General features: G+C 45.6%; 1 protein-coding gene across 2 annotated transcripts; it reads left to right on the plus strand.

Annotated features, from left to right (window-relative positions):
- The first annotated feature begins 30,240 nt into the window (after positions 1–30,240).
- On the plus strand, positions 30,241–120,356 carry LOC138583157 (uncharacterized). Of its 2 annotated transcripts, none has more exons than XM_069655144.1 (4): positions 30,241–30,467; positions 91,216–91,319; positions 99,916–100,045; positions 117,602–120,356. In XM_069655144.1, exons 2-4 carry the CDS (start codon positions 91,223–91,225, stop codon positions 117,867–117,869), a joined length of 495 nt encoding a protein of 164 aa, XP_069511245.1. In that variant the 5' UTR covers positions 30,241–30,467; positions 91,216–91,222; the 3' UTR covers positions 117,870–120,356. The 2 variants fall into 2 exon arrangements, with proteins under 2 accessions (XP_069511245.1, XP_069511244.1); XM_069655143.1 differs by lacking the exon at positions 30,241–30,467 and adding an exon at positions 59,689–59,858.
- Positions 120,357–144,179: the final 23,823 nt, after the last annotated feature.

Consider the following 144,179-nt stretch of genomic DNA (forward strand, 5'->3'; position numbering starts at 1 on the left):
GGGATTCAAACTTCATAACTCGGGTGGAGCTAGCTTCCCTGTACAAGCTTCCAAATTATGGAACACTGTCCCCGCGCCCTTGCGAGCAGAATCCTCATTCAACCTGTTCAAACACAACACGAAGTGCTGGCTTCACAATTTAGATTCCATGACAGCCTAACCTCCGGATCCCAGCATGCTAGACCGCTGCCGGCACACTTTGTAATTCAATGTATATTTGTACGCACTTGCAATACTATGTTTGTACCTATCTGTAACTGTAACGTAACTACTGTTGACTGCTTTTAATTGTAACTGTAACCAGATCTAACTTACGCGCCCATATGCCCCCGGGCCTGGCTGCGCTTTATAAATAAAATAAAATACAAATACAAATATAAATAGACACCATGGTAGAGAGGCGAATGTCCACGTGGTGTTTTGGAGGAAATGCCAAAATTCAACGGGTGCCTTTATGACCCACCACTGAGATAGGCACGGGACACTTGGAGTGATCTGTACCCTCGGTCCAATGGCTGGTAGTGCAAAGGGGATCTATGTGATCACTGCGCCGGCGCAAAATGCCAACTAAAAAAATGCTGACTTCCATTATGGCCAGGTACAGTGATCACATAGATCACTATTTCCCTGGATCCCCTACCTGCACCCCCAGCCCCTAACTACCTAGCTTTTCGTACTGCCGACTCCCCTCTATCCCTACAACGTCACTTCCCTTCCACTAACGTGGGTCGGGACTGTTGCTGCAGGGTCCTTTTTTTTTCTTTATTGTCCCCTACAATCCATGTAATGGAAGCGGGCGACGCCCCTGAGCCCATTACACTGAACAAGAGGAGCGGGGGTAACACCTGCAACCTATGCTCCCCTTATTTCATAGGCTGCAGAGAACAGGACACTTACATGCTTCATTGGTCTCATGGCAGTCAAAAACGTTATCAAACCTTTCAATAAAAGCAGTTTGAAAATATCATCCTAGGTCTGAGTGCATGATCAAGGCTAACCTACAAACATGGCGGATCAAGACACCTAATTTGGCACCGACATACACAAATAGGTCTGGGTGTGATTTAAGAAATGTTAGGCAGATGTCCAGGAAAGTCCTCAACCTCCCATTGATAGGATAGCTCGGGCAACGTGTTTGTCTTGGAAGCAAGAGTACACATAGCAACACAGGTTTGAATCCCAGGCTCGTGCTTAGTAACTGGTCCCCGGTATTAAGTGTGTTATAAAAGAAAAATGATAATTCTAGTGTACCCTACAAGAGACTTGGAAGTGTAGTGTTCATTTTTTTCTAAGGGCTTCTGTGCCTCGCCTTCCCAGGCCAAAGAGGACAGGTTATGGTCATTTGCAGGATTTTGTATCTTGAGGAAATGGGGGTCAGTCCAGGTCAGCTGCAAAAGGATTCTTTTTTGTTTCTGTTCCACCTCTTCAGACTCCATTGTCTACGCAGTGGCTGCCTACTGCCTGCCACTTATCTATGCTGTGAGGATACATTTTGTGAATGAGTCACGATTTTGTGGGAATATGTTGGATATGGGGTAAAGATTTCCACCCAGCTCTTTCTACTTCCCTCAGTCCTCTTATGCAGCCAGGCTTGCCAGGTCTTCAAACTGAGGTGGGCAAACGGCTTCTATTCAGACCCATAAAGGAATGTTCCTCTTTCCTAGAGAGCTCTGCAGTTCAGGTCCAAATGTTTCAGGGTATGAAAGAACCACCAGGCTGGTCTGCACACTTTACTGAACCTATTACTCCTCAATCACACTCTTCCACAAGATTAAGATGATCATGTTTGCACTGATCCTGATCGTTCTGCACTCCTTCTGGGGATTGATATGTGCAGTGGATCAGAAAAGACTCCTATTTCCATGTCCCGATTTGGGCTCCCCATCGACTGATCCTGAGATTCTCTTGGGGAGTTGGTAATTACAGTATAGGGTCCTTTTGTCTTCAGTTTAGCCTATCCAAAGGTTCACCAAGCTTATGAATTTGGTGGACATCTTTCCACATCTCAGGTGGATCATTAGCTCGTATGGGCTACCATATCTTCAGAGGTAAACTTGGCACATCAGTTTTCTCCTAAAACACCTGAATCACTAATGACCTTGGAAGGAACAGAAGAGTTCTACAATGCTTCTGGGTCAGTGCTTGATCTTCATTGGTTAACTTGGAAACCCTTTGGATGTTAATGTGTCTTCCACCATGGGCATAAAGGGCCTGCAGTCAAAATGAGGTGGGTGCAAATATACTTTACACACCATCGGGAGCACTTGTCCAAGTTGAGGTAAGCCAGACTTCGGATTTACTCATACATCCAATAGTGGCTGAGGTCAGATATCCAATTGGTTTATAAGTTTCTCCCTTCCAAGTACAGGATCTGTCCTTGCTGTGCACCAAATGCTTGTCTTCGTTTGGCTGGAGAGCAACTTTTCAGCCTTCCCTACCATTGGTCTCTGTAAGATAGAAAGAAGCAGATCAACATGCTTGAGCACAAGGCTGTGCAGCAAGTGTTTCTCCCTGTAGGCTGGCATGTGTCATGTTTATCTGTACAATAAACACCAAGTCTGTTTTACATCAGCAAACAAGGCCTCCTCTATGCAGTCTACATGTTGAGTTATGTGAATATGCATAGGCAGAGCATATAATCTGCATGCTACCCACCTTGCACCATCTTAAACCAGTTAGCCACATCCTTAGCAAAATGTATTTTTTGAATCACAAATGATAACTTAATGAGTAATGCATTTCAGGATTGGTAATCGTCTTGGATGGAGCTATTTGCCACCCTGAACAATCGGGCGCTTGTCCTGGGCATGCTTTCCTTGCCATGGCAACATATGACGGCCTATTTCTTAATCTTACGTCCCGTCCCCTTTCCTCCATACTGCATGGGTGTCCCTTCCAAGGGACGGGAGACGGAACCCCTTTCACCAGAAAAAACCTTCCTCTCCTTCAAACCTAGAGGCACGTGGGGGTGTGGCCAAGGGACCATGCGCTGCCCTGACTCCGCCCTCTGGTGTCACACCCCAGTCCCCTTTTCCGCATCGACGGGAATGGGCCGAATTCACCAGCGCTCCTGGGTTTGACTTCAGCCATGTAATTCCACGTGCGGATACTTCTTCTCTTTATCTTCTTTTTTGTCTTTTTATCATTCAGGTACTCGGTCCTCAGGTGTCACGCTACCCCCCCGGTGCACGTCAACCTCTACAGGGTTCAGCAGGTGTCCATCCTGCAATGGTCTCTTCCCAACTTCATCCCCCATGCCCTCTGCCTACGTTGCCTTGGCCCAGACAATCTTGCTCAGCATGTGGCTCGCTGTCCTCGAAAGCGCTGAACAACAGACTAGCCAGGTGGAGGGAGCTCTTCCACAAGTCGCCTCCAGAGTACCTCAAGAATTTCATGAATCATCGAACCAGGCCCAAGGTAGGGCCGATGTTCTCCATCGCACCCTACAAGGGAGACTCCTTCCCAGGGACTCTCCCACGCGGGAGGGACCGGTCAGGTCCTTCTACCAGCATGTGCACTGAGGCTGCTGCAGCTACCGGCCTCCGGGCAAAGGGATCCTCGGATCCTCCTGGTGACAGTGTTGATGGACCGGAAGGTTCTTTTACCAGGTCTTCATCCGAGGGGCTCCGCCCTTGTACCAGCACCATGGCTGGGGGGCTACGCCCTAATACCGGCAATACGTCCGAGGGGGTGCCTAAACCCAGCTCTACCGACCCCTGGGCCGGTATGCAGCGGCTCCAGCAGCCTCCCGCTACCCCGTCAACACCCCCTGCCACCTCCTCAGTCAGTGAAGAGGGTCTCTTTGAGAAGTTCCTCTGCCTCATGAAGTCACCTTGGATGGGCGTTATCCTCAAAGACGCCATCAGGGAAGTCCTTCCTGCAATGCTAGCAGCACCACAGATGCCTCTGTCGGTGCCCCAGGCCCCGGCGCAGCCGCCTTCTCCGGCTCCCCTGCCGACTCCTCATCCGCCTCCTCAGCCTTTTGCCACGGTCCCTGTACCCCAGCCTCCAGCACCAACTACTCCTCCTCCACAGGATCCTCCAGATCCACAGGATACAGACACGCCATCCTCAGTCAGGGCCTTCTACGAACATCTTGCTGGCCTGGCAGAGTATCTGGGCCTACCCCAACCCGAGGTCGAGCAGCAGCAGAGGGGGTTCTGGCGGAAGTCCTCACACAATGCCCTTCTGCCAAATCGGTTATTCCTATGCAGACCGATGTAGTCTCCCTGGCCAAGAAGGGCTGGCTCAAACCCCACTCAGCCTAGCTGGTCAATCGACGCCTGGACGCCAAGTACAGGCACAATGAGGGGCATACACTCTTGCTTTCAGCTCATCCTCATCCTCAACCACACTCCTCTGTGATCACTGCAGCATCACTATACTCCAAGCCTCAGTCATCCTCTGCCTCCGCCTCTGTGGCGCTGCTAGGTAAGGAGGAGAAGATGTTGGAGGCGTATGGCAAGAAACTCTATTCCAACGCTTCTTTACATCTGCGTCAGGCCAATGCCGATGCCATGCTGGCTGCCGCCAACTAAAGATTATGGCGGGAAATTGTGGACTTCCTGCCGGAACTCCCCATCCAGAGCCAATTGAGCGTTAAGGCAGGGCTAGTCGAGACCAAGCTGATGGCGCATGACCTCATGGAATCCACTGTAGCCCATATTGATAACTCTAGCTGTGCCATCTGTATCGCCACGTACATTTGAGGGACAGCCTTGCTCCGGGCAACAAAATTCAACCCAGACGTCCTGGAAGGCATACTAGATCTACCGTTCGAGGGGTGGGGGCCTCTTGCACTCCTCCACTGACAAAGAGCTGGACAAAAAGAAAAACAGCTCACAAACAACCAAGTCTTTATCCATCCTTACAAAGGCCATGCCCCAATCGTACACCCAATCTCACCAGCGCTCAGATAGGGGGAGTACGTACGGAGGGTTCCGCGGCTTCCAGGAACGTAGATCCAGACAGCCGGACCGCTCGCCATCTCAGAACCGGCACAAGCAGCAAAAAGGGGAGGGGAGTAAGGGCTTTTTCCAGTCACCCTCGTCCGCGACAGCCTCAGAGGGAAAGAAGACATGACACGCCCCTTTGGGTCCACGTGTCTCCGGTGGGGGGCAGGCTTGCTCTCCATGCACATTTCTGGCACCAGAATTTTGTGTACCCCTGGATCCTCTCCGTAGTATCCACGGGGTACCGCCTCCCTATTCCAGCCTCACCTCCCTCCTCCCCTCCACTCCCAGAGGTTGGGACAGCAACTCTTTTGGTGGAGATCCGGTCGCACGTAGAGAGCCAGGCAGTGGAGGAAATCCCAGCCTCCCAGCAAGGCTTTGGCTTTTACTCCAGGATTTTCACCATTCAGAAGAACCAGGCGGGCCTGAGAGTTGTGCTGAACCTTGCCACTTTCAACCTATCCTTACCCCTGCAAAAATGTCAAGATCCTTACTCCAGCTTACATAGCAGAGACATTGGACAATGGACACTCGATGTACTCCCTGGATCAGAAGGTACGCGTCCTTCATGTCCCGATTTGGCAGCCCCATCGTTCCTTCCTACGGTTCAGGATCATGGGCTACCATTTTCAATACAACGTCCTTCCCTTTGGCCTTAACTCGACCCCAGGGTCTTTACCAGGCTCATGAAGGCAGTGGCGGCCCTCCTCAGAGCGCAGGGCCTCCACATCTACCCAAACCTTGCGACTGGCTCGTCAGGGCTACATCTTCGGAAGTGTGTCACCACTCTTCCCATGCCCTTATGAACACACTGCACAATCTGGGCTTATCGCTCAATCTCAAGAAGTCACAGCTGCAGCCGACGCAGACTCTGACATTCTTGGGCCTCGTCTAGGACACGTGCTCCGAGAAGGTATTTCCGTCGGAGGACAAAATCTTGGCCATCAAGAGGGCCAACCGCCCACTTCCTCAGCAGAGAGGTGACCTCGGCATGGTGATACCAACATCTTCTGGGTCTACTGGCAGCGGTCCTATTAGCCATCCCGCACACGAGACAAAGGATGAGGAGGATTCAGCTGCACTTTGCGGCCTCATGGAACCAGGAGCGGGGCTCTCAATCCGAGATGATCAAGGTTTCTCCATCTCTCCACGCGGACCTAACTTGGTGGTCCAGAGACTGCAACCTACGGACGGGCAAGCCCTCCGGGTCGCCCACTCTGCAGGCTACCATCACCATGGATTCCTTGCTCAAGGACTGGTGAGGCACCCTGGATGATCGCCCTGTCCACGGCACCTGGACTCGACAGGAGCAGGAATACCGCATCAATTGTTTAGAGCTGAACGCCATCTGGCTAGCGCTCAGGGCATTCCTACCACTTCTCAGGGGCAAGGTTGTCCTCATCCACATGGACAACTCGACCAGCATTTACTATGTCAACAAGCAGGGAGGCATCAGATCCCCTCCTCTGTGCAGACTGGCAATCAGCATGTGGGAGTGTGCCCTGGAAAACAACATCTACCTCACAGCAGTCCACCTCCCGGGGCAGTCCAACCTGGAAGCGGACAGGCTCAGCAGGCTGGGAGCGGACAATTATGAGTGGCACCTAAACAACCTCATTATTCAGGAGATCTTCAGCAGGTAGGGTCATCTCCAAGTGGATCGCTTCGCCATCTGGCACAACAGGAAGTGCCCTCAGTTTGCCTCCTGGCAGGGACAGAGCCCTGGCTCCCTGGGCAACGAATTTCACCTCCAGTGGAACAGTATGAGGGCCTGCGCCTTTCCGCCCACGACGCTGATTCAGAGTAATTTTCAAAATCAAGGAGTCTCGCCAACTCCACATCATTCTGATAGCTCCATGGTGGCCGGCCAGGCCATGGTTTCCGAGCTGCTCAGCCTCTCGGAGATGCGCCCGATTCACCTCCCGACGGGCCCAGCACATCTTCTGGCGCAACAGGGGGGCCGAGTCATCCACCCCGTGCCACAGAAACTAGCGCTCACAGTGTGGTACCTGAGCAAGTAACACTGCGCCACCTCAGCCTCTCACGGGCTAATCTGGAGATCATACAGGGTGCTAGGAGCAAGGCTACCAGGGCCCAGTACAAAAGCAAATGGACCGGATTCTGCCACTGGGCAGACTCCAAAGATATCAATCCCCTGGCGTACAATTTGGACGACGTGCTCTCCTTCTCGGCGCGCCTGGCCCACTCTGGCATGCAGGTCGACAACTGCCGTACTTGCCTCACAACCATCTGAGTTTACAGGAACTCGGAGGAGGGCATCTTCTCCTTCTCCTCCTCCAATCCTATCGTCAAGAAACATCTGACGGGACTCGCAAGGCTCTACACGCCCGTCAAGAGACCGCACCCGGTGTGGGACCTTAACATGGTCTTGGGCGGCCTGGCGTACAAACCGTTCTAGTCAGTGGCGTCCGTGGACATCCGGCTGGTCACCATCAAGATGGCCTTACTAGTCGGCCTCACCTCGGCTTGTAGAGTCAGCATAATCCAGGCGGTGGTCACATAAGGACAAAGTAGTCCTGCGGACACACCCAGCATTTCTGCCCAAGGTGCCGTCTGCTTTCCACTTGAACGAGGAAATAGTCCTTCCTACGTTCTTTCACGATCCTACGGATGATGCACAGAGAGTGCTGCACTGCCTGGATGTCAGGCGTGCCCTGAAATTCTACTTGGACAGGACCAAGGGCTTCTGTAAATCGGTGTGCTGTTTGTCACTTTCGGAGGCTCAAGTCCAGGCTATCAGGCCTCTAAGGCTTCGGATGGTCTCGGCCATCAAAGAAGTGTATGAGGGCCAGCACAAGCCACTCCCGGCCAACATGCATGCCCACACGGTCAGGGCCCAGGAAACGGCCTTTGCATTCCAGCGCCATGTCCCTTGGCAAGTCATAAGCAGGGTAGCCACTTGGGCCTCTCCCTCAGCTTTCTGCAAGCATTACTGTTTGGATGCCGGCTCTAGATCTGATGCGGCTTTCGGACAGGTGGTTCTCAGGAACCTGTTTGCTTAAGGAGGGGCTCCTCTCCACCCTGGGGCTACAATCATTTGTAATCGCCCATGCGGTATGGAGGAAAGGGGACGGGACGTAAGAGTAATTATAAGTTAGTCACCGTAGTGGCTAATGTACTCTTAGTCCATAGTCCCTTTTCCTCCATACGTCCCTCCAACCTCCATCCATAATAATGCTGGTGTCATTAGGCAATGTTAAAATCTATTGTCAATGCGTCAATAGGGACTGAAGTGTGGCGCCGGAGTGAGGGTTTCGCATGCTCCCTGGGGCGCACCCCTGCGCGCCTCTAGGTTTGAAGGGGAGGAAGGTTTTTTCTGGCGAAAGGGGGTTCGTCTCTCGTCCCTTCGAAGGGACGCCCATGCAGTATGGAGGAAAGGGGACTATGGACTAAGAGTATGTTAGTCACTATGGTGAGTAATTTATAATTTCCTGCTCATTCCCATTCCTTAGCAAATAAATAACGGAGTTCAGGACCAGCGATTATTGCTCGATCATCCTGATTTCCTCTCTCTTACAAACCAGGTTGTGCTTCTCAGACCAGATGCAGCTTAGGCCCCTCACAGCCTTTTATACAAAGAGAGGACCTTCTGAGCTAGAATAGAAATACAGTTATTTCGGTGTCGATTACATGTAATGGACTCGGGTTCTGTCACCAATGCCTGCAAAAGCAGATTCATTCTGACCTCCATGGAGAGTGTGCTTTCTTTCTTCTAGTATCTGGGCAGATCTGAGATTCAGGTCACTTTATGATCATCTCACGTGCCACTTCTGGGGGAAGCCTATTTCAGTTTGGAAGTAGAATCATTCAAAACTTTCCAATCCTGTGGTTAAAAGACATTTGGGAGTGCTTTTCCACTTTTCACATCCCTACACCCTTCTTGGTAATTGAATATGGTTCTTTCAGTTCTGGATCACAACCCGTTTCAGCCCATGGCAACCGTTTCTGAGATTCGTTTCTTTTGAAGCCTGCCTTTTTAGTTGTGCCACTTAACGTTAAGGGTTATCGGGCTCTGAACCATATACAATTCAGTTGCTTCTTTGTTCACACTCTAACTTCCTTTCCAAAGGTTCTTTGAGTTTCAGGATAACCAGGAAAGTGTTGTTCCTACCTTAATTCTGAGCTCCTGTTCAGAAGCAGACAGTACTTTGTTGCAGAGAGGTCACTTTGATGCATTGAATTCCGACAGGCATTTGTTTTGTTTGGATGGGACATTAGGTCCTCTAGTGAGGTGTGGCCTATAGGGTTCCAAAACAGGAATTGAGGCTGCAAAAGCATCCATAGCTTGTTGGATACTTCTGTGCATCTCTGAATGTTATCCGTGTCAATAGATTCCCGTTCCAAAGGTCCTTTACTGAAGGCCGAGGCAGTTCAGAACTATGGCATTCACAATAATGTGCACAGCAGACGTGTGAGCCCCTATGTCAGCCTTCTGCAGACACTACCGTCTCAATTTCATTTTAATGGTGGACACCCTCTTTGGTTGTAAATATGTCTTCACCTCCTCCCATGTGATTTTCTTTTAATTACTGAGATGAAATTCCTCAAGTATGGAAATAAAACGAATGGAACATGAGTGCCCACTTCAGTGACTTGCATTATCCTAATCCATGATCCCATTTCTTCCATGTCATAATTTCTGCTGGGCACTGACTAGCGAAGCAGGGTTTTGTCGGCTGGTCTGTGGGGCTTTACGCATGTGCAATTGCTTAACTTTAATATGCAAAACACTCCACTCCAGTTGGGGCCAACTTCCTGGGGATCGAACCTGTGTTGCTTCGTGTCGTCTTGTTTCCAAGGCGAGCACGTTGCCGCTGAGCTATCCTCCCGGGATCTTCTTTGTTCTTAAAGATGCCTCATTCTCTGCTCACCCTTGGCAGTACAGTCTCTGGTGGTGTTGACATGTGCTATACCTTTTAGCGAGCTTGGTGTATTGTAGTGTCCTAGAGGGCTCATTAGATGTGTATGCAGTCAACAAGCTTTGTAATTGCGAGCACTACAACGAAGGAAATACAGTGGCCTAACAAAGGAACTGCCTAATATGATTATGTATACCTGACCAAAACAGGAGCAGACACAAATCCCCTCCTGATAATACAATGTTTTTATTTATTTTTTAAAGCTACTCAGACAAAGGATAGTCCTTAGCAATGTTGCTTAAACCCTACTTGATGCTCCCATGTGGATAGTGGTATCTTGGCATCCTATCCTGGACCATTGCAGTATATGAGAGGCCTTCATAGTAAATCTGTTGAGTTTTTCAAGTTTAAAGGCAATTTGAAGGATCAATTGTAGTCCCTCATGGAGTGTACAGTTAGTCCTTCACAGCAGTTGTCCATTTTACAGATGTTGCTTAAAGGATCTCTAGAAATGCCACACAGGCATAACCATGCCCATTGCCTACACCCCCTAGCCCTGCCCTACTGTTGCATTCACCCTGACAACCATGATGTAACCAGTTCATTTTGTGAACAATAGCAGTGAACTCAAATAATGCGTGTCAGTACTGCAGATTGTCAGGTGACCGTAAGCATGTTTAGGCTGATGAAATGAATGCACGTGCAGCCATTTTTATCATCCCCGTCATAGTAACAAATTACATCAAATTGACTCACTCACCCTTTGGGCTAGGTTCGAGCAGGGCACAATGTAAACTGGTTAAAAGTATGGCACTCGAAGCACAGATCGCCTAACAAAAGCTTGAAGTAATGTTTACCTTCGGAAAAGTAGATAGTATGGTGTGTCAAGTACAAAACCAAGGAGAAATAGTGACTGCTGCAGTGCACATAGTGTTGAACGTGGTTCAAAGCAGTAGAAGATACCCAGTGTTTTAGTGCATAACGTCTGTTGGGGAGAATTCTCATTCTAATTTCACTTACCTATAGAGTCCCCCAGCAGCTTTGCTGGATTTGAAGGGTTTGTTTCTTTTTACTTGCTAAGAGTGAGACTCTTTTTCCCCACTCTTAAGCATTTTTGCTGTGTGTGTTCTAGGCTATTTTTATGTTTAATGCCTATGGGATTTTCTCTCCCCCATAGGAACCATCTTTATTCACATGTGTTACACAGCACCCTCCGTGCAGTGACAAAGGGGTGTCGTAGCAACCCCCAAACATAGACTCCATACCCTGGGACTGACTACTGTCTCCCAGGGCATGTAAAGTCCCCATTGACTTTACTAGTCAAATCCTATGAACTAAACCAGTACAACCCATCTTACTATGGAGGTAATGGAAGGGGTTAATAGTTTTTCCCCCTAGGTTCCTTTTTTGAGAGGGTACGCTAAAGTCCCTCTCTCAAAAGTTTCTGGCTGGTGGCAGTGGTTTACTACCATAAATATTGTACCGCAAATATTTTCCTATGGGATTTTCCCATTGTTCGAGGCTACAACATTTTCTGACAGCCTCTAACATACCAACGGTGCATTTTAATATTAACTTTGCTCCGGTAGGTTTTATTTGCCAGAATTTTAATATAACTTCTTTCTCATGTCTTTCTCTAAACTCCTAAGCCAGGTCGGGGATCCTTAGTTTGTCCGTTTGGCAGGCTTCTACAGAGAAGCCCTCCTTTCGGCGCCACTGAGTCTGGGGTGGATCCATTGTGTGGGAGGGGGAGTAGGACCTCTGGACAGGGTTGCCTCTGCAACCCATGTCACACTATCCTGATAGGCTGGAGGGTCTCCCGCCAAGATGACCACTCCACTGTGTGAATGACAGCTAGGCTGTATGAATGGGGATCTTTTTGCATAAAAGCAGGGTCCTGAGGACTGGAAGAGCAAGACGTTGCCACTGGAACTAATAAGCCGAAGAGGAGAGAAGCCAAAGACATCTGCAACGACAGAACCACCGGTGAAGTCCTGCTTCAGCGTCTCACCACTTTTCTCCACACGACGAGAGAAGATCTTCACCTGAAAGAGCCTTCTTCCCTTGAGCTGGTGGGGCCAACCAGTTTGCCAATCACCTTCCCGGACCTGCATTGGTCGAATCTCTCGTACCCTGTACTCAGTGGCCAGGCACCAGTCCACCCGGACCACGATTTAAAGGTTCATAACTTTCATTCGTCGGGCAGCACTGCGGCTGGTTTCATCCCTGGGTAGCGTAGTAACTCGAACCTTCGTCCACGACGAGAGCATCTCTTCCTCTGCTGGATCACCCAAACTGCAGGAACTACCAGGAACAACCGCCGCCACAGGAGCCACTTCTTCATTTAAGGTACATTGTTCCGCCAGGCCGCCCTTTCTTCGCGGTAGTGCTAAAGGTGTTTAAAATCCTTTACCTACCTGTTGGGTTGGCCGCCCCCTCTCTCTTAAGATTGTCTTTTCAACTTTTGCAACCACCATTTCAAATATCGTTAACCAAAGACTTGACTACAGCTACGAGAACATTTTGCTCCTGGGCCCTTGCCCTGTACCACTAACTCTGGCACAGGCCTACTGACTCTGGTCACATCTGTTAGATCTGCCTTCTCGAGATTGATTCTCCATTCGAACTGTGTGGTGTCCCCCTTTCCTATAACTACTCTTTCTTCCCACTACATAATCATTGTGAAATGCCATTTTACTCAGTTTTCATTCTAAGTATTGCTTATATTGATGCACTGTCTTTCTGAACTGGTTCATAACTGATTGAAAGTGTTGCTAGGGTGTATACGAATCTATTTCTGAATAACTTGTGCTTTCCCTACCTTCTGAGGAATTGTTAGAGGATCCCTTGTGTGTAGTTTGCACTGTGCCGCTTTGCTCAGTTTTCACTCTGGTTCACTTGGTCTACAATTCATATAGGGAGTGTTTATATTTTTCCTTAACTTAACTTGCTTGATACTTGTGATACATGTGCTTGATTAGAAGTGTTTAAAATAAATATATATATATACTTTTTAACTACAAAGCTTTGGTCAGTGTTTCGTTGTTCCATAGTCTAATAGGCCTAATGTGTAAACCCTGAATACTGCTCTTGAGATAAGTCTGACTGCTCAGCAACAGCTACCAACTAGTAGTGCTCCCTAAGGGAACTGCACTGGATTCTGCCTAACAACGTCCTTAAGGGGAAACAGGTTTTTCTTTTTTTATTTAAAGGGAGCTGCATCTATACTAACGAATTTTCTAATTGCTTGCATCCTCCTACAGATTCCTCATCTTAGATATACAACATGCAGTAAAAGCGGTCATCATAAACTTTTCACATTGGGGGCGCCGTGTAGCTCAACGTCATCTCACCTGTGCAGTTCCACTCCATGGCTTGAGAAGTGATGCCACCAAAATGACATGCCCCATGAGTGCAATTGCTGTTTTTTTCAGCGCCCTTTTTGGGAACATTTCTCCTGAGAGTTTTTGCTGTGTGAATTGCCTGGAACGAAGAACTCGGCTTTCAAGCAAAGCACTGCTGAAAGGGCAACCATAACGGTGGCATCTGGTGCTTGGGTCAGGAAATAATGTGATGGAATGTGGGTCCTATCTGCCTATGAATCTGAAGGACCGTAGAGAACGGGTGGAGAAGCTAGCTCTTGGTCGACTCTCATTTAAATCACCTAAGGGTGCTCACTCGAAGAGAAGATCTTCTGTTGGAGGGAGCCTTACTGGCCCCACTTCCGAAAAAGCACCCTTGTTTGAGACGGAACTTGGAAGAAAAGCATAAGAAACAGGGCATCCGTTTCCATTTGAGAAGTAAGTCCCTCCACCAGTTCCTACCAAAGTCAGTCACCACATAAACAGAAAATACATTATTCGTGGAGGAAGGAGAGCGATCAAGACTTACCTGGTTTGTTGGACTATCCCAACTAGTTCATCCCCAGAACACTAGTTGTTAAAAAAAAAATGAAGGATGCACACCTTTGCGTAAGCCTCTGCACCAGCACTGTCTACCCCTGTGCCTCTCTCGGAACAAGGACCCACCATCCCTTTAAAAGCAGCTAGACAGCCGCTACACTTGTGAGAGATCAGCCCCTGCTTCACTGAAGGCACATCAGAGCTTGTTAACATTGATGTTAGACATTGACCATTAAGTCTGTCGAGCTTTTGTGTGCCGGAAGGCAATTCTGCCCTCGAATACTATCGATGTCAACAGCTATACCCTGGATCCTAGACACCAATTCTTTCACACAGCGCAAAATATCTTTGACAAGGAAGGGGACATTTGTCACATATGGCCTAGAGCTTATGTCAACACCTCCCGGAAGAATTTCTGAGTATGTAGGTTCTAGCAGGACTGGCAGCTGATTTTAGGGACGCGAGAGGTATGGTCACAACTCCAGAGCTGGATTTTATGCAATACTCCAAGCATTTTGGAGAAGGTAGCAGAGTTGTTGGACCTTGTAATCCCATCGAAATCGGTGACTCAGCATGAACTAACCAAAATTCTGGGCAAAAACCTGCAGGGAAACACTACTTTAGCAGGGAAAGCTAAACTAATAATCAACTGCATGTGCCAAGATGATAGTACATATGAATACTATAAAGGAAAGAACAAAACAGTAGGCTGAGTAGCTTGGGAAAACTCTGTTACCAGTTCTATTTAAAAAATAAAAAAATGGGAAATGATCATAGAGGTTTATACTCCAAAGAATCAATTTGGGTCATATGTACTTGTTTAAATATACTATGAATGCTTTTTATAGTAGTGTTTTTGGTTTTTTGATTTGGAACTCCAGATTCTCTCCTGTTGGTCCACTATAAAACTGTGGAGGAACATGTGTAGAGAAAAGACACAGCCTGATTCATGGAATTATTTGCACCGAAAACGCAGATTTGCTCACCTTTCTGCCCGAAAATCCCTGTTTGAAGTATGGGGATTTTCGGGCAGAAAGGCGAGCAAATCTGCGTTTTCAGTGCAAATAATTCCATGACTCAGGCAGAAAGAATTGTTGAGAAGAAAAATGGAGAGACAAAGAATTGTTGTAAAGAAAAATTGTGTTGGACACACATGCCTAAAAAAAAAGGAAAAAAAAGACAAGAAAATAAAAACACCATGGGAACATTTTTTGTGCCACTGTGAAATTAATGAAAAAGGGATAAAAATGAAAGAATGAAGCTCACACTATTGCAACACTTAATGTATGTACACAGTTTGGCACAATCTGTTGAATACCTAAACACAAAAATAGAACACTGAAGGTATTGGACAGTCACAATACTAGGTATAACGTTTGCTGACAACTGACATCACTTAAAATCTAAAAACAGACTCGCCGATTGGAAAGCTTATTGACTGTGCACTTAAATAACAAATAATTGTTCTACAAGCTACCAAGGCAGAATATGTCGAAAAACCTGATACAAACAACACTATTGGAAACTGATAAGAACAGAGTCCTTAAACTTCACCAATCTGTATGATAAGATGATGGACAACTACCAAACAAGGGATGCTGAAGCTGAGGAATTATTCCTCAGGCATAGACAACTTTGTAATACAACCCCCTGCAGCCCTCTGATACCACAACATCATTAAGAAGTCTCTTTGAACAATTGGAAACAGCATCCAAACGAGAACTATCAAAATGGAGGGGAATTAAGACAATGAAGATGTACCTTGAAGTTGGACTAATATACCAAGAGGACTAAGGATATGTATCTTTCCATCTTTTGAAGAAGAAGATAAAGTTGCTCTTAATGATTGGGAAGAACTCTTAGTGAAAACCTCCCCAGTGATGGTGAAATAAGACAGATGGAATCCACCGTCCAACCAATAGAGGATGTAGACTCTCCTTTTTTAGACGAATTAAGAAGGTACAAAAAGAGATCTCGGGCAACCTCTTAATATCCGGACAATACAAATTCTGGCTTAAGAAAAATTATCAACCAAAGTACTTCAACAATAAACTCGCACATAGGAGAGGTAATAGGGGAGGAACTAAGAAGCCCAGGAGGCAGAGGTGCACAAGGAATGACAACAAAATCCCAACGTCGGGGGATTACCAGATAGATTTGATAATGAACCTTTCAGACTATGAAATTAACCATGCTCTAAAATCTGCACTAAAAAAAGTCTTATCCTTTAGTCCTACCTGTCAGACATACTACTCAACTGGATGTTTGTAAATTTTGCAGACGATTAAAACGTAAATATGTTTTTGAAGAAACACCAAGAAGAAGACAAGAGAGAAGTGCGATTCTAAACCCATCAACATTGATGGTGGAACATGTCGAGAACATTGTAAGTCTACTCAATTTGGCAGAAGAAGAATTCAGTATAGCGTGTTTCATTGAAGAACGAACAATTGACACCCATCTAACAGAGGAAACCACACTTAAACCAAAATCTAAATTCATACCAATATTACCACCAGACAATGCAATTGATCTGTTTCAGAAGGATGTGTGCAACAATTTACGATTCAATTATTTAACTAAGAAACATACGCAAATACAATACAACATATCCTTGAAAGAATGTGAAGCGATACAAGAATGAGAGAAGAATCAGATGATAATAACAAAAATGGCAGACAATGGGGGAAAAATAGTCCTAATGAATCGAGAGGACTATTTCCGAGAAGGTGAAATACACCAAAATAAGCAAGAATGCTATAGAAAATTCAAACAAAATCCTTTACCAGATCTAGTAGAAGAATGACAAGAAAAAAGCAAGGGTTGGCTTAATGAAGGCCTTCTAATGGAAGAAGAATTTAAATATATGAAAATAAAGAATCCAGTAATGGCAGCCATCTATTTTCTTCCAAAAATACATTAAAAATGCAATAAATGACCACCCTGCCGACATGTTATAAATGGGATTGGTTCACTTACTGAGATCAAAATGGAATTATCAATTCAATGTTAACATTTGCACTTATGAACAATATCTTCTGTTTTGATAATCATATCTATCGGCAATTGCAAGGTACTACTATGGGCTCAAAATTCGCACCAACTTATGCTAACCTCGTCATGGGTCACTTTGAGATTAACCATGCATGGAAACATGGAGCGTTTACCAATAGGAATATAATTTTCTGGGGATGATTTATTGATGATATTCTGATGATCTGGGAAGGGGAGAGCTCTCTAATTATGTTAGTTATCTAAATTAGAATGAATACAATCTGAAATTTACCATGAATGAAAGCCCAGAAAGGATACAGTTTTTGGATTTGGAACTATATACCGAAGAAGGTAAATTACAAACAAGCCTATTCACAAAATCAACAGTAGGAAACAGCATATTACATGCTCAAAGTAATCATCCCAACACGTGATTAATAATATCCCATATGGTGAAATTCTAAGACTAAAAAGGAATTGTAGCAAGGAAGAAGTCTTTCAAACAAATGTAAAGAAAACGCAGAAAAAATTCAGTTAAGTGTTATAGTCCTAGAAAACTAGAAAAGGCAGTTGACAAAGCAGCAGGTAGAAAATTATAACATAAAATGTAACAAGTAAAAAAACCGCAAATTAAAAAAAGTAAAAATGGCTGCAATACGCTTGAGCATGTTGATGTCATTGAGTACAATACGCAAAGACGTCATCTTGGCTGGCAAATACAAAATAGGCCAAATAAGGCATCATGTAACTTGAATCTATGAATATAAGTAGATGATAATCTAAATTTAAACAATGCACTTGCGCTTTTTTTTAAAAAAAGCGCAAAGTATAATGGGCAGCATGCAAACAGGTAAACAAAACTAAGCGAATATGGCCTCCAAAGTTGGGGACGCCACGTCATCCACATACATAACGCGATGACGTCATTGCGTCAGTTTGAATAAAAGCCAGCCAATTTTAGAACAGATTTGCATCGCGGATCAGCGGTATAGAAGGGGACAAGCGAATCCCATAAAAGAAAATGGTATGCAAACCATGCCTTTGATTGGAAGGGTAAATAGAGCAGCATCCCTAACTTTTCTTTTTTCTTTTTTTTTCTTGCTTCCTTTAATTTTGTCTTTGCTTATATTGTGCTAAGACCAAACGTGTTGCTTTATGTAACTGAGTGACAAAATCAGTGCAAAGCATAAAAAAAAAAACACATTTTCTTTTTTCAGGTTTTTTGCCCATTCTGAAATAGACAGTGGAGAAACGAATTGAGCTAAACTAATAACCAACTGCATGTACCAAGATGATGGTGCATATGAATACTATAAAGGAAAGAACAAAACAATAGGGTGAGTGGCTTGGGATAATTACATTACCAGTTTTTTTAAAAAAATTGAAAAAATGGGAAAGGGTCATAGGGGTTTAAACACCAAAGATTCGATTTGGTTCTTGTGTACTTGTTTAAATATACTATGATTGATTTTTATAGTAGTGTATTTCGTTTTTTGATTTGGAACTCCAGATTCTATCCTGATGATCCACAATAAAACTGTGGAGAAACACGTGTAGAGAAAGGCAAAGAATTGTTGTTTTATTTGGACACACATACCAACAAAAAAAAGGAAAAAAAGACAAGAAAATAAAAACCACATGGGAAAATAATCTTGTGGCACTGTGAAATGAATGAAAAAGGGACTAACATGAAAGAATGAAGATCACACTATTGTAATACTGAATACACAGTTTGGCGCCATCGGTTGAATGCCTCCACATGAAAAAAGGGAAACACTACTACCTTTTAATGCTTCTGTGGTAGATCTGGTTTTGAGTATTTGGCAGCATCCCTTCTTGGGTCTAGCGGCAAAGAAGTATCTTACAACGAAATATAAGCATGCTCCATCTAATCCCATCTTCCTGTATATGCTCCCTACCCCAGAGAGCTTGGCGCTATAAATTTCCACAACCAAGTTAAAACCTTCCACTTTCCCACCTTCTGCATATATTTAAATACCTTTGTATTGGACAGAAAGGAGGCTGCTTGCCATGACACAAATTGAGTGGGCCGTTCGATGGTCGTGGCTAGGTTGGTAGGAGACATTCCAGGATGAGGATTTATGGGTTTGAACCTAATGTTCAAGCCAAATTGCAGGACATGCCCTTGGGTGGGTAGAATTATTTTGAGGCTAGGGCAGACCAGTTGCTTGACAAATTAGAGACAAAGGAGCACCAAAGTCTTTGGGTATGGCAGTGAAACATCCCTCAGTCGGGTCTTCCTATTCTGTGACTTTCACCAGAGGTCATGGTTTTTACCATTTCACATTATGTGTTTGGAGGCAGTGGTCAGATTTCACCTGCCATGAATGTCCAGAGAAGCTACTCTTGACTGGGTTATAGAGCCCTAATAAGCCAAGCATCCTTGGCCACTAGCATGTTTGCCTCCTCGGTGGGCTCTCTACCTTCCAAACTCTGACCAACAGTTTTTGGTCTGACTACGTTATCACCTCCACTCCAGGCCCCCGTGCTATCTCTCGGGAGGATAGCTCAGGGGCAACACGCTTGCCTTAGAAACAAGACGATGCAGAGAAACACAGGTTCGATCCCTGGGTCCGCGCTTAGAAACCTCTGGGTATTAAGCGCGTTATAAATTTACAATTATAATTACAATCTCACCCTGCTCCCGGGGAACCAACAACATATCTATCCTAGTGTAGGTTTGGTGCAGGGGGGAGAAGAATGTATACCCTCCTGGCCCGGCCCTGTGCTCCCTTCATACATCCACCCAGTAGTAGTCCTGCAAGAGGTGCCTAAAGTCGCAATGTTCTTTGGTATCCACCCTCTGCTTGTCCCTCTTCAGTGACCAGCAGTCCATCCCTGGATCTCCCACTAGGTTAAAGTCCCCTCCCAGCACAGTGATTCCTTCCGCCCAGCCCTCCAACAACCCGAATATCCTGCGCAGGAACTTCCCCTGTTCCGCGTTTAGCTTGTACACCGTGGCTAGAGTGAACTGTACACCCTCATGGAGACCCTGCATTCCCAAGAACCAGTGCCCGAACCCTTTCTTAACCTGCGTCACAATCAACCAAAATGTTTTGTCAGTAGAATGCCCACCCCCTCCTCCTTGCAGTCTTTATGGGAAGCCCAGTACATCATACCAATTTCCGTCCCTTTGATTGGAAACGCAGCCCCTCATTTGTAGTGAGTCTCCTGTAAAAAGAGGACCGCCAATTGCTGTTTGTGGAGCATAATGCCAGTCAGTGACCCTTTTTTCTGGGAGTTGAATCCATTGACATTTAGCGTGGCTATCCGCAACTGAGTCATGCCCCTTTTCCACTGTGCTTGCTACATCTCCACAAGTATCGCAGGAGCCACTCTCTTCCCTCTTTCGTTTTCCCCATCCCCCCATTTCTCCTTCCCCCATTCTCACCCCCCTCCCCCACCCTTCCCAAACCCCTTGCCCCCCTCCCTCACTTCCCCAAGGTATACGGTCCCACACTACTCACATTATGGTGTTGCAAACCGAACCACCAGGGCGCGTCCCCCTGCCCTGGCCCACCTGGCACCCCTTATCCTTATACCTAAGCATAACCACTTCTTAACCTACAACATGCTAGGCCCCCTCCTCTCCACCCTGTCTTCATCCCCCCTAGTCACCCCATTGATCCTCCCACTTCCCTCAACACAAACTCCCAAAGTAACTTCCCTCTCTACGCCGTACTAAAACATTGAACCAAGCAAACATATAACATTCCCCCACAGACCTCCATCGACCCCACCGCCCAAGAACGAATGTGCCCATCAACTGTCCAATTTACGGGCTCACCACACCCTCTGTGATGTGACCCTCAGGTCAGGCTAGAAGCCTCACTAAACCGTAGGAGTGGGTTACCGAACTTTTGGAACTTCCTGGCACCCTGAATCTTGCGTCATCCATGAGGTGTCACTAGTCCTGCTGCTCCACTGGTCTGTCTGGGCCACTCCCTGTCCTCAGCTCCACCGCCGTCCGGCCCATGCCCTAAACACTCCTCCATCGTCTGCTTGATGTCTTCATCCGTTACCACCTGGCACCTCTCGCCTTCCCATTCAAAAATAAGTGAAATGGGTATCCCCATCTGTACTTTACCCCCTTTTCTCTGAGCCAGCTGGAGAGATCCTGGAAAATGGCCACTCTGGAGCCTTCATATTCAATGTGCCCCATGCCTCTGGCCTTCTCCAAAACATCCACCTTGTCACGGTAGTAATGTAACTTGGCGAGGCCCCCTACTTCCAACACCTGCCCGATGCAATCTGTCCAGGGGCACAGTCTCCCCCGCCTTGGAGCACAGGACCATCCCCATAATCTCCTGTACCTTGCGCTCCAGCCCAGCTGGGGATTCCTCCTCCTCCAGCAAGACAAAGAAGCGGAGGTTGTTGTGCCTCCCCCTGTTCTCAATATCCTCCACCTTTAGCCGCAGTTCCTCCTCTCGCTTTTCCACTTCTTGGAGGCATGCCCCCACCTGAGTCTCGAGGACCATGGACAAGGTTTGGTCTGCCTCCAGGCCCTCCATCTTATACTCCAGGGTAGTCAATCTCACTGAGAGGCTTGCCACTTTTGTGCCAATGTCAGTCCTCATGCCCCATATCTCCTCCAGAATCGCCTAATTATCATTCTTGATGGTGCCAATCTTGGCTGTACATAGGGGCCCCGCTATCCCTCTTCACTTTTGCCATCTCCCCTCTCTCAGAGTACTGGTATTGTTGGAGTGGCCGTTTCTAGGTCATCCAGTTGGGGTATGCAGCACTAGTTGACCACCGACTACCTTTACCCCAGTCCAACCTTCCTGTATGCGCTCACACTGAACCACCAGACTCTTCAGGTTCTGGAGGCTCCTCACTGCTCTGGCCCCCACTCCAGGTCTATTCTCTGGAATACCAATTTGTGGGTGCCCCCACCCCACCCCAGCCCAGACTCCTGGGCGAGTCTGTTGCTGTTTTTCCTCGAAATACTCACTAAAGAAGCTCCACTAATGAGCAGGGGTCAGGCGTCAATGGGGCCCTGCTCTTCAATGGCTCCTTTGCACTTCCCCTGTCACTTGTCTCCCCCTCCTATCTCTGGAGGGGGGAAGGGCTTCCCCAGAAGGGTATTCCCCTTGGTTCACCTGGGTTCACACACATCAGACTGCACCCGATTGTGGGGGATGATGCCTCGTCCTCCTCAGTTCCTTTCTGCGAGGCCGCCACACCACCACCACCAGGTCTCACTCGTGCCTGGCGGGGGTGAGAGCTTTGGCACCGAATTCGCCATCAGCCTTCAGTGCCAGGGGGGGAGGGTGGTCCATTCACCACAAGCACCTCACAGGTGCCACTTTGGGGCCTCTGGTGTCTACCCCGACCCCTGCCGGCTATGGCCCTGCTCCGCTTCACAGTTTCCTAGGCCGCTCTGCCCACAGCCTGCCTCGTCTCCGCCGGCCCCGTGCAGGGACGCTACCACCACCAAACAGAGTCAAGGGCGATTCAAATTGGTACATTCTGTTACAGCATCTTATAATATGATACACAGCCTTATAGCAACTGATGGCAATTCCCTTTAGAATTACAATTGTAAATTATTGAGCTGTTCAGCATGCCTTCTGCTGTCCCGGGAGCTATTGTGTCTGTTTGCAGGGACTTCACTCTGCTTTTACTCTGCCATATACCAGGGTAGGGAATTGAGCCTGTCAGTTACGCATACATGTTGCCTGCGTCCCCTGGTGGTCTCTCCCCAAAATACTTTGTGAGCTGTGTGCGTAGTGGTAAAGATGCCATTCTGTGCAGTCTTTGTAAATTATAATCTCATACAAATCGTAGCCAAAGTGGTTTCTCAGAAATAGTTAACAATAAGCTGTTATATGAAGATGTCTTTACCATAGCCCAATAAAGATCCATTTGATAATGTGTGTTCTGTGAAGGTCATAGCTATTAACTAAAGAGTGGGATATGTGAGCTATTAGTGAAGTGAGAGGAGAAGGACAATTATATATGTTTAATACAATTATCAAACCATTCTCCCAGGTTGGGTGGGTGAGTTCTAATAGTCTCTGCATTCTAATTGCTAACAAAGCTTCCCTAACCCAAACCTGAAAGATTTACATGAAATGCATAATAGTCTAAATTCGATTATATGCACAAGCTGGGAACGCAAAACCCCACTACAAATGCCCTGTGCCCAGTTTGTCTGAGTATTGAATTAAAGTATGCATCCAGGTTGAAAAATCTTGGTTGCATATGGCAGAATGATCTTGGCTGTGAAGGCCAAATCGGAGGCAAAATGCCGGCTGTATTTTACACGCTGCGTCTGCTCAGAAAAGCTCTTCCTTTTGTCCCTAGGAATGATCATGCAACTGTGGTGGGCGCCCTGGTAAATTCACAGCTGGATTATTGTAACAGCCTCTTAGCCGGCATTCCGGCCAAACAAGTTTAGCAACTTCAAAAGATGCACAGCGCTGGCGTCAGACTGGTGTTTGGAGTAAGGAAATCCACACCTATTTCTGGGTTTGATATATAAAAGCCTTAATAATCTGGCACAGGCCTGCTTGCCAGAAACATTGATTTCTTATCAGCCAACACAGGCACTCCAACCATAGAACAAGCTACTTTTGGCTATTCCTTCTTCATCCTGTGTCTATAGAGGTGACGGTAGATTCTCTGTGTTTGGACCCAAACTAGGAAACAGTCTCCCATGGGAGATTAGGAAATTGGAGACCCTCCCACAGTTCTGGAAGCCTGTAAAAAGCATCTGTTTAAATAATCGGAGGAACTATTACCACACTTTTCCCCTGAATTTGTCCTTCCACCAGTCTACCGGTTATCCAATTAAATTCGTCATGATGCATGATACAAAGCCATTACCTCCACGTCCACTCTTCCTCGTCCCAGTACTTACTTCATGAGGCACCTGCCTCCGACACAGGACCTTCTTCTATTTCTTTAAATCTCTATAACTCCTCCCCCACATCCATGTCACTCAGTTTTAATTTTTCCTGCCTCCGGCAGGTTGGACTTTTTCTTCCCGGTGCGGGGCACCAGGGAGCACCGATTGCTGGCCCCCTGGGGGGGGCTGTGTGGCGGGGCCCTCGGCTCCCTCAGGTGCGGCGCTGCTCCTGGGCCCCCTGCGGGGCTTGGGGTCACAGTTGAGCTGGATTGCCTCGCTCGGTTCTTTGCTGGGCTCCGGACCGCAGCGTGAGCATTGTGTCCCGGGTCCTGCACGGCCCCGGGAAGGTAAGGAGAGGGGAGGACTGGGCTTGATGTTTTTCCCCTCTCCTCCTATTTTGGCCGTCTTGATTCGACTTGGCAGAATGGGCTAGGCTTCCCTTTTGTTGTGAGGCCTCTCTGCTTCTTGTCGTGGGTGACAGTGGCAGTGAGTCTTTGGGAGTGCGGGGGCTCTGTTCTGTCGCAGGCATGTCACATACCACCTGCTCCTCAGACACACGGCCCAGGATGCACCGGATGTTAGCTGCATTATCTGGGGGAAGGTAAGGAGAGGGGAGGACTGTGCTTGATATTTTTCCCCTCTCCTGCTGGTATGGCCATCTTGACTCCTTCAACATGCCGTTTTCCTCGTGCCTTGTGTGCACATCTTTATTGGAAATGATGGCAAGCACTTGGCAGTATGGGCTAAGCCTTCCCTTTTGTTGTGAGGCCTCTCTGCTTCTTGTAGTGGGGTGACTATGACAGAGTATTTGAAAGTGCGGGGGCTCTGTTCTGTCGCAGGCATGTCACATACCACCCGCTCCTCAGAGACACACGGCCCAGGATGCACCGGATGTTAGCTGCATTATCTGGGGGAAGGTAAGGAGAGGGGAGGACTGTGCTTGATGTTTTCCCCTCTCTTGCTGGTATGGCCATCTTGACTCCTTTGAAAGGCCGTTACCTCGTGCTCTGTGTACACATCTTTATTGGAAATGATGGCAAGCACTTGGCAGTATGGGCTAGCCTTCCCTTTTTGTTGTGAGGCCTCTCTGCTTCTTGTCGTGGGGTGTCTGTGACAGAGTATTTGAAAGTGTGGGGGCTCTGTACTGTCACAGGCATGTCACATACCACCCGCTCCTCAGACACACACAGCCCAGGATGCACCGGATGTTGGCTGCATTCGTTGCGTGCTGCCTGTGAATACGGCGCAGATTTGGACACGTCTGCAAGCGGCCGGAAGGGTACCGGCCTGGCATAGTCTACACTTCGGGTTCGAGTATCAGCGGTGCTGACTCGGTCCTTCAACCTTCCTAGACCGACGCATTGGAACGATCTAGAGCATGGGGCTACCAGGTACTGGATACAGGGCTCAAGCCACCTCTCAGTCATGTGGCGTGTTAGTGGTGTGTTTGGGTCTGTGCTAGCTATGGGCGCAGACTCCTTGTCCTGTCCTCTTCCTCTAAACTGCGCGAGGGAAAGTCGAAGGAGTTGATTTGCTTTTCCCTTGTCCGGCATGGGATTATGGAAAATGCATAATGGAAGTAACGGCCATGCAGGGGGTTCCCAGTGTCTCTTCTTTTAGGGTCTAGGTCCTCCGGTGCCGACGTGTTGCTTTCACGCCTCCTCTCAGACTTGTGGGAAGTGATAGGGCACATGGTGGCACATGTCTGTGCTTAGAGGGGTTCTCAGAGCCCCTGGTGCCGGTGGAGGGGGATGTCACTTCAGTGGGTTTTCCAGTATAGGCATACCTCAGGTAGGGGGTTGCCTTTGATGTCGGCTATCCGGGATGGATTGCTTTGCCCCGCTTTGTGACAGTACTCTGCCCTTTTGACGCCAGCCTGGTGGCTCCTCTGTCAGCTGAGGGGGCCATAGTCTGCTGGACTTCTGGGCTGTCCAGTATCTTCCTTTTGATAGGTCAGATCTTTTTGTGGGCTGACAAGCATGCTGTTATATTGTGGCACAGGCCTGTTTCAACGTCCTGTGATTTCCCTCTTGTGCAAGTGCAGTGACTGGCGGTTTTCCCTGGCTCCTCGTCTCTATCTTCTCGGAGGTGTATGGGACCGGTGGGGTTCGGCTTCCTGGGTAATGGGCTCCTTCTGGAGGGGGTATCAGTTGCCGTTCCTGTCTCCTCCTGTCTAGGTTTGCATGGTTAGGACTTTGGTACCCAGCTCACGGTCCAAGTAGTTGGCCATGGGATCCGTTCTCTCCGAACGGTTGTTGTGGGTTACCGTCTTGCCCGTTCCTCTCCCTGTTCAGGGTCAAGTTTTCTACTTGCGGGTGTTCCTGGTCCCTATGCCTTCTAGGATGTGTCACCTGCTTATGGGTCTCAAGACCCTGCACTGCTTGTCCGGACGTCTGGGGAGAGCGTACTCTGGATGTTGTGAAGGGGGGGGCGCTTGCTGGCTGTTCTGGGCTGGGTTCTCAGAAGGCAGTATGTCTCGGCGCGCCTGTTGCTGAAGTTACAGGGCACGTGGCGTCTTGCATGTTTTCCAGTTCTTTGAGCCCGTCTTCGGTTACGTCTCCTGGTGTCTTATACTCTCTCCCACTGGCTCCCGACATCTCAGCTTTCGTAGTTTTGTTTTCAGTGTCCCCAGCGCTGTGAGTGTCCCTGCTATGGTGGCGGGGGGTTTCAGGTCTACAGGCTGAGGTGTGCTTGGTCCTTCCTCCTGTGGCCTCTCCTACTACCAACACCAGCAGAAAGGGTCTACATTGGGGGTCCTCTCAGCTCAAGGGTTGTGAGATCTGGGGAGAGCCGGCGATCATCCAATTGGCAAGAGTTGTGCCATTGTCCAAGCTCTGGTGTACTTCGAGGAGTTGCTGGACGGTCGGCGGTTTTTGGTCCGATCGGACAATACGACGGCCTTGGCATATGTCAACTGCAAAAGGGGTTCCGGCCACTCCTTGAATGCTCTGGCAGCGCTGATAGGCACCTGGGAGGACTCTCATCTGGTGTCTCTGGTGGCCTCACGTATCAGAAGGGTGGACAATGTTCAAGCGGATCTTCTCAGACACCGGTTTTCACTCCTCTGCGGAACTGGTCCTGTTGGCCCAGGTCTTTGCGGTGACCTGTGTCAGATTAGGGTCCCTGGTTCTAGACCTGTTTGCATCCCCGGCCTCAGCAGAAGTTCCCCTCTTCTGCTCTAGGTTTCAGGCTGAGGGGATTGGGGGATGGACGCCCTCTCTGTACAGTGGCCTTGGGGTTTTCCTTTATGCCTTTCCGCCTATTCCCCTTCTGCCCCGGGTGGTTTGGCGCATCAGAGTGTCCAGGGTGACTGTGTTGTTGTTAGCTCCGTTCTGGTCCCGCTGGAGTTGGCTCCCCTCTCTGTTGGAGCTTCGGTCCTAGGAACCTTGGCTGGTTCCGAGGTGGCCGTGTCCCCTTCAAGGGGATCTGCGGTTGGAATTCCACCAGATGCAATGGGCGGTGTGGCTATTGCTCAGTCTAGGTTGATATCTCAGGGGTTCTCAGATCCTGTAGTTGGGTCCAAATGGATGCTCTTAGACCCTCCACTCTGAAGGTGTTAGGCAGACTCTGGGGCCATTTCCGAGACTGGTATGGGCGGCCCGGGATCCCTCCCCTGCGTTCTGGCCTCTGCTATCCTTCAGTTCCTCCAGGAGGGGTTTTGACAGGGGCCTGGCAGTTTTTCCAGGCTTCGCTCTCAGTGGGCCTCCATGAAATTACTTTTGGGGGACTCTGACGGTCACTTGGATGGGGAGGTGTTGGTGGGGAAATTGATCCAGGGTTTTTCTTCTTCCCGTCCTTGTGCTGATAAAGGGCTTTCCTCTTGGGATCTCCCTCTTGTATTACGGTTCCTTCACGGGCCTCCTTTTGAGCCCATTTCCGAGATTGATATCAAACATCTTACACTGAAATCTGCTTTTCTTATTGCCCTCACTTCTGCCCGTAGGCTTGGGGAGATTGGGGCTCTCTTATGTCACGCTCCTTTCCTGAGGGTGCTGCCAGACTCGGTGGTGCCGGGGTGTGGTCCGATGTTTCTCCCTTCAGTTGTCTCTCGGTTTTCACACCTCTCAGGTTCTGGTTCTCCCTGACTTCTTTCATGATCCAAGAACGCCTGAGGAGGTGGCTCGGCTTAACATTGATGTCCGACGGGACGCGTTGGAGTATTTGGCTTGGTTTGCTTTTTCCACCAATCTGATAGTCTTCTGATTGCTTGTGGTCCGGCTGGGGCTGGGCATAACGCATCTGTGGTTTCCATTTTCCGGCGGTTCCGGGTTGTGATCTCTAGGGCCTATGTGGCTTCTGGCCTGCCTGTGCCTGCGCACAATCAGGGGCGGTCTGCCAGGGGTTTGGCGGCTTCCTGGGCCGATGCAAGGAGGGTTTTTCTCTGCAAGAGATTTGTATGGCTGCCGCCTTGGCTGGTCTAGGCATTTTCATCAACTGCTATGGGTTGAGTTTCTCCCACTCGGGGGTTGGTTCCTTCGTGGTTGGAGTTTTGTCTGTGGGGATGTGATTTAAGAGTTATTGTGGGTGTGTTTTGCTGCACTGTTTTTGGCTCTGTGTCTCATTGGGACCTTTTCCCAGTTGCTGCTTTGGTATACCTCATGAAGTAAGTACTGGGACGAGGAAGAGTGGACGTGGAGGTAATGCTCTGATTACTTACCAGTAATCTTCATTACTCCTAGTCCTACTCTTCCTCATCACAGTACTGACGACCCTCCTCACCCTCCCTCCGGGGAAGGTCCCATGCTCCGGCTTGGTAATATGAAACTGAGTGACATGGATGTGGGGGAGGAGTTATAGAGATTTAAAGAAATAGAAGAAGGTCCTGTGTCGGAGGCAGGTGCCTCATGAAGTAAGTACTGTGACGAGGAAGAGTAGGACTAGGAGTAATGAAGATTACCGGTAAGTAATCAGAGCATCAATCAATCCACACTCACACTAGTGAGAACGAATTCCATAAATTGCAGATTTTATTGAGGGAAAGCTACGTTGTTTGTATCATTTGTAAATGTTTTGGGTTAAGAGAATTTCGGACACACTGGCCCATAAGCCGCGCAATTGCTATCCCGAACTAAATATCGAGATCTGATTTTTTAAATAGATTCATGTGTGGGAGAAGTAGTGAGATTCAAGCAGGCAGATTATTTTTGCTTTTGTGGGCAAGCTTCCTGTCATTGTGTAATATTGTGGTGACTTTCCCTTCATATAGCTGGGGGTCCACCATTAATTCACTTATTCAATCAGGGATGACCACTTAATAATGAAGCAATACATTAACCAAAATATATCTTAGACATGAAGACCCCAGAGTTTCCTTTGCCAGCCTTTGTATTTTGGGTGGCAGGCTAAGTGTTGTCTCAAACCTCACTCGAACTTACTTAGGTGCTGTGCTCAGTGGGCCCTGCTGGCGAATAAACAGCATGTGTCAGGCTCAATATCTGAGTGTCCGTGGCTCACTGTCTCAGTCTGGCTGTCTCATTCGCGAGGTTTCAGTGTCTGTCTCTCTGCCTTTCAGTAGGTTGTATACTAATTGACCTTTTCACAATTGACCTCGGGAGAATTGACCTAATTAAGAAGGTCAATTAGGACATATATGTGGGGAAGAAACCCCCAGAGCCCCCCACCCAATCCAAAAACCCCTGCAACCCCCACCCAATCCCCTTATATCATTTATAATCCAAAACCAACCCAATACATATATAAAATAGCTAAAATAATATAAAGGTCAATTGTGCAGAAGGTCAATTAGGACCACTATAATTAGGTCAATTGTGCAAAAGGTCAATTGTAAAAGGTCAATTTGGGTAATACCTTTCAGTAGAATAGACTCAGAATCTAAGTTTCACAGTCTCAATATTTGTGTGCGTCTCTCAAGCGCTGTCTCGATGTCTCAGTCAAGTCTCTCAGTGTCCAAGTGTGTCTATCTCTCAATCTGTCACTTCGTTTCTCAGTCTCTGTCAAAGTAGCTCACTTGATGTCTCAGTGTCTGTCTTTCAGTCTCCGTTTTTATTAACCTCAGTGTCTGCCTCTCAATCATAGTCTCTCTGCCTCCGTTTATCTGTGTCTCTTTATCTCCCAGTCTCAGCCTATCTGTCCCAGAATCTGTGTGTGTCTCTTTCTCTCTCCCCGCGTTACTTCTTTTCTCCCTCCAGGTCTCTCGCGTGGCCCCTCTTTCTCTCTTTCTGCCTATCTCTCCCTTTCCCTCCGCCTCACGGGGACATGTGGTGCTGGTCAGGGTGATAATGACTCAAAGCAAGGTGAAGAAGACTTCAAAGGCTCCATGGAGAGTTTGCGAGCAGACTACATGCGGAATGCATAACACATGAATGCAGCTCTGTTATGCTGTAGCAGCTGCCCCCTGAGCCGGCCTGTGAATCGGTGTGTGGTCATTCTACATATGGTGCCAGGGCGCTTCCTTCTTTCGGTTATTAAGCATGAAACGGTCAGGGCAGCACTGAGTGGAGCAGCTGCTTCCGTTTCCCAGCGGTAAATTATAAGGCCTGAAAGCTGCTCACGTTTTTTTCAGTCGGAAATGGGCATATGGCCTACACGCAATCGGCTCTTGATTACATCAGTTATATCTGTAATGATTCTACGAATATATTGATGATCTCGCTGCATGGGCATGGCTGGTAAGATTGTGCTGGGAATAGGACCATATTCTCATCTTGCTGCCACCAGTAATTATCAAGTAGTACATGTCTTCCTACACATGGTAAAAACCAAATAGCTCTCTGGGACCAACTCTTGGAAGGGCGGATAAAACTGCAGAAAGTGCTTCTCACAGCCAACCAGCTGCCACAGCCAGACACCTTGCCAGTTTTCAAGAAGACAGGAGAACCTGAGATGGCCAGTGCTCTGAAGAACAGTAAGTCCTCTTTAGTGAAACGCTTCTCTTATCTTTGTAGACAATAAGCTTACTATTTGCAATATAGAAAAATACTTAAAAGTAGATAATTCATTATTTATCGATCTGCGTCATCCTCATAACTGTTCATTTTTTAGCGACTAGACTCAAGAATAATAAATAGTATGTTGGTGTACATACAGGAACGACCAGGCGGAAGCACATGTGAGCAGTCTATGGCATGCTGTGAGTGACCATACTTGTACTCCAAAACTTCCACCCATCACCTCTTTTATTTTGCTCGTACTTGTATCATGCCACTAAGAGAAGGTGTGCCCTCCCATTGTTGATTGTAGTACTTTTGGTCAGGCTAAGCTCAAAGCCAGGTCTTCGCTTCATGTTAACTTTATGATCAGTACTGCAAAGTTGTACACCTTTGCCACAAATAGTGGACATTTTTTATTGAGAAATGTCATTGCACATTCTCCTCACTGTTAAAATGACTGTTCTATTGGGTGTTATAGCATTCTCTACTGCCATGTGCATGATCGTTTGGTCATCTGGCTGTTCTGAAAATGGGGGCGGAGTTTGGTTGTGAGCAAAGAGGGGATAGGAAAGCCAGCTTTGCTATTGTGTTGATGTGAGTTTCAGAAGAAGGACCCAGGTAGTGTGTTTGGGTCTTTTCCTGTGTCATTCATGCCTAGATCACGTTAACGATCTGTGTCCAGAAGAGAGCTTGGTGTGCCTATTGCGTGAGGATGTATTGGTCAGGATAGCGTTATATAACTTGGTTGAAGAGGTGTCTGGTTTTGATCTTTAATATTGGGAGGCATGCTCAGTTGCCACTTTTAAGTGGCTTAGTTAGTATTTTTTGTTCATAGAATTTAAGAGAGGGGTGCAGTGTGACTAAGTCCCCAACTAACTCTAGGGACATTTAGTTGGGCAACCATGGAAGTTGGCGCCCGCCCTGAGCCAGTGAATTGTGTGTCTGGGCGATGTGATGAATCCAATGGAGTCAACACAAATTCCTCAGCAGTGACCTCTGCCCATGTGGCCAGGGAACCGAAGCCGCTAGACTGATCCTGATCCTGACCCTGGGGCGGCTTTGTGAGCGAGGATCACATGGGGCAAGACGGCTACCAGGGAGATATCATGATTTCATTGGACGAGACATGGTTTCTCACCCATTGCCATGAGGAGGACTCTCTACTGCCCAATAACTTTTTTCCGTGAGGAAGACCATCTAAGACCCTAATGGCCTATTGTCAGCTGCTTGTTTCCCCTTGTACAAGAAGTAAAGAAACCTATTCATATTTTTCTGGTCAAACACCAACCTATATCATTCACATACAAAGCTCCAACACAATACCTTTCACTTCTGAGGTACATCTATGTAAAATCACTAAGTGGAACTATTTCAATACCATGTGTCCAATGACACCTATGGACTACCTACTCCCAGAATTCCTCAAGTACTGAGACGAGAAGGATGAAGCTTTAAACAAGGTAACAACTCAAAGCACAATATGCAGTCTAGTTGTTTTTTCAAATCACCTGTGCGTGGGACATTTAAACATGACCAGCGCACTACTGAGCGAAGCAGTGCAGGAAAAGACGTTGGGTCCTATACCGAAGCTCACGAAAGCAAAGGTCTGGTACCTCATACCATTGTGGTGGAGCAGAGAAGGCCGCCAAGTCAGAGGGAGAAGCGATGTGCCAGAGACAGAAGTGCCGTGGAGATGCTGGGAGCCGTGAGAGAGGTCCTGGGCACTCTGCCACACAAGAAGACAGCATTCCGGGACCTGAAGGGAAGGAGGCATGTGACCGCGGAGCCAGGAAGGAAGCCAGAAGGGCGTCTGCACACTCCAGTGTGGAAAGCGGGTGAAAGCAACATGCCGCAGAAGCGTGAACAGGACTGGAGATGCTGGAGAAAACCGGTGAGTATACCCGAAGCCAGTGGGGACCCAAGATGTTCCGGCGACCGCACCAACAGCAATTTGAATGTGATACCATTGTTCTACATGAAGATTGTTTGAATTCAGAAAAGGCAAAGTACAATCCCCAATGAGCTATGCTGATTGAACTGCAAGTGTGGGGCAAATCGTGAACAAACCTTACTGCAAACCTATATACCAAGCCAAGAGCAAGACATACAGTATTGGTGATAAAGAGAAACTGTGAAACGCATTAGTAGCCCTGGCCAGGCAAGACACCAGGCAACTGAAACACATAAGACATCCTAGCAAGGGAGTATAGCAGGCAGGTGAAAAACTCAAGTGAACTCCTGGCAGGAGAGTACACTAGGCAGTTGGCATTGCATAAACAAACCTGGCAGGGGATTATAACAGGCAATTTGCAAAGATTTCAGAAATTCTAAAGAAAGACACTGTTTTCTAAACCAATGAGAAATTGGTGTTAAAGAGAGACTTTTACAGAACCTGCTGCCTAAACTAGGACCCTTGTGAATCAAGGAGAGACACAAAGGAACTGTTAGTAAAAGAGACAATTGCCATCCTACTTAAGAATCCACGGGAAGAGTTCCCCCCAACTGGATCAGAGGGCTTCCAGCTTGGAGAACATGTTTGTTGGATTTATTCTCACTTTCAGTTGTGAACACATTTGCCAATATCAAGTTGGAGATATATCCCTACACATTCTAGTGTTTTTGTTTGTAGTGTGAGGGTCAGGAATAGGACATTTTGGACACAAGGATGACTTTTCAGTTATTTACATCCTAACACAGTCAGATCCTGAGTGTTGGTTTTAGGTAGGGAAGTTCCTCTGTAGAATTGATATTGATATTATTATTTTATTTGTATCGCGCTCATACACGGGTGTTTTCAGAGTATAGGGTCAGAGAGGCATTTTCCCAACCTTTTATTATTGAATAAATATCTTGGACCAAAACATGACAACTTTATGTCCAGCTTTCATTTCTGACCCTTTACAGTGATGAGCAGACCGTAATGTGTGGAGCAGACTGTGGTGCATGGAGTATATAGGAGTGCATGGAACGGACTGGAGCGCATAGTATTGCGTGACGTATATAGTATGGTTTGGAATGCGGAGAATGTTTGAAAGAGCATATTAACCCATCATAGCACACCACCACGCTTACTCTCTCCATTACACCACCACTCAACTAGAACACAGAGATACTATGACACCATTGGATATAACTATTCTCATACCAACATCTGCCGCACACTCCACATCATTCTAAGTAAACACTGCTGGTTACACAGCCACCGGCCAGGCGTTCTCCTCAGGCCTAACGCAGCCACATTCGGTCTGGATAAATCCTGCCAGAACAAACACATACTGCTGATCTCTCAACCACCACACCTACCGCTAAGAAGGAGCTATTACACGAATACCGCACCAGCTGCACACATACCCGATTCTCACACGCACTTTTGATTCTCTCTACTGATCTGAACTTCGGTTCCCAAGGGCGTTCAACCTACCAGCGCCTTCAGACCATACCAGTGGTAAAGGCGCTATATAAATGCAAAATAACATAACATGGGGCCCCGTTTCAAGGTTACCAGTAACCCGTAGGTGCCACCGGCGGGTTGCTGCCAACCCAGTAACACTGTTTCTGCTGCTTGAGATCCCGGTGTCACTGGGAAATTGCGAGTCCCGGCGCCCCGGGATCTCAGGCGACGGAAAATGGTGTTCCCCATTCCCGTAGAGTCCAAAAGGACTCTATGGAAGTGGGGACATGGAAGCACCGGCACCATTGCTAACGGTGCTGGTGCCTCCGTAAGAAATGTGTCTACCGGATCCGCTGCACGCGGCTGGTCAGACCGGCCGGGCTCAGAGGCCCCGGCAGGCACAGTTGTAGTCAGCCAGTCCGGAATGGGTACCGGTACATTGCTACGGAATGAGTCTCACGGTCTCTTACAGGCTGTACATCTGAGTTGGTTATCATAGTGCGATGGTCTGATTTCTTGCCCCTCTAGTAAACTTATTGTTATGGGTTACCCTATTCTGTTGGGCAGCGTTTACAGCTGTGGGCAATTGCAGCTTGTAGGGGTGTTTTACCATTTGGATGATGCTATGCCAATGGTAGAGAGATCAAAAGCATTGTATGGGCCTCTGTAGCAGGATTTGCAAGCTGCAGGCTCCATGGCTCGGGTGCTGATGCAAAACGTTAGAAGTATGCAGTCAGTCAGCCGAGTCTAAAAGCTCACATACTAAACCAGCCCTTCAGCAGGCATATTCTTTGAGCTGGGCTGGTTCTTTGTCAGGCCAATTGAAATGTATGTCTATAAATGTCATGTCGTGGTGATTTTATAGAGCACGCTGTCACTGCAAAAACTGGCCTCCTGGCGCTGAAAGGGCTCTATGTTCCTCCCACGAATGAACAGTCCTGATAATGGCTGACACTGGCTGCTTTTTTCTGGAAGCCACATTCTCCTATTGCTACCGTAGTAGATACATGGGGTGATATTCCGCAGGCTAGGGCTGTCACCTTTGGCTCTTCAGATGTTTTGGACTACAGCCCCCATCAGTTCCAGCCCACATTGTCACTGGAGAAGATTCATGGGAGTCGTAGTCCAAACACCTTAGGAAGCCAAAGGTTGCAGACCTCTAGCCCGGGGCATTGTAAGAAACCGTCTGACAACCTACTCTAGACCTTCTTGACCTAGTGATTGAAGTGGGCGGCAGTGGTTGGGGTCGGCGCTCCTTTACTTTTTTAAATTAAGTTTTACTGCTCCTATATTTTAAAAAGAAACCATTCGGTTTCGTTTTAAAATAAAAGTGTAGCAAGCAGTTTAGACTTGCACTGCACTGAACGTTCCTTTAAACCTTAAACAGCAGGCGCATTTATTTGGGGGTTTGGATTGTGCGTGGGAGGGGGTGTGGTGATGGGGTTTGTGGGGAGCGGGGGCAGGCCAGCAGGGAACATAGTTCCACTACTTATTTTCATGCACTTCGACCACTGTCTTGAGCTCTTAGTGCTGCCTAAATTCAGATTTGATAAATGCAAGAAAAAACACTTTTGTGTATACAGGTAGAATGTGCCTGCCTGTGAATGGTGAAGTGTACCTTGGACATCACGTTGACTTCAATACACGTTTCCATTTAATGTAAAATGCAATACTTAACTGAAAATGCCAAAACTTGTTTCAACACGTGTACAAAATGGCTGACATCAAGAAAATAGCTATAGTGCTGTCTCAATCACTTTGCTTCAGATCATGTACAAAGGCACTTTACACAGGCCATAGGGACAAAGGTTCAGGGCCATTTATGGCTGATATTAAGGTGTGTTCCGCTTCGCAGCGGTGCCCAGTGTTTTTATGGAAGGACTGTCACACCGGTTGTATTACCGAATTTGTGCCGCAAAAAAACAGGTAGGGTGTTCGGGTGTCGCAGTATGGTATGGGGAGGGTGGCTGCCCTTGGGTGTGGTGGCCTTTTGCGGTAAAAAAAAATACAGCTGCGAAAAAACTGCAGTAAAAACACGGACATGTGTTAATATTTCACATGTTAACGGTGCACAATTTAAGAAGCGCCGAAGAGCGAAGCTCCGTGTCTGCCCTGGTGTCTGACCTGAACTGTAAAGAGAGCTCAGCAATAGGCAGGTAAGTCTCAGGAGCGGCGCAGGTGTGATAGCAAGACGCAGCCATCTCTGTCTGCTTACAAGACAATTTTTTTTTTTTTTTTTGTTTTTGTTTATTAACCTGTTAGGGTTTTTTCCAAAACTGTGTTGTGGCGAACTGTGTTTGTGCTACTTTTGGAAGTTGGAAGTTGGCCCAGGACTCATGACACCACTCTCGAATTTCCTTGGAGGTCTCTTACTGAGGTTGCAGGCGATGAGCCAATGTCGCTAGCTTTTACCAGAGCTACTTCGAGAAATTTAGCTGCCGCTCTGGACCATCTAGTGGAGTCGCCTGCAGTTAGACGGAACCATATTGTCTCTTCGTCGAGTGTAAAAGGGCACGTGATGAGTGGTGTCAAATAAGCCCTTCTTTCCTGCGCCCGTCCAACACATGAAGTGAGTAGATGACGAACAGATTCTATTTGATCAACTAGGCCGCAGACCCGGCAATAAGAAGAATTAGCCAGCACTCTTTTGGCCAAAATTTCTCGCGTGTGCAGAAGATTCAGGCGGGCCCGCAGGAGAATTTTCCTCAAGTTTTTTTCGGGAAATTTTTCACAATATTTCAACGGAACCTTTGGGCGATTGTAAGTGGGTGGCAAATCTTTTAGGGATTTGTACGTTAGGATTTTTTCATTAGTACGTATCCAATCTTGTTCTAGAAGTTTTTGCTTTACACGCCCAGGATTTGAGATGAGGAGGTCGTCCGTACAGTGGACTTCTTCTAGTTTTTTTTCAATTTTCTTCGCCCAGTTAGTGAGTGGTATGCACTTCCCATTTTTCAGTTCATTTTCTAATATCCGAAAAATCGGCAAAGAGTCAGAGGTCCGTATTTTTCTATAAAGTAGAATCGCACTTTGCAAAACAACTGAGGCTAGTGAGGGAAGGCCAAGGTCGCGCCGAATGGCTGGCATGGAGGCTGAGGTAGGAAGCCCCAAGACCGATTTCCATAGAAAACCTTCCAATCTCAGCCAGAATTCAACAGGTAAAGTTAAGTTGGCTGCCATGCCGTATGTTATGGCCGGTACTACCTTTTTTTTTAGAATTGTAGTACCGGGGTCCAGGAAAACTTGCCGAATTGTCTGTCAACAGCTCGGGATTGGGCTGTCAAGTTCTTGATTTTTGACCATAATGAGGCTTGTAGTGAAATGTCAGTCAGAGTGTTGTCTAGTTGGATGCCCAGATACTTAAACTCGTCTACTACTTCGATTTTTTCTTCATCGAGAAACCATGCCGGACATTTCTTTGTCTTTTTTGTACCTTTTGAGAAAGACAGGATTTTGGTTTTGTTTTTATTTATTCGCAGATTATTTTCTTCCATGTATTTGGCCAAGTTTGTTAGCTGTCTCTGAAGGCCCACTGCCGTCTGATCAATCAGAATTAAATCGTCAGCATACCACAGTCTTGGGACTTTAGAGACGCCCACTCGCGGTGGGAAGGATCTTACTAATTTCTCTGAGTCTTGGAAGTCTCCAATGAACGAGATAAACAGAGCTGGAGCCAGAGGGCAGCCCTGTTTTACTCCGCATTTTGTAAAGATTTGCTCTGAGAGTGTGCCTTGTTGGTTTAGGCGAACTCTGAGCGAAGTGGTTGCATGGAGTGCCATTATTGGTGCAAGAATCGGGTCAGGACACTTCCAGGTGGCTAACTTGCTCCACAGTCTTTCTCGGTCTACCAGGTCAAAGGCCTGGGACAGGTCCACCATTGCCATGTGGACCTTTCCAGTGCCCCTCTTTGTGTTTGCTTTGAGTATGTTCAAAATCAGAAGGTTGATTGACGTTCCTGCTCCCTTCTGGAATCCTGTTTGAAACATATCGGCTGCCGGGGAGGCACTGGCCCAGACTTTGAAGTGGCGTAGGAGTAGTGCTGCAAAAATCTTCCCTATGATGTCCAATAAGACTATAGGTCTATAATTGGTGGGGATGTCTCTGTCTCCTTTTTTGTAGATGGGCACCAGTACAGCCTCTGTCCAGGTTTTGGGAATTTCTTTGGTTTTCTGAGTTTGGGTGAATATTTCGCCAATTGCTTGCGCCCATAATAGTGGATGTTCCTTGAGGTCAGTGTTTGTCAAGCCGTCTGGCCCTGGGGCCCTTGAGGATTTAAGTTTGTTGATCACTTCTCTGATGTCCTCAACCGATGAGAGAGTGATCCATGGGGAATCTGAGGGGACAGGAGGATGCGATGACGAGGTGGTGGGGCAGCGGTACAGCTCCGTAAAATGCTGAATCCACTTTGACTCTAGGACACAGTTAGCCAGCACATTTGCCCTCTGCCCGTTAATTGATTTCAATAGCGACCAAAAGTCACGAGTGTTCCTTGTGGCACAAGTATGGAGCATTGCTTCGGCGTCATTTTGGTACAGGAGCAACCGGTGCTGTTTTAGCCATGATTTGTAGGACTTTTGTTCCGCTCGATAATTGGACCATGTTTCCGGCGAGTCAGCTCTTACGGCTGTTTTTTTCAATTTGTTAAGACTCAGCCTTTTTGTCGCCACTTCTATGTCAAAAGAGTGCATGTGCGTAGGTTTCCCTGTTTTTGTTCCCGCGAAGTTCGTTTTGTGTAGGGCCAGAAGCGAGACGTATTCTGGTCGTCTGTCGCTTTTACTCTTCATTATTTGGACAGTTTTCCTCGCAATGTTAGACGTGAAATTTTTTACATTGTCGAGAGTTAAACGGAGCCTGTTTTGTTGTAAGTTAGATTCCACCACTGCTGGGTAGAAGGACCTTGATGGAACTGTTCCCTTCCATGACATTTTTAGGAGGCTGTGATCACTTTCCTGCGTTTTCACCACCGTGAAGTCGGTAAAGTAGGCTATCAGCCCTTCAGTGACGAATATATAGTCCAGCGTGGCGGTCGAGCTCAGTCTTTCCCATGTAGGAATTTGTATTTCTCGGTCTTGGAGTAATGATGCATTGTGGAAATTCCTTGATTTCATTAGGAGGGACCAGGCTCGACCTCTTTCATCCATCGTTGAATTAGGGCTTTGTTTGTTTTTCACTCTCCCCTCACATTTAGAGTTCAAGTCACCGCAGATGATGATATTAGGTACTTTCCGCTCCACCGTTAGGTCGTCAATTTGATTGGCGACCATGGTGCAGAACTCTGTAGTGCTGGTTTTCGCCGGGTTCCAGTAGAGGTTTATTATGGCTAACTCCGAATTTATCCAAGCGTCTCTGGTTAAATCTTGGTGGAACCATGTGGTCAGCGTCGTTAGCATTCCATAACCCTCTGCTATTTTCCCTTTTGGAGTGATCCCTGAACCAATCCGGATAGCTGTTAGTACGCCTCCGGAGGGGCGTCCTAGAATGGACTTGCAGGCGGGCGAGACCTCTGTTGCGTATCCGTCCATGGCTGGTTTATGAACCAACCACGTTTCTTGAAGGCAGATCAGTTCGAACATACCTAAATTTATGTCACTAGGCGTTGTAAGATGTCGGTGTCCTCTCGTGTTCCACGAAGCCATTTTTAGGGTGCATTTTATTGGAGGGTTTAAGGGACCGGTGCGTTGCTTCTCCATCGGATTTGGTCCTTGGTTTTGTTGCTATTTCTTGTGATTTTGCGCAAAGGTTTCCAAAATCCATTTCCATGGATTTCGTGTCGGTGGTACACTCGCTTCTCTTAAGGGTCTGCTCTCTTTTGTGCTTTCAGTTCTAGATTGTCTTTTTTCTCTTTTCTCGTGATAGCCTTGCGTTTTTGGTGCATCGTAGTTTTTGGTTCGGGTCGTAGTTAGTGGGGTAGTTTGGTTGCTCCACCACCACCTTTCGTTGCCATATGCCGCGTTTTGTTTTCTCAGGGGCCTCTGTACATTACTTTCTCTGTGTCGCTCCCTGTCTTGATTTGAACCTTCACTTTTTTCTTTCGCCGCCTTAGCGTTGTCCTTCGATTGTTTCTGAAGGCAATAGATTTTTAGGCCCATTTTTTGGAGATCCTTGTGCACGTCAGGGTTTAACTCCATTGATGCTTTTCTTCTTAAATGGAGGTAGGTTTTTGCTTTATGTTCCCGATGGTAGGGTTCGACCAGTATGAAGTCTTCCGATCTTAGGTGGCAGAGTTTTCCTATTTTCCCCAGTCTTTTTAAGACTGTTCTGCGGCTTAGGACCAGATAAGAGTCTTTAGATGATATTTGTTCTAGCTTGAAGAGTTTACCCCCTTCAAAGATTTTATCTTTGTTTGAGGCAGCGTCCTTATTTCGTCTTGGTTCCTTCAGTGACCGAGCTCTGGCGGAATAGTGAGATTTGTAGTGTTTCTGGTCTTGATCTCTATGTGGCTCGTGTCCGGCATTTTCATGTGTCTCCTTTAAGTTTCACAGAGCTTCTAGAGCAGTAGATGGAGAGTTTGAGCGAGATCGTTGTCTGGTCAGCTCCCTAGATTCCTAGGGCTGACTTTTTTCCTCAAGTTCTCGAGTAGGTTCATCTTTTTTTGTGGGAATTGTTTGCGTTTGTTTTGGAGCGTCGTCACAATTCAACGGCAGTGGGGAGTCTGGTTCCCTTTCGTCAGAGTACAGCGATATGTTCGACAGATCTGAAGGTGAGTTTGAGTCTACACTTATTCTAGATGTGTCTGTTACATTCGTCTGCTTCAAGTTTGAGGGTAAGGGGTTCATATTCGCTTCCCCTTGGTTAACTCCCGTCTCTGTCTCCCCAATACAGTTACGATTTGGAAGAGTTTTTTGAGGGGATTCCTTTGGGCGCAACAGCACAGAGGTTTTGATGCCGTTTTTGATCTTTTCTTTGACTTTCCCCCTGGGTATGGGTTTTAGTGGGGACAGCAGTACTGGTGTAATCACATCGGCTTTATGTTTTGCAGGGATTTTTGCAAAGATAGGGGCGACTTCTTTGTTCTTCTCGGTCTGTGTGGATTGTGTGGTTTTGATTGATAATTCCACATTTGTATGGGTACTGCCATCTTTCTTTAGCAATTCTGTCATCATAATGTCTATTTTTTCCTCCAACTTTGAATGTATGGAGTTCGAAGTTCTTTCAGTTGCTGTTAGGTAGCCTTCCACGAAAATTAGCTTGTCCTTTAATTCACTGATCATTGCTGTATTGTCTTTCATGGCCTCGTGTATTGATTCGTACAGCTTTGTGAAAGGGTTTAACACTATTGAAAATGCAGACATCACCGACAAAAGATCTTTTTTCTTTGTCGAGGGAGAGTCGTTTTCTGACATGTTTGATGTGTTTCCAGGGCGTTTACTTTTCTGCGGGGTATTAAAATCTTTAGTGGCGTGGAGTGTCGAGAATCTTTCTGAGAGTCTTCTTTCTGCGGTTGATGTGTTAGCTTGGGGAGGCTGAGATAGATTTTCCAACATTTGGCTCGAGTTTCCCAGAATGTCCACGCATGATTTTCTAGTTGTTGGCAAGGGCAGAAATTTTGGGTCTGCTTTGGTCCATCTAGGGTGGACACAGAGATTGGCAGGCTCACGGGTGGCAGCTTTGGGAGACTAAGGGAGACTTCAGGAAGCTTGTTTGTTACATCTGATTTCTTTTTGTTCGCATCTCCTTCTCTTTCTTCTTGTTGAGACAGTTCGGGCAGCACTGGTCTCATTTGATTCAGGTCCCCCGATTGCATGGTCTCGTGTTCGCTGAGTGCATGTGCCGTCTGAATCCGTCCTTGGAGGTTTGTGTCGGTTTTCCTGGCTTTACTCAGTGGAGAGTTGTCTTGGATGGCCTCTAGGATTTCGGCGTCTGATAGCTCAGACTCTTGACTTATCTTTCTTTTGTGTTGCTTTAGAAAGTATTCCTTTAGGCTGCTTAGATTCGTCACACTCGGGTTTCCTTTGTGCCCTCCTAATGATTTAGAGATTACTTTTTTTTTCAGGGTCTTTGATGTCGTTTTTTTCTCCCTTATTTGGTTCTGATTAGAGTTTTCATTATTGCGAGAAGTCTTTACTCCCTGAGGTGAGTTTGTAGGGACTATGCCGTGTTGCTCCGTGTCGCTCAGCTGTATTTCAGCTAGCACTGAAGGCATGCCTACAGCTGGATTTGATGTTTGAGGTCTCAGTTGTCGGTCTAGGTCCTGAACTGGGGATTTGCTCCCGTCTAAGGACCCTGTGGACCCTACGATCTTGATGTCTACTAGGGGGTTTCGGGCCCGTTCAGGGTCCATGGTGCTGGTTATTTCTAATGGTGGATACACCTCCGGTCCTTTGTTTGTGAAGACCTCGTCTTCTGATTCCGTGTCCCATGAGGCAGTTTGAGTGATCTTCCTCATAGTTAGCTGAGCCTTCCTAAAATGAGGCTTCCTTTCAAGGTCTGTCTGATGGGCTCGACTCTGATGGACCTGAGCCTGAGCCATGATGGCTGTATCGTACAAGTCTGCTTGCGCTGGGCCCGCCTCAGCCCGTGTAGAGCCACTGACCAGCATGTTTACCCGATCTGGGTTTCCCCCGAACTTCTGGAGTGCTGCTTGAAGCTGACGTGGCAAGGTGTGAGGACCCTCCAGGTCGCTTTTTCCGTTGGTAGGTTGGGTAGGTTGCGGTTGATTCGTGTTTAACAAACCCGGCTCGACAGATCCCTGCCGTGCCCGCCCTCCGACGGTCACCGGCAAGGAATCACTCGTCAAGGCGGTGGTCAGACTGGGCGGCAGGTGCCGCTCCGTTCTTGCTGTTTGGCTGGAATAACTGTACGAATTCCCCGCTGTAGTAGCGAGACTATCCCGCCCCCCTGCTTGTACGGTGCCCTTCAGGTTTCCAGGTCCGGGGTCAGATTCAGGTTCTGGTGATGAAGCAAGGGGGTGGTCAGTGAAGGGGGAAGCGGGGGGTTCGGTTGTTGAATGTTTGCAGCTGGGTCTTTCCTTACTCTTAGGAGTAGTAAATGTTGGCGGACCTGTCTCACCCTTCCGTTCCCTGTCAGCCGTTTTAGTACTGGCAGGGCGATCTTGCAATGTCTCTTGGTCTGTTTTGCTGCTGCTGAGAAGCCGGCGGCTGATGTCCTCCGTGGGTGATGGAGGAGCCATGAGTGTGATATAAGTGTGGTGAGAGGGTGGCTACAGGGTTGTGGCAGTAGAAATGGGACAACGCGGGTTCTTTACCTTTCTGGTGCTGCCGCAGTGCGCCGAACAGTCGCTCAACAGTCCCTGGGCTTTGCTCCTCTCTGGCTTAACGCCACAAGGGTGGTAGCCTCCGCTCTTTGTATGCGCCCGAGGTCACGTGATGGAGTCACGTGTCGCGTGTTGCGGTGAAGCCCTGCCTCCTCCAGGAAGCGCGGCGGGTTAATCGTTGCCGGCAAGAGCGTTAGAGGGCTCGCAGTGCCGGTTCTGTGGGTTAAAGTAAGATACGCTCCTTTTTCAAGGCAAAGCAAATTCGCTACTGAGTAGCACACACGGGGCGGGCGGCAGCCTCCGCTCTTTGTATGCGCCCGAGGTCACGTGATGGAGTCACGTGTCGCGGTGAAGCCCCGCCTCCTCCAGGAAGCGCGGCGGGTTAATCGTTGCCGGCAAGAGCGTTAGAGGGCTCCCAGTGCCGGTTCTGTGGGTTAAAGTAAGATACGCTCCTTTTTCAAGGCAAAGCAAATTCCCTACTGAGTAGCACACACGGGGCGGGCGGCAGCCTCCGCTCTTTGTATGCGCCCGAGGTCACGTGATGGAGTCACGTGTTGCGGAGAAGCCCCGCCTCCTCCAGGAAGCGCGGCGGGTTAATCGTTGCCGCCAAGAGCGTTAGAGGGCTTGCAGTGCCGGTTCTGTGGGTTAAAGTAAGATACGCTCCTTTTTCAAGGCAAAGCAAATTCGCTACTGAGTAGCACACCACAATTAAAGTGAGTATTTTTTGTTTTTTGGCATTTGATTTTTTTAAAAACAAATCCCAAGCATATGTTGATATAAAAAACATACAATTAAAAGAAAAATGAATTAAAAAGATAAGAGAAAAAAAGAATTTTCCTACATACAATAAGTATACCAATATAATAAATAGTAGTAAATTCTTACATTTAAAAAAAGTGTCTATCCATAGAACATTCATTGGTCAAGCTTGAATATTTCTATAACAAATCTTATTACAGCTGAAGATAATGACAATCTTTATATATAAAGTTTAATGTATGTATGTGTGTGTGAATATTTGCCCGGCTATGCAAATCCACACCATGGAACCCACGTCTACCAAATTTTGCGTGGATTTCCTCATGTTTCTGGGAAAAGATTATAGTCTATGTTTGGATGCAAAAAATTGTACTCCGTAGACACCCTAATTTACTGCTGCTCACCCTGATTCATTACAGTAGGTACTAGAAGGAGGCAACATTTGGAAAAGTGTCTGAAGCAAAACGTTATTCCTTTTGAAATTCATTACTACTGTATACAGTTTGAAAGAGTTTATTAAAGCATTTTTAAAGGCAATTAAAAAAGAAAATGTTTATAACGGCAATCCAAATATGGGAAATGGCAAGGTTACAGTTTACTTAAGTTCATTCACGAGAAGAGAGCACACTCAATCAATCTTTCTTGGACATTTTCTCAAATGTGCTGAAGCCATTGAGTGACTGAAACAAGCCGCAAAAAAAAAAAAACATCACTTGGAAAAGCTCCATCTGATGCAAAGCAAAAATCAATACCAAGAGCTTCTGAAACACAACAACAAACAGCAGCACGACTTGTCAACCAGAGGACAAGAGCAACTTTCTCCAGGGCAAATGAGATGCCAGAGCAAACGGAAGCAAGACTTGCTGATATGAGGACAAGAGCAACATCCTCCAGGGCACATGAGACGCCACTCGATCAGGACAAGGCAACGCCAGGTACCCCAGCTATTTCAGAATACAATCTGTGACCAAAAACTAGATAAAAAGAGTATGTTCACATCATAAATAAAGCACCTAAAATGTTCTCGTTTTTAAAAGTATTGAGGAAAATATCTTGCTGGTCATATCTAGGCACGCTATCGGCCGATAGTTTGATGGCGCCATTCTGTCACTTATCTTAGATAGGCGGTCTGCCAAGAGATCTGTAAATCCCCAACGAATATGATGTTTCTAAATATGGTGTACACAACGCATGCACAGCCCTGTGGATTGCTGAGCAATACAGTAAGTCTCCCTTTTAAAGATTAGTTTATGTCTGGGCAGGACTGATCCACAAAAAGTCACTCCTCACACCAAAGAAATAAGTGACCCATATTCATGAGTTAAAATCTGTATTTTTTTATGTGGGAAGTTTTTTAAATGGGTCTTTTTAAATATATTGGGCAAATAATATTGGCTAAAACTACCAGCTTCAGTGTACTGAGTCATAAAAGTGGCCACATAAGCCATAAAACAGATCTACACTGGTAGACATTGAGCCAGCCGTTCGGGCATTGACCTTTTGCCCATTGGCGATTGCGAGCCTGGTCTATATCCATGATGTCTACTAGCTTGACATGCAAAGAAAGATTTGTTCTTATGTCACTAGTCAAATGTTCTTGACACCATGTATACGAAGAAGGTGGACGTTTCTGACAAGCGGTTCCTACACCCAGGTGACTGTATTACACAATTTATGTGTCTTAAAGTGCTAAAAGTACACTGGTGTAAAACAGGATATTTGACAGGCTTGCGTTATTGTGCATTCTGGGACTTTTAGTTTTCCAGTCAGGAACTGCAAAATAAAGCTACAATGGCATTCTTTTGGCTTAACATGTTTCTATAATAATTTACATATTGCCAGGCCGCTTTCCCATGTGATTTGTGTATTTTGCAAGTCAACTCTATAAGATAGTGTTGGAGTCCTTGAAAGTCACAATTTACATATTTGTACCAAATGGAGTTCAGAAGGTATGTGGTGAAAAGTCTAAATTGCAAAGAAGGTCAAAATCCCAGCTTCATTGCTTAACTAAAATATGTGATCCTGAACAAATAATGCAACTTCTCTCATTTAACTACAAAAGCTGGAGTCCTTAGAAGTGATTAAGTTCACACTATTCTAAAAAAGACTTCTTTACAATGGGGCAGGTTTAGTGATTTTAGGGACAAAATGGTGTCCTCTCGTGCTCCTCTGTTATTGGCACACAAGAACGTGATCTAGAATTGCGTTTTGGCTGCGCTGCCACACGCTCAGTCCCATATTACGTGCGTTGACAGGCAGTTTCACAAGCCAGTGTGTGAGCCACAGATTCCTGTGTAGGAGACCCAAAAGTAATTTCCTCCAATGTTGTTGCCAGTCACTGGAGTTGTTTTGGGCGACCAGAGCTCTGCTTCACAGGCGAATTAATGAAACTCTTTTCTGTTTTTGATATCAGTGCGATACAGTTACAATAAACCTTTCACGCAACATAATAAAATATAACCAAATAGTATCATAGCGTAATACAGCGCTATAAAGCTAAAAAAAAATACAATTCATTGACATTTTCAGTATAATCCATAGTTCATTATAATCACAGCTCATGTCAATTCACAAAGGGCAGTTCATCTAATACCTTATGAATGAAATTTAGCTATAGTTTGTTTATTCTAGATAGCAAACTTATGCAGTACAATTAACATAAGCACTCATTCCCTTTGATTTCGCTTCAGTTGTCCTCGACAGTCCCCCCAATGCTTAGGTTAAAGATATTGCCTGCTACTATTCCAAAGTGTTTGGTTTTTATATTCTCAGAATTATCATGGACACATTGCCCCGGGTATACGCTGCTTCCAAAGTGTTTGGTTTTGTATTCTCAGTATTATCATGGACACATTGCCCCGGGTATATGCTGTTTCCAAAGTGTTTGGTTTTGTATTATCATGAACACATTGCCCCGGGTATATGCTGCTTCCAAAGTGTTTGGTTTTGTATTATCATGGACACATTGCCCCGGGTATATGCTGCTTCCAAAGTGTTTGCTTTTGTATTATCATGAACACATTGCCCCGGGTATATGCTGCTTCCAAAGTGTTTGGTTTTGTATTATCATGGACACATTGCCCCGGGTATATGCTGTTTCCAAAGTGTTTGGTTTTGTATTATCATGAACACATTGCCCCGGGTATATGCTGCTTCCAAAGTGTTTGGTTTTGTATTATCATGGACACATTGCCCCGGGTATATGCTGCTTCCAAAGTGTTTGCTTTTGTATTATCATGAACACATTGCCCCGGGTATATGCTGCTTCCAAAGTGTTTGGTTTTGTATTATCATGGACACATTGCCCCGGGTATATGCTGTTTCCAAAGTGTTTGGTTTTGTATTATCATGAACACATTGCCCCGGGTATATGTTACTTCCAAAGTGTTTGGTTTTGTATTATCATGAACACATTGCCCCGGGTATATGCTGCTTCCAAAGTGTTTGGTTTTGTATTATCATGGACACATTGCCCCGGGTATATGCTGCTTCCAAAGTGTTTGCTTTTGTATTATCATGAACACATTGCCCCGGGTATATGCTGCTTCCAAAGTGTTTGGTTTTATATTCTCAGTATTATCATGGACACATTGCCCCGGGTATACGCTGCTTCCAAAGTGTTTGGTTTTTATATTCTCAGTATCATCATGGACACATTGCCCCGGGTATATGCTGCTTCCAAAGTGTTTGGTTTTGTATTATCATGGACACATTGCCCCGGGTATATGCTGCTTCCAAAGTGTTTGGTTTTTATATTCTCAGTCATGTACACATTGCCCCGGGTATATGCTGCAATGTTGCCCCAGGGCCTGTATGTCTATTACTCTCAGATCCATGTGGCAGTTTCAATGATCTGCAGCATCCATAGGCCAACTCTCAGGGGGTCCAGTGCTAAAAAAAGTGGTGGGACTCATTAACAAACCAATTGAATGTGGTGTCACCAAAAATTAGAATATCAAGGACCCCTCGGAAAAAACGTGGAGGGGCTTCTAAAAAAAAAAGCGGGGACACTCGGTCCACCTGCGAGTCCCCTCCACTTGAGACCTGCCACCTCTATTTCATGCCAGGACCCATACACTGCTAACATGGCTACCTGGTTCAATATTAATAGCAATAAAAACCTCCTACGATAATTGTTTGAAGCAACATGTTTGTATGCCTTCTAATGCACTTATGTAACTAAGTGAGCCTTCTTAACAGCGCCACGATGCTCCAGGGCAGTGGGCGCTTTACAAATTAAAATGAATAAATATGCAGGGACGTCATTTCACCAAAATGCCAGGAGTAGTGAAAGTGACATCATGACCCTTGATGACCTCACAGGAAGTGATGTCATTTGACCCCACCCCGAAATGATATCACGGGAAGGGATGGAACATAATCTTTCACCCTTGACAAAATAGGAAGTTAATATCAGTCCATATTACCAAATTACTGTGAATGCAAGCAGACATCCAAGGCCAAACGATAATGATGTGTTACTATAAAGCACCTACGCTCAAGCGCTTCATATAGAACAAATGCACATACAATATAAACCAGCCTGTGTTGGTACTCATTTATCAACCTCAGCAGGAACAAAGGCTAAGTTGACCTTGCCGGGAGTCGAACCTGCAACCTGCAGATCACACACACATTGCAGCATTGAGCGCTCCACCCACTGAGCTATATTACAGGCTATAGCAAGCAGAAAACCAGCCACTCCAGGAACAAAGAGCCACATGCTGCTGGCCACAGCCCAGAAGCCTCCATTTTAAAAATAAATTAAAAAAACGCGACCCCCAAATGGCGTCCCGGACAATATGGTGATGGGATGTGTACCAAGTATCTTTCCATAGTCAAATAGTCAAAATGTAGCCCTGATAATTTGAGTAGGCTTTTTAGTTGGGAAGCATGCCCACAATGTGTAATCCAATCCCTTGCTTTAGCTTTACTCCCGAGTGCCTACTTCCATTTTTCCCAAACAGGGATCCATCCTATTTCCTGGAAAGGTGTTTCGTTAATGAACTTAAAGAACATCAAGGCTTTACCTTCATTACCCATTATAGCCGTACAAAGTAAACCCAACAGACTGCATACTGGGGATGTCCTCATTTTAATATATATTAACCCACGTTTGATTTGCACATTTGTAGATAGCAAGGTTATGCCGAGTTCTAGGCCTATTGGTTCAATGGGGGTACTGTTTCTATGCTGCGTTATGCCATGATATTTCTGCATTATGCATTGTTATGCAAAATTTGAACCGAAAATTGGAGCACATGGAAAATTGCAACGATCACCTCATAGAAACGATAGCTGCGGATGCTGCCAAAAATGCTGAGTGGCAGCAAAGGCAACATGAAATCAGCACTCAACAAGGCTCTCAAAATGAGAAGACGATTGAAAGTATGTTGGAAACCTTTAAGTGGATGCGTGAGCACCTGTGGTTCAATCCTGGACCCCGCACTGGTGACTGCCAAAAGCGGGACAGACTAAATGGAGTGAATATCCCGCAAGAAATTGTGGAGTTAGACGAATCGATAACTCGGAGTGACGAGGCGGAATAGAGCAAAGTAAGAACGAACATTTCTATGGCAGTCTCTACAAATCCGACAACTACATTGGATGTAGATATTCCACAACCTCCACTGAGTCAAGATTCTCAAGTTGAAATTGAAAGAACCTTGAGTGGCCCAAAAAGCATATGCAGCGATGAGGGAAGTAAAGGCGGATTGGAACCTCACTGTGAAGAAACTCAAGTGAAAAAGATCCCACCAACAAATCTGTTTTTATCTTTTGGTATCTTTACGGGTGTGGCAAAAACGACTGCCATAACATCCGTAGAGGCAGCAAAAATTACAGTGGAAAAAACTGCTCCTCGGAAAGCAACAAAAAAGGGCAAACAGTCCACTCAGTCAGAATCAAAGAAATGTATAAGGAATCTTTCCACCCCAACAAAGTTGAGCTTATTTAAACGTGATGCAGACACAAACAATCACCCGTCAGAAATCTTGACAAAAGGAAAAAAGAGGGTGCAAGCACCTACTGGCCAAAACACCCAAAAACTGCCATTAAAAAGACATAGAATAATTTCTGATTCTGAGTCAAGCGATTCCTCATCTGGCTCCTCGTCAATTGGCTTATGTGATCTATCAACCTATTCAAATCATGAGGAGCCTGCCGAGTTTTCTGCCTCCAGGAGCAATCGATCTACGTCAATTCAGGCAAACCAGTCGAAGCCTCATAAAGGAGCGCTTCTTAAATTGAGAACTCAAGATCTGAAATCCTCATTAGAAACTGTGGCGGCAGTAAACACAAATCTTGTTAAGGCCGTAGGGGTGTCACGGTATTAGTTTTATGAAGGTACGATAACCTTCTTGCCAAATGATGGTATATCATGGTTATCGCGGTATAGCAGGTGGAGTTAACCAATCTTAACAAATATTTTCTAAAAAGGTCATAAATTGTCAGATTTATCATCGCAAACAAAACCAGGCACCCAGGGCCAGAATTGGGCTTTTCAACATACTTTCCACTGAAATGCCACCCCTTGCTTTTACCAAAAACAAACACATGTGGAGAGGAGGAGGAGGAGGAGGGCGGAGGAGGGGAGGCCTGCTGCGCTGGCAAAGCAAACTGAATAGCTTTTTTTCTTAAGTGGTCATTTAGGCGTTTAGCTCCCCCACTGGCTAATGGTGAAGATGAACATGTTGCCATCTTTATGACCTGCATGCCACAGATCAATGGAGGCTGATGGTAGTATACGCTTGTGCGCACACACGCACGCTCTCTTTACGATACAGCCTTTAGTTTACTTGAGGGCCAAAAGGTGTTCAGTAATCACGGACATCTTACCCTTTGGTATGGCAGCAGGGAATACCCACAGATGAGTGAACTTCGCAGTGTGACTTATTATATGTAAATTCAATGATAGAACCACAGAAATCCCCCATTGTCATATGTTTAGCAAATATTATCCATTATAAATATTTAAACCCCACAGCTGCCAACCCAAAGTAAACCCTTTTCCCTCTTGGCACTGTATTTATTCTTCCTATTGCTAACATACTGATTTTGTGTCAGGCACGTGTGGTTTATGGAATGGCATTAAAAACTGCTCCAACTGATACTGCTTGCAAGATGGCACATCCAACAGTGCAAGACCAAGACTGCGCAGCACTTGCTTACTGCAGCCTTTCCAAATCAGATTGAAAAGCACACTTAATGGTATAAACGGTATACCGGTATAAACAATGTGACGGTCATTGTTGTTCAATTAAGTGGTTCACGGTATCTTTAACGGTATACCGTTATACCGTTACATCCCTATAAGGCCGCTGAATCCAAAATTCACAGAAAATCAACGTAATCAGCGTGTGCACTTTAAAACAAGGGTCCATGAGATCAAAAACAACAAAGGTGCACTAGCCTGCCGAAAACTACGGCTTCAAAACATTCATTGCGTTGCAACAGAGGTAAACCCAAACAGAACAAACATAATGAAACTGTTTCAATGTATTCCAAGCTTACGTACAATTAAATCCGATGATATAAAGATCGTCGAATACGTGACAGAAAAATCAGCGGACCAGGTGCTGCTACACATTAACGCAGCAGGAGTCAGAAACACGCCTCTAAGAGCTAGCGAAGACCTCTTGTTCTTCGGTTTTGAAATACTGCCTGAGCCTGATCAGGAAAACTCACCACAAGCCAACAAGGAACTGGATCCAAATCGACAACAGTCGAAACTTGTGGATTGTACAGATTTGCGGCAGTCCATGAGCATCAGTCAAAATTCAAGATCTGATGGAAACTCGTCAAAAAATTACTCTTTGAGAACAGCAAACTCAAGTAAAAATAGAGGCTCCCAAAAGCCATGGCTAATAGACCATGAGACTAGGCATGAGTTTCTATCATGGAACACATGCAGGTTTAAACACTTATTTAATGATTTTGGAGTCCCACTGAAACATGTGTTTGTGATATGCCTACAGGAAACTTGGCTCTGCAAAACACCAATGTGCGACGGTTTCACTACTCTCTTAAACCCTGCGGTAAAAAATGTTAAAGGACGTCCGAGTTCAGACTTAATAACGATGGTGCGAATAACGCAAACATGGTCAGCACCAGTTATGACAAATCCAAACCTATATGTGCAAGCAACCCTTATTCACACAATGGCAAAAAATCCTCAATCAAGGAAGCATCTATTGATTATAAATGGATATTGGAATCCTGCAAAAATTAGGACAACAGACTTTCTAAAGGCTATTGTTGAGCTAATAGATGTAGCCATGTTATCCTATAACAATCTGACGGTAATCTGCTGCGGAGACCTAAATTGCTCTTGGTTTCAATTCGATGAAGCGCTACAAACGTACAGGCAACTAGCCGACGGCTCGGTGGTGGATAGAGGGCAGAGATGGCAAAAAGAAATGACCATGCGAGATATGTTTATGCTTAATGGTGTTGTGAAAGGTGACGTGCCTCCAAAACCAACGTGGCACCGTCAAAAATCACATAGTATACTTGACTACATCTGGGTATCCAGAAGCTTTGAAAAAAAGATCCTTGACATGCAAATTTGAAAAATGAATCATAGTGATCATAGCCTCTTGCACTTCAGCTGTATGATGGCCTCCACGCCTGAGGCTGGCATGTATCAGAACGACTTAGAAACAAACTGCAAGGGCAATCGTCTCCGAATGAATCGAAACCAGATCCATGGACTTGGGATGAGACTAAAGAGCACAGCGGCGATTATAGGCATTGACTATATACCATTGCTAACGGATTTTACGTTTGCCTCAAAATTACCTGCGAATCAAGGGCAGTTGCATTTTCATCGGTACAACATGGTTGTTCACGAAGCAAAAAGGACATTACGGAAAGATCTAAGAAAAATAAAAACATTTTGCCAAGATCAGAAATACAAGAAGCGGTGAAAGCAAGGCGAGCTATGTATAGAAACTGGGCAAGATCACATGCCATTGTTATCGATCAAGATCGAGCTGAGTCAATGCTGAAGCTACTTCTGACCAAGAACACACGTGAAATCTGGCAAATCTTGAACATGGGGCTTTCAAAATGCACTCCCACACTAACAAATACAATCTCAGAAGAGGCATGGGACATTCACTTTTCGGCGGTCTTCCAGAAGTCATACATCGCGTCAGCACCGCTATCCATCAATGAAGACACCCAATGGGATGTGGTGATGTCGCATGATGAGATCATTGGAGCCATAAAAAAACTATAAAATTCGCGGGCAGCTGGACCCGACCTAATTTCCAATGTCGCCCTCAAAAAATACTCAAGCGAATGGGAACTCTTCATTGGAAACTTGTTCTCCAAAATTGCAGAGCTAAAAAAACTGCCTGCCTCATGGACCACTGCAATAGTCAATCCATAAGCGGGGCAATTGGGACGATCCGAACCACTATCGCCCAATTGCCTTGCTGGATATGATTGGCAAAGTTTTCGGCTCAAACTTAAGATCAAAACTCGCAAACTGGGCTAAGATCGCACAGATTGCTGACACATGCCAGACTGGGTTTACGCAAGGCGTGGGAGTAGACGTAAACCTGTTAACCTTGAACATCTTGAAACTTGAAGCGCTAAAAGCAAACAGGAAAATGCACATTGCCTTTGTAGATATGAAGCAGGCCTTTGATAGTGGAAATCGTGGCCTACTTTGGGCAAAATTGGCATATTGGCGTTGCCCAAATTCTATCCTCAACCCAATAATGGCCCTTCACGAGCAAACATCTATGAGAGGGCGACTAAATAACAGCGGGCTGCTCTCCAACACAATATGATCCCATAAAGGCGTCAAACAAGGCTGTCCACTTGCAGCGGAACTCTTCAAACTATTCTCTCTCGATCAAGTAAACTGTTTTCCGCCAATGATCAAACAAATACCAATCAAATGCATCATATATGCAGATGACCTGGTGCTGATTGCCAGGACACAAATAGGTCTTCAGCGCCTTCTCTCAAGTCTGCAGGATTACATGATGGCGAATGAGCTGATAATAAATACAGCAAAAACAAAAATCATATCCGTGGGAAACTTGAAACAAAAGAGAAATAAAGCCTTTAGATGGAAAGTCGCGGAAAACCCAAATCGCCTCTGTCGACTCCATGAGATATTTGGGCATTGAATTTAACAACTCTATATGTGAACATCATTGGGTCAAAGAATTAAAAGCAAAAACGCTGATGCTTGCCCGACAAGCCATGAAAATCAACAGACAATATGGAAGGTTTTCACTGGAACCAGTCTTAAGATTCTACCTACAAAAAGTAGTGCCAGTTATAACGTTCAGCGCCGAGGCAGGGTGGAACGTAGGCGAAGACATCTGGCAAATACTCGAAGGGCTCTTCTGGCGTTATGTACTGAAGCTGCCAAAGTCGACATCAATGACAATACTACGACACAAACTGTCTTTAAACTCGATACACAGCAGAGTGTTGTGGAACTCTATTATGTCATTGCGCAAGATGGCGCTAAAGGCCCCTGCACCAGCGTACCAAATCTTTGCAAACAAGTATGATCCCAATGACAATAATCTATTCAACTTGTGGTCTAGCAAGCTATTGTCTTTCTTGGAAGCCGCAGATATAAGTAATCAAGAGATTATAAATCGCCAGCAATGTGCAAAAAATAAATTTGACAATTGTGCATGGATCGTGAATCAAGAAAATCATCAAAAAATGGAATCAACAAAATCTATGAGAGGCGACTCAAAAAAAATGTAATGAGCACTCACGCTACCTACTGCTTTGTCCATCTCGGCATCACCGCGACCAATTCCTCAGGTTTCGGTTAAACACTCTAAAAACAAAAGAAATACTCTGGCACAGGAAGGATAAATCCATAAAAGATGACCTCTGCCGCTTTTGTGGGGGATGTCCTGAAACCTTGAGACTCCTGCTCATTGAATGCACTCAGTTAGCAAATCATCGCTCTTTACACCTTGGAAAGTTTGCCCCATTAGATCATAACATGGATGAGTGGTGGTCAAGGTGTATATCGGGGCACAATATCACATTTTTTTGTGCACTCGTGAATTACCTGGACATGATCCTGGCAGTAGCTGTACAACGCAGTGCATCAGTATGAATTTTGGAACTTTTTACTTTGGGTGGGCTTATAAGTGGGAAATGAATGAATTTTATTGAGTTAGGTGACGCTGGGTATGAAGAAATGAGTGAGTAGATGTAGGGAAATGGGTCGAGCTTGGTCTTCTTCTTTTTTCTATGTATGAATAATAAATTGTCTTTTGTTTGAAACAAAAGTTGTGCAGTGCGCATAAACTGTAGTTTATTTTAAAAAAAAATTATGCTATGTTATACACCCTGTATAGCACAACGTCCTCCATTTTCACGGTTTTATGGAGTTTCAGACTTGGCAAGAGGTGACATATGGCACTATCGTAGAAGCCGCGCCAGGATGCATTACTGCAATGTTGTGTGCAGATGAGTGCCGTGTACGTTCTAGGTATCTTGTGAGTCGTGTGGAGCCGTGGTTAATATGTACTAAAAATAGCAAATGCAAATTGTTTGTGTTGCTGTCTGTGGTGTCTGTCAGAGTTGTGTTCAAGGAGGGTGAAGAGTCGTGATGGTCTACTTGTGGTGGCCTTTAGGGAAATGTAGTGTGGAGAGGTGGCTTTGAGTGGTGTGCGTCCCATTGTGTAACTTGTGTTGTTTTGGTGCAAGTGTTTTGTTTTCAAAGTGGGAGGAAGAATGATTTTGAGGTGGTTATTGTCGCCATGCCCAAGAGACCGCCCTCAAACCACTAGGGATGACCCTTTTCACTTTGGAAATATCCCTCTTAGTCGCATATATTTGTTTATACCGTCACAAAACATTCTCTCTCCAGTTTTCATGGCTTGTTATTTTATTTATTTATTTTCATTTATTTTCTTATTACATTTGTAGCGGCATGACAAAGGCCGAAGCCATGAAGGCGCTAGTTGCGAATTACAAGACGGGGGGAGGTGGGGGTTGGCTTTAGTGGGAGGAAGATAAAAAGTGAGTGCAACAGAGGTTATTTGAAGAGGTGAGTCTTGAGTTTCGCGGAGAGGGAGGTTGTTCCACAGTGTGGCTGCGGCCACGGGGAAACTGGAGCCACCTGCTCTTTTTCGGTTGAATCCGGTGATGACGGGGCAGTGGCTGTGATGAGCGCAGGGGTCTCACGGCCTGTGTCTAGAAAGCCTCTGGGCGAGGTAGGGTGGCACATTTGTTCCAGAGGCCATACTATGATAATGTGCACTGCAATGCAATGCCAGGTGACCCTATGCGATGGCACACATTTTCTATTCAGTTGCGCGGGACCTCCCTTCTGACTGCCCACTGGCACCTCGAAGACATTACAACTGTAGTGTTACTTGGTCGCATTTGGGATTTTGGTGCAACTCACCGTGGAACAGCAGCTGTCAGAGCCAATCACCCACCGCACTATTATCATTCAGGCACTTAACATTTAAATCCTATCATGTTTTTGGCTAATGACACTGCCCAAATGACCACAGGCATTGCTTGGGGAGAACGCCCCAGCCCCTGCACCCTCTGAGGTTTCAGCCTAGTTCCATGATGATATGATAGGTTATTTATAACGTGGTTTCTAAGCACGGACCCGGGGATCGAACCTGTGGTGCTCCGTGTAATCGGGAGGTGATGAGACTACAGAGAGGCGTGTGCGGGGTTCCCAAAACACCACAAGTCTCACAGTTGAGCACAGTTTCTTCTTGGGCGTAGAGTCGAGCTTGTTGGGTGGTGGACTGTCACCCCGTGCAGCACTGTTAATGGCTGGATGCGAGCATCACACTGTGGGAAAATGTGACGGGTTGGGTGAAAGAGTCACACAATGAGGGCTGTTGCGCTGTGCTATGTTACAACGCTATATTAGCCGGTGTTCTCACACCCTAGTGCAGGGGCATCGTAAGCACTTTTTGGGCCCTGGGCACGGAGATATTTGGGGACCCCCTCCACCAAACCAAAGGAATGAAGGGATCAATAATACTGGTCGCCACCACCCCCCACCTGTCGCGCTCACATCCTATAGGTTGCTATGCTGTCTCGCAGTATAATAAGCACGTTTACTCCCTTTAAGTCCCCTTACCCTCTTCATTCTTGCTCTAATCATAATGATAAACAAGTAGCATTTGAAGACCAACATTAGCAGTCTACGAAGGGGTTACTGTTCTAGTATAGATACAGGAGACTTTCTATCAATAGCATTCAAGAAGCTAGATGTAGTATTAATGCAGGACGGTATGTAAAAGGTACATGTAACCCAGAATAGACAGAGAACTCACATTACCTGCCTCACAGAATGCAAAAGTGCTCATGCATAGATAGAAGCCACCAATTGGAAGGAAGGACAACGCTACACACACCGTAGCATGGATAGTGGAGGCAGATTAGAAGCTACCAGGGAGGTGTCTTTATCCAGACAGACTGGGATTAGAAGTGGGATACGGTTTTCAAATAGTGTTTCCATTGGATATCAGAGGAACAAATGCCTGTGGTGTGCGATATAAATATGCTCACTATTAACACAGTGAAACCATGAATAAGGCTTTTATGAAGATCATTTCATGCGAAGGAAATTACTCGGAAGGGCTGACAATTTTGAAAGGTTTAGGCACTTTTAATATTGAGAGGTTCGGCAATACAACATTAAATGAGATACCCTGGATCGCACATTGGTTAAGAGGTGAAGCTGGGATTTGTGCCAACTCTGCAATTTCTGCATATGAACACTTTCTTTTCCAGTTCTTACCATGAACTAAAACAATCTCATTTTAATATAAAAAAAACAGACTTGGAAAGTACCCAAATCACATTACCAAACATGATCATTTTTAAACAAAATATTATAGAAGGGTGTTATGCAAAATGGGAATGATTCTAGCTTCATTCTCGCCATCATGAACGGAAGTATATAAGAACCAGCATGCCAATCGATGTGATTTACCAAATGTAATCTAGGTATGTCTTTTGTATTTTAAAGCTTTAAATACTGCCAAAACAATGGCTTGTGACATTTTCATTTATAAAAGTGCATAAAATCCTTTGACTTTTACCAAAAAGCAAAGCATTTTTTGTGTCAAACAGGCAAGACCTTAAAATATGCTTGTCTGAGGCCTTCAACATATGGTCTGCTCTTTTCTGTCTACCAACCCTTCCACCCAAATGGCCTACATAAGAAGAAAGATCAAGTAATGGGCTAAACGATACCAGCAGAAGGCAAACCTCACAGAAGACAGCACAGTAATGTAAGATATATTAGATGATTTGACCAAGATCCCTGTATCGTCTGCTGGCAAATCCAAGATACAAACATGAACGCTGTTGTTGCATAGTCTTAAATTTGGATCCTTATTCACCTCTTGGACTAACAGTTTATGCCATCGTTGGAGGCGATTGCCTAGGTTTTACAACACCCCATGTGAACAAACCAATTTCTAGACCTTCACCATATGGATGATATGTTCGATTTTATAGCAAGCCCTATCTGGTACAGGTACATCGCTGATAATAGCAGGTGTTGTTCTGCAAAACCAAGTACATATGCAAGCAGGTTTATAAACTTCAGACATAGGAAAGGCTCAGTCAGCCTTGCTGGAATGTGATATTCTAATTTTGCATATGAACACATATCTCTGCAATTGGTGCTTCACACACTGAGCTAACTTCTGAACCATTGTGGCACTCAATTTATCAATATGCATTTGAAATGTGGCTATTGCATATGATCATGATAATTCCCACAGGAAAGAAAGCATGCTACAAGAGTTGTGCCGTAAGGAACACACAAACTATGTATTCCACACTGAACACAGAAAGCATTAAATGATTAATTGATCAAGGCAGAATGCACTTGCCAAAACAGAAAGGCAATGGCCCTCATTACGATCCTGGCGGGAAGGTGTTTACGCCAGCGTAAACCATGGCGCACCTTTCCGCCTGACTACGAGTTCCCGTAGCGCCATGGTGATTTTTACGCCTGCTTCAGGCGGAAAAATCCATGGCGCTACGGGACTTGTTGTTAATTACGCCACCGTAATTTACGGTGGCGTAATTAACGCCTTCCCCACTCCCATTATACCCTATGGGGCAAAAATGGGAATGGGGAAGGGTAAATGGGGATTGGGGACTTACCGCCCCGCCAAGGTCGGAATGGGGCGGTAAGTCCGCCAACCCCCATGGCGGAGTTGGCAGCTTAGCGCCATGGACCATGGTGCAAATTGCACTATGGTCCTCCGCCAGGGTCGTAATGAGGGCCAATGGGTTTAGAGCCTCAGCAGCACCCCATAAACTATCCTAACGTGTGCTATTTAAGGCCAGTGAACAATGGAATCTTACTTTTTCAGATCAGCTAGCCTTGTGTGGCCCCCTCCAAGGTGGGGGTCCTGGGCAAGTGCCCCTTTTGCCCTCCCATAAAAACGTCTCTGCCCTAGTGCACAGTCTCATTCGTGGCATGTCCACAGCACCCCTTGAGGCGCTGTGTCGTTGTGCATGGAGCACAAGAGCCTAACCCCACGGCTTTGGTATGAGTCTCGGGCCTTGGAGCACAGCCTCATTTACTGGGTGCGAGTCTCGCTTTTACCCGCAGTCTTTCTCCTGGATCTTCGAGCACCGTCTCATTCACATACACACACACGTCACTCCTGTGGACCCTGGGGGTCTTCTTCATCCAATGTGGTGGTACTGCCGACAGTCCGCCTGTGAGGAGAAGCGTGCAGAGGTTTGGTAGTGGGGCCCCCCGCTGAGGCCGCCTGCGTGGGGCCTGCTGGTTGTAATCAGCGATGCACTTTCTTCCAGTTGCATCCGTAGGACTTGGATGCGCTTCACGGGAGAGGGGGCGGGGCGCAAGAGGGTAAAGGCTGTGAGTTGGGAGGGCTGCGTGCATTGCCCCGTCCCCCCCCCCCCAGCAGGAGGCTTCAGGTGGCCGGGCAGGCGGCAGCAGCAGCGGGATTCTACCCTGGGGTGCACTCAGCCTCTGCCCAGGTAAGGTTTACCTGCATTATCCATTCTGGACTTCCCTAGCGGCCCCTGATGGTCGTTTCCTATATGTGCTGCGCTTTTAGCTTGTCCTGGTGGTGGGCTTCTTTCTATAGCGCCCATGTGACACTTCAAAGTTCTGGAAGCGTTTAGCAGCTGTGAGGGAACGGCCCAGGGTCGCTCGAGCGCGTGTATGTGTGGAGGTTTCCTTCATGGGTGTGCTTTGGTGTTGGCTCTGCGTAAAACGACATGCAGCCAGGCGCCCACCGGAGACCCTCTGCAATACTGTCTACTGTAGTTTGCCTACCAAGTTTATGGTGTCTTTAAAAAAAGGATAGCATTCACACGTTTCCTGGACGGAGGTTCCCCGGGGCCCCGCATCTGCCAGACAACACACCCATGCCGGACTCTTTTTTTTAATCTTATGTTGTTTTATGATGTAGGTAATGATCCGTGTCTGCTGAGTGGTGTGTTATCGTATGTGTTTTATGTTATGGTACAGTATATTAAGTTGTACGTCATGGAGGGTCGCAGGTGTTATGGAATGTGACGCTTTTCTTTTGCATCTGTCTATTATGCACAGGGCCAAACGCAGTGGCGTAACACAAACTTTGCCCCCTGCGAGCCATGCTCCGGCCCTCCTACCCCCAACTCTGCAACAAATCACTGGTCACGCCACACTCTGGGCCGGCCTAGATCACCACACTTGCGCAATACGCAGGAACGTGTTGCTGCACCTCACATGGCACTAGGAAAACAATATACATATGTGTTTTTACGCACTATACAGCACACTTTCTGAGAAGAATTGGCTAAAAAGCCAGAGCGTTTGCAATTGTTTTGTAGGGTAACACCAATCAAAAAAATCAATGCATGCATGTCACCAACAGTGCACAGGAACATTAATGCTACAATTAGTATAATGCTTTGCTATTAAAAATGCCATGCCAGAATGAAAACATGTCCAACTGGCGGCAGAATGTAGACCAGTCTAGACAGGTAATAACATATTACAGTAAAGCATTGCAGCCAAATTCAGACATACCTAGACTGGTTGCACCAAAATGTCAGTCGAAGCAATAACTTATCATGGTTATTTTATCACAGATGCATGCCCAGCAAAATATACAAAGCGGCAGTAAGAAACGGCTAGACTGCCAGCACCCAAATGCCAGTCTAGCCAGGTAATAACAATTAGCAGGACCGCTTTATCAGAGATGCCCAGTTAAAAACAGACTTAGACTGGCGGCACCAAAATTCCTCTCTAGCCAATAATACCACATATCATGCGTGCTTAGCCTGGACATGGATGAGCATTTATCGCACAATACCTGTCCCACCCTAACCCCCAAAATCAGCTTCTCGGCCCAGAAATACCTCCATGTTCCTTTTCCTTGTCCCAGTGCTTACGTATGAGGCGCCTTGCTTCATGGGTAAGTACTGGGATGAGGAAGAGTGGGACCATGAATAATGAAGATTACAGGTAACTAAGCCAGGCATTACCTCCATGTCCCTCTACCTCATCCCAGTACTTGTGTACGAGGCAAAGTGCCTCATACACAAGTACGGGGACGAGGAAGAATAGGGCTATGAGTAATGAAGATTACCAATAAGTAACCAAGGGATTTAACACAAGTAGTGATACAACACAAATGAGCATACTGGGCTTCAGCCCTCCCCGCAATCCCCTGAAATTCTGGGCTATGTTGACTCGATCTGGGTGACCTACAGAGCCATTGCCCGACAAAACAGGACACAGATGGTACACAGCACCTGGGCACCTGGATTTCGCTGTTAACCAAGGCCTGGCAATTACTAACGTAAATCATTTCACTATTAGTACCTGCATTCAAATGCATGATTCTTTAAGCAATTGAAATCTTGATGTGAGTTTAGTACTTGCATACCAGGGAAGTGATTTCAAGGGTAGAGAGGGGACAGGAGACTGCTTATTCTCACAGCAGTCCATAAGTGAGTGGTTTCAGACTTAAATGAGAGAATTAACTGCTTGTAACATTGAAGCTGCACTAGAATAGTCTCATTAGTATGCATAAAGAAGTTAGCTGCCCCCACACAAACAGGTTTGCCTCTCCCCCAACGCCCGTGAAGTAAGCACCTCTCCCAACCTTTGAAGAGTTAGCACCCCTCTGAAATGTAGGTTTTGTTGCACCCCTTAACATAAGCACACACACACGCACACCCAGCCAGCCATACATGTTTGTGTGTACCCTTTCACCATACAGATACACCCAGGCAGCCAGCCATACCTATGAGTGTGCACCCTTTCACCATACACTCACACAGGCAGCCACCTATACATTTAATTGTGCACCCTTTCACCATACACTCACACAGGCAGCCACCTATACATTTAATTGTGCACCCTTTCATTACTCAGGCCCACCCATGCAGCCATCCATACCTTTGAGTGTGCACCCTTTCAACATACACTCACACAGGCAGCCATCCACATATTTAAGTGTGCACCCTTTCACCATACACTCACACAGACAGCCACGTATGCATTTAAGGGTTCACCCTTTCACCATACACTCACACAGGCAGCCACCTATTGTTTGTTTGTTTATTTTATTATATAGCGCGCCTGACCCATGGGTATCTCCAGCCTAGAGGCTTCCATGTCATGGGGTGAGAGGAGCTCTCGGACTTCAAAAAGAAATAGTTTCTTTTTGTAGTCACTCTGCCTTCATAAACAAATTATTTTGGTTATGCTGTAACAAAAATAATTTCTTTATGAAGGCAGAGTGACTACAAAAACACATGTGGTGACGGGGCAGCGGGGGCTGAGGGAGCCCCTGTTACGTCAACGGCCAAATGGTGCTTCTCCAGATGCAGTCTGTGTTTTCAGGGGTTACCCTCAGCCCAGAGTCTTGTGCTGCCACCAGCTTTTCGCCCTATCTGCCAATGTGCCTGGACTCCTCACACATTCTGGCCATCTGCTATGCACATCTCACTCTGTCTCTCCAAATGCCCCTGGCACTCTCCTCACACTTCAGTGCTGGAAATTAAAAGAATGTACTAGGGGAACTCTCCCATCCTTGGAGGGGGTGGGGCTGAGGGGCGTGGGCCCAGGCCAGGTTGGCAATACAGTATCTCTTCATAGAACCCAGTCCTGGCAATTTGCATAAAAGCAAAGAGCATTATTGGAACATAAGAATGTCCACAATTTAAAAATGTTAAACATGTCAGTTAGTGATGCAGTAAGAAAGTAAGAAAGTGTGAGCATTGCCGTCTTCACATATGAAAAACACATTGGCCTCATTTTGGATTTAACCTGACTAGTGAAAGAAGTGTGAAAACCACTGTAAGCACTCTTCAGAACCTCTTTAACCATCCCAGTCGATTTTGATGCATCTGTCACATGGAGTGGGGGCACAAATGAAAATGTAAGCTCCTGACCCCCCCATGCTGAAGGAGCAGCTTTGCCAGTACGCCTATGGAATCTGGCAGACTTTTTCAACCTGCTTAACGCTGGCAAATTATAGGCATCCATGTAAATGCCCCCTACCAAGCGTGCATGGCCAGAGGCACTTAGGAATCATTTTTGACAAGGGTGTAAATGCGACACAGAAACCTGGGTCCGACCACAATCCGTGTTCCATTTAGTCTCTTGCCAAAAACAGTTAGTGATGCAGTAAGAAACACTTTTGAGTGAATGATTGAAGTTGGGCTCTGCAGGTTTGATTGGTGGCACTACTCACCCTAAGAAAACATGTCTGTACATTGCAGGACATGTATACCACTTTGAAAAGCTTTAGCAAGTATGTGAAGCTTTGGCTGTTTCTGTATTCCGTTTCCTGTACTGAAAGTATCTACTCGTTGAAAGGTGGGTTGCTCATGTGTTGACTTTGCTTTAGAGTATCATGTTCTCACACTGCAGAGTCTTCTGAAAACCTTCTCTTCGTGTTGGTTGTACTTCAGTGTGATAATAGGGCTCCAAGCAGATTCAGCAGAGTGTCGTATGCAGCATTCTGGCCCATTTCCTGCTATGCACACTGTCCATTTTCTCCTCAGCTTCTCGCCTCCTCTTGCTTGTCTCTATGTTTGTCTCGCACTCTCTGTCAACTTGCACTGTCTCCACATGTGCTCCTACACTGCCTGTCCATTTTCTCTTCGGCTTCCGCTTGCTGCCCCTTCTTCCTCACGCTGTCGTGTGTCCCACCCAACTATCATTGCCCCCTGCTTCCCGCACAGTCTGTTCATTTTCATTCCAGCTTCTCGCATCTACCTCAAGCACCTCTGGGTGTGGCCATGGCTCTTGAGAGCCTATTTGTCTGCAGCCCAGCTTGTCACGCTGTCAGTGTCTCCTGAACTCCCCGTTCATTTGCCCCAATCCCCTCGCTCCCACGAGTTCCACACTCACTGCATTATCTATCCGTGCCCCCAAAGCTCAATACATTCTGTCCACGGGCCCCCAAGCTGCTAATCATGTCTTTTTTTCTGGTCAGTTTTATTTTGAACACTAATATAGTTCATAAAAAAGTGAGTTTTCTCTTGGCATTTGCAATTAATAAGTGTTGTCACCAAACTTAATAATGCTAATTGTATTGCCCCGAAAGGATGATGGGCACCGTTTTACAGTTCTATGGAGCCTCATTCTGGGTTTGGCAGTATTCCTGTCGACATACCACCATACTCAGTTACTGTTACCACCCCTCAGTCCGGCAGATTTACCGCCAGATTATGAGTGTCAGCATTGCAGTGTCCATCCTGGAGGCCATGGGATTAATTTGCGGATTTGTCAGATTTACCTTGTGCGGTACTCGGCCTGTTGTAATCGTTTCTGGCGTAGAAGATTAAGATTTACCACTAGTATGTTGCTGAAGGTAAATCTTCCACTTCAAGGGCAAACGTGCAATTTAGCAGCGTAGTAAAACTGGTAGCATTTCCGTTACTGCCAACATGTTACTGCTTTGCCAATCACGTATTGAGGCCCTGTGTAATCTACAATTCCCTGTACATTGCCGTCTATTTCACTGATGCTTCGCTCAGGCCTTTTACTCGGGCCGCCGGGCCGTTATCAACCGTTCGCTTTGCTCGGGCCGTTATCAACCGTTCCAGCCCTTGCAACAGGTGCTTAACGCCATATTGTTACATTCTCCAGCCGGGTAGATGGCATGGTTCCCTCATTCAGGTTCCACAGAGGGCGAGACCTGAATATACAAGTACTCACATCAGCAGAGCCCCTTGCACCTGGTCAGGCCCTGTTGGAATAAACCATTACTGCATGATGTAAGGGTATACACGCATTTCGTCGAATGATTTTACATCGTGGGACTTTTTATCGCCAACCCTTTCATCGCCAAAAACTTTTTTTTAAAAGGAGTTTTTGGCGATGAAAGGGTGGCGATGAAAAGTCCCACGATGTAAAATCATTCGGCGAAATAACGTAGAACCGATGTAAGACACGCCCCTGTGCTAATAAGGGGCGAGTGTGAGCATTGCCGTCTTCACATATGAAAAACACATTGGCCTCATTTTGGATTTAACCTGACTAGTGAAAGAAGTGTGAAAACCACTGTAAGCACTCTTCAGAACCTCTTTAACCATCCCAGTCGATTTTGATGCATCTGTCACATGGAGTGTGGGCACAAATGAAAATGTAAGCTCCTGACCCCCCCATGCTGAAGGAGCAGCTTTGCCAGTACGCCTATGGAATCTGGCAGACTTTTTCAACCTGCTTAACGCTGGCAAATTATAGGCATCCATGTAAATGCCCCCTACCAAGCGTGCATGGCCAGAGGCACTTAGGAATCATTTTTGACAAGGGTGTAAATGCGACACAGAAACCTGGGTCCGACCACAATCCGTGTTCCATTTAGTCTCTTGCCAAAAACAATTGAAATGTCATGGAGGGGACAACATGCACGTATGCAGTTGCCCTTCAAGCAGTTTACAGGGATCTTATCCCCATGTGTATTCTCCATCTCTGTTGCTCTTAATCTCTCTCTGCCATATTTACTTTCCTACTTTTTCTCAATATGTGGGCCTTCCTTCCTTCTGTTTTTCCTCAGTGTTTATGTTTAAAAAGCGTTATAGTCACCATGTTGACATGCTTCTGAGCGCCTGGATCCTGAAAGACCTGGTGGACCACCATAGCATGATGTTTAGTTGCTGCAGGTCATTGCCTGCTTCTATAAGGGGCCTGCGGAATTTGTGCTTCTTCTGCAGTTTAGGTAACCTTGCATGATCCTCACCACCCTCCCCACTCCCCGCCCGAGAGTCTCCACGAAGGCCCCTCCCACGGCCAGGGAACGCGCTCCGGATTTGAAACACTCTAATCTTAGGGGCCTGTGTGAGACGCTGGAGACAGGGAGAAGGTATTAGTCCACTCTGGAAGGTCGGCAGTCCAGTTTTGCACATCACCACAGCTTCCTGGGCACAGGGGAATTGATTTGCGATTTATTTCTGATACTTTGTGACAGCTGCTGCAGAGTGGCAAAGATTCATTAGCACCCGGGCAGGGGGCGCAGCCAAGCACGATCCTTGATTCGCGGGCTGATACTCCCGAGTTCAGCCCGCGTTCCATGGAACCAGTTGGCTGCCTCCACCGCCCGCTCTGCCATCTTCTAGACACCCACCCTGTACCTTTTTTTATTAATCCCAACCCCCTTGCCTAACCACACTTACTTTATTCTGGCGGCGACGCAGCCCACCACCGCTGCAACACCTTCCCTAGATCTTGGTTTTTCAGCCGCCATGGTAATGGAAAAGGGAACTATAACGCTTTTTAAACATAAACACTGAGGAAAAACCGAAGGAAAGAGAGCCCAGCTATTGAGAAAAAAGCAGGAAAGAACATTTGGGAGAGAGATTAAGAGCAACAGAGAATACACATATGGCCCATTTTCAAGATCCCTGTAAACTGTTTGGCGGGCAAATGCTTCTGTGTGCATGTTGTCCCCTCTGTGCCATTTTGAATTATTTTTGGCAAGAGAATAAATATAACACAGATTGTGGTTGGCCCCAGGTTTCGTGAAAATTCTATGCTAATAAAACATCTGCCATTTTGGAAATCTCAATTTGTTTTTGGAAACTGCCCTAAAATGACATAAGGGGGCTACGTAGGGTAGTTCTAATGCCAGGGAGAATGCAGGGTAAGAAAGGATGATTTGTGAAGGTTTGGGGATTGGGGAAAGTTTAGGTTTCATTCTTCAAACGTTTTTCTGAGATTGAAATTAATTTTTGAGTGGCAAAAGAAAACAGTAAATACTTCGAAACTATAATATATTGAGATGTGGGAATCGCTGTGATTGCTAGTTAGGGGTAGCAGAGCATTTGAAATTAATTTATTTAAGAAGCAATCCATGTTTTAAATATATAAAATAAAATCACAGGAATTGCTTTCTTTTTTGTATTGCAATTGTTTTAGTTGAAAAATCAACTTTTTCAATTTGTTACACATTTGGTTACATATCTTATCACATAATCGAATAGGGTTAAAAATTGGACATCTCCATTATTAAAACACTGAATAGTACATTAACCATTTAAAACAAGGTAGCCAATCTAAAAAACACATTTAGATTAATTGTGTGCAATAGAACATTCAATACAGAGTACATAAATTAAACAGATTATTCACTTCCATTAGAGATTGAGAGGGCAACCATTTTTTCTTCCCAGGTTCAGTTCATTGAGATACTGTACAGTGGCTATAATTAATGAATCCTTTGATGCATTAAATATCTCATTCTATAGCTGACCTTTGGTCAACAACACTCTATTTTTAAAAAAAATATGAAAATGTTTTACCCTAATTCAAGCAGAGAAGGACATTTCGAAATTAGATGGAATGTAGATTCCTCATTCTTAGATGTTTTACAAAATCTACATGTCCGGTTTAACGTTGCATCTTTCGAATATTGTACAAGTTTGATTTTAGTAGGAAGTAGATTTAACCTGAAGCGTAGAAAAGTATCGACATAAGATCTATCTGGGGATGTGAGGAGATATTTCGGAATGTCATTCAGTGCTTTCTCAATAAAGGGCCTGCTTTAAAGGCAGAATAATGAAGACATTTTTCTCTTGTGATAATCCAGTCATGTCTAAATAGTTTAAGTTTCGCTTTATCTGGAAATTCTAGCAGATCTTTAAGGGAGATATCTTCAAGAAGAGACTTTTTGCACTGTTGTAACCAAGAGGATATCGGAGTGTTGCTTACAGATTGGATCATATTTTTTATAACCGGAAATAAATTATTAGAGGAATCTGTGGCAAGCAATGTATAGAGCAATCATGAGAGGCAGCAGGCAGCAAGTATGATTTAGTAGACACCGATCTTAGCATGAAATCTAACACAGATTTGACATCGAGGAGACTTAGTTTTGCTGATGATTTCTGTAGTAACATGGACACAGGATCCGACAATGACAACAAACACAGTGGGGACGAGAGGGGGGAGCTGCACCGGTCACAGTCAATAGAGACAGACAAGTTGGCGTCATGGGAATTTAGGACCCACAGAGAAGGAGAAGGAGGGGTTGTTTCAGAAGAGCAAGCAAAGCAGACGAACAACATGTGCACCACACACAACACATATGTTAATAGACTAAGGGATCTCCCAGGATGTATGAGGGGAGTGACCGCAATAGCTTGTTTGAGAGGACGATTGTCTAGAGCTTATGATGATAACAGACGTGTACCCACATTGGAACCAGCAGATATATGCACAGAAATTGAGGATGAGAGAGGGCCTCGACAAATTAGACTATACCGAAGTACACCGGAAGAGAGGGTGGCATACTCACAGATGCCTTTATTAGAGAGAGGAGGGGCGAGACCTCAGTATGTGCCATGAAAGCACACAGACAAAGAGAGTGTGACGTGTAGGCTACCATCATTGAGCGCAGGAGTGGGGAAATGGATTTATGAAATGGAGAAGCTGACAGCTGGTCACAGATTAGCAGTGGGTGACATAGAGGGACTATTAGTATCGATACTAGGAGACGCCGCCAATGACGTATGGAAGAGGGTGGGGTTCCCATGGGTGACAACACAGAGCACAATGGGACGCCATTTGAAAACTGCAGAGCAGCAATATGGCAAGCATTATGAACCCAATACCCAGACGCATCAGACATTGGGGCGATTACGTCATGCAAAATGAGGGAAGATGAAGATCCTCTGCAGTATATTCAGGAGATTCAAGAGCTTTGGCTCCTTGAAACTCGAGAGCCGTGGGACAAAACAATAGCAATAATTGATCACATTTTAGTGCAGGGACTACCAGAGACAGTACAGAAGAGTTTGAAGAAACTGGTAGGGATGGAAGTGAAGGGATGGCCAGAAATACAACTCACAATAGTGAACCATTGTAGATTGTGGCAGGCGAAGGTTAAGCAAAAGGCGGAGGTAGGAAGTCAGATGAGCCCAAACAAGTGCAGTGGAAGCTATCAAAGTATGTGATGGAAGGGGCAGTTATAACTAGGCCTACCCCACTGGCACAGCATCAGTATCAACAGTGCACCACCCATGGGTGGAAGGAGGGTACATGGGGTGAGGCAGCTCACAGCAGGGATTCCGAGGAAGGGGAGGTTTACAAAGGGGGTGTGGCTTCGGGCCACATATGCATCACAACCAAGAGGGGTTTCCAGGAGGATTTCGGAGATACGGACAACAGATGCAGCAGAACACAGGAGACTTTTCGGGGAGGTTTTCAGGACAAGGGAGGGAGCCACTACAGTGCTGAACTTGCACACATCTAGGACATATTTCAGAGACATGTCGATTTAGAGGAACACAACAGAATTGGGGAAGGCACGGCAAGCAGCATTATGAAGGGGGGGCAAGAAGATTATTATGTAATAAATTGGCCCTGCTAAAACCTAAGTCTAAATAAATCTGTCAACTATGGTTTTCACAGAGCCTTCAATGTTTGCAGAAACTGGTCAGTAGGACTAACCAGATTTGGCACAAAAAGCAAACGTTGGAAAATAAAATTCAAGCCAAAAATCACTTTGGAATTATAAAACAGCAATTTCGTAAAGAAATTGAAAACTGCTAAAAATCAATCAAGGGAATTGTTTTCCATCATATCCAATTTTTGCAATGCTAACTGCAAAGCGGCAGTGCTGGATGCTTCATTAGTACAGGCTAATCTTTTTTAACTCTTTCTTTGTGGACAAGAGTGAATGGATTAGGGCTGATATTGAACTTCAGATCTCCACTAATCCACGTGTGTTCCCGCATAATCAACCTCCAGGCAACCTGGATGATTCACAGAATGAGATACCCCACCCATGTTTGAATTTCATCCAGTTGTTAAAGTTGATATATTTAAACTTATTGGGTCTCTTAAACCCACTATTAACTCTTTGGCCCTCATTACAAGTCAGGCGTTAAGGGTTTAACGGCGCCGCCGGCGCCGTTAACCCTTAACGCCTGATTCACACTTTAACGCCTGCTTTTTGCAGGCATTAAAGTCCAAGGCGCTAAGCGACCTTGGTGCTAATTATGGCACCGTAATTTACGGTGCTGTAATTAGCGCCTTCCCCATCCCCATTATGCCCTATGGGGCAAAAATGGGAATGGGGAAGGGCAAATGGTGAATGGGGAATTACCGCCCCACTCACCTTGGAATGGGGCGGTAATTCCGCCATCCACCATGGCGGAATCCGGCATGGACCATGGTGCTAGTAGCACCATGGTCCACCGCCTGACTTGTAATGAGGGCCTTTATCTTCGTTGCCAGCCTACTTAGCTAAGAGAATGGCGCAAGATCTTGCTCCATTTGTCACGACTTTTGTCAACAAATCATTGACGAGTGGAATTGTTCCAGAAGATTTGAAGCTCTCCATTGTCTCACCTTGCTGAAAAATCCATCTTTAGATGTGGAGAGCCTTCAGAATTATCAACCCATTGCAGGGCTACCTTGGCCAGCTAAAATACTTGAAAATGTTGTTACCAACCAGTTGCAGGAATTGGTGGAATGTGAATTGTTATTGGACAAATTTCAGTCTGGTTTTCGGCCAAAGTATGGTACTGAGACCGCACTCCTGGCTGTACAGGATGAATTGTTAAAGGCTGCGGATCAAGGGGAACTTTCACTTTTGCCGATGTTGGACATGTCCGGAGCCTTTGACACAATGAATCATGACATTGTTTTGGAACTGTTGCAGGAAGTAGGAAGAGTCTCTGACCCAGCATTGAGCTGGTTTAGTTTTCTTTTACTGACCGTCAACAGTGAGTGAGACTGGGGGAGTTCCTGTCAGACCTCATTAAATTAAATTGGGGAGTCCCGCAGGGATCCTCCCTGTCTCTGCTACTGTTCAACTTAAACATCCGACCCCTTCTGGAAATTCGGAAGCGTTATGGGCTGAATTTTCACTCATACGCGGATGATGCACAGATTTTCATTCGAGTTACCAACTTTGAGGATGCACTTAATCGACTATGCCCGTGCTTGGAGGAACTGAGTGGCTGGATGTCTAGAAACCATTTACAGCTCAATGCCTCAAAGCTCATTCTGTTTGGGCCAAGGCATTTGCTGAACATTGCAAATAATCTACCTATTCCTTTGCTTTTGGTCAAATACCTTAAATTTACATCTAAAGTAAAAGATCTGGGCTGCATCTGGTAGGAGGACCTTGGGGTTGAAACCCAGGTTGGAGCCAAGATCAAAGAACTACATTTTGTTGTGAGATTGCTGTGTAAAGTGCTTTGCTACATACCATGGAAGATCAGGCAGCTGTGGAGGGAGCTTTAACCAGCACCCATTTAGACTATTGCAATAGTCAACTGTCAATAGTCAACTTCCTATCTCCGCTAAACACCTTCAACGACTTCAGAAGGCACACAATGCAGCAGTCAGACTGATATTTAAGTTGAAAAAAAGTCTCATGTATCCCCATTTTGACGTGGGTTGCATTGGCTTTCAATTGAGGACCGTATCAAGGTTTAAGACTGCCTGTATTGTCTTCAAGTGTGTAAATGGTATTGCCCCTTCCTATTTGAGGGAGCTAATCCAGTTCTATCATCCAGCAAGGCAACTCCGATCCAGTGACTGTCATATCTTTTTTACATACGTTAGTGGATTTTTTTATTCCATATAATACATGGCCATACACTGGGCCTCATCACGACTACGGCGGTAACCCTTAAAACTGGCGGTAACGGATTTACTGCTACTATTACAGATCCACCGAATCATAAGTCACGCTAATTCCACCAGGTGGAGTTACTGTTACTATGTTACCAGGGGTGTGCACATTCCTGACACATTGTAATACAGCGCTAAATCCGCCACAGCAGTAATGGTACCGGCGGGATTCCGCCTTACTACTGATGAGTCCCCTGGCCTTTTGCAATATTCTAGTTGCTGATTCACATAATGTAGAATCTCTTTAAAAACAAAAACTAATACGCAGATTTTAATGTGTTGCAGAAACATAATTTAAGCAGTTTAATAAAACTGCATCTAAAACCTTTTTCGTTGTGAGCTTTAAAATAAGTAATAAGATGTAGATTTTTTTTCTCATGTGTTGAACTTCAACAGTGCACACAATAAACATAATTTATTTATAGTATTTTATTTATTTATTTTTGGTCATTACAAACCTTTACAAAATGTTTGAGAAGAAGAAAACATAGATAAAACACACAATACCATACAGTACATTACATTATATATATAATCCTAATAACCCCATAAAAGATTAGAAGCATTACTTTCTAGAACAGATTACACACCATGGATAACAACCTCAACACTGCTAAATTCAATCCAACCGATTTACTGTGCATCATATCCCACCATAGATGATCTAAAAAAAAAACAATGGGTTTGACACAAATTTCTTAAAATAGACAGTCAATCAATAGATGTAATAGCGTTTCCTTAGAATCTATCACAATACAAAAACGACCAGGGCATAGTAACATTTATTTCGCCCCCTCTTACAAATATAATCTCCCGAGTTGGCAAAACATTCATTCGGAAACGCAAAAAGTTATGGCACATTTTCTCATTAAGGAAGCATTTTAAATAGGGCACAGCAATGGTTTTTGGGAGGAAATGATTTGCGAGTACAGCTGGAAACCCAATACTGCATCATTAGTACAAGCCCAATCATGATTTTGTATTGTACTTTTGACTTTCTCTGGGTTTTGCAGAAGGGTTTCCAGCAATATCCCCTACTTTGACCAACAATTGTACACATTCTTTGTGTATTTTAGGCACAAAGCCCTCCTGTGAGACTCCTTCCCTACCACCTTTACTCAAATAGCGCATATAACGTTCCTTCTGAGCTCACGTGCAGTAATCAATAAAAAGACAGTCTCCTCCATTCCACCAGACTTGAGAGATTGTAAACCTAATTCATATTGAATTACTGACAAGGGTACAATACAGAACAGACCACCAAATAAGAGCTTCATATTTCTTAAGCTCCTTTACCGACCATATAGGAAAAACTCTAGGCCGTAACGTAGACAAGGAAGTACCTTTGCTTGATAGAATTTGATAGTTGGGAGCTTGGACAATTTACCATATTTCTTATCTATCTTTTTTATTTGGGGAATTTGTTAAATGCTTTATCGTTAAGGTAATTCCTATAGAAATACATTGTTGGGGATGAAATGATGAGAAACCCCAAATAAATAATGCTCAACTTCACCGTCAGCTTTATATTACTGCAAAACCAACTGAAACAATCAGGTGGGAGCGTTTGCTAAGCCTTATAACCATTGTCTTCTGTGGGTTAGCTCTCAGATGGTTAGCGGTTATATACTGATTAAATGTGACCATTAATCTTTGAAGCCCAATCAGTGTGTGATCTATTAATATAAAGTCATCAGCGTAGGGCGCCCAACATATTCTTATGCCATCTATTTCCGGCGATAAAAACGATGCACCCTCTAAAGCATCGGCAACATCAGCCACATATAGATTGAATAATGCAGGCGCAAATACACAGCCTTGGCAGAGTCCATTGCAGGTGCGGATTGATGTAGTCAACAACCCATCTTTATTAAACTGTATCTGTATATTAGATTCCTCATGCAAATAGATCAAGATGGACAACTGTCCCCACGGTAGTCCAAGCTTATTCAATTTAGCCCATAGGGTATGCCTATCAACCAAATCGAACACGAGGGACAGATCCATAGAGGCCACATAAAGTACATATAGATGAGTTATCCTTCCATGCTTCCGTTGTAGAACCCTTAGCAAGAGTCCTCCACAGTCAGTACCCATATGTTACCTGAATCCTATTTTTGGGGGGGGGGGGCAGAATGTTGTTACTAGCGCTCCAATCTTCTACATGGCCTAATACCAAAGAAGAAAAAAATGTTGAATCCGCGACCAACAGTGCTATTGGATGGTAATTCAAGGGGGAAGACCTACCCCCTTTTTCTAAATTGGTACAACATATGCTGTTTTGCAGGAGCTAGGTGAGGTTCTAGTTGCCACCATATAATTAAATAGAATAAATAGAGCTTTAGACCACAGGTGTACATTATTTATGAAGGTCAGGTTTATGAGTTGATTAGGGCCAGCCGCTCATGAAGAACTAGTCCAACCTATCAGAGTCACGATATCCCTCATAGTAAAATTCAAGTCCCATGGACAAGAGGCTGTGGCCAAGCCATGTATAATATTGCCCTTATCCTGCCCATAGAGATTCTAGAAGTGATCGCGCCAAGCCCCTTTAGCTATGGGATTACTTTGGACTGTAGACTGGTTTTCCTCTAATGCATTTACCAAGAGACAAACATGTCTGGCATTGACATCTTTCAAAGTGGACATCATAGTCTCTCCATCTCTTTCGTACATAATAGCGTGATGAGATTTTGTCCAATTTTGTAATCTTTGTTTTACTTTCATTATTGCCTTATACTTTATATCCATATTGCCAGGCATTTTATTGATCTCACGAATCATGCTAAGTCGGATTTTTTGATTGTTCTGCACGTCTGTGTCAAACCAGTGGTTATGAATTTTGTCCGTGCCCGCCTTGGGAATGCCTTTTCCCAATTTGTCAATGAAATCATGTATTTGATGTCCAGAAGTGCTATGGGTATACACCAAAAGCTTAAAATCTAAGGTGGAGCTCATATAATCATTAAACAAATATTTTTTTAATTTTGAAATCTTTTGAACCTTTAACGTTCACATTCAGGGATGTGAATAAGATTGTACTACCATACCGCTAACAGCTGAGCAAAAGGGCACCTGTAACACTGCATGTTCACTAGGAATGGAGGAAGAACAATCAGCATTAAAATCCTCAGCAATGATAACTTGACCACTAGGCATACCGACAAACCAATTTTCTACCACCAAGTTCTGTTCCATAAGTGTAGAGCTCAGGTTAGCTTGTGGGTTCCAGTATATGTTTATTAACAGCATCTATTGGTACCCAGTCAATTCATCTAAAACATTTCAGAGTGGTACATTTCACTGCGGACAATTAAAATGAAAAACATTGGAAATATTAAATAGATATATAAAGGGTAGTGGGGTAAGGGGTTAAAATAGGTTGGGGTGGTGTTATAAGGTCGGAAAATCAGGGGGCTTGAGGAGGGGGGACCCCTTAAATTAACAAAAACAAGTCATTGTTTTTCAGTGTTTTGCCTGCGATGAAATGTACCACTCTGTGATTGTGGTCGGTAAAATCACACCTAACTGATGTATTGACAGGGAGACTTATATTCAACCTCCAGCGCTACTGCAAGGACCCCTTTTGCTACGTTTTGGTGAGAAATCACTCGTAATCCCCATCTATTACGAATTGCAACAAGTAAGCAACCCGCTGGCCGTCCTCTAACTGCCTTGGTTGCCAACTCCACTCGTATGTCGTAACCATCTAGGCCAGTGGTCTTCAAACTTTTTTGGCCTGGGCCCCCCCTGAGCAAAGTTTAGGCAGGCCGGGCCCCGCTCAAAAATGTCAAATGTACAGTATGTACAAATGGCTATGAAATATTGCGCGCCGTCACTGCACCCTACTCCCAGTATCGTCCCTGGGCTCCCCAAATGCTCCCATCACGGTCGCTGGGCTCCCTCATCCCACTCCTACCAAATCCCTGGGCTCTTCTCACCCTGCTACCACCACTATCCCAGTGCTCCCGCCCATCCTGCTCCCACCACAGTTCCTGACCTCTCCCCCACCCCCCACATTCCCAACACAGTCAGAGGGCCAGTTGGATCTGTTTTTTTTTTTAAGTGCAGTGGCATAAATATTTCCCATAAAAATGCCATAGCGACCGAGCGTAGCGAGGGTGTCCGAAACAATCAAGGGAGGTTCGGGGGTTTTCCCCCTGTGATTTTTTTTAAAAATAATGGGTTAAAATGTTGCATTTTAGAGCATAGTTTAAAAGAAATGGGTAAAAAGCCAAACAGTTTGCAATTGGCGCTGGGGGGCCAAGGGGGAAAGCATGGTATTTTTTACTCGACATCTATGATAGATATCCAGTAAAATAAATACCATCCCTGTCCCCTGGGCTCCACAGCGCCTCAGAAGGAGAGCTGATTTTGGCAGGTGGATAGGGGGATTGTGTAACAAAGGCATTTTTAAATGCCCCACCTTCCCCACTCTACCCCCAATCCCCAAAATCAGCTCTTCGGACCAAAACAAACACACCCAGTTTAGCCAGCCAACGAGCACTCCCTCAGCTGGAAAAAGCAGCTCAGGGAGTGCTCAGTGTTTCACTGGGCTGGCTCCTCGGCTCCTCCATAATGGGTTAGGGGGCCACTGGGTGGATACCCCCTGGGCCATTATGGATGAGCTGCTAGGCTCGGACTGGCCTATAGGACAATAGGACAATGCCTGTACTAAAAATGCAAAATGCTAGTGTAGGCCAATCAAAATGGCCCACTATTTGGCCAATGTGGGCCAGTTTGAAGAGTTAGTTCACTATTCAGCTAGTAGTTCTGACCATTGTTGATGAATAAATATTCTTTAAATATCACCATTTGCTTACATTTTGACACAAAACACCCCCTTGGGAACTATTTAAATGGTCTGTGACTAAAGGAATGAATATCCATTTGCAACTGCGGGCCACTTTTTCGTTGGTGTCTGAGTCCGTTTTATGGCCCAGTCTGACCATGAGAGCTGCCCCTGGCCATTTCCTCCAACCTAAAAAAAAAAGGAACTTTATTTTAATTTTTCTTTTTACATTTCATGCTGGGCTCTCGCGCCCCCCCTAGGATGCGGCCGCGCCCCCCTGGGGGGGTGTGCCCCACAGTTTGAAGACCTCTGATCTAGGCTCAACGGGGCAACCAGCCATGTTTCTTGTAAAAAAAAAATGAAAACTGACCGAGCTAATGACATAAGTGAGAACAAGAATATAAGTTGGAAAAGCGCCTTGAATTGCAGCAGGTGAATGATAGAGTGAAGCTAGGGTTAAAGTTGATTTTTAGCCCCTTCAACTGTGAAATAGATTCTCTCAAGGATAGTGCCAACCATCGCCAATTTTCGTCCTCATCCACGGTTTGTTTCTGATGTGTATCTCTAAACCCCTCGGTATGTATGTCCCGTGGAGTACAGATCAGGCCCCTGTTGGGACTCTTTAGTGAGCCCATTACTAATACCAGCACTGAATGGCAACAAGTCATATCCTAGTTTATTAAAATTGTGAGCTTCTGATAAGAGGGCCTCATACACCACTCGAGAAGGAACAAACAACCTAATGTCATTATACCGCTCTGGGTGAATAAAGTCCACCAATCTAATATCAGACGAGGTGATAAGTCTGAGGGTCGGAATCTCATTCAGGAGGGCCAGGACTCTCCATCTATTTAGAGAGTCAGGTCCACTGTAGCCAAGTATACAATAAAGTAATAGACTGGGCTCATCTAGAAAACAAGGCCTTCTCCATTGGACGTTATTTTGTCAGGCTGAGTCTTGACAATGCCACTGCAGTAGCTTCTGAACCCCGACAGACCCTCAAAGGCATAGCGCATTCAACCACAATAATTCACGGCTGAGCGCATAACACACCCGGAGGAAAGGGGAAGTGGATAAAATAAAAAAATAACAGATTCTACTGTGACCTCATAAAAATCTGCAGTGGGAATTACATGGTAGGTTACATTAAAACATTCAAACTCTAACCTTCCAGATATTTTTAAAGATCGTTTAAATAAAATGTATACCTATTTATTCCTCAGCTGATTGCCCAGAGGTTTCAATGAATGTATGGTTTGAACTTATTCAACAATAGCTTTTCGTCTGCTAACTCCAATGTCTTTATCCTCATCTCCTTGCTCAAATTGTACTTGACTTTACCTTTAACTTGCACCTTTAACTATTTCCCTTGACACTTGCTAACAGATGAAATGGGTCCATAGATGTAAGGGTTTAGTTTAATTGTGAACACATGGGAGCCAGGAATAAATTGCTTACACAAAGTTCTGCTGTTGCCTTGACTGCTTCCTCCTTGAAGAGAGAACTGCGCCCTCCTGTCTCCATGTGCTAAAAATAGTCACTGCTCAGTCTGTGCAACGTTTCTCATGAAACTGATACTGTTTACAGTTACACCTCTCTGCTTCTGAGAGAGTTCAGGTGTCAGCAAAAACGAATGCAGCGTCACCGTGACCCGAAAATAAATAACAGCCTATGCTGTGTTGCAGCGGTAAAGAATTGGAAAGCTGCTTGCACGTTACTAGCTACAGCTTTAAATATATAAACACAGATATGGAAAGGTTCTCTATCTTGCACTGTATCTCTGCAACCCACAGAGACTAAACACTGGGAAAGGCAACATCCGCCAGCGTGTAGAGGACTGCTTTCCCCTCGGGAACCCGACACTTCAGTTCCCTAGCAACGGGCCTGACAGTCAGCGGAATCCAAAACGAAACGTTCACGCCGAAAGGTAAGTAAACAAGTTCTCGGTTTGAAACAAAAAACAGCGCAAGCATAGGAATTAACCTCCTGTTCAAGAATTTGACAGTTTCTAACAAGAAATAATAAACGGTTGACAAAAGTATTATTTTGTAAAACAGTTTCTTCACAGGAATACGTCAGCTTACATACATTTCTTCATACATTGAATTAGAAGACCTAATTGTTCAGCTTCAGTTTTCTGACAAATACTTCTCAGCTCCCCCGTGGCAGCTTGTCACAGGTTCAAGACTTAGCTTTGATGGCCCTGAGGGGTAGGCCTTACTGGAGCTTCCTGGATCTTGATCTCCTCAGCTAGGCAAAGGACAATAAAATGCAGTTGCAACAGTTTCACAACTGTCCTTGTGACTCCTCCAACCAATCAGGACAGGGTTAAGAACCTCCATCTTGGTTTGGGCAAGTGTTAACACTCTGAATAACATGTTAAGGTTAATTTTCTAACTCCAGTCCCTCCTGAATAAAAAACATAAAATCCCCCCCAATATGTGAGCCAGCCTAATTACATTCACAACAAAAGAGAACCCTGGCATTTTTAAAGCATTACTGGAATCGTTCATAGGGCACATATTTTTTACAGGGGCCTCCAAGGTGACCGGTGCTATATTAGAGGTTAAAGGTCACTGATGCCCCCTCTTCTTTACAAATTCTATAGCGTATGACTGTCTGTCATGAGAGGAGACCGAAGCGGTTTGTATACCAACCTTATCATCTATAATCCTTATTTCCGATCCTCTGGTTATCTGATGTAGTCCATAATTCCCTTCCTTGACTCATCATACTCCCTTCCCGTGCACCCCCTCAACTGTCCACAGAGGGCCCCCCAACCTCGCCTCCCTTTATCCAGCCAGAACAACTGAGCCATTTAGTACTAGTTGATCCATGAGGTTCTTCAATGTCGATCTAACTAACTCCTCCATCAGAGGCACTTGTGGGACTTGTGCCTCGTCATACCTTTGCCCCCTTCCTGTTCATCACGAGTCTCCCCAGTAGCAAAATATGGTCCTCGCAAGTCCAGCGAGACGCTTAGTGGTTTTACTGGGGCCCTAAAAGCACACCCATGGGTTTGCTGTTCCCAACATTTAGTCCCTTTGTTTTTTGAAGAGGTATTAAACCTTTGCACTATTCCCCTCTTGCGTGCCCTCACTACCCACTTTTGAGCATTTCTTCTGCCCCTTATGTTTCATAGCATTTGAGCGGGTATCCACTACATCCACTACATCCACTTTAGAACCATGACATATCTTCTGTATGGTTGGCCCTTGCAGCCACTGTTTTGTCGACTGCTCTCGCTGTCCTGGGAGCAATATTAAGCTCCCAAGTTGACAACTTACAACAATCCTCATTCCCACTGGATGGAGAGCAATCTAGGTTTACTATATTCATTGTGTTGGAAATCTCTTTGCTCACCAAGGATCGCCAAGATGTACGGAATGATTTCTTTAGTACCTTCCGGAATTCGGCAAACAGCATTTTCTTCTTTCCTTCATTTTGTTCTTTTTTCACTTTTTTATTTATTGTCCTGCCTGAGGGTGGCATCACTTCCTCCTGAGTATAGGGGAGCTGAGCCATTAAGTTGTCCAACCCTTGTTACTGACCCCACATCATCTTGTAGGAGTATATTTGAATGATCCCTGGGGGCAATTACCCTACCCAAAGGTAAATTCAAGACATTTCAGATAGAGCCATTCTCCTCTCTAGCAGCAAATCGCTGGGCACCACCATTCAAAACTTTCGGACTCAGCCATTCGCTCACAATTATCAGTTTGTTTTAAAATGACACGCAGATATTTTGTGTGCTCCTTCAATTCTCTGCATATTGCATCCTGCACTGGCATACATATCCATTGAGTATTCCCTTCCTCAAACCCTTCACAGGAGTTTGAGCCGAGGGCAGGCTAGAACCCACGCCCTCCCCTAATTCATGAGGGTGTTCTGACATGGCCAGCAGCATTATTTCTCCTGCAGCGGAAATCGGAGGTGTGTTTAGAAAAGACATGTTCGCTGAGTTCGTTGATGAAGGTACTTGTTCAAATATTACCATCCCCATAATTTCCTTGTGTACTTCTTGCGGCTGGGATGAGAGGTCATCAGATTCCAATAATATAGGTGAGCTCGCCATAGCACCCTCTTTACTTGCACAATGGACAGTGGCGCCCTCCACCTCCCCCAACTCCCCCACACACCCGATCCAGGGAATTGAAATCCTGGACTGAAGTGGGAAGAGATGGTGGGGAGGGCGGAAAGGGGAGCACCTGGGCATGAGACAAACTGTCTCTCCTACTAGTAAACACCAGCGGCACCGCCAACATGTCTTTTCTTATTGTAGATACCCTTTCTTTTTTATTTCGTATATTGTAGCAGTATGGAACTCTCCCAAAGAGCCCGTCAAAGGGTGTGTCCTGTCAAACACTTTATGTAAACAGGATATTAGACTTACCTTAGGATGTTGCCACACAAGCCTCCTCAAGCGGAGGATAACTGGCACAGCCCTCCCCACCGGCCCAACGAACAGCCAAAAGCACTCAATCACACGGGAGGGGTACACGCGGATGCGCGTGGCCCGTGCTTTATGTGCTGGTTCCGGTGCAAGTGGGCAGGACCAGGTTCTTCCCACAAATATAGGGTGTTTATAGTTAGTATAGGTCGCATAAAGCGACACAAAAAGTCTCGATGAGTCCAGAGAGTTACAAATAGTCCAAAAATATGAGCAGCGGTGTATAAGTTTTCTCGTTCTCGATTACCTTCCAGTTCAAATCCAACAGAGCTTCTATATGAGGGATGGCGCCAACTCAGCCAACAGCACTCAAAGGCAATCAGGATACGTGTGCGTGCCTTATGCGCTGATTCAGGTGCAAGTGAGCGGGGCCAGGATCTCCTTTTCAGTTCAAATCCAACAAAGCTTCTGTTAGGTTCCAGCCCTCGGCGTGCGCGCGCGAGGGCTGGTGGTGCTATGCTAGGCCGCACGGCCTGTGGCGCAGCTCCAGCGGGAGCATCAATGAAGCACACGCACACGTGTGTATGGTCTGCCCCGGAACTGCCTCCCGAGCGCGGGGGCGGGGCTTTTATTAGGCACGCGCTGCGTCATCGCGTAGCGGGACGCAGGGCGGAACATAACATTCCTCCTTTATTATAAAACAAACAAACATAACAATAACTTGCATCAACTGTGAGTTCAAACATCGGTTCACGCTCTTAACCAATAACTGCCCGGCCATTAATGTTCGTGGTCCAGGTACCTCAAACTACCACACATAGTCATTCAACTTGGCCGGCGGTCTCGTAGCAGATCTCAGACCGTATCGCCATTCTCGGGGCCAGCACCCCCCCGGCTCCTGATCTGGCTCACCTTCACTGGTCAGGTCCTCGAGGCCGGGGGCCTCCAGCTGTTCCCAGGTTCCATCCATCGCTCCTGTCTCATCCGGGATGGACCTAGGCTCGTCTTCGCTGGGCTGAGCGTCCTCGTCTTCCAGTTGGCACTCACTGTCAGTCCACAGGTTGCGAGGCACCGCCTTGAACCACGACGAGTTCCTCGGCACTTGACGGTGTCCTCGGGTCACAGTCACCATGGTTCCGTGCCGATCGCTGACGGTCCATGGCAGTTCCTCGTATCTGGTGTCGAGTTTTGATTTGGTGGGGTTGCGTAGCATGACGACTTGGTCCCCCACTTGATGATTGGACGGCCTCGCTCTCCTCTTGCCACTCATGTGGGCATTGGCACTCCTTCTCCTCATTTCCGTGCGTCCTTCATTGACCTCGTCCGGGGTCCTGCTTGGATGGTGCCGAACCGAGGATCTGATGACGGTGCCGAACATGAGATCCGCCGGCGGTATGCCGGTTGTGCTGTGGGGGGTAACTCGATAGTTCCGGAGGAACCGGTAGAGGTCGACCTTCCATGGGCTGGCGTTCGCCTTGTATACCCTTAGCACCTTGTTAATGGTTCTCATGAAGCGTTCTGCGTCCCCATTGGCCTGGGGCCATCTCGGCATGATGTGGTGATACTTTATATTAAGGACCTGCAGATAGTTTTTGAATTCCTCCCCTTTGAACGGTGGCCCATTGTCACTTTTGATGGAGGTTGGTAGTCCGTGAGTTGCGAACATTTTTTCTATGGCTGGAATGACCACTTCCGCTGCTGTGGATTCGACTATTTCAACTTCCGGATATCGGGAGTGGTCATCAACGGCCACCAAAAGGTGGAGGCCTTCTCATAGCTTGTAGAAGTCAATGCTGATGGCCTCCCACCGAGAGCGGCCGCGTTCCGCCGATAGAATTGGTTCCGTTTCTGGCGGGGCCCCCGTTATCTGACAGGCTAGGCACGTGCTAATGAGTGTCTCGACCCGTTCCTCGATCTGGGGAAACCATACCCTGTGCCTTATGCAGGCTTTTGTCCTTGCCAGTCCTTGGTGTCCTTCATACGCTAGGGCCACTATCCTGTCTTGTATTCTGAGAGGGATTCCGATGCAGTTTCCTCTTAGTATCAATCTGCCTTCTGTGATCAACAAGTCTTGCCGGACGGTAAACATGCCGGACAGAAACCCTTTTGCTCCCGCTGTTCTGTTGTGTGTGTGTCTCATGAAGGTTTTCCAGTCCCCTGAGATTATGGCATCTTTCACTAGGTTGCAACAAGGATCCTTGTTAGTTTCTGCTTCGATGTCTTCGATGCTCACCGCCTTTGGTCTCATTGCGCAAACCACTTGGCATATATGTTCCTCCGTCTCTTCGGCCACTTGGATCTCTTGTTGGGTTGCCGCTCGCGGATGCCTCGAGAGAAAATCCGCGGGGTTTCCACTGCCTGGTTGGTAGATGAGATCAAAGTCGTATTGCTGAAGAAGTAGTAGCCATTTGGTTATCCGTGCCGGAGGGTGTGACGACGTTCCCATGAAGATGGGCAGTAGGGGTTTGTGGTCAGTGACTGCTGTGAACCGCCGCCCATATAAGTAAAGATGAAAGTGCCTGCACCCCCACAGCACGGCGATGGCCTCTTTCTCAATGTGGGAGTACCTCTGTTCGGTTTCAGTGAGGGCTCTCGAGGCGTAGGCTATCGGTCTTTTCTCCCCTTCCCTCGTCACCTGCCTCAGGATGGCTCCGAGCCCAACGGGGCTTGCATCCACGAACAGTTCTGTGGGCAGCTCGGTGTTGTAATACGCCATTTTGGTGTCGACGGACAGGGATTCTTTGATACTTTCAAACGAGTCTTGGCACTTCTGCCCCCAGTCCCACTTGATGTTTGCTTTCGTCAGTTCCCGTAGTTGCTCAGTTAGGGTGGCCAGGTTTCGAATGAACCTCCCGCAGTAGGTTGCCATACCTAGGAAACTGCGTACCTCTGTGGGGGTCATCGGTGGGCTTGCCGCCTGAATGTCTGCAACCTTCTGGGGATCAGGGGAGATGCCCGTGCTGCCAAACTTGTAACCAAAGAAGGTGATTTCCGATCTGAGGAACTCACACTTCTCCCTGTGTATGGTCAGTCCAGCCTCTTGTAGTCTGCCCAGTAGGGTATGAAGCCTCTTGAGGTGCTCCTTCCTGTCGGGGGCGTGAATCAGAATGTCGTCGCTCACGTTGAGGACCCCAGGGATGCCCCTGATTACCTCTTGGATAGTTTCCTGGAATACCTCAGCAGCGGACGAGATCCCGAAGCTCAGGCCTTTGTATCTCCTCAACCCCAAATGCGTCGAGAATGTTGTGATGTAGCGCGAGTCTCTGTGGAGTTTGAGTTGGTGATACCCCGCCTTCAAGTCAACTTTCGAGAATACACAAGACCCTGTGAGGTCCGCCACGATTTCGTCGATCGTTGGGGTGATGTGGCATTCTCGTTTGATGGCAGTGTTAGGGAGACGCATATCAATGCAAATCCGGACTTTTCCGGGCTGTTTAGGCTTTCGCGTGACGACCATCGGGGAGACCCATGGTGTGGGCCCTGTGACCGACTCTATGATGCCAGCTTCCTCCAGAGCCTTGAGTTCCTGCTCCACTTGTTCTCTCATGTGGAAAGGTGTCCTCCGATGCCTTACGGCTTTCGGCTGTACTGTTTCGTCAATGTGCAGCCTGATGGTTTTGCCCTTCAAGCAGCCTATTCCATCTTGCAACTTGGGGTATTGACTCAACATTTTCTCCACCTCCTCGGCATCATCGACATGGCAAATGAATTTGACCACTCCCAGATCTTCTGCTGCGTCCCCACTCAGGAGGCTTTCAATTCCTGCCTTCACGACATAGACTTTCGACCATAGTCTGTTTTCCCGTGCTCCAGCGTAGTGCGGAACCTGCCCATGACTGGTAGGGGCTTCCGGCTGCCGTATGCATACAACAGTGTGTCTGTGCTTTTCAGGTCTGGTTGAGGCTTTAGAGTCTGGAATATGCTTGTGGGCATAACATTCACCGAAGCGCCGGTGTCAATGGTCATGAGAATGTGCTGGTTTTGGACGGTGACCATGCACTTGCGCCTTCGGACAGATTTTCTTTGTGTTTCTTGACCTTGGCTTAATGCAGACACCAGGTATATCTTTCTTCCTTTCCTCTCGTTATCCTTACCGGGATCCTGCTGCCCTGTCGAGACATCATCCCCTTCTTCCTCCGTGGAAGAGTTGGCCACTGCGACCCTCCTTGCACTGGCTTGCTTCTTTTTCTTGGTCGCGTTCTTTTCTGGAAAGTTCTGTGGGGGCTGCGTGGAGGTGCCCGATGATCTGCAAACCTTTGCATAATGATCCTTCCTGCCGCAGGCGCCACAGGTGGTGCCTTGTGCAGGACAGTTGCGGCAGCCATGTCGTGGGCCACCACACCAGCCACACTCTGTGGGCCCAGGAATGCGCGGTTGCCACCTGTTCTGGCCATAGCCCCCACTGTATTCATCCCTCGAGGATTGTTTGTTGGTGATCTGGGCCACCATGGCTGTGTTGAGAGCAGGTTGCAATCTATGTAGGGTGGCCTCCGTGTTGGCCGCTGTGGTGTGGGCTAGTTCCCTTTGTCGTCCAAGTTCAAGGATCCGTTGCAGGGGGATGCCTCTCTCGCTGAGTATTAGGCGCCGTAGTTTTTCTGATTGTATGCCGTTAATGATCTGCCTCCTGATCTCACTCTCAACATTTGTGAACTCGCAGGACATGGCCAATTTTCTCAACCGAGTGTGGTAGGCATCCAGGGTTTTGTCCGCTGCCTGTATGGTGGTGCAGAAAATGAAAGTCTCATAGTCCGGGTTCAGTTGAGGGAGAAAGTGAGCCGTGAGGGCATCTTTTGCGCTTTGGTATGCATCTTGGCCATCGGCAACATTCAAGTAGTTGAAAATGCGCAGTACCGCATCACCCACACTGAGTAGTAGGTGCGCCTTCATCTTCCTGGCCGACGTTACATCTTGGCACTCCATCGCCATCTCGAATTTCTGGATCCACAGCTGCCATCTGGGTCCACTCGAAGATGGGTCGGTAAAGGGGTCAAAAGGCTGGACCAGTGTCGATGAACCTCCTTGTGTGCGAGGCTGTGGGGACGTCAGCGATAGGTTTGCCACAATTCTGGACGGCGTGGTGGGCCCAGGGGTGGACGTACCGGCCGTCATGTCGACGTGTACCTGGTCAGTGCTGGCATGAGCTCTTCGGGCGACCACCAGCGCGGTGAAGTTGGGCCTTCCCTGGAAGTGCTGTGGTTTCCAACCACTGTGACGGAAAGTTCAGGTGCTGGTGCTCCCACGTGGTTCTGATGCCACTTCTTGTTGGCGCCCTCTAGTGTTGGAGGCCAGATGCCAGATGGCTCCACACTGCCCGGCCGGCAAGTAGAGGGCGAGTGATGATGAGAAGCAAAAAAGAAAAAATGTTTTTTTTTTTGTGGTGGGGTGGGTCACGTGTGCGATCCCCTCCACCGGGTGTCCAAAAATTTCGCCGCGATGGCTGCGGGCCATCTAAGCGGCGTGAACGCCGAGCGCGTGTTGATCTTCGTTCCACCTCGTCGCCATTGTTAGGTTCCAGCCCTCGGCGTGCGCGCGCGAGGGCTGGCGGTGCTATGCTAGGCCGCACGGCCTGTGGCGCAGCTCCAGCGGGAGCATCAATGAAGCACACGCACACGTGTGGATGGTCTGCCCCGGAACTGCCTCCCGAGCGCGGGGGCGGGGCTTTTATTAGGCACGCCCTGCGTCACCGCGTAGCGGGACGCAGGGCGGAACATAACAGCTTCTGCATGATGGATGGTGCCAACTCAGCCAACAGCACTCGGAGGCGCTCAGGCTGCGCGCGGCAAAAACATCATAATACCATACACAGTTTCTTATCAGTTAATGGCTGTACTATGTCACAGAAAGCAATTTTACAAGCAGGAATTTTAAAAGTTGATTGTGGCTTTAATTAAGTGCTGCAGTGGCAGCTGGAATTCTGCCCTTTGCTGGCTTAACTGATTACAGAGAAGCAGTGATGTTGTTTTCTTATTACAGGTCATTAGGGATGTCACAACTAGCAGCCATATATTATAACCCCTATTATTACCTTGCTTGAATTACCTCATAGAATACATCATAATAAAATGTTACAATCTTAATATTATATTTAATATAATAAAAAATTAAAAAAATGGTATTACTTGTTTGAATCGCATTAGCGATTTTTACAAGGTGACAGGTTTTGGATTAAATCTTGTTCAGTGCTTTAATCTTCACTAGCTTTTCTTTATTTTCTTGTACCCATGCGTTCATTTTTTGCAACGTCTTCCTGTGATCTCTGTGTTGATCAAGTTATATATCGCCGGGCGATCTAGGAGCAATGTTTTCCTGTAAAGCATCATGCTATTACATCGGTCGTTGCTTGCAGCGAGAGTAAGCTGAACTTGCATCTGATCGAGGCCATTGGGTTTGATTTAGGCAAGTTTAGGACGGTTCTCCTGAAATAGCGTTCATGTTTCAACCATTTTCTTTGGTATGTTCTGCATGGCTTCTGCCCCATAGGTTAAGGATGGTACCACCTTTGCTCTGTAGAATTTAATAACTGGAAGCAGGCAGAAGCGTCCGAACTTTTTGTCCACAGCTCATATTTGTGATGTGAGTTTCCTTGTTTTATCTAGGAGCTCTTGCTGCATTGCAGTTTCCGATCTTGAGCTGTCTAGTGTTACTCCTAGATACTTGTATTTTGTATTTAAAAATTACTGGAGGGGACAGGATGTTTCTTTTCAACTGAGCAGTCAATAAAAGGACATTCTGTAGTCCGAACGGATAGCTCAGTTAGTAGATCGCTCACATTTGTCTTGTGCCAACCGGAACAAAGCAAGATGCAATCCCAGCAAACCCGACTCAGCACCTGCATCCTTCTGAAGTTGATAAATTGAATACTAGCAGATTTGGTAATAATAACACCTGTTGTCACACTGGAGGATTCAGGCATGTATCGCTGTATCGAAAACTTCTCTAGCTGGACACAGGAAAAGCGAGGCCACAAAACATCAAAGCATGCAATATTTTGGCAAGCACAAAAAACCTTCAATAAGGCCAAAAATAAGTCAAATGTGGAAAGCTTGTGGCAAGTAGTGGGGGGTGGGTTTTCATCCTGCAGCCGACACAAACTGCCATTTGGACATGTTTCTGCTTCCTATAGTGTACAGGAAATCAACATCGGATGTGGTGCTTCTCACAGTTTCTTGCTGCGGGGTCCAAGCGATGGGGCTGCTTCTACTCGCTGTAGGGCCGGAGGGCAGACAGTAATAAAGGGAACTGTTGCCTCTCCAGCCATTCCCTAGAGACGGCACTACGGTCAGCGTCGGTTTGGCCTAGAATTTTGGGTGGCATAGTGTGTCTTAGAGCATCTGGGCTCCTCCTGGCAGTAACATGTGCTGATGCACTCAGCTCAGCTGACACAGCAACTCAGCTACATAGGAAAGGCATGTATCCTTGCTGTAAGAACAGTCATTCTACCCTTTGTACACTCTCACCCCTCCATTCAAAGAGGAGGCTCTTGGTACCAGCCAGCATTGCTCTCCTCTCTGTGTACCTCGGAGTGAGAGGGGACCCCAGCAGGCATTGAAAGAGTTCATTCCAACTTCATGATTCCTATTGTTGGCCAGTGGCGTTGCCTGAGGTACAAAGACTATTTCTCTAAGCTGGAACTCCCATTCAATTGACTGTGCAGCTGAATGCAAGGTAGCTGATTTACTGGCCAATCAGAAAGCTCCACCCACCTGGGCACTATCCACCTGCCAACTTTCATCAATGAAATATAATCGAGATGCCTGATTGAGGTTATAGGGTGTGATAAGAGCCTTTTGTGGGGAAGACCAGATGGTAGTGAAATCCAAGGACGTGTGAGCAGCTTCCAAGATCTGTTTTCTATCGATGATGCAGTTGACAAACTTACTAGGATGTTTCAATTGTCCACCTGTTGAGTCTTGCACAAAAACGTATCATCAGCATAACTGAAGAATTGAAGTTCAAATAATCTGATTAGTCATGCCAAGAGTTTGATATATACATTGAATAGTATAGGGGTCAGTGTTGATCCATTTGGGTCACCACATTTAGTTGCACGGTGCTGGGGCTGAATTTTGGGAGACTATTTGGAATTGGACTGAAGGAGTGATCAAAAACTACTGTAGCACTGCAATCCCACTATTTTGTGAGACAGCATTATGGCATGCCATAGTTTACAGTGTTGAGAGGTGCAGGCGGATTTAGTGGTACCAGGACCCCAACACTGTATGGGTCCACTGACATTTTGAGATTCCCTAAGTCTGCAAACAGTACAGATTCAGTGCCTCTACCTTGTCAACAATCTGCATGCAGTTGATTGAGGCAGCTATGGCTTTGTTATCAATTTAGAAAGAAAGGGAAGGTTGTCAAGTGAGTTGTAGTTCATCCCCTGGTTATAATTTAGGGTTTTAATGCAACACATTGGTTATTGCAATTTTCAAGGATGGGTACATGTCCTTGTTTCAGTAAGACATGAATTAATTTGCATACTTGGAATTGGCAGCAGGGCTGTAAAGAATTTCAGAGGCAGTTCTTCAAGCAGGGATCCTGAATGATCTACTTACTAGTAGATATAGGCGATGCATATTCATTCTCACAAAATAGGGAACAGTCTGATAAGGGATGGTTCATATTAGTGCCTTCAATCAATGAGTCAAATTGTTCAGCTGAGAGACACAATGTATAAGCAGATCGAAGATAAATCTTATCCTCCCTTGTCTTGTAAATTTGTTCAATTTTTGTCAGAATAGTATCAAAGAGGGATTTACCAGGAGGGGTGGCTATGGCAGGGAAGTAGGTCCGTGCAAGTGCGTTCAATATCTTTTTGGGTTTCCTTATCTTCCTTGATTCTATTGGTATAATAATCCTTTTTTGGTCAAACCAAACCCATATTGTTTTATATAGTAAAATAAAATCGCGCAAAGTGTTGATAAATCAACAGCATCTGATGCTACATGCAATGTACTGTCCAGGGTTCTTTTCCTAGACTTGACTTACTTAAGCTGTCATGAGAAACATGAGCACTTTATAAACCATGATTTCTTAGGAATCACTCATTTTATTCTAGAAAATGGAAATGCTCTTATCAGCAGACTAGATTGGTATAGTAATGCACGTGGTTGCAAGTAGGCATTTATTTGAGAGTCTCTTGACTAGCTGCTAAGGGTGTATTAATGTAAAGCAAGGTTGAATTGCACCCTGTGGAATGCACAAGCAAATTACCAAAATACATTTCCTGCTGTTTGGAAGAACTAACTTTATTAGGAAAAATAAGCATATATATTCTTGATATTGTTATGTACAAATGTAATATATGTTAATGAGTTATGTATGGGTATATGGTTTGATGGATACATAAGTGAATGCCTAAGATATCAAATAATATCTGGGTGTCTAATTATTTGCATCACTCTCCCACCGTTCACCGCCCTGACAATAACTCTATTCCTTACCCAATGCCAGCCTGCCACTACAGGACTTCCCTAGATGATGCATACCTCCTAAACACAAAGTTCTCATCAGAAAAACCTATATCACTAAAAACTCAAACGGTGCTGGGTGGAGGAGACAATCCGTCCATAATGATTGATCGGAGACCTTCAATGCCTCCCTGTTGATGCCTGCTGTACTTTGAAATAACTTCTACTGGATGCATGTACATGTGTAAGGGTCAATAGAAGTCTGATGTGCACTTTCTGCTCGCTGCCTGTCATGCAAGTAATAGAAGGAGATCCATTAATCAAATAGCTGGAAGATGACTGTACCAGTTGCTTGCAAGATGTGACTTCAAATGGGGGTCCCTTGTTTGCCGCTCAAAGACCGTTAGGAATTAGTATGTCTCCTGTAATGCTCAAGCGTCTCTCTCATTCCTGAAACAACAAGGGGAGCCTGGTGTCCATGGTGATTGAATAAACATGTCTGCGCGTGTTAGGGAGATGGATCTGGCTTTATTCAGAGATATAACTGTTCCAGCATGCTCCAGCTGGGCCCCAGCTGGGTCCTTCTGGCTGTTCCCACGAGAGCTACATTTCCATAAAAGATAAAACTTCCATTTTTGTTGCACTTGCAGAGCGAACATGGAGAAGAGTGTGTTCCTGCTGTGCCTGTTGATGGCCCTGTGCAGTGCTGTGAAGCAGCGGCGCCAGCCCTCCGAGTGGGACTACAAATCAGAAGGTGAGAAGCGTGCGGGAATCCCAGCCAGGCATAGCATAGGCAATTGCCCTAGGTGCCCGAACAATTTACATTTTGTAATTGTTGCTACGGAAAATAATCACTCTTTATGCGGGGGGACGCTGTGCCTTTTTTGTGAATCCAGCACTTCCAATGCAGTGGCGAGGCTACTTATAATGACACAGCAAGTGGGTGAAGCCAACGTGCAGGCGAAGCCTATGGTTAAAAACACAGAATATTAGGGAAGAAGCTTAGGGATAGCATACGTTGGCAGAGTGAATGGCAAATCAGGAAGGGGAGGAGGTAGGCAAAGCGTGCAAGCATGCAAAGGTTGGAAGGCTAAGTGCAGAGCATGTGGACAGATGTGCAGTGATAGCTCAGAGTAGGATGCTGGCCGTGCAATCGGTGGCCACACGGATCAAGCATGTGGAGAGATAGTGCAGCGAGGGATGCTGGGCCAAACACTTGTGTACAGGATATCATTGTGGCGACGGAGATTAAAGGCAGCTGTGATCTGAGCAAGGGTCAGAGACCTAAACACTGGGGTTAGTATAGCCTCTGCTCTGGATAGCAGTTAGTTGAAGTACTACATGGTGACGGTTGAAAGAAGAAGGGCCTCAAGGGGAGAGGAGCAACCAGTGCATAGAGAGTGTGCCAAGTGTCATGTCTATGGAATTTAAAAAGAACAGAATGTATTTGCGTAATCCAGTGAGATATTGCTGGGGTTTGGACTGCCAAGAAACGGAATGATAATCAGCATTCCCTCTGTCACAAAGACTGAGATGGTTTCATGGGACCGGGCTAATCGAGTGAAGCGCTAGCCTAGTGTGTTAGGTAAAACAGTGGAAACTAGAGGTCGCCATAACCAGGGAAGCCCTGGACAAAATAAACCTTGAATTCTGGGGCAGGAGTCTGCAACATTTGGCTATCTAGATGATTTGAACTACAACACCCATCAACCCTAACCAGCATAGTCAATGATGAGGGATGATGGAAGTTGTAGTTCAAAACATCTGGAGAGCACCCGGTTGCAAACCCCCAGGGATTGCGACAAGAGTCTGTAGACAAGAGAGGGGTAAAAAAGGATTACTTTGTGTTAAAAAAAGAAGTGAGCTGGTTAAGGAGCAATTGTTGCTCTGGTAAAGAAGGAAGGAAGGTGTAGGGCTGGAAAACATGACTAAACCAGTGAGCAGGCAGGGGAGATAAAATTATGAAACAAAGTAAAGCTCCCAGCAAAACTGCAGAGAGCACGCGTAGCCCTAGGTACCCCACACTCTAATTGATCTACACATACACTTGGTAACACCATAGCTATGGTTTCTCCCTTGGACTTTCTTCCCATTCCTATACCACATCCTTTCACCCTTTCACTTATTTAGTGCTTTCAATTGGCATACCTAGTTTATAGCCATCTGTAAACCTTTGACTATAGAACAGTGCCCTTGTCGCGCGTTACAGTGTCTTTTGTTACCTGTCTTTGAGTCTTGTAAGTACACCTATAAATCACAGAGGCTACTTTTAGACTCAACCCGAATTACATTCCGGTTATGTATATCCTTCAATTTGAGATGGAAAATTAACACTCCAGACATGTGCCTTTGCTTAGTATGTTGTTATAAGGCTTAATGTATGTGTTTGGTTGGGTAGAACTATGATTTCTGTAAAGTCAATCATATTTTCATTTAGTACTGCAGGGAAGATATTTGCTCTATAGCTAAATTCGCAGACTGTTCTACACTACTTACCAAGTCATTGTATCTCAGTATGCCTTATTGGCGAAAATCAGAATTCTCAAAAGGGATTCAGTTCACACCGTCTACTGCACCATACTACTCTGCCGTCTCAATGTGCGGGTCTGGCCTCCCATGCCTCCGCCCCGCAGCCCAGCCTGCCCTCAAATCCCACTACTCCAGCCCAACCCACATGCTCTCCTTACCTGCTGCTCCTTGCCACACAATGCTCCTCCGCTCTGTGCGGTGAACTCTGGACATAGAAAGTGGACCATGCTTTTGACGGCAGCCCTGTGCAGATCGCTCAGTAGGCCGGCAATCCAATCACTGGTATTCGTCAGAGATAGATTCGCCGAACACCATATTCACTCCAGTTGACATATTCTATATTTACGCACACTCCCAAACACAAATGTTAGCCTCTGAAGATTAACACCTGGTGTCTGATCTGATTCGGTCTGCCATAAGCCCATTTTGTCCTCTCATTCACTGAAAGAAAGCGTAAGAGCTTCCACTTCACAGAGACACCACCGTTTGTCCACATCACCTGCATGACTGGAAGGATAAAGAAGCGTCCTTAGGCTGCAAAGCCACAGGGAAGTCCACACCAGTGGCGACGAACATCCATTATCACACAAGTTCCCGTTCTTGCATTGTTTGCACCCCTCAGATTGATGTCCTGACCGCTTCATGATATAATATGCATTATTTATTTTATTTCTCTTTAGATGATATTTAAATGTCTTCTCAATCAGTCATATTAAAATGCATGCAAAACATCCATGGCCAAGCACCTGGGTGCGCAGACCGTTCTACAGTCACTAACATGTCGTATGGTTCTCACATTTAACATGAAGCATGAGCTTAGCTCTCTGGTCAGGAACGATGGCAAATTCTGATCATGAGAGGCTCTCCCAGTTAAGGGTGCCAGGCTTGCAAGATATGTTGGAATTTGAAAATGACCCCATAGCAACTCATTGCTTACCTTTTGTTTTTCAAAGCTACCACGATTCACCTTGGTGATTGTAACGCAAGTGTAGCCCATTACTCAGGTAAACACCATGGAGCTCCTTTTGCTCCTGCCATAAAGTGAATTCAAAGTGTAAAAGTCACGTGTAAGACTTGTATGCATTGAATTCATGTAACACGTCATTATCATTCATTTGTATAACAGAGAATAGGAGGCGGGTCACAAATTACGATTCCACCTCCCCCTTCCTCTCCGCCATACAAATACTCCACTCATTTGCAGCAGCATGTATTTTCATGCTGGTGCAAATTCCGCGGATTCCTATGGCGTCTAAATTCATTTCACGCCAGCAAAAAGCAGGTGGACTCTGTAGGAAGCCATAATGAACGCTGCCTGCGTTTACTCAATTTGAAAGGTAGAGTGCAAAAGGGTGACGTAGAAATGTGTATGCCAGCTTTTTGCTGTTTAATTGTGCACTCCGCCGTGTAAATGGAGAATATTGGGCGGAGGGGACCTGCCTACGCAAAAGTATTAAATTAGCAGGTTCCCTACGTGCAATTAACAAGGAAATCGGAAATGAGCTTCTATGTGTTATTACCTACCTATTGCTATTTGAAAAGTCCTCACAGACAGCCCATTTATATTCCAAACATAGTAGAATATGCCTTCCTATCAGCAGTCCCGGTCCATTCAATGGGGCTACAGGCACAGACACGATCACAAAACATTCCTTCCCCCTTTGCATCATCCTTTGCCTTGCATCTTTTTTCACATGTTCTTATCTTCCTCTTGGTACGACGTTCATTCATCGGCAGTGTTTTTTTTCAATGGGCCTCATTACGGGTCCGGCGATAACCGTGCCGATGATACCGACGGGCTGCCGCCAGACCCCAAATGATTTTCTGGCACCTGACTTCCCGGTAACACCGGGGGATTACAATGTGGCAGACCGGAAAGTCAGGCGTGGGTAAATTGTAAGTCCCCATATGGGAGTGGGGACCACGGAAGCACCGGCACCGTTAAGAACGATGCTGGTGCTTCCGTGACAACTCTGTGGGCAGATGCCTTTCCGCCTGGCAGGTCTGATCTGCTGGGCGGGACGACACCCGCCTGCAGTGTTGTAATATGCTGGTCCGGAAACAACGGTGCCGGTAAGCTTACCAACACTGTTGTTTCCGGACCGGAGTAGTTGTCTTGAGGCTCAGTGGGTTTTTTGTTTAATTTTTTTGTGCAAAACAAAAACCTTTCAAAAATGGGGTTTTACCTAGGTGTATACAAGGGGTGGGTGTCGGGAATAGTGTAAAATAAGTAGGGGAGTGGGCTGAGGGGGAACCCCCCAAAAATAAAAATATAAATGTTCATGAGTGAAAAATAAAACATTTTGTCAAAACTTCCAATGAAAACAACACTGTCGTTGAATGAACATAAAACCATTCCACGTACTCCTTTTCCTCCACAAACTAAGGCCTGGACACCCTAGGCAGCAGAAAAATACGGCAACTTCCAGACAAGCTTAGGTGCTCTGAAACCCCTACAGTGCAACCTGGCACTGTATGAAAGCCTTGTAATATAACAACAGTGCAGGTTTGTGTTAGTGTGATATGAAAGGCATAGCTTATTGAGCGTGAACTGGCACTGCTGTGTCAAATTCGCAGTCCTCAGGACACAGCAAGCAGAAATTGTGCACCACATTGGAATACTGTCTTCAGCTCTGTGACCAATGGTTTGTTTCTAAATCTGTGATGATCTCCTCATCAGAATAAAAAGAACAAGCACAGTGAGGCCAGAAGCCAAAGGGCACTACTGCTATCAAGTAAGATCTGGAGATTCCCTTAAAATGGTCCACAAACCCTTGGTCAGAGGAGAGCTTCCAGTGTTGTCATATTTTAATCACATTTTACCAGAAAAGCTGACTGACAATCAGATAAGCACCTACATATATTCTTACATATTTAGACAAATAAACAAATACATTGATGGAGTACAAAGGTGCTTATATTAGTTACAGCAATACAAGTTATCAAACATAAAAAACGTAACTATAAAAGCAGCATCTAACAGTAAGAAAAGGAGGAAATCGCCCCAGAGCCATTTTTACTTTAATTGACACTTTGAGGAAACAAATGTTATTTTATTTTAATTTAAAAACGTGTAGCGTGGAACAGCTGCTGATTTTAAGAGGAAGAAAATTCCACAATAGATACCCTATAACCTTAAAACATTTGCCACCCATGCGGGGTATCTGAAATCTGTGTCTGCAAGCTGACCACCTGCACACTAAAAGAGGCTAGAAGTAGAGAAGGAAAGGGGTGGGGCTAAGAAAAAGAGCACAAAAGCACAAACAGATTAACAGTGATTAGCTGTTGAGTGAGGCAGAGGTCATGTTGCATAGACCCGCGTGCACCCGCGTGCACCAGCTGGCCAACTGCAAAAGAAAAGTGACTGGAAGACAGCTTAATAGGGAAGGAAAGGAGCAGAACTAAGAAAAAAAGTTATAAAAAAGGCACCAGCAGATTGGCAGTTGGGTGGGGCAGAGGTCACATAACCTAGATCCTCTTGGACAAGCTGACCAATTTTGTTAAGTGAAATATTGTAAGTTGGGAAATAAAGTAAATGTCTGAAAAGGGTAGTAGGATTGGAAAAGACAATACAGAGAACAATCAATTTATGGAATACCAGAAAAAACAGAATCCAGGTGCAGATTAATGGAACCATATAAATCTGACTGGGTTACATAAGAAAATCTGAGGAACCATAAACCAAACATTCTCCTGTTGGAAAATTCCTAAATTGGATTCAATTCTATGCAGAAATAAATGTCGAGAAGGTAGAAAAATATGACCCACAGAGCTGACAACTCTGGGACAATGAGAAGATAAGTATAAGTGTGTCAGAAAGTGGAAAGGCCCAGGCAGCAGTGAAACAGGAAGAATGAGGAGAAGAACAGTACTCACATTAAGGAGATAGCTAAAATATAGGAGAAGAACCAAGTATAAAGTGAAATAAGGGGTCCTCACTTGAAACACTTTAATAGACTATTACTGAGTACCAATTATCCTGACAACTGTGTAAGAAAAAGGTGTGAAATAGAAGTTAATACCCGCAAGCAATCATCACTGAGTAGTAATGGCCTGGGCCATTTCAACTGAGTCCAGCCCATGGAAGTAGTCACCATTGTTGTTATCACTCCAGGTTTGCTAACCGGTGTGCAGGTAGCAATTTATTTTTTTACTCAAATAATGACCCACAGGAATCATGTAACTCATCGTTTGGGGAGGAGCAGGAGATAAGTCCATCATGAACCAATGGTTGGCAGGGTTTGGATGGTGTGGGGGAGTTGGAGGCTTGAGGAGCAGAGAGTGCCAGGGCCGGACAGGAACACAAAATGGATGGATGATAGAAGAAGCTTGCAGCTCGCTCTGAACACAGGCTGTGATCGGTAGTTTCAGTGCATACTTTCAGCAAACTGATTGTCTTCCGCAACCACCCAGGGTGCTAATAATAATTCTATTATGTTGCAAATATTCAATTACTAGCACTTGCTACACTTCATATTTTATGAATTTGCTTCCACATCGGTATGAAATTGAAAATATATCTCCATGAAGTAGGCCGCATAGCAGCATGTGATGGAACTAGTGTAGCATGTGTCACAGGGTGCGCTAAGAATGGAAACAATACAAGAAAACTGATTTTGTTTTTAGGCTACGTGTTTTATTACTAAACAAAGAATAATGTGATTGAGGTAGGTAGGGTGAGGAAGGAAAATAACTATAAATTAGAGGCCTGGAATAGGCAACTAAACGAAGGCTTGAGCTCCGCAAAGTCAATGTACTCTCAGGGGTTCACAAACTCACACCCACTCAACTCAAAAGACATGGCAAATAAAAGGTTCTCTCTACAGATTCAAAGATGCAAAACAAAATGTGAAATCCAAAATAATGAATAGTGAGCAAAGAAAGGGTATCTTACAAGATTATTTGTTTGAGCTCATCTTGGCTCACCCCAATGTCCAGTGAAATACCTTGGTTTTTGTCTTCGGGTTGTGGGTTTGCCAGATTCCCACCAGACCCACTTTGAGAGTCAGTGTTAAGGGCCCTCTGAGGCCAAAACCACATGCTTATGCTCTTTCAAAAGACAGATTGAGGTGGAATTTTCTTAACACAGGTCTGTTCTTCCAGGGTTCAGGGACATGCTTAGGAAATGTTCTGTCACCTAGCCACCTCCTTGTTCTAGTTTCCTGGTCCCTGTGTCCCTTCTTGCTACTCTTGCCATAGCCTCCCTGTTCCTTGGTGAGATTTTACAGTCTTGCACTTCCTCTCACCTCTAAAATCTGCCTTGGACTGAACTGGTCACTGGAACCTCCCAGCACTTTCTGGCTAGTAGGAGTGTCGCTCTCCTACCACCTCTTCGGGTCTAGTTTAGTTTTTATTTATATGGCGCACCATACCCTGGGTCATCAGGGCACAAACAGACAAGGATATGCTCAACTTAGTTGCAAGTACATGAAAAGTAGGAAAAAAAATACAGACATCAACAATGTTACAATATAGGCAGGTAAGTACAAGGTAAGGTCAGGGTCAAGGAACAAAGGGTAACAGGGTACATATTTTCTGCATAGTCATAAGGTAGTGATGTACAGTTATGTACAGTGTGACATATCAGGTCACCAATGTCAGAATGATGTGCTGCACACGGAGCTTCAATCGCATGGTAAGTAGGCTCCAGGAACAGGGAGTGGGAGTCAGGGGAGGCGCATTTAAAGGGTCATGCAGGTTAGAGTTGTTAGATGTCATTGGCAACTCTATCTCGCCCTCTTGCTCTTTTCTGCCATTCCTGACATGCCATAACAATTCTCCTTTTTATTCTCCTCAATACTTTCCCTTCAATCTCTGTAATACTCTTTCTCCGGATGGTACCACTCTCTCTCTCCTGTGTTCTCAGTATGGCTCTCTCCAGATGTTAACACTACCCTCTCCAACCTCTTCAGTATGACTCTCTCTAGATGGTAACCCTCTCCCCTCCAATCTCATGATAATGCTCCTTCTCCACTGTAACCTCCTCCCGCTAACAATCTTGTCCGAGCCCCCCTCTCAATAGTCCACTTAATCGCCAATCCCCTCCATACAACTTCCTCCAGTTCTGCTCGAACCTGGGCGTTCTCCCCTTGGGAGATTCTTAGAGATATGGATTCAACCTGTGGTGCTCCTGTAATGTATGTAGGTCTGTTATTTGATTAGGACATGTAACCGTGGTCATGTGGGATGGGAATGGATGGGTTGGTATAAAGGTTTGCCACCGTCTTGGATTCTAAAGCTGCTCTGCACATAAGAGATCTTCTTCCCCAATCTTTGAAGGCCAGCTATTATTGCCTGCCTTGAGCTGAGTCCCTCCATTTTCCCAGCATGGAAATCAATAGCCTGGGAATTCTTTGGTAAGCAAGGGAAGTTGTTCTTTGTTAATGTAATGCTTTTATCACAAGGAAATGGGAACCTTGCAATGCTAGGGGAGGAGGAGAAACAGTGTTTGTTTTGTCCCTTGCACAGATAACACACCAAGGTTTAATTTAATTCTTTTAATTTCTTAAGCAAATCTTTCTCTGAATGGGGCTCTCAAATGGTGAACAAGTCTGACTCATGTTCATGAATGTTTCCTTCAGCAGCTACGCTGAGGAAAGCAATGTATTTCTATACTTCCTGGTGAATTAAAAATGCTGCAACTCTGTTTCCTTTATGGGAAAGGAATCAATTCCTACGGTGGGTGTTTTTGCATAGCTAGGGGATTGGAATAGCTTAAAATCTTAAATCAAGGGGAATTGGATAGTCCTTCAATTTATATGGCCTGTGCTTTGCAATGTCTTAGTCTGGCAGAAACCTCACATGTTTGTCTTTTCTTTAAGCGGAGAAAGTGAACTTAAAAGGATGCGCCAATTTGACATTGGTTCTGGACAACTGGAAATTTGCCATCATGACTCAGTTCAAAAACCTCCTCCTGTATGATCACCACATGGTGCTCCCGGATTATGGAAGGTAAGGATGAAGCAGAGTCGTCTAGCCTGCCATGCGACTGGCTGCCTCAGCGGTTCTGATCTTTCTATAGCATTCGCTTTTGCTGATTTCAATGTTCCAGTCCACACTTTACAAAACATACACCATTGGTTCTAGCCAATTAACAGTGATGTACATCCACAAATGTGCTTTTTCTTTCCTTAATACAATTAGCATAGTTGCAAAGTTGGTAAAATTAGATATATTTTTTACACAGTCGTAGTTCAACAGCCTACATAGTTACACAATAATATAGCCAAGGCTAGTATGGTTGCATACCTAGTATTGATGCACATTTTGTGTAGTTACACAGTACATGGAGTACTTATTCTGATGAGCCTGGTTTATCCCTGCCAGTAATGCACAGGATTCCCCCCACCCACTCAGTCACACTCTTCCCAGCAATTCTGATCCCTCTCTGCAGAAGGATCCCATGCCTTTCACTGCATTCATGTGGTGAATGCATGATGGTCTACTACACGGTGTGTATGAGATCTGTAATGGTAGCCACCATACAAAACGTGTCAGCTGTTATTGCCTCTTTCATTTCAGTGGAATGCATCAGGTTCGTGCTGGTACAGAAAATCCAGGCAGAATAAACCATTAGTGAGCTCATCAAAGGCATAGAAAATGTCGACTTTCTTAGCAAGCTGTGTAGGAAAATCATAATTTTAATAAAGACAACGGACGCGTAGATTTTGCAGTTAACCTCTTTACGGTTCTGACAGCAGCAAAGAATATATATGCATGAATAGTAGAAAAAAACAAAGTAAAAGTCTTTGCAGCGTGGCCAACGTGGCCCATGTGCATCCTCCCCTCAAACAGTGTATAAATGACGTGTGCAGGCAGGGGTGTTGCTAGGTCTGGAAAAGACCCTGGGCTATGCTAATGTTGGAACTATCAGGACTCGGGGCTAGCTAGCCTTTTGGTTGTAGCTCCTGAGATTCTTGAACCAGCTTCATTTGATCATAAGTTGTTTCTTAGGCCGAAAAACACACCTACTTCGAGCATGGTAGGGCACAGGGTGGGAAAATCGACATCTCCTTTGCCTTTATTAAAATTACAATTTTCATACACAGCTTGCTAAGAAAATCAGCATTGTGAGTCAAGACACAGAGGCTGCAGTTTTGCATGTTCAAAGCGCATCTACCACCGTCTGCGTAACATGCAAGATCGGTTTAAAATAAAACTCCTTCAAAGTAGAATTGCTAGACCAATCAGCCAACCATAAAATCTCCTGACAGGAACCCACTGCCAGGAAAGTCTTAGATGCCATGGACCCCCGTTAGGAATGGGCCCCGAATATAGAAACATTGCTGCCTACTAGGGACATAACCCATCTGACCCAACTGGCAAGGGCAGGAGAAGACGCTAGTGAAAACGGTTTCTTAAAAGCAATTAATAGCTGTGATTTGTTTGCAACCCTGTAGTCGGATGTTGCTCTTTCATACTGTTTTAAACATCTCGCCACACAAGGTTTCTCTTGATTAGGCAAGGCAGGGTACGTAATGGAAGCAGACCCACACTTAGTGCATCTGGTAACATGAAAACATACTCCAAATGGTGTAAACGATCTATTATGAATATCTATAGCTTTAACATTAGATACCCTTCTAAAAGAGATAAGCCAACGCAACATCGTCCAAAATCTCTGGAAACATAGGCAAAAGATGGATGGATTATTCCAGAAGGGCCGGATACCAAGATTGAGATGGACCAAGAGGGGTTGCTAGAACCATAGAGGCCCTCTGTACACTGAGCTGCCAAATCAGGCCAAGCATTTCTATTTTATTTATATTTATATACAGGAGGAACAATGCTATTTTGATCACAAAAGATCATACAATAGATAAGAAATCAAATTTGAAGGAAAGCAGTGAGCTTCTTAAAATGTGGTGAGTTTGAGGGACATTCTGACCAGGTTGTAGAGGGGAGTAAATGGAACAGTCACTGGGGGCAATACATAAGTAGACATAGATTAAGGACAATGAACATTGGACATTGTTAAGTGCAGGTAGGTGGTACGGCCAGCTGTTCTCCGGATGTGACCATGATGGGAGAAGTGCTAGCGTTGAGGCAGAGGAAGTGAGGGACAGAGGCAGGTTAGAGGCAAGGGAAAAATGTTAGCTAACAGGCAGATGAGAGGTAGGTTAAGAAGGTATTTCTGGGGTGAAGAGGGAGGCTTTTAGTTTGATTTTGAACAAATCCATGTGGACTGTTTCTCGGATGTTTGGGGTGTGAAAAACTAGAGGGTGTTTCACTAGCTAAACCGGGGGATCCGTTGCTCAGATGGCCTGGGGAGGGCCATCGCTTTTGGATCCCGACCTTGGGGGTGGACATGCAGAGACAGCTGTCTCACATGTTATTCCCCTTTTCCGGACACCTTTCCTACTCCTATCTCAACCTACTTTGTAGGACACTACAACTCCCATGATCCTCACGCTTCCTACTATATTAGTACTACTGGGCCGAGGAAGATCAGGAACAGAATCATGAAGATTATCTCTGACTCTTTCAAGGGCTCTGAACCGGTAATGAGGCTAGGAAAGGTCAGGCTTCCCTTTCCAATCATCCCCACCTGAACCCTGTTAACTTCCACACCTGGGATAAAAGGCGGAGCACCGAGGTACACTCTGAGCGAGGCTGGGAGCGGGAAGAGACCAGACTTCAGGAGCTGTTGCGAATGCGAGATTGGAGGACAGAAATCCAGAGGACTTTACGAGCTGTAGAGAAGTCTCAAGAAAGTAAGGCAAAGGAACTGCACTTGCAACAAGCAGCTGATAACCCAAGCTGGAAGTCGTCCTTCTGGGAAACCTTGATGAGAAGCCTGCTTCCCTCTCTGTGAATGACTGAATTGGGGAGGTTCGATAAAGCTGTGAATAAAAGGAACCTTGAACCCGGACACAAAAACAATATTAAAACACAGCCAGTGAGTTAACAAAAGAGAAGAACAAAGGCCCGGTTGTTTTTGCTTGAAAGTAACTGTATCAAGACAAGGTTGCGTGTAATACGGAACTTGTGAGTAAAGAAAGATCGACACTATAAAGAGACAGTGTGCTACAATGTACACAGAGTGGTCCTGCTGTTGGATAAAGCACAGCGGAAAGTCTCTGTAGTAACATGCTTGAACATTTAAAGTCCCGAGGCAAAAGGTATTGTTGGACATAGAAAATAACGTGGATTGAAGCTTGCGCCTGATCGAAGGGAGCTTGTGTGATCTGGGGGAACGCATTTCAATTCTGAGCCCAACTAAGGGAGGCTTGTGTGAACTGTGGAAAATGGATTGAAGGCCTGAGCCCGGCTGAGGAAGGCGGATGTGAAAGATGAGAGGTCTGAGGGAAACCAGTAATAGTGTGAGTGGTTCGAGCCTGACGGAGGGAAGCCCATAATCTTGAAACTACAAGTACCAGAAAGCATTGGGAGAAAGTAACGGTTATCGAAGTGGTCAGGCATAGTCAGAAGCCAAACCTATGCCGTTTCGAACATCTTCGATGAAGAAAGCTTGGGGAAGGGTATCCCTGAGACCTTTATGGAAGATTGTGACTAATAAGGTTTTGATTCAAGACGAAGAAGTCTATTTGTGGAAAACATTTGCAACCTTTGTTTCTGGAAAGCCCAAATTAACATTTGATTATGAAAGAAGCCTGAACATTGTGTTGACTCGCCCCAGTAGGCCAGAGTGTGCCTCACTTTGAAAAACTGTGCTGCCTAAGTCCCTAAGCCCTCGAATCCCATTGTCCCAGGGTCGAAATTGTGGGGAAGGGATTCATCATTACTTTAAACCCCTTGCCATCCTGATCCTTTTGTTCGGAACACTATCCTTTTCATTTTGTGTACATTTCCCTTGCACCATTTTGTATTAGAATTAGGGAAGGCATTAGGTTTAGAACCTTTTGTTTTGACTGTACTGACTAGGACTGTTTTACTTTTACTTTATGGTCGAGTTTACTCCCACTTTAGATTTAGGGCCAGTTGGGAAGTCTCCAACCCCTTGGAAAGTTATAAATAAAGGTGTTGAACGTGCATCTCTTGTTTGTGACTTTCCTTTTGATACAATGAGTTTCTCACAGGGGGAAGAGAATTCAATGCAAGTGGAGCAAGAGGAGAGAAGGAGCGGAAGCGAGAGGAAGCACAGGGAGTGTGAGGAGACCCAGAGGTAGTCAAGGATTATGAGAAGGCTTGCAGAGTTACATTTAGGAGGATAGATAAGGTGGTGCCTTACTGTGGATAGATTTGTGAACCAGCAGAATACATTTAAATCTGCCCCTGTTTTGCATCGTCAGCCATCCAGCCTTGTGATGGTACGAGGAAGTAGATGTGAAACGAGGGAGTTTAAAGAAAGTCCTGGTAGCGAAGTTAATGATCTTGTCGAGAGGACATAAAGCTTAGTTACAGAGACCAAAGAGGATGCTTCAGTTCAGTTTACAGAAGACAAGAGCGGTTAAGAGATGCATGGTGGTGTTGAAAGGATGTGCCTGATTTTCCTAATATTTAGGAGGTTGAGGCGAGCAGCTGTTCAAGTTTTGGAGATGAAAGTAGAGAAGGGTCATAGATGACACTGAGGTTTCTAGCTGAAGAAGAGTAGGGGAGAGTGTCAGGTGGGAACTGAATTGGCAGAGGAAGAGATGAGAGTGATTGTTTGGTAGGGAAGAAAAGCACCTCGGTTTTGGTAAAAATCAGAAAGTCAATGCCATCCAATATTTAATGACAGAGAGACAGTTGAATATTTTGAAAGAGAGATCAGAGGAGAGTTCAGGAAAAGAGAAGAAGATTTGAGTGTCAACCATGAAGAGTTGGTACAGGAACCCAAATGAGTTGATTAGTGCCCCCAAGAGCAGAGGTGTTGAGTGTAAAGAGCAATGGACCCAAGGCATAGCTTTTGGAACACCAACAGTTAGAGGAGTGAGTTGAGAGATGTTGTTGCTCCAGGGGACAATGAATTGGCAAGGTTCAAGGCAGGATTCATTCCAGGCAAGGGCTAAATTGTGAATCCCAAGCAGAAAGAGAATATTAAGGAGATCAGAGTGATTGACAGTGTCAAAGGCAGCAGACAGGTGAACAAGAATTAGGATAGACGATATGTTGGAGTGCTTAGCAGAGGCAATGCAGTTGGAGACATTCATGAGTACAGTCTAAGAATCATTATGAATGTGGGAAACGCATACCCCCTGTTCTGGGACCAGTCCTGCTGGAAAGCATCCAGAGCTGTTGCCTTTGGAACTTGTCTCCAACTGAAAAACATTAGTAACTGGTAATTCAGATGCGAAGCAAATATATCTGCTTAAAGTGGATCCCATAGATGTTGGATCGGATGAATTCTCCAGTAGCTACAATCCTTTAAATGTCTGGCGTTTCAGTCTGCTACAGTGTGGGGAAGGCCTGTGAGATATTTCGCCTGGATCATGATCTGTCTGCCTGGGCAGAAATGCCAAAAGTCCTTCGCTATTTCTGCAAATATTCGAGATCGTTGACCACCCCCCCCATCTTGTTGACATACTGAACAGCAGAAACATTGTCCATTCTAAACAGAATGCAACAGTTCACTTTGTCCTTTATCAAACTCTTTAGAGCGAATGAACCCACTAGTAACTCTAAACAGTTGATATGAAGTCCCCTCTCCTGGGCAGTCCATTTCCCTTGTGTTGATCAAAGGCCTCATCAGGAGACTGGCATCCTATACGATGACTAGATCCGGACTCATTGCAAAAATGGTCCTGCCAGCTTTCATCTGACTCAACCGCGAATGTAGTTCCGTTCTTACATTTTCTGACCTGCATAACTCAGACCTTCTCCGTAGATGGAGAGCCTTCAATCTCTGAAGCACCCTATAATGTAGAGGGCCCAGAGAAATTGCCTGTATTGATCCAACAAAAGACCAATGGCCCACAGCAACATTCTGAAGACTGATTTGATATCTTTCTTGATGGCCTTCATTTTTGATATGGGCAACTGAAACCCCCAAAACTCTATGACTTGGCACGGTTGAATGTGTGATTAGTCCCTATTTATGACGAATCCTGACCTTGTAGCCGAGATATGATCTGAAGGCGTTGGGTCGCCATCTCTCTGGATTGGGACATCAGCACTATGTCGTTCCAAAAGACGATTAGTCAGATTCTTCAAGCTCGTAGAGCTGTCACCACAGGCTTCATCACCTTGGTGAAGCACCACCAAGCTAACAAGAACCAGAAAGAAAGGGACACATATGTAGCATTTCTTGTTGTCCCAAATAAATTGGAGGAATCTCTGATGCAGGCTGTGAATAAGTATGGCTGGATATGCAGGTTTGAGGTTTAACCTTGTCATCCAGTCTCCTGGGAGCAGAGTGTCCCTCAGGAGATGAATACGTTCATCTTGAAATGGTTGTATGGGAGAAAACCAATGCACTCTCTGAGGTTGATAACAGGTCTTACTCCTTCAAATGTTTTCTTTACCAGAAATATATTGCTGACGAGACCGGGGTAAACGCAGGTGTATCTGTCTAATCGCGCTTTTCCTGAGAAGTTCCTGTACCTCTATTATGTGAGAATCCTGAGGGTATCCTCACACCTACTCCCCTTATATCCTCTCCTCAGCTGGCCAGGGAAAGTCCATCTCTTTTGGAACCTAACCGTGGAGGTGGAGATGCGAGGAAGGGACACCTGGGTGGAGGGTCCTTTGGGATTGGGGAGAGGATATCCACAGGCAAGACATGACATCCCCCTTTTCCCTTCTGAAGATCAACCTCACCCTCCCTCAGCCTTCATGGGCTATTGTAAATCTAATTCCATCATTTCCCCTCATTTAACCCACTATGGTACTAGGATGAGGAAGAGGTGACTAGGAGTAGTGAGCACTAGTAAGCAATTTCACCATTATAGTACTGAGACGAGGAAGAGGCCTGCAGAGTATTGCAAAGGTCAGGCATGTCTCAACTACTCCACCAATTGCAACCAGGCAATTGTAATTTGGGACTCACACCTTGGGACTCAAGTGGTTGTAGGTGTATAAAAGGGGAGAAGACCAGCAGCTAAGAGACCAGCAGGGAAACCTGTGTGCATGGAGGTAGCCGTAGTGGGTCCTGCAGGAGAATCAGGATGCCAGCAGACGACCCCAGGAAGCTGTGGAGCCATGGGCCAGGCATGCTGAGAGAATTTTTGGAACTGTTTTGTGGAACTGTCTCGCACCTGGGGAAGGGAACCCAGAGGTTTTGTGGAAAAGCATGGAACTTGGGAAGGGAATCCCAAGACTTTGTGGAACTAATTGGAACGTGGAGAAAGAGAGCTGATAAGCCAGGAGCTGGGAGAAGCTTAGAACTTCATTTGGTAAACTGTTTCTTTTACTGCTGACATACCTACGCATTGTTTAGCTTTATTTGTGAGAGCAGGTATAGGCTCTGAACACAGGCAGACTTTTAAGTTGAACTTTCTGACTCTGACTTTCCTTAGTTTCTTTAGCTAGGGAAATCCCACCTTAGGATAGGGCAAGTTAGGCCTTCAACCATCTTGACATTTGAGTTAATAAAACAATTTTGTTTGAATTTTGAATCTGTTGTCTGTGTCTTGCTTCATGATGCCTTCACAAATGTTGTCTGGAGTAGGATGCGGCTCAACCGATACAAGTTGGGGAACCCTTGATAGTGACAAAAATACTAGCGCCTCCGCTCCACCATTCATTAAAATGTACCCAAGTAATGACTGGGAGGAAGTGACAAAATCAGGGGAATTAGATAGTGGGATCTCTAACAATGAGAATGACTCAAGGAGAGTTGAGACGACCAATCAACATTTTTTCACCAACCAGGCTTCTTCCCAAAATTTAGAGGTTAAGTGGTCCACTTCCGCTGAGTCAAGACCACCAGACTCAGAAAGGTCAGGAAAATGCGGGGCCCATTCCCTTCTCAGTCCAAGGATGGGAATATCCTTTCATCCTTTAGTAGTCCAGGCCATTCTTCCTATACAGAAAACAGTGAAAGGGAACAGCTACCATATTTTCTGTCCCCAGGAAGGGGTAGTCCGAGCTAGAGAAAAGGCCATAGTTTCCTTAAACCTCTGGGTAGAGCCTCCCTCTATCATGGTTATGTATGTTATACCAGACAGAAAGAAAAACATGAAAATATTGCCTCTCCTTCCGTGTGAAAATAGACTAGATTTTATACTATTGAATTTTTCATCCAACCCAATTAAGATCAAAAGGAGTGACTTGATGGGATCTTTGGTCTACAAATATATCGATCAGGCAAAACCCTCACTAGGAAAACCCAGAAAACCCTTTCGGCCCAACTAGATAGTGGTAGTAAGTGGTGTGCCCTACGAGCAGAACTAGTTCCCCCAACATGGAGGGAAATGGGTGAAAAGGAAGTGGGCTGTGTGCATGGCCATATTAAAAACTACCCACAAGTCCAAATACCCATCACCATCTTGGGTACACAATGTTATCTATTAGTGGCTGTAATTCCCAACTTGCCAACCCAATTAGTCCTGAGGACTAATTTGCCCCAATGCGATCAATGGATTTCACAGGTGTCCCAAATCAAAGTAAAGACTCTTAGAGCAAGATTCCCTCGCCCAAAGAAACTAGAACCTCCCAATTTTGAACAGAGAACCAATGGGTAAAAAAGTACTATTTTCTGAAAGATGACCCGGCACACCAGAGAAAAGAATCCAACCCAAGGGTTATGCTGTGTTCCTTGGACCTTTAATCCCACCGCTTCACACTGGCACACCGGAAAGGCTGAGAGCAGGTAATGTGGACTTTCATTCCCGGTTTCCATGTGAAGCACCCCAGTCCAACCCGCACAGGGGAAGGGTATGTGAGAAACCTAAGGGTATACTCACACCTACTCCCCTTGTATCCTCTCCTCAGGTGGCCAGGGAAATACCATCACTGTTGGATCCTATCCGTTGGGGTGGAGATGCAAGCGAGGATCAACTGGATGGAGGGTCCTTGGGGTTTAGGGAGAGGATATCCACAGGCAAGACATGGTATGCCCCTTTCCCTTCTGAAAATCAAACTCACCCTCCCTCAGCCTTCATGGGCTATTGTAAATCCTTTTCCATCATTTCCCCACATTTAACCCACTTTGATACTGGGACGAGGAAGAGGAGACTAGGAGTAGTGAGCACTAGTAAGCTATTTCATCACTCTAGTACTGGAATGAGGAAGAGGCCTGCAGATTACTGTAAAGGGCAGGCATGTCTCAACTACTCCACTAATTGCAACCAGGCAATTGTAATTTGGGACACACACCTGCAACCTGTCAAGCGGTTGCAGGTGTAGAAAAGGGGAGAAGACCAGCAGCAAAGAGACCAGCAGGAAATCCTGTGTGTGAGGAGGCAGCCATGATGGATCCTGCAGGGGAGCCAGGATGCCGGCAGATGACTCGAGGAATCCGTGGAGCCAAGGGCCAGGCATGCTGCGAGAAGGCCACAGATGGGGACGCCTCATTTGTCGGAGGTCCGCAGCGGAGACCCACAGCTACCGCAGAGCAACCGGTGAGATCCAAGAAGAAAGTGAAGTCTGATTGGGGCTCGTGTGTGAAAGCAAATGTGTCGGCAGAGCCTAAATCGAAAGAACCGCCAGGGACCGGTGAGTCTAATGGGAAGAGCCCCGAACCATTGCACTCCTGGGGCTTTGAGAGAAAGCCGAATTAGATGCAGAATGAATGAGAAAGCCTATGCCCACTGAAGTTAACCCAATGTAACGGGTTGAGGGGGAAATACAAGGACAATATAATATGCAAGCAGCAGAAGAGTGAAAAGTCAGAACATTTGAATACCGAACTAAAGATGTGCCTTGATGACAAGTGTGTGTGAAATTCAAATATTGCCTATTGAAAGCAAACGCATATCGCATGAAGCATAAAAGAAAGCAAGTATGGACGATTGAGAGAGAGCATGAAAGTAAGGTGGTGAAGGAACAAAACCACCACAAAATGAACTATACATGAAAATAAAGGAGAGAACACATTGTGGCAACAGGGAAGCCAAGTGAGTGTGAACCATTACACCGGTACAAACACAGAATAACCTGTGTAGGCTGGAGAGGCTAGGATTCCTGGTTGCGCAACCTGTAATGGGTGGACTGCGTGGTCAGACATCTGCGCCTAGACCAGGGAACCCAAACTGTGAAAGCCAAACAGGTTGCTGAAGTGAAACAGGAGAACGTAATCTGATTGAACTGTTAAGAAACCAGAAGGAGTATACAGGGGGCCTGGAGCTGATTTTGAATATTGAAAGATTGAGAACAAGTACAAGTGGAACCGTTTTAAACTCGGGGACGGGAACCCGAAGGTTTTGTGGAACATTCTTGAAATTGGGGAAGGGAATCCCAAGGTTTTGTGTAACTGTGTTGAACTTGGGGAAGGGGGGGATGATAAGTAAGCCAGGAGCTGGAAGAAGCTCAGAACTTTGTTTGGAACACTATTTATTTTATTGCTGACATCCCTACACATTGTTTAGCTTTAGTTGTGATGGCAAATATAGGTTTTGGACACAGACAGACTTTTAAGTCAAACTTTCTGACTTTTCTGAGGGTAGGGAAATCCGACCTTAGGATAGGGCAAGCTAGGCCTTGAAACATCCTGACATTTGAGTTAATAAAACAATTTGGTTTGAAGTTTGAATCTGTTGTCTGTGTCTTGCTTCAGGATGCCTTCCCTATATGTACTAATTGCACACTGCTTATTGAGAAGCATACTGGATGAGAAGGCGTTGGCTGTACTGGAAATTCCTAAAATTGAATGTGAAAGTCTTTTATGATTTGCAATACCCTGGGATGATGAGTGATGGTACACCAAGAATGGAAAAACCCAGCAAGCCTGCCCACTATTTTTGCTCGAAAGAATTGCGGGTGAAGCAAAGAAACAGGTTCACCTCGGTTTGCTCTCTATCTATGGAAACCTCTGTAAGATAACTGTCTGGATCTCCACCCTTATGCGCACTGGGGAAAGAAGGTAGCAGTCAGGAAGTAATCCTGTGTTTGTAGTGAAGGACATGACTGTCTGTTGGGACCTTGGTAAGGCTGGCTGGGTAAGTGACCCCGTCCTTTTCTGGACCACCCAAAAACGCAACCTCCAAATACTATTTTTAGAGATGCCTGAGCCTTATCCCAAGACATTGAAAGGAGCACCTACTTGGAGATACCCTCAATGAATCTGTCCCCAAACAGATTTGTACCGGTCTTAAACCCAGGATCCCTGGTTGCCAAGTCAGCCAACTTAGAGTGTCATGCAAACAAAACTCCTTTCCTATGGTCCGCAGCAATAGCCGAATTAGCATTCCTGAGGAAGCTAATAGCCCTCTGGGCCCATTGTCACAAAGGCACAGGATCCACTAGGGTTGCTTGTTCCATGGCCACCTCAGCAAGGTCCAACATTTTTGTCAAAGGGCCTTGTCTTGGCACAGCTTGAGTGCTCTGCCCAAACCCTTCTTGGGATCCTTCCCCAATTTGGCCAAAATTATGACTAACTGGGGATCTTGTTTAAAGGCTTGGTCTGGTAAAAAAATGTATTTAAAAAATAGATAGGCAACATAAAAAAAAAATACTAGCATTCTCTTTTTTAAAACTTCCTATGTAAAATTTTGAGCTATTCAAGCTCAAAATTCGCAAAAGCAAGCACATGGGCGCATCCATTTTGTGAAATGGGTGCCCTCCTGTGCTGGCATTTGCTTTTGCGGCACTAATGAAGGAAAAGCCAGCCAGCCGTAGTAAACAAAAGCTACCGCTGGGTGGCTTTCCCTTCATTAGTGCTGTACGCGGAGGACGGGGACCGGAGACCAGAGCAGGAAAGCTGCAGCTGAATCTCGGTAAGTGCTATTTATTTAAAAAAAAATAAAATAAGCACTAGCTGCGTTTTTTTTTCTAGTTTTCCGGGCTGGAGGAGCCCGGAAAACTTAGAAATAAAACTGCAGCTTTGAAAACGTTGTATTTATGTTTGCGGTCGCTTTTGAAGCGACCGCAAACATAAATACAACGTTATTGTGTTGGAAAACGCTGCAGTTTTTCTTTCCAAGTTTCTCAGGCTCCTCCGGCTCGGAGGAGCCTGAGAAACTCGGAAAGAAAAACCGCTGCATTTTCCAACACAACCGCGTTGTGTTTCTGCCTGCTGTGGCTATCACTTTGGGTCTCCGGTGCTCCCAAGGGAGCACCGGAGACCCAAAGTGAAAGTCACAGCAGGCAGAAACACAACGCGGTTGTGTTTACATGCCGCGTAGTGTTTCTGCCTACAGCTGATTTCCCATTTGGGGCTCTCGGGCTGCCCGTGGGGAGCCCAAGAGCCCCAAATGGGAAATGCTAAATGCTGCGTTGCTTCTGCCTAAATCCGCTTTCCCATTTGGGGCTCTCGGGCTCCCTATGGGGAGCCCGAGAGCCCCAAATGGGAAAGCGGATTCAGGCAGAAACACAACACGGATGTGTTGGAAAACGCTGTGGTTTTTCTTTCCGAGTTTTCTTTCCGAGTTTCTCAGGCTCCGGAGTATGCCGGAGCCCATGTGCTTGCTTTTGCGAATTTGGAGCTTGAATAGCTCAAAATTGTACATAGGAAGTTTTAAAAAAGAGAATGCTAGTTTTTTTTTTATGTTGCCTATCTATTTTTTAAATAAAAATTTTTACCAGACCATGCCTTTAAGAGTCACTGTGACCTTTTGTCAAGTAGAAGGTCTAGCAATCAGACCTGAGTTTATTCTTCTCATCTTACTCTAGGGATTTCCTAAGTCTGGCATTCAGATATTTACTAACCTGAGGGAGAGGGACCCGTTTCCCGGGACCTAGGGTGTGCCACCTCAGAGGGATTTAATAAAGGCAAACCCTGAGAAATTAGGATATTCTATGCGGCTTCAGATGCCTCATTCACAGGGGAAGCATATTCATCACCTATAAGGGGTGCTGAGTCATTAATACACCAGTTTTGACCCGCTGAAATCCAAACCTGGTCCGAGGAAACCGAGGAATCAGACCACCATCCGCCTCACTCCTTGAAGAGGAAGAAAACGCTCATGTTTCCTTTTGTGAGATGTAAATAACTCCTGATTTTGAAAAGGAATATTGTTTCTTACGTGAGCCACTCTTTTGTACTGAGGCATACGCACCACCTTTTTTCTCTTGGCACCACCGGAGGATTTATGACTGTAGCATGCCCCTACTTTTTTATTCACTGGAGTCCTGTCTTTCTTCCATAACAACTAACTTGCAACAAAGTACCCCACTAACTAATGCACTACCGTCAACAATGTCAGGCAGAAGCGAATACAACGCAGCACCGATGCATGGTCCATGAGTCGTAGGAATGGAAAGAGGGCAATCCTCTGCCGCATATGGACTGTGGCTTAAGAAGATTTCAGACTCCTGCACTCGGTGCTGTAATTTCGTGCAAGGAACCCCAAACCTGGAAGACCCTGCAGGCAAGGTAAGGAAAGTACCCTTAAACCCGCTACAGAACCAGCAGGTCCCCGGTACCCGTGTCACACATGAGCAATGCAGAAACCCCTCGGGCTCTCTCACGTCCTGCACGCAATGAAATCCTGCACCAGTGAAAAATCGCAGAAACACCTCCCACCAGTTGAAACATGCCATGATAAACAGTGCAAACATGAGTAACGCAATAATTATAAAGTTATAATTGCATCCACAACGTGTCACAGAGCAAAAGACTTCTACTTAACTAGCTGGCAGCAGTAAAGACGAGGATGTTCTCTGCATGAGTTGTTATTTATAGACATATCTACATCTACAGATCTAAAGGGGGAGGACTTTGCCTCTCCTATTTAGCCCCCAAGCTATGGAACACATTGCACACAGACATCAGATCAGAAATGTCTCCCCTCACCTTCCGCAAAAAACTCAAAACCTTCCTCTTCATCTGACCCCCTGCATGTTCTGTTACGTCCTCATAAATGTTCTGTTTTTTGTAATCACAAATTGGACATCTAAATATTTCGTAGGAAGGGGGTGGACTTTGTCATTCTCCCTTTGTTCTGTTTCTTTTTTTACAAGGGTTCCTTTACACATCTCTCCAACCCCCAACCCCATTTCCTTTTCCAGCTCTTCCTCCCTCTTCTCTTTTTTGCAACAAACCTTTTTATCATAATACAATGTTCCGTTGCCTCTCCTATTTCTTTTATATCTTCTGGTGCTAGTTTCACTTTCCACGTGCAGATACTTGGGCCTAATTACAAGTTCGGTGGTAATTCGGCTGTAAATATCCCAAATTACCGCCAGACTTGCTGTTACTGACGTATGTCCCCATGGGTTTACCACAGGATTACAAGTGGTAGTAGAATTATGTTAATCCCCATTTTTGGAGCCCAACAGGCCCCAGTGGGTTTTTCAGTTAAATTAATTCCATTGTTTTATTTACCTTAAAGTGGCAGATTTATCTCTAGCCTGATGCTGGAGAAAGATTTTCTACTTTAAGGTTAAGCCTGTAGTTCAGTGGTGCCGTAAAAACAGCAGTAATTCCATTACTACTAAAAATAAAAAGTGGCAGTAACAGAATTACCACCAGTTATTTCCTTTTCTGACTGAATTAGAACTGCTTTGCATAAAAAATAACATTGAAAAGGTATTGTTAGATTCTATTTTTAAATGTTTTACTTTTTGCTTTTTTGGTATTCGAACTGTGTTGTTAACTGTAGCAGAACAGTCAGAATAATGCCGTAGTATAATTATAGTTATTGCTACACAGTACATGTACAGAGTTATATTTATATGGTTAACATAGTTCGAGTGATAGTTACACTTTAATAAGTACATGGCAAGTATTCTTACGGGTATAAATAAATAAAAAATACATATACAGTTGCAGATATATCTACCTGGTTAGTATGTCCCTGAACATATTGTTAGAGTTTCAACTGCATGGTTAGAATAGGTACTGAGGTATAGTGAGTTAGCATGGTGACAGTGTTACTTACAATTCATTTCATTTTTGTTGTGTTTGTCCTCATATGGGTTGGATACGGATTTCAGGTATTGTTAGCACCCCAAAAAGGCTGTCAAAGCTGAACCCATAAAGCTTAATAAGCCCCCCACAAAGCAGAGATCATTAGCTCTCACTCGTAATAAATGCAAGTTGAATAAATACATAGAAAAGGAAGGGAATAAAGAGAATAAAGGAAATTAAGAAATCAGAGGAAGTCCTAATTTCTACATTATATGACAGTTGTAATATAGGTTAGGAGCATACCAATTTAAATAAAATGTCCAAGACAAAATATCATTACAGTCAGCAGTCAGAGTGCACAAACAAGACCTCTTACATCAAATGTACTGATAAATGATGTTAATGACCGCAATCTACTCAAAAACAGAAAGGTGATTAGGATTCAGCCAATTCTTACAAAAGGGAAAACGAGCTGTGCAGAGCAGAGCAAAGGATTCTGGAAAGTTAACAGGGGATATTTTTGTTTAAAAAGGCGCACAACAAAATGTTGAATAATCTGGGTCAAGTGCACGTCTATGGATAGGATCAGCATCCATTGTTTGCAACATAAACAATATTTTGTAGCGTTGCTGAATGTATTGATCTGAGATGCCATATAGTATGAACACGTTGTCCCTATAGCCCTGCAGACCCTATGGTGAATCTCACTAATTGTACTGAATTACTTTTAATTGACCTATTCAGAGGAATACCCCTTCACTGCACCTGCTGTGAAGTGGGTAGTCCACAGCCAAGCATTTGGCAGGAGAGAAGAGGCCAGAAAACCTTGAAGAATGATGTTTAGTGTACTTATTGTTGAATCCGGCCTCCAGTTGTTTAGGAGAAATAATATTTGCAGCAAAGACACATTTAAAAAAAAAACAGCAAGTGCGAAATCGAGAAAAGAAATATAAGTCTACAGCAAGGTTTTCCATTTGAAGTGAAATTAGTTGCGTTCTAGTCAAATAAGTGTGCAAGCTGGGGAATTGACAGTCCCTCTGCCTTGTAAAATAAACGAGACTTAACAGGGCTTTATGAAGAATAATAGTCATAGAATATTCCATTGTTCCATAATGTCTGGGAGACTGAGGATATTCTGATTCTTGGAGATATTCAACCAAATTCTGGATACAATAAACATAATTTTAGACAAAGGGCCTCATTACGAGTCCGTCCGGTTTTCACGAGTTTTGGCTGGCGCGAGCAGGGTACACGTATTGAAGGGGTTATGGTAGGTGTTTTTCATGCATTTTGGCTGGCGCGAGCGGGGATACACATATTCAAGGGGGTGCGCAAGCAGATTTTCACACGATTTTGCTGGCGCAAGCCTGGAACAAAATTTTGCTGGGTTTCGCAAGGCACTTTTCACGCGATTTGGCTGCCGCAAGCGGGGTCTGTGCTGTTTTTCACATGAATACGGTGTAGCGGGGGCTGTATGCTGGTCCAGGGTTAGTGTGGCCCTTTGCGCCGTGTTGGGGATTTCTATGGCTTTTTCTGCCGCAAGGGGCTTTTTTGGGGGCATTACTGGCGCTGCTGGATTTTCGCTGCCCCACGGCTGCAAATGGCTCAGGTAATCCATGAATACACGGTGCGCCAAAATACTTTTTTGCGCTGCACCCGGCGCACGCGTGGCACACCATACCTCTCTGCGCCAGGCGCGTGCGCTACTTCTACACTGAGTTCTATGAATTGGCACCTCAGTCTATTATTCTGTAGGTCAATAGATTCCTTCCTAACTCCTTACAATACCATGTATTTGCTTTTCAAATGTACACTAATCATCTCTGTTATTTTCTACAAACAAAAACCCCAAATTGAGGTTGAGCCTGTCATTTTTGCGAAAGTCATCTGTTCCTTTAATACATTTGATGGAATGTCCATGGACATTTTTCTGTATACTGTCAACTGCTTGACAGAGTTGACATTGGTGTACACCGTATTCTAAATGCACCGAGTCTAGAACTCTGTTTAATAAAATTAATTCTTGATTCCTACCTTTCAAGCCTGTTTTAATGCAGGTTAGAACTCACCATTCTTTGAAAGCAGCTATATAACATTTTGCAATCTTGTTCCACCTAGAAGATCATCCACTAGCTTTTCTTGACGGGTACCCTCACGTAAAACCCTAATGGGGGCATGTGTAATTGATTGATACATTCACTACCCTTCACTTATTCACATTATACATGACTGTGCGTGTGTGAAGACACCTTGATGATTTTATTTTGACCTGCTGTTTATTAATGGTCATAAATGGGATGATTGTTTTGCACATTAAGCTCTAGGTAGTTATATAGAATATATTAGGAAGCATTGTACCAAATAGGGAATCGTATCAGATTTTAATCCATTTTAGACAGATGTCTCTAATAAAACAGAACCCTTTCATGAGCAGTAGCCTGAGCATGTGCCATCTTCTTGATGGTGGACTTGTATATTGATCGGAGAACCAACTGACACTCAGATTTGCAAAGTTACCCTAAACAAAACAAATCAAAAAGAAAAATCATTATCATTACAGCATTGGAAACAGTTTCATTTGGTTGCAAAATTTGGTCAGTTGTGTGTTACTTTTCTTTCAGTGACCTTGAGGAACAAGCTGCAAATCCTAATGTTTTTCCAATCTGATCCCATTTTAGAATCAAGCCTCTATCCGACGCCCTGGATGACTTGTACAAGGAGTTCAACCATCTGAAGGAGCGGCTGGGGGAGCTGACCACGAAGTTTGATGGCGTGGAAGCATTTGTGGATGAGATGCAGGGCGTGCGCTATGAGCGGCCCTCAGGGAGGTCGGTCGGGCCGCAGACCGAAAGGGCTTCCCTGCTGCCTCAATCACCTGGGAAACGAAGGGTCCTAGTACGCAAAACCAAAAAAACTCCTGAAAGTCAGGCCTCCGAATCACCTTAGAGTTCCCATCTAGCCCCAATGGCTCATGTCATTGCAGAACTCAGCACTGAGGTTGATTCTTTAATACATTAATATGCCGCGTCCATGGGATCATCACTGCTATGATCTCTGCCCAATTACTGGGGAAGGCTTATCTGAAGCATGTGAATGGCTGTGATGGTATTCATGGGGCAGGATAATACGTTTGGGTTGTAAAGGTCATCCAAAATAGGTCTCTCAACAACCAGGTTATTATCTCTCCTCCCCACCACCCAGTACAGCTGTACCCCTCCTCTATGCCCCTCTGTATCCTACCCCCAACTGTATATCTGTTGTGTTGTTACCACTGAAAAGAGCACCGTTAAGCATCTGCAATGTTGTACACCTCTGTAAAGCTCTCCGTTATGCATCTGTACTGTTGTACACCTCTGTAAAGCCCTCTTTTGCTTCTCGAAGCTAGGTCTGTGCTCAATAAATACAATAATAATAATAATAATCATCATCATCTAAGAATCTGTGCTGTGCATCAAACATGTGCAGTGTAATGCCACATTAAAAATCCCTTCTCACTGTGTTGTGTGAGCAGGAGGGCCAGAATACATTAGCCTCCTCCCTGCCTTCCTATGCCACATTAAGGGTATATTCTTTTGTACTACGCCTCAAAAAAACTAACAGGCGGGTTATGCTTGCAGCATTGTTTTATTACTTCACATTTTATCGATGCTACAGCTTCATAGGATTCATATTGTTGGTCATGCTGAGTAAGGTAACATTTCTTTCCAGTAGTTCTGAGACCAGCAATTTATTCATTCATTCATTTATCATGCGATTGGACTTGGCTCTTCCATCTACACCCGAAAACTGTCATCTCTGCCTTTCTTCAATCTCTGCCTGGGTGGGCCAAAATTGGCTGTGGCTCAGCAGCGATAAAATTGAGGTTTTTATCGTCAGGGCCCCTCCTGATGCCTCACCTTGGTCCTCTGCATTCTGGCCTCCTGAGCTTGGCCCCTTACCACAGCCTTCGGTGGTGAAAAAATTGGGTCCTGTCGTCCGCCTCCCTCTCTATGCTGACTCAAATGAGTACAATCTGTCTAACGGTCCACTTTAAGCTCTGAACCCTGCGGTTTCTTCTTTGATCGTAGGTTCACTTGACTACTCCAACTCTCCTTATTTAGCCTAGCCTGGCTATCTCCTTCACCGTTTGCAGCTCCTCCAAAATTCTGAGGCTTGCCTAGCTACCGGGGCATCACGCTTTGTTTCTGCCTCAGCTATTCTCCAATCATTCCTTTGGCTCTCAATAGCCAGTCGGGTCAAATTTAATGCAATGTGCATTGTGCACCGGGCCTTCTATAAAATTGGTCCAGAATACCTACAGGAAGAATGTATCCACTACGTTCCCTCTTCGATCTCCTAACACGCCATGTATTGCAGTGTCGTGTGTTAATCGCTCCTGTCTGGGGGGGTGCTTTTTTCTGTCTCGGCGGCCCTCCTGTGGAATTCTCGTCTGCTTCCTTTAGGCGTGCCCTCAAAACCATCTTGTTTGTATCTGAACCCTGGATGTAGTTGTTTTTCGCTTTTCCGCGTTGTCCCGCCTCCGCGCCACAATGCCATTTCGGGTGAAGGTTTGCGCTTTACAAGATTCCATAACATAACATTTACAAGGCATTAATGGGGGAGTAAATAAGTTTGATAGTTGTAATACACCAGGGGTGGCATTTCATTGGGGGATTTACTGGTTGGGTGCAATTGTGGCCCCAGGGAGATGGAAAAGTGCATTGTCTAAACAGATCATATTCGGTGTAAGAAAACTGCCCTTGGTCACACCTACAAATGCATAGGAGAGCTGACAGCATTGATAAATAACTCTATGATGCAGGCTGAGGGGCAATACAATGCAAATTATTCATGATGATAAGATCAAGTGCAAATTGCAGGTTGATGGCATCGAAAGGTTATAAATACACATTGAAAACATGAACAGGTGCAAAATACAGGTTGTTAGTAGCGACAAACGAAAGCAAAATATAAAAAGATGACATTGGAAAGATAAAATACAGGCTGATGACATCAACAAGTGCATAATAAAGCGACATGGGAGGGACTGACGCTTTACAAGTTCTACCAGCTTGTCAGGTGTGCGTGCCATTGAAAAATCCTGCAGTTTCTCTGCAGGCGGCGTACCCTCCATGCCTGCTCCAGCCTCCAACCAGACCTTCAATATGTGTGTGATTTAATTTATTCACAACACACATCCATTACAAAATGTGCAATTATCCAACAAAACAATGGAAGGCATAAGGGAAATGTGTTGATTATATAGCTTAATGCAGAAAACCTTGCTTCACATTTCTTGTTTTATTGGTGTTTTCTATGCACTTAAGGATTTTGTAACAGCTTTCTCATGTAGTGTTTTAACAAATATTTGTGTGCCTAAGAGTATTTGAAGAATAGTAGTCACACTCAGAGCACTTTTTTGTATTTACCAATAAAGTTATTTTGCGGGATTCATTTCTGGTGCAATTAACTTTACTTTGTGTTCATTTTACTTCAAGCTTGGACTTAAAGTCCAGGGGGCCGTGAATATTAGATTACAACTCTTTTGGACAAATGTTTTGAATTTTGGCGGAAAATTATTGATTTCCTGTTTTAAAATGACATTAAAGTCAGGTATTTGTGCTAGGTATGTATGTCTATGATGCATAGGTACAGGAATATTATAAGTGTGTGCCTTTTGGGGGTGCTTGCAAGACTGCCAAGTAAATGTCTTGGGCGTGGGACAACAATAATGGCAAAGTAAATAGGTTTTGTCTGCCATATGAATTCTTAGGAGTATATCCCAAGGGATGCACAGTCATCAGTTAATCTCAATCCTCTGCCTGGTGGCTTCCCAGCGTATCCTTCTAACGACAGTATTTACTACGGACCAAGAAGGCAGGACCAAATCAATTACTCCTTGCTCTGCTATGGCTGATTGCTATAAGCAGTTTCTTGCATGCTCTCCGCTCGGGACACTGCATACCCTAAACTATCCACTGCCAGCATGCAGATGGGAAGGAATAGAAAACACATCAGGCTTCCTCCACATCATACCCTGCGGTTCATCAAGGCTCACTAGCCTACAATTGTCACCCACTGACACAGCCTTCCTCCTACCTGACTGTCCTGCAGGCCCTCCAACAACAGAACCAACTCTCCCATCAATTTGTCACCCAACATCCATCACCACCAGAAACCTACTTGACTCGGGGTGCATCTATATTGCCATCTATACAACCCCCCACACGAAGCAGTGTTTGGTCAATTGAACACACCTGAGGGTCCACCAGGCCGATGGCATTTTGCCTCTGTTCGAGCAGCCTGACATTTGGCTTGCGGTTTTGCAGTATGTATCGCAGGGTGCATGGGAGAGCATAATACTTCGTTGGAATTCCCATTTCTCAAGGATCAGGCAATAAGAACACAGCCAGGCCAGCAAATGGACATTAAGGAACTCAGGTGGGCGGGCCAAAGAGAGGGGCGGGGGCAGCAAGCAGCTTCTCTCTAGAGGACCGGGTATCCTGGAGAATGTTAATAGCACGGGATGACGAATCCCGTATTTCTTTTCACTATAGGTTACTATGCGTTGCCACCACCACTTTTGAATACAATGTATTACATTTTTACTGCAAAGACGAGATGGTGCAGACAAATAGACGTGCACTGCTGGTAAAAAGTGTAACCACTGGGGTTTAAAACGTGTAACCATAGTTATGGTACTAGGATATCATGTGCCAAGCAACACAAAAGGAAACTACTTAGAGAATTGGTATATGAGTATTCTCCTTCTTTAGCGGCTTACAAGCTCAAAAAGAAAAACATTCTCCAAGGTTATAAAAACTATATTAAATCCCTATAAATTCAACTACATAACAAGGATAACCAGTATACATACCTTAGAAACCCTCAAAAGTGCTAATTCCTCGAAATTCTGGGCCCTTAAGAATTCCACGACAGGCAAACTTGAACCAACTATAGCATGTCCAATACTTGAGTCAACTTGGGTTGAATACTATTCGGCTATGTACGCTAAACCTATTGTGGAATCTCCAGTTTTGTATGGGGTTGACAGATCTAGGGCCAACGATGAGTGTGCCTGGACACAAGGGGAGATCTTGTGGGCAATATCTAAGGCCCAGTCGTCCAGGGCTCCGGGCCACTATTAAGAATGATCCAAAATTGTGGTTGAGTCGCCTGGGAGTATTTTTCAAAGAGATCACGGACACTGATCAGGTACCATCCTCTACGCTAGAATCCATTATCATCCCCATTCACAAAAAAGGAAAGCTTTCTATGGATCGTACTATAGGCCAAAAGCTCTCCTTGACACACCCAGTAAGATCTTTGCAGCTTTAATTTTCGGGATCTTAATAAATAGCTTGGCTATTGGACCTGGTATAATTTCTCGATTCACAGTGGGATTTAGGCCACTTATAGGTGCTTCATTAAATGACACTATTATGGTTCAGGTTCATGTAGCGGTCAAAGAAGGGTCCATCAGTAGTATTTATATAGGTGACATGGAGACAGCTGGCCACTTATACAAAAAGTATCCGTCCTCCAGATTTATACATTGACTTGGGTGTTATTTTGCATGCTCAGTCCTTGTCTTCTATCAACATCTTTAAAGACATTTCCAGGCTGCTAGCTAGAATTCAATCGAGTGAAGAAGAATTTATCGGGAATCCTCATATGACAAAGTCTACATCATTTGCCCTTGATTGGTGTGAAACAGGGGATCACCTCGGCACATTTAAAACATCCACGGAATATGTTAAACATCCCAGGAGAAGGGAGACCTATTTAAACTTTTTCCTAGTAGCAAGGCACACAATGTCGACATAGGTTTTTGGTTAAATCAGCTCCCTACTCTTGAACGCACAGGCCCTTGGAATTTAGGGCCAGGCCAACCACTTTTCTGTAGATTATGTAAACAGGAGTCTGTGTTAGAAACGCTTAAACATTTGATTGTTTACTGTTTGGCAACCAGTCATCTAAGATCTTTATATTTTAATTGTTATTGGCCTATAAAGTCAGCTCAGATGGGTGAATTGTTTTGGTCCCGTTTAATGCAAGATAACAGTGTTTACTTAGTTTTAGCTTTGCATTGATTTCTGCAAGAGGTTTTTGCTTCTCTTGATGCATTGATTTAATTTTATATTGTTTTCACTTTTATGGAATTATGTTTTGTGAAAGGTTTGCTTATTATTAGCTTTGCATTGATTTCTGCAAGAGGTTTTTGCTTCTCTTGATGCATTGATTTAATTTTATATTGTTTTCACTTTTATGGAATTATGTTTTGTGAAAGGTTTGCTTATTATTAAACCATATCAGAATAAAAAAATAAAAAGACTGTTGGTAACTATGGCTATATTGTGCAAGCAATTTGCATGTTGACCGCATGTTAGCCATTGATGCCTGTGTTTCGCATGTAATTGCCTTCGGGCACCCTTCCCTGACTAGACTACTGAGTCTGGTCCACCCCCCTGCTCCCTCGTCGCACTATTGACCCTCATCCCGTCCCCCTGCGCACTTGCTGGACTACTGTGATATGATATGATAGTTTATTTATATAGCACCTATACACAATGTGTTTCAAAGCACTTCAAGGCAAGGGAGGGAACAAGGGAAAATACAATGACATTCTTACAGGCTGTGAACAGTAAGGATGTGAAATTAATTTGACATTTCAGATAGTGCAAGAGCTAAGACATAGATAAGGAAGGGAGGGGGAGAGTGGGAAGGAAATGGAACAGGTGACAACCGTACTAGGCCTGATGACATTTCTGGCAGAGCCGGAGAAAACAAAAGGCGAGGGGGAGGGCTGCAGAAAGGGAGGGGAGGAACAAAACAACTGACAACAAGCGATTATCGTACTAGGCCTGACGACATTTCAGATAGTGCTGGCGGGGGGTTGGGAGGGGACAACAAAGGGAGGGAGGAGGAAACAGACGCGGTTGCTATCATACTAGGTCCAGGGACAATTCTGATAGAGTAAGTGCATATAAGAAAGTAAAGGGAGGAGGGAGGAGATAGGAAACAGGAGAAAGAGAGAGGAGGAGAGAACAGAGAGTAAGCAGTCAAAAAGAGGCTAGAGCAAATACAATTGCAGAAGTCAGTAGTAACACATAATGTTGCAAGCCTTGATACAAGATGAAGATGGGAACAGCACGATTCAGGGCCACCATAAGAAAGGGTGACACACTGTGAATCAATGAAGTCCATACAAGTCAAATTCAGCATTGGCCACAAGACGGTGATGGAGCCAAATCCAGCATTGGCCACAAGACGGTGATGGTGAAACCAGAATGTATCAGGACAGACTCCTGCAGAAGTAGGCTGGGGGGAGGGGAGTGAGCAGGGTAGAAGAATCAAGCAAAACAGGCAACACCTGTGTGCGAGAAGGGGGGCACAAGGGAACATCACGGGGGGATGACAGGGGTGGGGGTTGCCTGTGGGGACAGAAGTAGTAAACACATGTTAGTGCATGCTTACCTGCTATGTGAGCAGGGGTTCGGGCCCTGGGTCCTCCTGGTCCGAACAGGTCCAAACAAGAGGCTGGAGGGCTCCTTAAGTAGGGAAAAAGAGCAGCAACCAGGAAGGCACCAGGTGGGCGGAGCTTGGTAAGTGGGGAAAAAGAGCGGCAACCAGGAAGGCACCAGGTGGGCGGGGCTTAGGCCAGGTGACCAAGATCCACTTGCACCTGCTCCCATCTGCAAAGGAAACGAGGCTGGAGGGCTCCTTAAGCTTGGAAAAGGAGCGGCAACCAGGTAGGCACCAGATGGGCGGGGCTTGCTCAGTGGGGACAAAGAGCAGTAACCAGGAATGCACCAGATGGGCGGGGCTTAGGCCAGGTGACCAAGATCCACTTGCACCTGCTCCCATCTGCAAAGGAAAAGAGGCTGGAGGGATCCTTAAGTAGGGAAAAAGCGCGGCAACCAGGAAGGCACCAGGTGGGCGGGGCTTCCTAAGTGGGGAAAAAGAGCAGCAATCAGGAAGGCACCAGTTGGGCGAAGCTTAGGCCAGGTGACCAAGATCCACTTGCACCTGTGACCATTTGCAAAGGAAAAGAGGCTGGAGGGCTCCTTAAGTAGGTAAAAGAGCGGCAACCAGGAAGGCAACAGGTGGGCGGGGTTTGCTAAGTGGGGAAAAAGAGAGGCAACCAGGAAGGAAGGCAACAGGTGGGCGGGGCTTAAGCCAGGTGACCAAGATCCACTTGCACCTGCTCCCCATCTGCAAAGAAAAAGAGGCTGGAGGGCTCCTTAAGTAGGGAAAAAGAGCGGCTACTGTGTCTGATCCACACCCCTCCCTGCACTTCAACCATATCCCGTCCCCTAGTGCCTTGCCCTCCTGGCTCGTATTAGCACTTCCCCTTCCCCTGGGGGACTTGATCCGCTGTTTGATGGGTAGCCAGTGTAGCGTTCTCAGCGCTGGTGTGATGTGTTCTCTTCTAGGTAGTTTAAGGAGCAGTCTGGCTGCCACATTTTGAATGTGTTGGAGTTTATTTATGAGTCATTCAAGCAAGCCTAGATATAGGCTGGTGGCGTAGTCTAGTCTGGACATGATGAGGGTGATGACGGCAGTTGTTTTGTTGGTGAATGAGAGGAATGGTAGGATCCTTTTTACCGATCACAGGAGAAAGAAAGAATTCTTGATTAGGGAGTTTACTTGTGGCTCTAGAGGGAGTTAGTTTTCCTTCAGGACTCCCAGGTTTTTTATGGTCGATGATGGGGCTGGGGTTTCGCCAAAGTTCGGCTGTTTTTTTAATGATCATTATTTCTGTTTTGCTTGGGCTGAGTTTAAGGTAGTTTAAGTTCATCCAGTTGTATATTTCATGAAGGCAGTTCTGCAGTGTTGTGTTGTCATCTTGTGAGTCTTGTATTTTGTAGTTTATTTGTGTGTCGTCAGTGTAATTGTAACAGATGAGGCCATGTCTTTCGACGATTTTAATTGGCTGCGACAGGTAGATGTTGAATAGTAATGGCGAGAAGGATGATCCTTGTGGACCTCCGCATGACGATTCTCGTGGGCTTGATTTGTAAGGTTTCATCCAAATTGTTTCTGTTCTGTTTGTTAGGAAGGATCTGACCCAAAGTAAGGCATTGTCAGTGATTCCGAATTCTTCCAGTCTCATGATGAGGATGTTGTGTATAACTGTGTCAAATGCTACAGAGAGGTCTAAAAGTATCAGAACGTTGCTGTTGTTTGAGTTTGTGTTAGCCTTTAGATCATCCCAGATTTAAATAAGTGCTGTTTCTGTTCCTCTCATCAGTCTGAAGCCTACTTGTGCCTGGTTTAATAGGCGATGTTTAATAGGCGATGTTCTTCTATGAAATCTCGGGTTGTTCTATATATGTATGATTCCAGGAGTTTAGCTTAGTAGGGGATGTTGGAGATGGGTCTGTAGTTGGAGAGGTCCTCTACATTTCCTGTTGTATCCTTGAGGAGTGGTTTGATGTATGCTGATTTGAAGGCTTGAGGCACTCTTCCTGTTGAGATTGATTGGTTGAGGATGTTCCTGTAGTATTCCATTGGTGTTCCTTGTTCGAGGATTGATTTGTAGATGTCAGGGGGGCAGGGATCGGCGGGGAGTCTGATTTGTTTCTTTGATTTACGAGTTTGATGAAAGTCTCCAATGATATGTGCGGGAAGTTTCGGAGTGTGTTCTGGTGTTCCTTGCATCAGTCAGTGTCTTCACTGTAGTGATTGCATGGTATGTTTTGAATGGTCAGGATTTTATTTTTAAAGTGGTCTGCGCGGTCACTGCATAATTTCTTCGATGGTATTGGAGTGTTGTTGCAGCCGGGAGGGTTTTTTATTTCGTTTATGATTTTAAACAGTTCTTTTTGGGTGTTTGATGCTTTGAGGATTCTGTTGTCGTAGTATTTCCTTTTTGTATTTTCTTTTTGTATGAACGGGTATGTTGTTCAAGTTTGATTTTTTTTCCGCAGTTTTATTGATCCTCCATCTATTTCTAGTTTTTGTTTTTTCCTTTTCATGGCACCTAGTAGTGGGGTGAACCATTTTGCTGTTGCTCTTTTGCGGGATGGATTGAAAGTTTTTTCTTTTGCGATCTCGTCAATTGTTGTGGTGATCCAGCTGTGGAGTATCTATTTTAGTGTCTAGGTCAGCTTTGCCCATGGTCCTTGTTTGTGGTTTAGTGATCTCCAGTATTTCTGTTAAGTTTGATTTTTTTATGGTTCTACTGTTTCTTTTCATGATGATTGGTAGTTTTTCTTGTTTCCTGGTTATTGGGGAGGGCATTGTGATTACGAAGGGGATGATGAGGTGGTTGCTCCAGAGGATCTGAATCGGTGGTGCTGTGGTAATTAGTTTTCTTTTGGCTTAGATTGCGTCTAGTGTATGTCCTGCCGCGTGGGTTGCTCCTTTGACCAACTGATGTAGTTCCATTGTTGTTAGTTGGCCGGTAAGAGATTTTTGTGAGGTTGTGGTTCTTTCACCAAACCAGATGTTGAAGTCTCAGAGGATAATCAGTTGATTACGTGCGATAGCTACGTTGGTGATTGCTTCTATGAAGTTGTCTATGAAGGCTGCATCGTACGGTTGGTGGTCTGTATATCAGTATGAATTTTAGGTTTGTTCTAGGATTTGTTGATAGATTTATGATTAGGGATTCATATTTGTTGATGTTTAATGGGTCTTCCACTTTAATTTCCAGGTGTTCCTTGTAGAAGATTGCCAGTCCACCACCTCTTTTCTTTTTCATGTTTACTTGGATGCTCTTGAAGGTATCATGCAGGCAGTTATTGAGGGTGATCTTGTAGTTGTCATCTAGCCATGTTTCTGCTACGAAAAGGATGTCGATGCCTCCGTCACTTAGGAGGTTGTAGATGTCAGTGGCGTGTTTGGACATTGATCTTGCATTGATTAGATTGCAGTGGATCATTTTGGTGTCATTTGGTTTATTTCTTGTTCCCGGTTTTGGTTTGTGGGTGTTCAGTTGGGGTGCTTTTATGTTGCCTCTGAATGGTAGAGGTTCTGTGAAGGCGGCTCCGTTGTTGAATCGGTCTGTGAGATTGATAATTGGGTCGCTGACTTCTATTGTTTCTTCATCTGTTGTCATTTGGTGTGGGTATCGATAGTGCCCATCTGTTCTTGTGATGTAGGGACTAAGGGGGTTGGCGTCATCCCATTCTCTTCTCTGGTCCCTTCTTTTGATCTGTTGTTTTTTATCCATCTCAAAATGTTGGTGTTGTTTGAGTATCTAGGTTCTTTGGTAGGCGCGATGTACTGTGTAAGGTATAAGGATTTTTCTCTTTTGATGTTTAGTGCAGCAAAGTCCCATGAAAAATTCGCTCCAGCTGTCACATAGTCACTGACATAGCAGTCAGCAGAGTCCCACGAAAAATTTGGTCCAGCTGTCACATAGTCACTGACATGGCAGTCTTGCCTATGCCTTGAAATATGCACTGCATGATTAGAATGCTTTATTCCTAATCATCTCTGCTTACCACTGATCAGCGAATACTGTTTGCACGCATTGTATAGCTCCTTTTTACATGCTTGCACAGACTACGGTCTTCCAAAAGGCATTCATCCACCACAGTGCATATGTCAAGTGCAGCCTCAAATACCCCAATAATGTCATCATCATCATATGCCAATATGTAGGCACTCCTAGAACCCATCATTCGGATCTGCCTCAAAACCTGCCCTGATAACAACAACCCAGAGGCCATTCTCTCAGCTTACAACACTGCCTTGTGCCGCCCTTTGGATCTTCACACCCCCCCTCAAAACTAGCACTAGGAAAAAGACCACCACCACAACTGGTTCATAGAAGACCTAGCAAATCTCTGCAAAACCAAGCGTTCTAAAGAACATATCTGGAGGAAAAACCCTTCCCCCAGCAATAAAGATACCTTCAGCATCTGTGCCACCTCCTACAAACTTGCCATCATCAACACCAAAGCCAACATCTACAATACCTGCATGTCTGAAGCCCAGTCTGACACAAAAGAGCTATTCAAAATCCTAAAAGAACTGGAAACTCCAGTCCCACCCGTTTCTACCTTTCCCAAAGACAAAGCCTGGTGCACATTGGTACAATCCACCCTAGCCAACAAAATCCAGAACCTTAGAGATAAAACCATCCTCAAGAAAGCACAGAACTCTCAAGCCAAATCCTCTAACCATACATCCTCCACACCCACACCCTCCATCCCCTTTTTCCAATTCACCCCATCACCATAGCAGAACCCATTACCATCATTCAACACCTCAAGGCCTCCAACTGCACTGGTGACCTCTGCCCCACACACATCATCAAACTCTGTGCCAAGCCCTTAGCATCCACCATTACTAAATGTATCAATGCCTCCTTCAGCACTTGCACCATACCCACTTCCATCAAAGAAGCCTGGTCAAACCATTACTCAAGAAACCTTCCCTTGATCCCACTCTCCCCACCAACTACCGCCCCATTACTACAGTTCCATTCCTCTTGAAAATCCTCGACCGCACTGTATACCTACAACTCCAATCCTACCTCGAAACACACTCCCTACTCAGTCTACGCCAATCCGGCTTTAGGCCAAGGCATAGCACTGAATCTGCCCTCCTCGATATCAAGATGCAACTTGACCTCATTTGCGACCTTGCCATTCTCATGCTACTGGACCTTTTGGCAGCCTTTGATCTCGTAGACCACGATATCCTCTGCCACCGCCTCACCACCTCCTTCAACTTTTCACAAGAAGCAGCCAAATGGGTAAAATCCTTCCTGAGCAACCGAACCTCTAGGGTCTTCGCCGGCATGGGAGCAGCAGACCCCATCCCTGTTCCGATGGTGTCCAACAGGGATCCTGCCTCTGACCCTACAACACTAAGGATCTATTTGATCGCCTTGACAAACTCAATATCCCTTACACAAACTTTGCTGGCAACACCCAGATCCTCCTCGAACTATCTGGCACCTATGACCACGACTGCGCAAACATCAATCACATCTACAACATCATACAGGCATGGATGGCAAACCACCACCTATGCCTAAATTATGATAAAACTGAGCTACTCATTGTCGGATCCCCCCACCCCCTCAAACATCTTGATTCTGCCTACTCTGCATTCATCATCGATGGAAACAGCATCCCTGTCCCCCCTCATGTGAAAACACTAGGAGTCTACCTATATGCAGAACTCAACCTGAACAAACACGTGAAAGCAATGACCTTGTCCGCTGCATACTCAACCAAACTCCTCAATCTATCCAGAAAATTCCTCACCCCTAGCAACAGTCGGTATCAAACTTGACTACTGCAATGCAATCCTAGCAGGGACCTCCAACAAGAACCTCAAACTACAACTCACACAGAACAACGTCCTGAGAGCAGTTTGGGGCCTCAAACGCTCAGAGCACATCTCCCAAATCCGACACGAAGCCCACTGGCTTCCCATTAAAGAACGCATTGACTTTAAAATACTCTCCACCACCCACCGCTGCCTCTACAACACAACCACCTACCACTGCCTCTACAACACAGCCCCCCTATCTCACACACCGCATCTCCAAGAAACCAAATCCACAAACCTTACGCTAGACTTCCTCCATCTCTCTTACTACACCTAGATTCAACAAAAAATGATCAGGGGCTCCTACTTCACTGTCATCGCTCCCACATTATGGAACACGTTCCCACCCTCCATCAGGAACAAACCTTCCTACCTTGCATTCCGCAAACAAGTCAAAACCGCACTTTTTAACAGATATACATGATTACCTATGTAACTACTGCTGACTGGACTGTACTGTAACTACCTATGCTTTACTGTATGTCATCTAGCACCATGATACCTCCGGTTTCTGGGCGCATATAACAAATGAAATAAATAAATAGTCAACATATGGTAAGGTGTGACCCCACAGGTGCAGCTGCTGATATCATATTGTCACGACTTGAGTTACTGTGTGGACTAAAAATACCTCCGCCCCCAAGTACCAGTTAGAAAGGAATGTTTTACTCGCTGACCGATTATTGAGGCCACAGATGGCTGGAACAACAGCATCAGGTCCCCAGGTAGCTGCAAAGGGAAGGAAAACAATACAGGTTAACAGGATGCAATGGTCACAACAGTCTATAGCTAGGAGGAACTGCACCTACCACTTTGACGCCGGAGACAGGTTCTGTAGTAGAGGGAAGGATGTAAGTCCCGTGGTACAGGAGAGGACCCCTCTACTACTGTGGTGCTGATGTGATGGGTAATAATGCCAGGCCCTGAGGTGATTTATCCAGTGTCCTGCAATCACAAAGGCAGTCCAAAGCAGGGTGCCTTGAAGAGAAGTCCAAAAACAATACAAGAGCAGTTCCAAGGTCAAAACACAGGTCATCCAATAGACAGGGCGACCAGGGCAAGTCAGGGCAATACAGGAGCAAAAACTAGAAGACAGTTCCAAGGTCAAGAGCACAGGTATGCCAGATAGACAAAACAAAGTGAGGTAGAACAGGAAAAATCCAAAAAGCAGTATCCACAAAACGTAGCCAAGGTCCAAAATACCAGGAAGTCACAGGAACAAACAGCAAGGAGAACAAACGCCACACGCCAGCCGGCAGACACAGCTGAGAAGCAGTGAAACTCCACTTGGAGCTTGCGTTTATGCTGCCTAGGCAACCAGTCACGTGACTTCCAGCGCATAACGTGACAGGCCGTAACTGCGGATCTCCGCTTCCCCCCCCCCAAGCGGCAACGCAGGAGCAGCCATAGCACCTGTTTATGTCCCCTTTGGGGGCAGGCTGTTCTTTTAACCAAGTGTTGCACAGCATGACTGGTAAGGCTCTGGCTCTGCTGCCTTGAAAAGGGGACGAGAGGATGAGGAGACCGCGCGGACGCCGCATATGCATACGCGTACACGTAGCAGGGTGAGCATGTGACCGATTCGGATGAGCGTGTGACTGATTCGTGACAGAACCCCGGCCCCGCCCACAAAGGCCCACGACCCCATGGGCTGGACGGATGGTCATGATGGAAACGGGCAATCAAAACCGGGGCATGAATGTTCTCGGCAGGCTTCCAGGTCTGATTGTCCGGACCGTAACCCACCCAGTCGACCAGATACTGGAGCTGACCTCGACTGCGGCGGGAATCGAGGATGACATGTACTTCGTACTCATCGGGTGAACCATGGAGCAGAGGAGTATTCTGGTGGATAGGGGGGCATAGTTTCAGGAGGAAAGTGTGGAAAACCGGGTGAGTACACTAAGACATGGGTAGGGCAAGGCGATAGAAAGCAGCGTTTATTACTTTTGTAATATTGTATGGACCTATGGACCTATAAGACGTGGAAGTAACTTCTTGCCGCCGGGAATATGCAGGTGCTTGGTGGACAACCAGACCCTGTCATTCACGGCATACTGTTGTGCCGGACGACGCCTTTTGTCAGCCGAACGGCACATATTATCCTGCACATCTTGCAGATGAGCAAGGGTCTGGTCATGAATCAGGGTGAGATCTTGAAGACCGGCGTCAGCTGCAGGTGTCTGTGATGTAGTGAGGTCTGGGAATGGCAAAACACACGTGGATGCTGACCGTACAGAGAGAGTAGACATGGAGAAACTGCTGGAGGAATGTGGGGCGCTATTATATGCGAATTCAGCAATATGAAGAACCTGATCTCATGATTTCTGGTACTGCAAACAGAGACAGCGTAGATATTGTTCTAATGTCGTGTTGGCACGCTCGGTTTGACCGTCGGTTTCAGGGTGATAGGATGATGATAAACGGGCATCTATGCCAAGAAGAGTCGTGAGCGCCCTCCAGCACCTGGACATGAATTATGAACCCCGGTCGATGATGAGAGTGGAGGAGAGACCAAAGAAACAGAAAACGTTGCGAAAGAACAGACCGGCCAGCATGGGGGCAGATGGAACATTAGTACAAAGAATGAAGCGGTCCATCTTGGGGAAACTGTCTATAAATACCTGATATGGTGTCATAACCTTGGACCGTGGGGAGATTGGTGTTGAAATCCATAGTGACCATTTTCCATGGTTTCTGTGGTAATGGCACGGGTTGGAGCAAGCCGAGAGGTCTACCCTTACGGGTCTTGAATTGGGAACAGATTGTGCAGTTTCCTATGTAAGAAGAGACATCCTGACGCATTGTAGGCCACCAACGCTGGAGGCGGGCGAAAGTCTGTCTTTGGTCGGGATGTCCGTTTATTGCTGCATCGGGGGACCATTCTATAGCCTGCATACGTGTGTTATGAGTGGGAAAGAACCTATCCTGAACGAAGGGCAGTCCATCTTTGAAGACGGGATTCCAGTCCTTTAGCAGTTCTGGATGCTGGGAGGACCACCGACGGATCTCGGTGAGCAGGGCCGTAGGAGGGGTGCACAAACAGACAAGGTGTGATTGGTCTATGAGGGTGCCAGGGAATATTGGGAGTGCCTCCCCCCGCCAGGCGAGACAGGGCATCGGCTTTGCCATGGACTGTACCCGGGCGGTGCCGGATAGTAAAGTTAAAGGCCGAAAAGAAAAGATGCCAACGCACCTGACGGCTGTAGATGCATTTCATGGCGACCAGGTCCTGAATATTACGATGATCTGATAGGACTGTAATTGGCCACTTCGCCCCAAGCAGGTGGTGTCTCCAAACCTGGAAAGCATCCTTCACTGCTAATAGTTCCTTTTCAGTTACCGTGTAATGTAACTCTGAAGGGGTGAATTTCTGTGAATGATAAGCAACTGGATGTAAGATTCCTGTGGTAGGACATGTTTGGGACAGGACGGCGCCTAATGCAAAAGACAAGGCATCGGCCACCACCAGAAAAGGCTGATCCGGATCAGGGTGTTGCAGAATGGGAGCAGTGGTAAAGGCTGACTTGAGAGTGTTGAAAGCTTCCTGTTGTTGTCTAGTCCAAACATAGGGGTTCTTTGGGCTAGTGAGTTGGGTTAGGGAAGAAACAATAGCAGAGAAACCAGAAATGAACCTCCTATAGAAGTTCGCGAAACCTAAAAAAGCCTGGAGCGCCTTAATGGTAGTAAGAATGGGCCAATCAAGAATAGCCTGGATCTTGGAGGCATTCATGGATAAACCCTCAGGTGTCATGTGGAAGCCTCGGAAATCGATTTCTGTGGTGTGGAAGAGACACTTCTCGGGTTTGGCATAGAGGGAGTTGACCTTGAAATGTCTGAGGACTTCCTTGACGTGTTGTACATGCAATTGGTATGAGGGCGAGAAGATCAGAATGTCATCAAGATAGACTATGACATAGGTATCTAGGACGTTGTGGAAAAGGTAATTCATGAACCTTTGGAAGGTGGCGGGTGCATTACATAGGCCAAACAGAATAACGGTGCATTTTAAAAGACTGTGGCGGGTGAAAAACGCTGTTTTCCACTCGTCACCCCTCCTCATCCGAACCAGGTTACAGGCCCCCCTCAGATCTAATTTGGTGAAAATTGTGGTACGGCCGAGTTGTTCCAATAGGGCAGTGATTAAGGGTATGGGATAATGATTCTTTATCGTAATCTGGTTGAGACGTCTGTAATCCACACAGGGGCGGTGGTCACCCTCTCTCTTAGGGACGAAAAAGATGGGACTCGCGGCTGGAGACTGGGAGTGAAGAATATGGCCTAGACGCAGAGAAAGGGCAAGGTAGTCCTTAAGGGCCTGATCCTCAGAGGGTGATAGAGCATAGATGCGTCCAGCAAGTATCTCTGCCGCTGGGACCAAATCTATTGGGCAATCGTACGGCCGATGAGGGGGCATTCTTTCAGAACTGCCCTTATCAAAGACCTCCTCAAAACCGTGGTATTCAGACGGTACCTCGGACATGACAGCACCCACCATATGAGTTGAGGGCAAGTGTGTGTCTTTTTATTGAACGAGTGATGCAGAGCGAGTAATGGCATCAAGAGTCTGACAAGGGGAGCACAGGACATCCCCCAAACCAATTTTCCTGACAAAAGGAAGACTCAAAGTAGACGTGACCCTGAGTCCAGTAAATCTGTGGGCCATGTACATTGAGCCACGGGATGCGCAGGATAATCCCGAACTGAGGTGTTGTAATCAAATCAAACGTGATCTTGTCCTTGTGTGTGTCCTGGAGTATCAACGTCAGGGACAAAGTCTATTGTTTGATGGGTCCAGATATCAGGTGGGTGCCGTCAACGGCCTGTACATGTTTGAGTCTAGTTTTGTTTTGTTGGGGCAGGTTCAGGGATGTGGCAAGGGCTATGTCAATGTAATTGCCTGTGGCACCGGAGTCAATCACCAGATGGACGGTGCGGTGTGTTTAGTGTCGTGAGAGGAAAACAAAAGGGCCTGGATAACCAGAGGAGCTGTGGAAGTGCTGGTATGCAGAGAGTATGAGGGCATCAAGGCAGGGCTTATCTGTTCCCCCTTTACTAGGGATGAGCCGACCGAAAGACCGCAGGATTCTTTGTCCTCTTTGGACATTCCTTTATGAAATGGCCGGTCTGCCCACAAAAGAATCAGGCATTAGACAAGCAGCGCTGTTCGTATTCAGCAGGAGAGATAGGGCACGGTACGCCTCCTATCTGCATGGATACAGATACAAGAGCTCAAGGTCTCGGGTTTGTGCCTTGTAATGGGAATTGAAGACTCTGGTCATTTCAGCTACGAGCTGATCGAAATTGTACAGGACGGGGCTGGTGCTTTCCAAGAGCGGGTTGGCCCAGGTGGCTGCTATATCACTTAGGTGCGAAAGGGTTAAGGCAGCTTTAGTGGTGAAATTAGGGGATGCCTGAGGCCTACACAAGAAGTGTAACATACACTGGTTAAGGAATGTACAAACCATCCGGGGGTCGCCCTAGAATTTCTCGGGAGCGGCCAAGTGGATCGGGGTAGGGATGTAGACAGGGTTTTGGGGTGGAATGTTAACTAGAGGTACGGGTTGACCGGATGGATCCCCGAACTCTGGGTCAGGTGGTAGTGCATGGCGCTCACTCCGGGTGGCGTCTAAGCGTTGGTGTATGACAGTGGTAGCAGCAGACATATCCGCTCGTAATACCGTAATGGCTTGTACCGTAATGGCTTGTACCAGTAGTACCTACCGGATCCCCAGATGCTGTGTCCATTGCCCAAGCGGTAAAAAAGGCTTCTCAGTCTGTCACAACTTGAGTTACTGCGTGGACTAAAAATACCTCTGTCCCCCAGTCAGAGAGGATTGTCTTACTCGCTGACCGATTATTGAGGCCACAGGTGGCTGGAACAACACAGGGTCCCCAGGTAGTTGCAAAGGGAAGGAAAACATTACAGGTTAACAGGATGCAATGGTCAGAACGGGCTATAGTTAGGAGGAACAGCACTTACCACTTTGACAACAGAGACAGGTTCTGTAGTAGAGGGAAGGATGCAAGCCCTGTAGTACAGGAGAGGACCCCTCTACTACTGTGGTGCTGATATGATAGGTAATAATGCCAGCCCGTGAGGTGATTTATCCAGAGTCCTGCAATCACCCAGGCAGTCCAAAGCATGGTGCCTTGAAGAGAAGTCCAAAAACAATACATGAGCGGTTCCAATGTCAAAGCAGAGGTGATTCAATAGACAGGGCGACAAGGGAAAAGTCAGAGCAATACAAGAGCAAAAACCAGAAGACAGTTCCAAGGTCAAGAGCACGGGTATGCCAGATAGACAAAACAACGTGAGGTAGAACAGGGAAAATCCGAAAAGCAGTATCCACAAAACGTAGCCAAGTTCCAAAGTATCAGGAAGTCACAGGTACAAACAGCAAGGAGGACAAACGCCACACGCCGGCGGGGAGACACAGCTGAGAAGCAGTGAAACTCCACCCCGAGCGTGTGTTTATGCTGGTTGCCGAGGTAACCAATCACGTGACTGCAGCTTCTTCGGCAACGCCACAGGTTTCTCACAATTTCTGTTATGTGGGACCTGCCAACTTCAATCAATTCAAAGTCAACGCAATGGCGTGCCTCGCAGACGTTTAACAACGGAAAAGCACTTGACCCATTAGTGAATTCACCCAGTATGACCTCCTGACAAATTGAACACTGTCAAACAACTGTGCCATTATATCAGGCACCTGATGGCGATTACATTGATCTAGGGTTTCACCTTATTATGGGTACAAGACAGCGCTGGCAATCAGATTGTATAGATGAATGCTGGTCTCGACCTCTCACCGTGCTTCGACACGCTTGCTCGTCACGACGTGGGTTCGTGTCATAAAACTTTGTCCATGTAATCCCCCCAGCATTGGTTTGGGGATTATTACTTCACACTTTGCCCTGAGGAAGGCGTTTTTTGACATTGATGGTCTCAAAGGTGACCCGCCGAAATGTAACCAGGTCTTTGCTTGATAGAACCTTATGCTCCTTGAAGTGACAGCATTTTAGACCACTTTTGACATCAATAAATGTGAGAGTTTACGTAGGCAGACCTGTTAATTCACATTCATTGTGCAAATGTACTCATTTATCATTTTGCATTTCCATTGTTTTGTCTTTTCATTGCTTGTTAAATCTATGTGACCTGATTGATTATATGTGTTTTACTATCAGGCTTGTTCATTTATTTTCTATTTTCTGTTTATGCATTCTCTAAGTTTAATGAATGCTTAATCCCCCTGAGTTATTGTATTAGAAATCTTTTTGATTGTGAGGTACTTTTTTACATGTTTTCTTAATTTTAAATTATTATGATCTCGAAAATTCATGTTTTCTATTTAATAAAGTACAGAATCCATTTCTAAACACAAGTTCCACTTTTTCCTATTTACTCCTACAGATTATGTTCTGATTTCCTAGGGCAACTAAATTTGGATATCTTGGATACCAAATAAGATTGAGAATTAAATTCAGGATTTAGGTTCAAATCTATTTTTTACAGCTTTTTGGAATTCCTGTTTGTGTATGTAACTGCAGATCTCAGCTTTTTCCCCCCAAGCGCCATGGCAAGCGCCGTAGCACCTGTTTACGTCCCCTTCAGGGTCAGGCTGTTCTTTTAACCCGTTGTTGCCCAGCATGTCTGGTAAGGCTATGGCTCTGTTGCCTTGAAAAGGGGACGAGGGGAGGAGCAGAACGGCGCAGATGCTGGGTAACAGGATGAGCACGTGACTATTCGTGACACATATGCCATGTGAACCTCAAATGACCCAATAACACGCTATATAAAACTTACAAATAATAAATGTACGATCATGCAGGGAAGCCTGGTTAAGTTGTGAGTCACAGAAGTTCCTTTTTCAGGAAATCTATTGTTGTGTTTAAACCAGGGTTTATCCTCCAAGAAGGTCTACTTCATTCGGGTACACAGGGTCTAACCCATCCCCTGAGGTCTTCTCCCCAACTGCCCTCACTTCTTCCCAAGCTTGGAGGCTGGTCAGCAACTCAGGTTTATTAACCTTAGTGCTGGGGGGACATCCTTGCTCATACCTTTAATAGTCTCTATGTCAAGATCCATAATTATTTAACAAAACCTAGCAGTGTCTAAACGTTGCCTGCAACAGTACTGTTATCGTTGGGTGACTAAGCTGAGTGCATGGCTCCAACTTGATCCGACCGCCTGCCATCAATGACACAAATCAACTTCCGGGGGTTACCAGTGGTCCTGGGATGAATATCAATTTCTAAACTATCAATCAGCCCCACACCTTTAGTACAACAGAAGGGATCCGAACAGATGGGAAACACACGTAAATTATAAACCACCTTGTCCAATTTTGGTAACGTGGACGGAACGGCAGGCTTATCTCTGAAAGGTCGTGGATCGTTGGCAAAACACATTCAAAATAGAATTAATACCCAATGATTAAAGGGAATGTCCAGTCAAGGTTCTATAAAAATATCGAAGTTATTATTATCAAAACAGACAGTTCTAGCACACTATGAAATACACCTCACCTTGTAAGGGAATGCAGAGGGCAGGCAGTTTCAAAGAAGGAAAAGGGATGCACTCTAGATGCTGACAGGAGGGTAGTCGGTATAGCAAAAAATTGCAACTGTTCAAGGATACTTGGTTTCAACACAAAGGGAGCAATGGGTCGTAAAATGCCACTAGGGGCCTTCAGAGAAGGACCAGGGGGACAGAACCACAATGTACCTTGTGCTGTAGGAGTTCTTGGTGCTCGATAGGGTCGAGTCGGTTTCAGTGCACTTTGCCGCTTCTATGACAGAGTTCAGGATGGGAGACAGCTGAGGGTATCAGGTCGCAGGCAGTTCGGCGAGCGAAGCTGGACGGACGGCTGCAGGTTGGCCTACACAACAGCTCAGGGTCAGGAATCGTTGTCTCAGTGCTGGTCAGCGGTTCTGATGTACTGGTCGATGCATCTCGGACAGCTTTAGTGACTGCGGCATAACAACAGTCAGCGGTGCAGTCGGTTGCAGCTCGAGGGACTTGACTGGCTCGAAAATGTCTTTTAAGGTGGACGTCGATAGATGCATGTTGATACACCCCTTGTAGCTTCTTCACTGGGCTTGTGTCGTCCTTTAATGCAGACAGCTCAAAGCTAAGGAGAGTGTTGCAGGCAGCTGCCTTGTCCTTGGTTTTGTTCAGAGACTCTCTGACACTTCCCTTCTAGGAAGTTTGCTGCAGAGCCTAGCAGAGCTGTGTGCAGGCTGGGTACCGGTTGTTGATCTGCTGGTGGGTCCTCTGGATTCAGTATCTTCCTCTGTTTCCTGGGAGATCTTTAGGGGAGGGATCTTGCTTCCCTCTTGGAGGTCCTGGCCTTCCTTCACTGGTGGAAAATGTAAGGCAGACTGTACCTTCAGCCAGAGTCCAATGCTCAGTTCCTCTTGTTACTCCTTGCAAAGTCTTCAGATCATCTGGCAAAAGAGGGACTCTGCCCTGCTTTAAAGCCAACTGGACCACATGGATTGGTGTAGGCTAGGCCTACCTTAATGAACCAATCCTGGGTCCCCACCAACAATCTCATGTATCCGTGAGGTCATAACCAGAGTGCTTTGCAAAGGAAAAGGTAAAGGGGTAAAAACATGTAATACTAAGTCCCACCCATCCGCTTGTCTGTTGTGGATCAACGGGTCCCTATGGTTAATGGAGCTCTCTGTGGTTCCTGATTAAAGTGGCAGGTCTCCCTTGAAGCTGCAGCGAGACCAGACGTTCGGGCTCCGTCAACCCACAACACGCAGTCCCAGACAAGACATTTCACTTTCAATCGATACGGAGGGCGGGAGCTGGCTTCAGGTCTCCTCTCTACATGCCTTTACGACTGAAGGTAATTATTTTTCACTTGTGTTATGGCAGACGATGCAACCGATTGTAAACAGCAAACTTGTATCATAACTCTGCATGCTCTGGATAGTTCCATTCCGATTATTGTGATTTGACATTCTCACAGTTAACCGCTAGTGGTCATGACAAGATTACACTCCGCATTATGAACACGCGATTGTAGATGCAAATAGTAAACAGCGTGAATCAGCAGCTTTAAGTGCTGAGAGCGTCGGTCATAGATGACAGAATGAAGCCATGACTTGTAGGTGCACGTTTTAGTTTAGTTTGATTACGACTCATACTTTTGTTTCACTTTTTCCCTTAGATATTATGTCTACTTTGAAGACACTCTAACCGAATCGTGTATAGGACACTTAGTATACCTAAATGACACAGTAACCCTGATGTGGGTGGATTGAACTACCCAGTAGGTGCAGCAGCTGGCAGTTAGATAACATGTTCTTACCGCTGCTTTTTCTCTATTCCCTCTTCTAGGTTTGTTCTCCTTATCTCCCATAATTTCTGTTGTTTAAATTGTTGCCCACACCCTGTCGGTGTAGGTACGGCACCTTGTTTTGTAGTGTGTGTTGTTAGAAAGTGCAGTTGGTTCCCCTGAAGAAGTTAATGGTCTAACTCGTTCTTAATTACCAGATGAACGAAACATGTTAGGTCTTGTTGCACTGTAAAAGAGAACAGTGTTATTAACAACATATTGAGTTGTTTTCTTTGTCCCTTGTAGCAGAGAAGGGGTAATTGTGTCCATCAAGACCAGTCATATAGGTCCAGTGAGGCAATCCTGAATAGAGGAGCCCCTTGGCTCTGCTTACCGCTGCTTTGTTTGCACTCAACTATTGTACTGTGTTGTTCTGACTTTGCACTGTTGCTTTTAGATTTGTATAGGAAGGGTGTTTTTTTAGTATTTCAATGTGTGCACTAGGGATTGTGAGGTTTTTAGAGATGTGTAATACACCGTACATGTTTTATAATGTTAGGTTTGTCAAATGGTTTTAAAATTGTATTGATTGAATCAGATTTTTCATAATAAATGTGTATATTGTTTATGAAATAATATTGGCTCAGTACCTATTTGGTTCACGGACTAAGTTGTCCAAACATAGGGAGAGGGGGTTGAGAGACACTCGGATTCTTTAGTTTTGGGTTGTCTGTTACTTTATGAGGGGCTGAATCCTAGTGTCTTTAAATTGCTCCCCTGGCCTCTTCTTGTAGTAGTTTTGTTTTCTTCAGGTTGACACAGTGCTATGAAAGGTTATTGGAGCTTCCTGTCTCCTTTGTTAGGCTCTGCACCCAGGCCACGTGCGGGCCTGTTTGAATTAAACTCTGATTAGTATGTGAATGCTGCCACCAGCTACATGGCTCAACAAAAGTACAGGCTGGATCCATGGAGCCTTTTTCAGTTATTTAGGCTGGCCATGGCAGGTGGAAGGTTTTGCTCTACCCCTTCCAGAGATGCATCATGTACTCCACCTGTCAGATCCCAACTAAATATGACATGGGAGACTGCACCTGTAAACTGTGTCCACCCAGAGTACACAGGTCTATGCATATGTTGTTCAGTGAGCATATAAAAATGTGTGCAGGTTAGCCCCACACATTTTCCGGAGGTTGATCTACCATCATTCAATTTCATTTAAAATTTCAAAAAAGCCAGGGGGAGCGCACACCCACCATGCGGATGATCGAATTACTCCCAGTGCCATCTACATGCATGCAAAACTCATGGCCAAAAATATTTAACAAGGTGGGCTAAGGGACAGACATAATATTAAAGGGAACAAGATGGGCCCATGGGTAACTGCGCAGATCAAGGTAATCCAATTTGAACGAAAAGGAGGCATGCCTGCTGCCTGAACACGATCACTATGAAATGATAGGATCCAGTTCAGCAGCTGTTATTTAATGCCACCCAGAGGACATGCAAAAGATGAGCAGCTGGGGATCGAAAGCAGCTCATAGATCTAACAAGATCAGGGCCACTACACTGCCCCCATCAACCAAGCATCTTCGGTCTTCAGGGACACTAACCGAGACAGGTTCAGTGCCCATGGCAGGGTAAAAACCGGCCTGGAGAGGTACAGGTTTAACATAATTTTCAAAACAGTCTGCCATCGCTCTCTCTAACATTTTAGGCAGATGGGAAAGCTGTGAGATGAGATCATAATTCTTCAGTTTAGCAGGATCCGAGTTAGACTTCTTTAACAGATCTACAAAATCCAACCGCAAACTCAGGGAGATGTTATGCCATGGGGTAATGGCTTGCAGCCAAATGAAGTTTAGGCCAGCTCTATGAACAGTGTGACCTACCCTTCAAATCCCTTATTTAAATGCAGTAAATGGGAAAAAAATCGTTTTTGTGAACAGATACCGGTACGGGAAGTGGCCCTCCTACAGTGATGGTAAAATAAGGATCGACTGACATCCCTGACTCAAGAATAATAATATATACAATACTAAACTTTATTTCAGAAAGTTCATTTTCATAAAAGTACACAATTTTACATGGATAAAATATATGTATATGCATAAAAACATTCTAATAGCATATTTGCATTCAGTATCAAAGTTCTGTTGCCTAGGCATTATTAGCCATAAAGGTTAAATCATAACTTCTATAACATAAACGAAATTTAAGCCAACCTAACAGATTTCATAATATATATTAGCTGACTCAATCAAATTTAATAAAAACAGCAACCAATCACACAGAACAATCATATAAAAATACATAATACCAATGTTTTAGTTTTACTATACCTGACTGCAGGAATTTTGTGCAGAACTAGACCCCTAACCTAAAGAGAAAGCGGTTTCCAAGATGTCCAAGAGCGATTTCCTGAAGTCCGCTGAAGAGGAGTGGGAGCCCAAAACTGGGAGCAAGCTGGAATACCATTCCCAAATTGAGTCCCTCTGGCTGGTGTACGAAGGAATCCAAACTGAGATGAGAGGTATGTGTCCACCGACATAATGGCCAGAGCAAGAGAGCGTGAGCAAGACAAAAGAAGCACAGGGCCCACAGAAAGGAAACCTGCACCCACCGGCACAACCGAACAGAGGACAGGAAAGAACATGACACCAAAGGTGAGCCAACCCTGATTTTAATTGGATAATATTGGGCCTGGTGAAAGGTGGTCCAGGGCCCCGGGCTTGAGGAAGCAAAAGCATCATAGAGTGAACCCCTCAACTGGTGGCGGCAGAGCATCCGGCTCCCTGAGTATCTTTCAGCCGCAGCAAAGCAATGGTCTGGATTGAGTGGAGTACTCGGTTAGGACGGTTATAAGGGGCGAAGTTCTCAGGCAGAGTTGTGCCCAAGCCTGGAAATAAGGTCTGGTCAGTGCGAGGATGTGAACCATGCTGAAAGATCACCTGAGACATAGGAAAGCTGGGATTGGAAGAGGTCCGCTGTGGGCAAGCAATTGCATACAATGACACTGTGGGAATTGCTGGAACAAGCCCAGACATTACCCAGCTGGGTCCTGAGTCCGGTGGTCGTAACCTCCTGGCGTTCAGTGCTCTGTGGCTTCTGATAGAACAGTCCTTCTCTGGATGTTGGCTTTAGACTGTCACTAGAGTCTGAGCCCCAGGTTGTGCCAGGCCCATGATTAAGCAGTGACTCACTCCAGTGATACATTAACTCCTCAGCATGGGCAGTCCGCAAACACACAGTAAAATGAACCACGACGAGGGTAAGGCCAAGAAACCTTCACAATCTAATAAAATTGACAACATTGCCGCTGTGACTAAATGGCAGTCGATACCCAATGATGCAGGAGGAAAGTGAGGCGAGGTGGGGGTGGAAGCATAAGCCTTGATGCAGGACACAACGGAGGCACCAACTGGCAGAGGTGATGATGTAAATCAGAAACACCAGAAGGTCCATCAACCAAAGAAAGATGTCTGACAGGACCTCAGCGGCCGAGGAACAGATTTCAACCTTGAACAACAGAGTGGGACCTTTGAGGCTTTCTGTGGCGCAGCAACCTTTTTTCAATGTGACTGGAGGACTAGGCAGAGGATGCAGAAAGCCACTCCCATAGCAACAACGTTATTGTTGTCAGTCCACCAGAGTGCAATTTAAGGGCTACATGAGAAGCTTTGGGGGA

This window comes from Ambystoma mexicanum, chromosome 3q (assembly GCF_040938575.1).
Source record: "Ambystoma mexicanum isolate Mex_15411 chromosome 3q, UKY_AmexF1_1, whole genome shotgun sequence".
In the NCBI taxonomy this organism is placed as follows: Eukaryota; Metazoa; Chordata; class Amphibia; order Caudata; family Ambystomatidae; genus Ambystoma; species Ambystoma mexicanum.

Excerpts from the sequence above, each read along its gene's own strand:
- LOC138583157 (XM_069655143.1), top strand. The coding sequence starts at position 59,692 with ATGCGCTTCACGGGAGAGGGGGCGGGGCGCAAGAGGGTAAAGGCTGTG. Across the intron at positions 59,859-91,215 it reads TGCACTCAGCCTCTGCCCAG|AGCGAACATGGAGAAGAGTG; the intron begins GTAAGGTTTACC and ends TTGCACTTGCAG. Across the intron at positions 91,320-99,915 it reads GTGGGACTACAAATCAGAAG|CGGAGAAAGTGAACTTAAAA; the intron begins GTGAGAAGCGTG and ends CTTTTCTTTAAG.